Source organism: Mus musculus, chromosome 8 (assembly GCF_000001635.26).
Source record: "Mus musculus strain C57BL/6J chromosome 8, GRCm38.p6 C57BL/6J".
Taxonomy (NCBI): domain Eukaryota; kingdom Metazoa; phylum Chordata; class Mammalia; order Rodentia; family Muridae; genus Mus; species Mus musculus.
This window is the reverse complement of record NC_000074.6, coordinates 52314955-52459133: the sequence shown is the minus strand read 5'-3', so window position 1 is coordinate 52459133 and position 144179 is coordinate 52314955. Positions and strand designations below refer to the sequence as shown.

Below are 144179 nucleotides of genomic sequence, written 5' to 3'. Positions count from 1 at the left end.
TATGTGTATCTATCTCTTCCAGCTGCTTGTTGAGTCTTTTGGAGGGAGGTCATGATAAGCCCCTTTTGTGAGCATTCCATAGTCTCTGTAATAGTGTCAAGACTTGGGGCCACCCCTTGAGCTGGATCCCATTTTGGGCCTGTTGTGGACCTCCTTCTTCTCAGGCTCTTCTCCAATTTTGTCCCTGCAGCTCTTTCAGACAAGAACAATTATGGGTCAGAGTTTTTGACTGTGAGATGACAACCCCACCCCTCCTTTGATGCCCTGTCTTTCTGCCAGAAGTGGGCTCTACAAGTTCACCCTCCCCACTGTCGGGCATTTCATTTAAGGCCCCTCCCTTTGAATACTGAGAGTCTCCCACCTCCCAGGTATTTGTTACATTCTGGGGGCTCTGCCCACCATCCACCAACCAAGGTTGCCTGTTTCCATTCTTTCTGCTGGCCCTCAGGGATTTAGCCCTTTTCTCCCACCCAATACCTGATCAGGATCCCCTCTTCCCCTCACTGTCCCCTTTCCCAACAATGTCTCTTCCTCCCTCTACCTGTGATTACTTTCTTCTCCCTACCAAGTGGGATTGAGGCATCTTCACTTGGACCCTTCAGCTAGTTAACATTTTTAATTCTGTGGACTGGGTATTCTGTACTTGTTTTTGGTCTAATATCCACTAATTAGTGAGTATATATCTACATAAGATCCCACTATACCAAACTTGGCCATACACCTAAAAGATCCCCACCATACCACAGAGGCACATGTTCCACTGTGTTCATAGAAGCCTCATTTGTGATAGCCAGAAGCTGGAAACAACCAGATGCCCCACAACAGAAGAATGGATACAGAAAATATTATTTATTCACTCAATGGAATACTACTCAGCTATTAAGAATGAGGACACCCTGAGTACCTTGAGTTTTGCAGGCAAAAAGATGGGAGTTTTGTTTTTCACCTGTTAATATACCATTTAAATGATATTTATTTGGCATCTCCAGCTACATTTTCATGCACACTAATGTTTCTGCACCTATTAATTTGATATGAACACCTGGAAGATATTATTCTGAGCATAGAGAAAATGATATTTTCCTAAGTACTTTATACTTAATTATTTAGACTATAAATGCTAACAAATAAAGAAAAGCCAAAAAAAGGATCATGTAATGTTTATGAAGGACAGTTTGGAAACAACTTTCATGAAAGCCTTCTCTTACATACAGAGGCAACTAACTAAATATATATATACATATATATATATATATATATATATGTGTGTGTGTGTGTGTGTATGTGTGTGTGTGTACATATATATACACACACACACACACACACATATATATATATACATGTGTGTATATATATATGTGTGTATATATATATATATATATATATATATGTGACACATAATATCCTTTACCTTCTGTCATATTTCTAAGCATGCTGTCTTGAATAACGACATTTGAGACTTGTCCTTGCTAATGATTTGAAGTCATTACACTTTCACACTTTCCTTTAATGTTCATGTATGGTATATTTAGGAGTTCTTTGCATTTTATATCAAATAACTTCATAATATATTTCTTGATCTCATATGTCAACTCCCTATAATGTAGCCTAGAGATAGTTGGGTTCATCTCTACTAACTGCCATGATTTTTCTCAAGCAGAAACTAGCAAATATAGCTGCACTATATTTGTAAACTATATGTCTTGATTAGTATAGCCATATGGTTTATTACTATAGCCTGACAATAGCTAACATGATATACCTAATAAAACAGTTGGAGCTAAAATAATTTTAAAATAACATACCTTAAAAGGAGTAAATATAGTGAAGTTTTGCACTGGTGTGAATAATTATGAATAATTTAAATATATACCTACAGCTAAATAGGAAACATTACACTTTTTATTCTCTAGCCATCATTAAAAAATTCCATTTAAAAAACATTAAAACAGAGTCAAATTTTAGGAAACTATAGAGTTCTAACAAGGAGCCTTGTTTATATTACACACATAAAGTGTCTGAGTATTTTTAGTTGTGAGATTGTTTGAAAAGTACATCTGTTGCACAAACACAATTATAAGTTCACTTCTCTTAAATTTAGTATTGCATTTATATTGATCTCTAAATAATAATCATAAATTTATTTTATAGAAAAATGTTCAAAATATCATTTTAAGTTATTTTTAAGTATTTTACTTAAAAATAATTCCAGATTCAACAAAATGATAAGAAAGGAAAGGAAATGATGTAGTCCTGGAAATGAGTAAGACAGAGACAGAGACAGACAGACTGAGAGAGATAGAGAGAGAAAGAGAGAGAGAGAGGGAGAGGAAAGAAAAATATTTTTGAACGATTTAGAAGCATGGAGAACTGAACCATAAAAGAAGTAAAGTCACTCCCCCAAAATAAATTATATAAAGGAGTAAAATACAAAGCAGGTATATGATATTTTAAAATAGAAAATATGTTATCTTTCTCCAAGAGGATCTGCCAGAGCCTGACAAATATAGACACAGATGCCCACAACCAACCATTGGACTGAGCACTGGTTCCCCAATGGAGGAGTTAGAGAAAGTCCCCAAGGAGCTGAAGGGATTTGTAGCCCCATAGGAAGAAAAACAATATCAAGCAACCAGACCCCGCCCCCAGAGCTCCCAGGGACTAAACCACCAACCAATGAGTACACATGGAGAGACACACGGCTCCAGCTGAATATGTAGCAGAGGATGGAATCGTCTGGCATCAGTAGGAGAAGAAGCCCCTTGGTCCTGTGAAGGCTTGATGCCCCAGTGTAGGGGAATGCCAGGGCAGGGAGGCAGGAGTAGATGAGTAGGTTGGAGAGCACCCTCATAAAGGTAAGGGGAGGGGTGCGATAGGAGATTTCCCGGAGGGGAAACCAGAAAAGGGCATAATATTTGAAATGTAAATAAATAAAACACCCTAAATACATACGTACGTACATACATACATACATACATACATAATAAAATGCTGACATGTGCCTTCCCCTCATAAAAGAAAAAATGTTAGTGTCCCAAATTTTTATATAGTTTGGTTAAATATATTAAGATAAAGTAATATGCTGTACTGTGTACATGTTGAAAGTGTATGTATTTCATTATATATGTCAATAAAGGTTGTCAAGACTAAAAGCAAAGCAAAGCTGGACAATACTAATAATAACACATTGTTACTCATCATGAGCATGTACTGTAGCCTCCCCCAGCCTCGAAGCAGGCTGATCCAGAATTTGACCCTGCTGCCACTAATGAGATTACCTAGGGTGGAGCCTTCCTGCCTAGATGGCTCTATTGTTCAGCCACTGCTGCTGTTCTCCTTCAAGACATTGCTACCTGCTGAGAGGCCCCTGAGTTATTCTGGAGACTACACCCTGTCCTGCATGTCCTCACCTGCAGCTGGTTCCAGGCACCAAGAATGGATTGGCTGGAAAGGACCCCCCCACCCCCATAAGCACATTTGCTATTAAACATTTGAGCCTTGATCAGGAACCTTGTCTTGGCTTCCATCTTTCTCTCGACCACCTAGTTTCTGTCTTTTCAGCCTCAGTTTGTTCCTGGTCCATGTGAGCCATGGGATGACTCCCAACAACGTACCAATTAGTACTGATGAAGAAATAAGATTAATGGCTCAGTACCAACATAATAATGTTGCATCAAATTCCTTCAAATTCAATGAATTAAATGTTTTATAGAATTATAAAAAGATGAGACATCAGCTACATGGCAGTTTGCTTAATCAAAGCAATTACATACCAGAGATTCTTGGAACGCAATCCAGGAAAGAATGCTTCCTTGAATTCAGAAATGTGCTCAGCATCTAGATGTGATGAGTTCAGGTTCACATATCGAATAGCATCCATGTCAATATCAAGCCAGATTGACACTGAGAAAACAAAGTTGTTAACAGCCTTAATTCTCCTTTGTAGTTTTAATCAATATTGTCATTGTATGTCTATTTGCTTAGAGCTGAACTTGATAGTCTTATGAGAAAGTTTGAAAGTGTATTCAAAATATTGATTGTTTTTGTTTTGTTTTGTTTTGTTGTTGTTGATCACACTGCTTTAACAAATATTAGGTTTATATCTTATAAGATGTAAACATTTTTCTATAAGGTCCACAAGTTTAGAATTTGTTTGAACTAATATAATCTTATGTTGTTTCCCAATTTAATTCAAGCCAATGTTGCTGAGCTTCTCAGAGACAAGTCCCAAGTGACTATGGATGTACATAAATCTATTCATTTGGTAATCAATCTGCCATTTCAGTATTGATTCAGTTTTACAGCCATTTGAATTTGTATTCTCATGAATCTAAGTTCTTGATGCAGGGAAACAGTATATTTTACTGTATATAGCCAGCAGCCGTAGTGAATTTTTTATATACATAGTGATTGTATATACTTGGCCCAGGGAGTGGCACTATTAGGAGGTGTAGCTTGATGGAGTAGGTTTGTCACTGTGAGCATGTGCTTTAAGACTCTGTTCCTAGCTACCTGGAGGCCGGTCTTCTAGCAACATTCAGATGAAGATACAGACTTCTCAGCTCTGCCTGCACCATGCCTTTCTGAACACTGCCATACTCCCACTTGATGATAATGTACAGAACATCTGAACCTGTAAGCTAGCCTCAGTTAAATGTCCTTATAAGAGTTGCCTTGGTCATGATGTCTGTTCACAGCAGTAAAACCCTAACTAAGACACCTGGTCAACACGTCTACATTTTGAAGATATGATTGTCTGAATGTCAATAAATATTTCATATTTAAAAGCTTCACACATAAATCTTAACTTTATATAATTGCACTACTCATTTGTTTCTGGTTTTATATGTTTCTATTAAAAATTGTATTTTAGGTATTGTTAAATTTAACTTTATGGTGAATCCCCACTATCTACTTGTATATCGTTATGGACTTAAAATGAAGAATCATTATTTAAGTAACTAAACCTTTTTAAAAATTTGCATAGCCTTCAAATTTTAATAATTTCCAAAGTCGAGGTATACTAAATTTCAAGAATATCATACATATTATAATTGATGTTCAAGACTCACGTAGAATTTTACCAGGCTACTTACTTTTTTACAAAATTTTATCTATTTTTTTTGTTTTCTTTTTCTTTTCTTTTTATTAGGTATTTTCTTAATTTACATTTCAAATACTATACCAAAAGTCCCCCATACCCTCCCCCCCACTCCCCTATGCACCCACTCCCACTTCTTGGCCCTGGTGTTCCCCTGTACTGAGGCACATAAAGTTTGCAAGACCAAGGGGCCTCTCTTCCCAATGATGGCCAACTAGGCCATCTTCTGATACATATGCAGCTAGAGACACAAGCTCTGGGGGGGGGGGGTACTGGTTAGTTTATATTGTTGTTCCACCTATAGGGTTGCAGACTCTTTCAGCTCCTTGGGTACTTTCTCTAGCTCCTCTATTGGGGGCCCTTTGTTCCATCCAATAACAGACTGTGAGCATCCACTTCTGTGTTTGCCAGGCACTGGCATACAGGTTACTTACTTTTACTGTAATCAGAGTTGACAAGCAGATAAGAGAAATCTAGGTATCTAAACAAGAATTAGATTATAAGGCTTAGTAAGAGGAAAATAAGAAAAGAAGGCTGAAACGCCAGTTTCTGCTTTGGGCCTGAATGATGACTCCCTGTTGAACAAAGAACTCCCCTGACAAAGAAAGAGAGAAAGAAAGAAAGAAAGAAAGAAAGAGAGAGAGAGAGAGAGAGGGAGGGAGGGAGGGAGGGAGGGAGGGAGGGAGGGAGGGAGGAAGGGAGGAAGGAAGGAAGGAAGAAAGAAAGAAAGAAAGAAAGAAAGAAAGAAAGAAAGAAAGAAAGAAAGAAAAAGGAAAGGAAGGAGGGAGGGAGGGAGGAAGGAAGGAAGAAAGGAAGGAAGGAGAAAAAAAGAGAAAAACACATCTACATATCTAACGACTAAACTATTAAATATTCAAGCATAGGACTATACAACATATAATTAATAATATATAATGATTCATACTTGGTTTCATAATTTTAGTTTCAGCAACACAAAGAGCTTCAGTCTGGATGTTTGGCTGGACACTCACAGATTATTTGTCTTTGAGGGACCCAATAGCTGACAGATCAGGAGCAATATTTACAGAACTCTTATTTCAAACAAAATAAGCTATTTAGCAGGATAAATATTGAAAAACTCCAAGTACACGAACCAGCTATACAAGTCAACTTTGCAGTTGAAAGTAGGAACTGTGTGAAAACAGAAAGTATACTAATGTAAGGGTCAAATGGTTAAAAATTTAATTAATTAAAAATTCAGTTATTAAAGCTAAATTGACTAATATGCCATAACACGTTTTATCACTGAAAAAACAAGTTAAAATACATGAACATTAATACAACCAAGGTGATATATATGTTATATATGTGAGTGTGTATATATATATGTATATATATATATGTATATATATTTGTAAGCATACACAAACATGCATACACATATATTATATATCATATACACAAATGTTATATGTGTCATCTAAATAATATACATTATATATGTACATGTGGGAACTAAAAATGGGCTTGGGGAAGAAAGAGGAGGAAGGACCCATGTCCCACCAGAGTTCCACCTATGCTCTAGACAGACAGACTTGGGAGGGATGCCAGATGCTTTCCACTCAGCCCCAGGTGGGCATTCAAGCCTCTGACCCACTCAACTGAGAGTGAACAAGGGGCAGCCCAATCTGGGGGCCCCAAAGCCACATCCTGTAGCCCCCAGTGTTATGGGAAAGAGGGAAGAGGGAAGAGAGGTCCCCATGCATGCAAGAGTGAGCACAGCCTTGATGAGCAGAGACTGTCTATGGTTTTAGAGCTTTATTTAGAAAGGCAGGGAGAAAAAGAGAAGGTAGAAAGAGACAGAGAGAGAGAGAGAGAGAGAGAGAGAGAGAGAGAGAGAGAGAGAGAGAGAGAGAGAGAGAGAGAGGAAAGGCTAGAGAGAAACAGAGAGTAAGAGCAGAGAGTGAGAGGAGAGGAGAGGAGAGGAGAGGAGAGGAGAGGAGAGGAGAGGAGAGGAGAGGAGAGGAGAGAGGAGTAAGCCCAAGAGAACAAAGGAGTGAGAGAGCAAGGAGGGGTCAAACAACCCCTTTTAAAGTAAGCTGCTATCTTTACTGTTGCTAGGTAACTGGGGAGGAGTTTCGCCTGAAGGTCAGAAGCTTAGGACATTGCCTATGTGACTTCTAGCCATGCTTCTCTTGTGGGGGCTGTGGGGGGTGGTAACTTAGGCAGAAGCCAGAGTTCCAGGATCATGAAGGAATGCCTACTGTGTCATGTAGGTAAATTATCACCTTTCCATTGTTCAGAACTCAGCTGGACTGGAGACCAGCCTGTCTGTGCATAACCCAATGCCCCACATGTATATGTATATATAATTTATATTATTTTCTTGGCTATTGCAATAATATCAAAGGATGTAATCCACTCAAAGACTCCTCATTTTAATATATGTCTATTGTTGAATTTATTTATTTTTTCAATCGTAGGAAACCTGGTATTTATTCTGTATCTTGTTGCAGTATTGGATTCCCTCAAGTTTTCAGAGGAATTGTGTATATTGAATTAAAATCTGTTTAATTTCTGCATATTGATTACATCTATGTTCTTTTATTCCTTTTTTACATTTATTGAAATTTTTTTCCTATAAGATATTTTCTTCATTTACATTTCAAATGTTATCCCGAAAGTCCCCTATAACCTCCATCCACCCTGCTCCCCAACCCACCCACTTCCTATTCCTGGCCCTGGCATTCCCCTTTTCTGGGGCATAACATCTTCACATGACCAAGGGCCTCTAATCCCATTGATGGCCAACTAGGTCATCCTTGCTACATATGCAACTAGAGACAAAAGCTGTGTGTGTGGGGGGGGGGGGTGGGGGGGTTACTGGTTAGTTAATGTTGTTGTTTCTCCTATAGGGCTGCAGACCACTTCAGCTGCTTGGGTACTATCTCTACCTTCTTCCCTGGGGGCCCTGTGTTCTATCAAATAGATGACTGTGAGCTTCCACTTCTGTATTTACCAGGCACTGGCATAGCCTCACAAGAGATAGCTATATCTGGGTTCTGTCAGCAAAATCTTGCTGGCATATGCAATAGTGTCTGGGTTTGGTGGTTGTTTATGGGATGGATCCCCAGTTGGGGCAGTCTCTGGATAGTCCTTCCTTCTATCTCAGCTTCGAACTTTGTCTCTATTACTCCTTCCATTGGTATTTTGTTCCCCATTCTAAGAAGAACTTCCTTCTTGGGTTTCATGTGCTTTGCAAATTGTATCTGTTAAAGCCATTTGTTTCATAACTTCTTTTAGTTTCAATATGTCTCTGTTTAGTTTCTGTTTCCAGGATCTGTCCACTGGTGAGAGTGGGATGTAGAAGATTCCCACTATCATTGTGTGCAGTGCAATGTGTGCTTTGAGCTTTACTATAGTTTATATAATGAATGTGGATGCCCTTGCATTTGAAGCATAGATATTCAGAATTGAGAGTTCATCTTGGAAGATTTTACCTTGATGAGTATAAAATGACCCTGCTTGTCTTTTTTGATAGCTTTCGGTTGGAAGTCAATTTTATTTGATACTAGATGGCTACTCCAACTTGTTTCCTCAGAACATTTGCTTGGAAAATTGTTTCAAGCCTTTTACTCTGAGGTAATGTCTGACTTTGTCCCTGCGGTGGGTTTCCTGATTGTGGCAAAATGTTGGGTCCTGTTTGTGTTGCCAGTCTGTTAGTCTATGTCTTTTTACTGTGGAATTGAGTCCATTGATATTAAGAAATATTAAGGAAAAGTAATTGTTGCTTCCTGGGTTTTTTGTTTGTTTGTTTGTTTGTTTGTTGTTGTTAGTGTTGGGATTCTGTTCTTTCGGGTATCTTCTTTTAGGTTTGTTTAAGGATTACTTTCTTGCTTTTTCTAGGGTGTCATTTCCCTCCTTGTGTTGTAGTTTTCCCTTTATTATCCTTTGAAGGGGTGGGTTCATGGAAACATATTGTGTGAATTTGGTTTTGTCATGGAATACTTTGGTTTCTCCATCTATGATAATTGAGAATTTTGTTGGGTATAGTAGCCTGGGCTGGCATTTGTGTTCTCTTAGGGTCTGTACAACCTCTGTCCAGGATCTTCTAGCTTTCATAGTCTCTGGTGAGAAGTCTGGTATAATTCTAATAGGTCTGCCTTTATATGTCACTTGACCTTTTTCCCTTACTGCTTTTAGTATTCTATCTTTATTTAGTGCATTTGTTGTTCTAATTTTTATGTGTCCAGAGGAATTTCTTTTCTTGTCCAGTCTATTGGAGTTCTGTAGGCTTGGTGTATGTTCATGGGCATCACTTTCTCTAGGTTAGTGAAGTATTCATCTATAATTTTGGTGAAGATACTTACTGGCTCTTTAAGTTGAAAATCTTCATTCTCATCTATACCTATTACCCATAGGTTTGGTTTTCTCATTGTGTCCTGGATTTCCTGGATGTTTTTAATTAGGATCTTTTTGCATTTCAGATTTTCTCTGATTGTTGTGTCCATGTTTTTTATGGAATCTTCTATACCTGAAATGCTCTCTTCCATCACTTGCATTCTGTTGCTGATGCTCACATCTATGCTTCCTGATTTCTTTCCTAGGGTTTCTATTTCCAGAGTTGTCTCCCTTTGAGTTTTCTTTATTATTTCTACTTCCATTTTTTGAACTGGATGGTTTTGTTCAATTTCATCACCTGTTTGGTTGTGTTTTCCTGTAATTCTTTAAGGGATTTTTGTATTTCCTCTTTAAGGACTTCTACCTGTAATTCTTTAATGATTTTTTTTGCTTCCTCTCCAAGTCTTCTACATGTTTATCAGTGTTCTCCTTTATTTCTTTAAGTGAGTTCTTAATGCCCTTCTTAAAATCCTCTACCAGCATCATGAGATATGATTTTAAATCTGAATCTTGCTTTTTGGGTGTGTTAAGGTATCCAGGACTTGCTGTGGTGGGAGTACTGGGTTCTAATGATACCGAGTGGTCTTGGTTTCTGTTAGTAAGATTCTTACATTTGCCTTTGGCCATCTTGTAATCTCTGGTGTTAGATGGTCTATCTATGTCTGGCTGGAGCTTGTTACTCCTGTGATTCTGTTAGCCTCTGTCAGCACTCCTGGGATTCCAGTGCTCTCCTGAGTCCTAGTGGTCATGGCACTCTCCGCAGGCAACCTCTCCTGTAGCAGGGAAGGTGCACAGAGGTCTGGAGCTCAGCTCTGCCTCCTGGCTGAGGATGAAAGCCTGAAGGGCCCCTATCCAAGAAGCTTTGTTGCTTCTGCAGCCTGTGTGCTCTCCTGTGTGGACTGGTCTCTGAGAGACCTGAGATACAAGATAGCAATCTCACCTGAGTACTGGAGTCAGAGCCCTTGCTGGAGGCCAACTCTTGTTGTTTATATTATATTGTAAAGAAAATTTAAAAAAGAATGTCCTAGTTGCCTAATTGCTAGTGTGTACTGCTCTTGCAGAGACATATGTTGAGTTCTGTACTCCCAAAGAGCAACCTGTAATTCCAGTTCCTTGGGATCTGATACCCTCTGGTCTCTACTAATACCTGCACATACGTGATGTACATAAATTCTGACATGCTCAAATACACATATAAACAAGTAAACCGAGTAAATAAATATTTTTAAATTAGGCCTAAAAGTGTTTGTATGTTCTCTATAATTTCAGGTTAAATTCCAATGCATGGCGACTAGAGTTTATAAAACCATCTATGTTATGAAGTGTTATATCATGAAATGTTATGAAACATTTCTGCAATAACCTTCTATGAGATAACAACTACTATAGTATTTACATTCATCTTTGTCACTGAATGTCATAAATTACTGACATTATGTTCCAAAAGGTTTCTTATATTTGTGTTTACAGTTAAAATCAAATGACATATATTAAGCACATTTTTCTTCTAAGACTCTGAGCCAAGTGTTAATAAAATATTCTTCCCACATTCTACTGAAATATAAATGATATAAAACAAAAATTGTTAATTAATTTCAGTTGGCATGTATCAGATGACTGAGCCTCATGCTGTGTGTGCGAGAACTTCTCCAGGGATCATTTACAGAGTTAAGTGATCCTGTTATGACTTGTGAGGCATTATCTCATGGAATTAGACCCTAGAAAAGAATCAAAGCATAATCCAGTTGTATAAGTAGCCTATATCTGCCATGATCCCTTCCCTACCATGATATATCTTTATTCTGGTCTCTGACTCAAAATATAGAATCTCATAACTTCCTTTATGAAAAGTACTTTTGCCAAGGAAAGGAGAAAGTTGACTAACATCACAGAAGTATTAACTTAATTTGTCCAATGTCCTAAAATTTTAACAACTTTAAATGCATTAGTAAGATTCATAAGTAGTTGCATACACCCTTCTAAAAGTTTCTGATATATATATATATGATATATATATCATAAAATACACATATGTATATATTTATGCTTGCATAACGTGACTTAGGTTGTTTGAAAGTATATATTAGCTGCCCCCATACACAAATATGTAATATTTATCTGATATTTGTATCTCAGTAGGTTTCCTGGCTATCTCAGGCAGTATAGCATGATACTTTAAAATTTCTATTTGAATTCATTAAGTTCCCCATAGGATATACTTATGGAATAAATCTACATATATTTACTAGCCAGAAAACTTCAATATTAAAAAATGTGCCTTTTAATTGCAAAAAAATGTATTATGATTTTCTCCCTTAATATTATATTCTTTCCATAATGTATATTTGGAAGCACTTCCTCCATACTATCATACAGTCTACCTTCTGTGCAGGACTTAAATACAGACTTAGACAATTCCTTTTATACAGAAATATAACTATAGATTTTCATACTACTCGCTAAGAAGCATATGTCCAAGCTTGTGTGTTCACTTATGGGAGAATCCATGACATGGATTGGTAGCCATTAGCATAGTGGTTGGAATAAAATGAACATTCACAGAAGAAAATTTTATTATCCATTCATAAAACTCAGTGTCATACGTAAATGCTATGCTATCTTACCTCTTGCATTTGTAATTGATTTACTTGTGATACAAACTAATTCTCAGCATGCTCTCCGTTTCCTGACAATAACAAGGGAAAGCATGAACAGGGAAGTTTGTTATTTACCAGCCACAGCTCAATGCCCCATATAATCAAATCTTTTGTCAGAGCATCCTGCCACATAATCAGATCGTGTGAATTGTCAAAGGCAATTTTATAAATATATATTCATTTAAAGCCTCAGTAAGCTTGTTATATCATATTTTCGTCTCCTGACTTTTTTTCTTTCCTCTGTTGTTGTATTCTGAATTCTTGTATATTCAGTAATTACATTTCTCAAAAACATAGTTCAACTGTGGACAAAATAATAAATTCTTTATTCACCTGTGGTAAATATTGCCCTTCAATACCCAAACACATTAAATTATTATGATTTGATTTGCTTATAATTTTCTCCCAGGATAACTTTTTTACAGGGTAACTTCTTTATATGGTATTTTAAATGTATTTTTCTAAAATTTCAATAAATAATCTTGCTGAGCCATGTTAGAATTTAATAACAATGCAGTCCTCAGCCCAAGCTTATCAAACTTTTCAGAGAGCAGGTTTAGCAAGTCCACTACTCTTGGGAATAAATGACTTCATCTTACTTTTATTTCTTCCTGCTGTGTAGTTGAACACTCTTCAGGTTTTGTTGACTGTGGGTAGCAGTGAGCATCACTCCACATACAGTTCATGATATTGACTCAAATGACTAAGTTGAACATCAATTCTCACCTCTTTGCAGAGGCCAGCTCACCCTTAATGCTAATAACAACAAAGGTGTTACATGGTCATTCTTAGAAGGCAACAGTTACAAAAACTACTCAAATTACAAAAAAAAAAACAAAAACAAAAAACAAAACAAAACAAAACAAAAAAAAAAAAAACAGATCTTATGAAAATGATACCATAATTCTCTTTGGTGTAGATATGGAGGGAGGCTCAGTTGTGGTGAGTAGGAGCTATTCACTTTTTCCAGTAATGACAATTACCGTGAAAGGTGTATGAGTTAAATTTAAAATAAAACTAAATGGTGATTACAGTAATTGGGCAGGTCTAGACTTAAGCCCTTAATAAGTAAGTGCTGCTAATGTTCATTTGGCTGACTGCTGCGTCTGTACTCCTGTGTTTGTCCTTAGTAAGGGAACAATATTATTATTCCTTGCATGCCACTAATGCCTATTTAATTGTAATTTAATGACACACTAAAGTGAAATGCATCTAAGATGTTTTTCTAAGATGTTTCACATATCCTGCATTTGTGGTTTAATGCCATTCAAGCACAAATGTCAAGTTCAACCTGACATGTTAAGTAAAAAATAGCACCAAATGAACAGGTGCATCTATTTTTACTAATGTGACAAATCTGTAAAGTAACATTTTACTATCCAATGAAAAGACTTTAAACTTTAAAGGCATTTTTGCAAGTCTGGCAATGGGGTTTTTGATTAGTCTGTCGTTCCTATGAGAATCACTTACAAACAATATGGCTTAACTTTTTAAAAATGTATACGCATCTTATATAGACACACACAATATTATCCATAATAATTTTGCACAACGGGATTCTTTGGGTTTCTGTTAAACAACTTTGCTCTTATCTGTCCCTTGTCCCTCCTTCAAGTGTGCTGACCTCCCTAATTCCTTCTTTGTTGAAGGCACCTCATTAGTTTTTATTCCCCACTTCATAGCACCCATGTCTTACTAACTATTTTCTTCTCAAGCCCATGCTTCTCCTCCCTCTCCTCTGCCTCTGGTCCCTTTGTACTTTCCTGGTTCTGTGCTTATACCATTTTGTTCAAGTGACTTCTAAAATAGCATAGATTATCAATGTAACAATTGTTTGTATCAAAGGAGTTTAGGGTGGGGTTCCACCACTGAAGACAATATACACAGAATATTAGACTCTGATAACTCATGTTTAATTTGAAATGAAGACCTCTTTCCTGTGGTCTAGCTTTAGTGATACAAGAAAGTACTACGGAAGCTATTAAAGGCAGACAAATATCCAAACATGCCCCTAACTGTAATATCTATGATCTATAATAATGATCATCAGTTAAAATGTATTTTGCATGTATGGATATACAATAGGTCACTCACATTTTTTGATGCTGAGTTGTCTAATTAACAGAAGGAAAATTATGCCTGGTACAGAAAATCTACACAGATCATGAGGCATATGAGGCTTTTTCAATCAGAATAGAATCGACTAACACCACTTTGAAAGTCCAGCAAAGTTCCTTACTACAATCTCAATCTGAATATTTTGGCTACAGATTAGTGGAGCTGTCCTCTCTCATCAAAGAAATCTCTCTTCACAGCAGATAGAGACCATCAATGGATAGTGGGAGGCTAGCCCCAATGGCTACTCTTACATCCGAAATCCTGCATCTGTGAATCTGCGAACATCATAGAAGCAGGCTGTTAAAACCAGAACTCAGCAGAACCAGTAATCACAGATGGAGACTGTGAAAGCCAGAATACCAGTAACAGTTTCTCCTCGTAATTGTTTCATAAGCAAGATTTAAACATAGCACATATGTGGAAGCTACAATTTCACAGAATTTCACATTTCAACAAATAACTACATGAATACAGTGATGACAAGAAGAGGAGAATTAGCCTCTTACAAGGATAAGTATCTTATTGGTTGCTGAATAGAATGCAGTGATCCCTTAACCACATATACACAAAAAAGATTCAAAAAGATGTATTTATATTATGCATACACATTCACACACACACACACACACACACACACAAACACACACATAAACATAGATACACACACACACACACACACACTTGCATATGTACACACACACAAATAAAAACACACATGTATGCAACCATACTAATCAAATAAAAAAAGACTTACCAGCTTCAGAGTGGGTTGGGGCATGGTTCAGGTTTTAGAGAGGATATTTAGGAAGGACTGGAGAGAGGAAAAAGAAAGAGGAGAATGATGTCTTCTGCTGTAGAGACAATATTCAGAGATTAAGCACGGCCTCCAATTGAAGGATGGGGTCACCCACTCATCTCACAAATATTAACCAAGAATTGCTCCTGTCTAAAGGAAATATAGAGACAAAGAGTGGATCAGAGACTGAAGGAAAGGCCATCCAGAGACTATCCCACCTCAGGATCCACCCCACATGCAGCAACCAAACATGGGCACTATTGCTGATGCCTAGAAATGCTTGCTGACAGGAGCCTGATATAGCTCTCTTGAGAGGCTTTGCCAGAGCCTGCCCAATACAGATGAGGATGCTTGCAGCCAAGCATTGGAATGAGCATGGGGATTCCAATGGGGGAATTGAGGGAAGGACAGAAGGAGCTGAAAGGATTTGCTGCTCGATATGAAGAAAAACAATATCAACCAAGCAGAACTCTCCCTCCCACCCTTCTCGGAGCTCACAAGGACAAAACCACCAGCCTGAAAGTAAACACGGAGGGACTCCTGGCTACAACTGCATATGTAGCAGAAGATGATTTTATCTGGCATCACTGGGAGGGCAGACCCTTGACCCAGTGAAGACTTGGTGTCCAAGCATATGGAGATGCTAGGGTGGTGAGACAGGAGTGAGTGGCTGGGTCAGGGAGCTCCCCCATAGAAGCAGGGGGATCAGGGCCAGGATATAGGGTTTGTGGTGGGGAAAACAGGAGGGGGGATAACATTTCAAATGTAAGTAAGCCACAACATACCCAAACATATGGGACACAATGAAATCATTTCTAAGAGGAAAACTCATAGCTCTGAGTGCCTCCAAAAAGAAACTAGAGAGAGCACACATTAGCAGCTTGACAACACACCTAAAAGCTCTAGAAAAAAAGGAAGCAAATTCACCCAAGAGGAGTAGATGGCAGGAAATAATCAAACTCAGGGGCAAAATCAATCAAGTGGAAACAAGAAGAACTATTCAAAGAATCAACCAAAGAAGGAGTTGGTTCTTTGAGAAAATCAACAAGATAGATAAAACCTTAGTAAGACTCACTAGAGGGCACAGGGAAAGCATCCTAATTTAAAAAATCAGAAATGAAAAGGGAGAAAATAACAACAGATCCTGAAGAAATCCAAAACACCATCAGATCCTTCTACAAAAGGCTATACTCAACAAAACTGGAGAGCCTGGATGAAATGAACAAGTTTCTGGACAGATACCAGGTACCAAAGTTAAATCAAGATCAGGTTAATGATCTAAACAGTCCTATATCCTCTAAAGAAATAGAAGCAGTCATTAATAGTCTCCCAACCAAAAAAAGCCCAGGATCAGATGGGTTTAGTGTAGAGTTCTATCAGACACTCAAAGAAGATCTAATCCCAGTTCTTCACAAACTATTCCACAAAATAGAAGCAGAAGGTACTCTACCCAACTCATTTTATGAAGCCACAATTACTCTGATACCATCCTGATCAAGTAGGTTTCATCCCAGGGATGGAGGGATGGTTCAATATACGGAAATCCATCAACATAATCCAGTATATAAATAAGTTCAAAGACAAAAACCACATGATCATCTCATTAGATGCAGAGAAAGCATTTGACAAAATCCAACACCCATTCATGATAAAAGTCTTAGAGAGATCAAGAATTCAAGGCCCATACCTAAACATGATAAAAAACAATCTACAGCAAACCAGTAGCCAATATCAAAGTAAATGGTGAGAAGCTGGAAGTAATCCCACTAAAATCAGGGACTAGACAAGGCTTCCCACTTTCTCCCTACCTATTCAACATTGTACTTGAAGTCCTAGCCAGAGCAATTCGACAACAAAAGGAGATCAAGGGGATACAAATTGGAAAGGAACAAGTCAAAATATCACTTTTTGCAGATGATATGATAGTATATATAAGTGACCCTAAAAATTCCACCTGAGAACTCCTAAGCCTGATAAACAGCTTTAATGAAGTAGCTGGATATAAAATTAACTCAAACAAGTCAATGGCCTTTCTGTACACAAAGGATAAACAGGCTGAGAAAGAAATTAGGGAAACAAGACCCTTCTCAATACTCACAAATAATATAAAATACCTCGGTGTGACTCTAACTAAGGAACTGAACGATCTGTATGATACGAACTTCAAGTCTCTGAAGAAAGAAATTAAAGAAGATCTCAGAAGATGGAAAGATCTCCCATGCTTATGGATTGGCGGGATCAATATAGTATAAATGGCTATCTTGCCAAAAGCAATCTACAGACTCAATGCAGTCCCCATAAAAATTCAAATTCAATTCTTCAACGAATTAGAAAGGGCAATCTGCAAATTCATCTGGAATAACAAAAAACCTAGGATAGGGAAAACTCTTCTCAAGGATAAAAGAACCCCTGGTGGAATCACCATGCCAGACTTAAAGCTGTACTATAGAGCAATTGTGATTAAAAACTGCATGGTACTGGTATAGTGACAGACAAGTAGACCAATGGAATAGAATTGAAGACCCACAAATGAACCCACACACCTATGGTCACTTATTCTTTGACAAGGGAGCAAAAACCATCCAGTGGAAAAAAGACAACATTTTCCACAAATGGTGCTGGCACAACTGGCAGTTATCATGTAGAAGAATTCAAATTGATCCATTCCTATCTCCTTGTATTAATGTCAAATCTAAGTGGATTAAGGAACTCCACATAAAACCAGAGACAGTGAAACTTATAGAGGAGAAAGTAGGGAAAATCCTTGAAGATATGGGTACAGGGGAAAAATTCTTGAATAGAACAGCAATGGCTTGTGCTGTAAGATCAAGAATGGACAAACGGGACCTCATAAAATTGCAAAGCTTCTGCAAGGCAAAAGACACCGTCAAGACAAAAAGGCCCCCAACAGATTGGGAAAGGATCTTTACCTATCCTAAATCAGATATGGGACTAATATCCAATATATATAAAGAACTCAAGAAGGTGGACTCCAGTAAATCCAATAACCCCATTAAAAATGGGGCTCAGAACTGAACAAAGAATTCTCAATTGAGGAACACAGAATGGCTTAGAAGCACTTTAAAAAATGTTCAACATCCTTAATCATCAGGGAAATGCAAATCAAAACAACCCTGAGATTCCACCTCACACCAGTCAGAATGGCTAACATCAAAAATTCAGGTGACAGCAGACGCTGGCAAGGTTGTGGAGAAAGAGGAATACTCCTCCATTGTTGGTGGGATTGCAAGTTGGTACAACCGCTCTGGAAATCAGTCTGGAGTTTCCTCAGACAATTGGACATAGAACTACCAGAGGCTCCCACAATACCTCTCCTGGGCATATATCCAGAAGATGTTCCAACTGGTAAGAAGGACACATGCTCCACTATGTTCATAGCAGCTTTATTTATAATAGCCAGAAGCTGGAAAGAACCCAGATGCCCCTCAACAGAGGAAAGGATACAGAAAATGTGGTACATTTACACAATGGAGTACTACTCAGCTATTAAAAAGAATGAATTTATAAAATTCCTAGGCAAATGATGGACCTGGAGGGCATCATCCTGAGTGATGTTACCCAATCACAAAAGAACTCACACAATATGTACTCACTGATAATTGGATATTAGCCCAGAAACTTAGAATACCCAAGATATAAGATACAATTTGCTAAACACATGAAACTCGAGAAGAATGAAGACCAAAGTGTGGACACTTTGCCTCTTCTTAGAATTGGGAACAAAACACCCATTGAAGGAGTTACAGAGACACAGTTTGGAGCTGAGACGAAAGGATGGACCATCTAGAGACTGCCATATCCGGGAATCCATCCCATAATCAGCTTCCAAACAGTGACACCATTGCAAATACTAGCAAGATTTTGCTGAAAGGACTCAGATATAGCTGTCTCTTATGAGACTATGCCGGGGCCTAGCAAACGTAGAAGTGCATGCTCACAGTCAGCTATCGGATGGATCACAGGGCCCCCAATGGAGGATCTAGAGAAAGTAACCAAGTAGCTAAAGAGTTCTGCAACCCTATAGGTGGAACAACAATATCAACTTACCAGTACCCCCCCCCCCCGAGAGAGGTCGTGTCTCTAGCTGCATATGTATCAGAAGATGTCCTAGTTGGCCATCAGTGGAAAGAGAGGCCCATTTGTAGTGCAAACTTTATCTGCCTCAGTACAGGGGAACGTCAGGGCCAAGAAGTGGGAGTGGGTGGTTGGGGGAGTGTGTGGGAGACTTTTGGGAGAGCATTGGAAACGTAAATGAAATAAATACCTAATTAAAAAGAAGAAATGTATGTAAATAAAATAACTAATTAAAAAATCTAAAACTACAGGATCTCCATGACACTGGGCAACAACAGGATATCCAAGACAAGTAAGTACCCAAGAAGTTCTAATACTGATAGTGTAGCAGCACAGTCATCTATTGGATGGAACACCGGGCCCCTAATGAAGGAGCTACAGAAAGTACCCAAAGATCTAAAAGTGTCTGAAACCCTATCAGAGGAACAACAATATGAACTAACCAGTACCCCCAGAGCTGTGTCTCTAGTTGCATATGTAGCAGAGGATGGTCTAGTTGGCCATCAATGGGAGGAGAGGCCCTTGGTGTTGCAAAGAGCATATGCCCCAGTACAGGGGAATGCCAGGGCCAGGAATTAAGTGTGGGTGGATTGGGAACCAGTGTGGGGGAAGGGTGTAGGGGGCTTTGGGGATAGCATTTGAAATGTAAATGAAGAAAATATCTAGCTGCATATGTAGCAGAAGATAGCCTAGTTGGCCATCACTGGGAGGAGAGGCCCTTGGTCTTGTGAAGATCATATGCCCCAGTACAGAGGAATGCCAGGGCAAGGAAGTGGGAGTGGGTGGGTTAGAGAGCAAGGTGTGGGGACGGTGTAGGGGGCTTTGGGGATAGCACTTGAAATGTAAATGAAGAAAATATCTAATAAAAATAGTAAAAAATAATAAAAATAAAAATTAGATAGTGTAGCAAAACCCAGAGGTCTCCAATCAGAACAATGTTTTATTGAAATGAACATTTTCAAGCAAAAAAGTGTGCACAAAAGGGTATATTTTGGAACATACTGTGGCACATTAGAACTTCTACAATGAGATTTTTTTTTCTTTTGGGATGAGGTTGTATGGGTGGAAGGTAAGCACAGGGGAACAAGAAGATGAATGGGATTGGCGTGCCTGGTGTGAAATTCACAGCAAACCAATAAAAAGTTTAAAAGAAATATATAAAATATAAATACATGGTAAATACAATGATAAATGAAACTCTCTCTGAAAATTTGTTCAATGGGTGATGGTGGCACATGCTATTTATCCCAGGAATCAGGAGACAGATCCAGGCAGATCTCTGTGAGTTTGAGGCCTTTGTGGTCTATAGACAGAGTTCCAGGACTACACAAATAAATCTTGTCATGAAATATGAAAACCTTTAAAAAATAAAAACCTAGTCTGCAGAGTAAGTTCCAAAGGCTGCAAAGAGATTCCCTACTTCAAAGAGGAGGAGGAGGAGGGAGAGGAGGAGGAGGAGGAGGAAGAAGAGGAAGAAGAAGAAGAAGAAGAAGAAGAAGAAGAAGAAGAAGAAGAAGAAGAAGAAGAAGAAGAAGAAGAAGAAGAAGAAGAAGAAGATGCAGCTTAAGAAAAAGATTCATTCATCTACTCACTGTTTAGTAATAGTGCAGTGAAGACAAATATTGTTCTAGAGGTAAGAAAACTCTCCATTCTATCAAATCAAATAAAGACATTCTAATTTTGTTCATTTATTATACTCACACTAAAAAAAATTAGACTTTAAAACATTTTCCTTTGAATAAAATTATACAGTTTTAACTAAGAAAATGTATCCTATTCTCAAATATAATTTTGTGCATTTTACTAATGATAAAACTTGAAATTGTTGTAATTCTAAAGGTATAGCTTTGGATATTATTTCATCATATAATGTAATCAATGTGATACATGGGTATAATGAATTTTAATCCTGTTACCCCATCTTCTCCCAATCTCCAACTCACCCACTTGCAAATTCATGTACTTCTTAAAAATAAATTCACTGAACCCAGGTCTGCCCAATTATTGCTTTGGTTTTGTGACAGAAGTATTCGTGAAAAATCTAAAATCACACAGAGAAAAGTTTTATCTTATTACTACTAGTTTTACCTACAATTCTGGGACAGGAAGTAATATTCTGTGTTTTTTTAAACATAATATGTGAGCTTTAACTTGTGGAAGGTGTCATGGGCAATTCACTGAATCAATGCATCAAAAATTATCCTATGTAGCAAACACGCATCAAAAATAATGACAGGACCAGCATTAAAACCAGTGATCAGTAAATAGCTACTATTTGATCTCTGATATACTGAATTTCTGAAAAGGTCTTATGTTGGATTTGTTCCATAAATATATATAGAGACAGGGTTTCTCTGTGTAGCCCTGGCTGTCCTGGAACTCACTTTGTAGACCAGGCTGGTCTCGAACTCAGAAATCTGCCTGCCTCTACCTCCCGAGTGCTGGGATTAAAGGCGTGTGCCACCTTGCCCGGCTCCGTAAATATTTTAATCTCAGATTGTCACACATATGTTTTTGTAGCTCTAACTGTGAATTATGTTTAATTAATGTAAACACTACATTAGTGAAAATAATATATAAACACATATTAATATAAATAAAATTGACAGCAGATATTTTCTGGCTTCTACTTCTTGTTCTGTTAAGTTAAATACTTGCAGTTTTTGCTATTTACTTTCATGTGTTTCTTGGACCATGTAAACTTTCACAAAGTGTGACAGAACATATAGAGAGTAAGTTACTTGATATAGCAGAGTTACATTATGGCATTAGTTCCTAGGATCATTCCTATTTTAGTTTGCTAATCTATGTATTAATACTGGTACATAGCAAAAACTAAACATTCATCTATGGGTTAAGACTCATTTAAAAAACGATAAAATCCTCCTACATTCTGTATGACATTGTTATTTTAAAAAAGTGATCAAAATTTACATTGTGGAAACTAGCCTAAAGCAATGTGGTGATTAAACTTTTCACACATTATAGGACTTTAAACTATGTTCTTATTAGTCATTTTTTTTCAATATAGAGAAAGAAGAAGGAGAAGAGAATATATATTAAAATATAAATACGAGTTTCTATACATGTATATCATTATGAAGGATTAAAGCCAAGATAATAATAAAACAGTATGTAGAGAGCAATTTAACTTAATTTGGGTGGCTATACCTGCCGTGTCTGCAAGTATAGCTTAATTAAAAGTAGAAAGTATTATATTTGGGTAATATATTTTGAACCTTCTGTCTAATTACCCACTATAAGTGCACTGACCTCATGCTGATCCCAAACAACTGGAAATAACACAAAATATATTTCCCTAATGTTCCTTTCAAAATAAGTATTGTTAGCCAATTACTAGTAAGTGTTTACTTTCATACTTGCATTTAAACAAATATGGGCTGGAATTTAAAACATTAGAAAAAGAAAAGTTATTATAGCTCTTTACTAACGTAAAAATGTCCACATTTTATTGGAGAAAATAATTTCTATTTTAAAAATATAAAACACATTCAAACCTCAAGATAACCTTAAGATAAAAGTCAATTTCATAAAACCAAAATGTAAATATCAAGCTCTAAATTTTTAATTTAAAATTCAAAATTTTTATTATTTATCATGTTTAACGTCTCAGTTATTGAATCTGAATCTTTAAGGGGTGGAACTCAAGAGCAGATTCAAACAATGATGGGGACAGAAAATCATGAAACCAAGGAGAGTCTCTTTATGACTTCTATCTGTTTTCTGGAGTTTGTAACTTTATGAAATATATCAACTTAGATGTGCTCTTAATTAAGTGTCAGATATTAAATGGTAACCTCATGCAGTGATGTTGCCTGCTAAATAACCGTTCTCAAGTAAAGCCTATCAGGACATTACAAAAAATAAAATAAACTCGATAAATCAATGCAACTTTATGTGAACTAACAACTTAGTTTTCATATTTCAGTGAGATAGTTGAAGGAAAAGGGGAATGGTATGGATTTAAATATCACTGGACCAAAGGAAAAATTATCAAATTGTGGCACATCTGCTGATCAATTATATGATCTTGCAAGAGAGCCGGCTTTCTTGTGTTCCTTTCTTTGTCCATAAGGAGTTGCCATTTCACTATCAAGGATCTTCAGGTTAATGAAAAGTGAGGACAATTGCAGTGTTGTTTCAGCAAGAGTACCGTAAATTATTACTTCTTATGTAAGAATTAAATATACATGATATATTAAAAAGATTTACATATTACATTTACAAATCTGTGAAAATAGAAATTTTATGTTGAAAATATTAAGGCACTTAAAGGCATTATGCCTAGTATATAAATTATATACCTAGTATATAAATCTAACACAATGAAAATACCTCAGTTTGGGCTTCAGAGATTGTTAGCGGTTAAGAGCATTTGCTTCTCTGGAAGAAACCCACACTCAGTTACCAGTACCCATATGAGATGTGCATTGCCACCTCTAACACCAAATTCAGCAGCATCATAAACCTCTGAAAATCACTGACATTGGAACATACCTGCACATAGTCACACACAGACACTCAAATACACACAATTTTAAAACCAAAATAAATCTTAAAATAAAAAATATATGTATACCAAGTGGAAAATCATGTTAGAAACTAAATTCACACTTTTATTTTCAATCCATAATGAAACTATGGCTATAACAGTATTAATTGTTTTGTATTTATTAATTTCTGGTGTCAAAGGTAACCTCTGTTTTCCTTCTAATTTTTTATTTTTATTTTCCAGTATCTCTATCACCTTTTTATCAGTTCAACTTGCATTTCATCATTTTGAATCTATTTGTAAGGTGCTATATTATCAATCCAGGTATAGATTAGGTGGGGAATTTTATTTCCTAATTTATCATAATTGATGAGTTGTTTCTTCACACAGATATCTATGTGTGTATAAATATGTACTCTACATATCAAAGTGTATCTAAATATCATATATCATAATACAAGCTCTTATGTACCCCAAATTTAGATTAATATGGAAGAAAGATATAGGGAATATGTAGATATCAGTCATTTTGTCATGAAAAATAAAACAGCCTGAGAAGAGAATAAAATTCCAAGTCTTATACTTGTTACAATACTAAATAGGCTGTTAATATGAGGAATGGTGATGTGCCAGGTATTCCTAGAGATGTACCTTAACAGCTAAGAAGGAAAAAATAAAGATTTGAGTGAAATACTGTGTAGTATTTAGAAATAAGACTAGATGATCTATTCTCCCTTCTCCTTTTTGATATAGCCTCGAAGTCTGAGCTGTAGAAATTAGTCAAGGGAAAGACACAAAGGCTAAAAAAAAAGAGAGAGAGAAAGAAAAAAATAGGATGAAAATGGCAAATTATCCCTATTTGCAGATGACCTGGCTCTACTTAATCTAAAATCTAAGAATTACAGTAATGTTGAGGAATACAAAAATTAATAGAAAGCACAGTGTCCCTCACTAATACCAACACAGTACTCTCATAGAAAGAAATTAGTAAATTTCATATCAATAGCAATCATCATAAATGGGAGGACAAATCTTGTAGAGAATAGAAAGAGAAAGGAACCCTTAATTTCTACTCTTGGGGGTGAAACTAATGCAGATATTGGGGAACTCAGTTCAGAGGATTTTTTTCAACAACAACAAATATCTATCATATCACTCTTTGCTCTTTCACTCCTGTGCATAATACTACAAGAGAGATATTTGTACCTCTGGGTTTATTACTTCTTTATTTACTGTTACAAAGAATTGGAATTGACTTGTTCATCCACAGATGACAGATAACATAAATTTGTAATGCATAATAAGTGGAATGCCAGTCAACTCTAAAGGAAAATGAACTCAAAATTTACAAGAAAGCAAATAGAGTTAAAATGTTTAATATTTAAGCCACGTCGCAAAATATTTGAAAGGTAAAAATGGTGTAATGTCCTTCATATGTGGAATACATCCTATAAGATATATATTTAAATGTGAAATGTTTGTGAGGGTACAGCATAACTTAAAAAAAAAAGAAAGAAAATGAAAGGGTAAATATTCATTTGAAAGAACCCAATATTGTCAATTACAAGTAGTTATAAAAAGATATATAAAAATAATTGATTTTCAATTTCTATCTTTAAGGATTTTTCTGTCATATCTAGTTCTAAATTTGTCACAAATATACATAAAATAAATTTCTCTTTTTTGGTTATTTTATTTATTTACATTTCAAATGTTGTCCGGCTTCCTGGTCTCCCCTTTGCAAACTCCCTATCCCATCCTCCCAACCCCTGCTTCAATAAGAGTGCTCAGTCACCCACCCACCTATTCCCACTTCACGGCCCAAGCATTTCCCTATGCTGAAACATCAAGCGTCCACTGAATTAGGACCTCCCTTCCCACTGATGCCAGATAAGGCAAGCTTCTGCAACTTACATAGTTGGTTTAGTCCCTGGGAGCTCTGGGGGGGTCTGGTTAGTTGATATTATTTTTCTTCCTATGGGGTTACAATCCCCTTCAACTCCTTCAGCCTTTCCCCTAACTCTTTAGTTTCATAGGGCTAAGTTGTGAAATTTAATGTGAACTCTGTAATTTCTCTTGTGAAAATGCATTTTAACTCTATATATGTTTATTGAGTGGCATTGTCTCTCAGTCATTAATTATGGTGTATGATTTTTTTATTTGCAAAAATTTTAATAATAAAATTTGAAACAAAGCATTAAAAATGAAGAAAATATTTGAGTAAAATCTAGGTTGCAATTTTTTTTTTTTTTACAGCCTTAGAGTTATTTTTCTCGTCTCTTTTAGTTTTTTTTTTTTTCCATTTTTTATTAGGTATTTAACTCATTTACATTTCCAATGCTATACCAAAAGTCCCCCATATCCACCCACCCCCACTCCCCTGCCCACCCACTCCCCCTTTTTGGCCCTGGTATTCCCCTGTACTGGGGCATATAAAGTTTGCAAGTCCAATGGGCCTCTCTTTCCAGTGATGGCCGACTAGGCCATCTTTTGATATATATGCAGCTAGAGTCAAGAGCTCCGGGGTACTGGTTAGCTCATAATGTTGTTCCACCTATAGGGTTGCAGATCCCTTTAGATCCTTGGCTACTTTCTCTAGCTCCTCCATTGGGAGCCCTATGATCCATCCATTAGCTGACTGTGAGCATCCACTTCTGTGTTTGCTGGGCCCCTGCATAGTCTCACAAGAGACAGCTACATTTGCGTCCTTTCAATAAAATCTTGCTAGTGTATGCAATGGTGTCAGCGTTTGGATGCTGATTATGGGGTGGATCCCTGGCTATGGCAGTCTCTACATGGTCCATCCTTTCATCTCAGCTCCAAACTCCGTCTCTGTAACTCCTTCCATGGGTGTTTTGTTCCCAAATCTAAGGAGGGGCATAGTGTCCACACTTCAGTCTTCATTCTCCTTGAGTTTCATGTGTTTAGCAAATTATATCTTATATCTTGGGTATCCTAGGTTTGGGGCTAATATCCACTTATCAGTGAATACATATTGTGTGAGTTTCTTTGTGAATGTGTTACCTCACTCAGGATGATGCCCTCCAGGTCCATCCATTTGGCTAGGAATTTCATAAATTCATTCTTTTTAATAGCTGAGTAGTACTCCATTGTGTAGATGTACCACATTTTCTGTATCCATTCCTCTGTTGAGGGGCATCTAGGTTCTTTCCAGCTTCTGGCTATTATAAATAAGGCTGCTATGAACATAGTGGAGCATGTGTCCTTCTTACCTGTTGGGGCATCTTCTGGATATATGCCCAGGAGAGGTATTGCTGGATCCTCCGGTAGTACTATGTCCAGTTTTCTGAGGAACCGCCAGACTGATTTCCAGAGTGGTTGTACAAGCCTGCACTCCCACCAACAATGGAGGAGTGTTCCTCTTTCTCCACATCCTCGCCAGCATCTGCTGTCACCTGAATTTTTGATCTTAGCCATTCTGACTGGTGTGAGGTGGAATCTCAGGGTTGTTTTGATTTGCATTTCCCTGATGATTAAGGATGTTGAACATTTTTTCAAGTGCTTCTCTGCCATTCGGTATTCCTCAGGTGAGAATTCTTTGTTCAGTTCTGAGCCCCATTTTTTAATGGGGTTATTTGATTTTCTGAAGTCCACCTTCTTGAGTTCTTTATATATGTTGGATATTAGTCCCCTATCTGATTTAGGATAGGTAAAGATCCTTTCCCAATCTGTTGGTGGTCTTTTTGTCTTATTGACGGTGTCTTTTGCCTTGCAGAAACTTTGGAGTTTCATTAGGTCCCATTTGTCGATTCTCGATCTTACAGCACAAGCCATTGCTGTTCTGTTCAGGAATTTTTCCCCTGTGCCCATATCTTCAAGGCTTTTCCCCACTTTCTCCTCTATAAGTTTCAGTGTCTCTGGTTTTATGTGAAGTTCCTTGATCCACTTAGATTTGACCTTAGTACAAGGAGATAAGTATGGATCGATTCGCATTCTTCTACACGATAACAACCAGTTGTGCCAGCACCAATTGTTGAAAATGCTGTCTTTCTTCCACTGGATGGTTTTAGCTCCCTTGTCGAAGATCAAGTGACCATAGGTGTGTGGGTTCATTTCTGGATCTTCAATTCTATTCCATTGGTCTACTTGTCTGTCTCTATACCAGTACCATGCAGTTTTTATCACAATTGCTCTGTAGTAAAGCTTTAGGTCTGGCATGGTGATTCCGCCAGAAGTTCTTTTATCCTTGAGAAGACTTTTTGCTATCCTAGGTTTTTTGTTATTCCAGACAAATTTGCAAATTGCTCCTTCCAATTCGTTGAAGAATTGAGTTGGAATTTTGATGGGGATTGCATTGAATCTGTAGATTGCTTTTGGCAAGATAGCCATTTTTACAATGTTGATCCTGCCAATCCATGAGCATGGGAGATCTTTCCATCTTCTGAGATCTTCTTTAATTTCTTTCTTCAGAGATTTGAAGTTTTTATCATACAGATCTTTCACCTCCTTAGTTAGAGTCACGACAAGATATTTTATATTATTTGTGACTATTGAGAAGGGTGTTGTTTCCCTAATTTCTTTCTCAGCCTGTTTATTCTTTGTATAGAGAAAGGCCATTGACTTGTTTGAGTTTATTTTATATCCAGCTACTTCACCGAAGCTGTTTATCAGGTTTAGGAGTTCTCTGGTAGAATTTTTAGGGTCACTTATATATACTATCATATCATCTGCAAAAAGTGATATTTTGACTTCCTCTTTTCCAATTTGTATCCCCTTGATCTCCTTTTGTTGTCGAATTGCTCTGGCTAATACTTCAAGTACTATGTTGAAAAGGTAGGGAGAAAGTGGGCAGCCTTGTCTAGTCCCTGATTTTAGTGGGATTGCTTCCAGCTTCTCTCCATTTACTTTGATGTTGGCTACTGGTTTGCTGTAGATTGCTTTTATCATGTTTAGGTATGGGCCTTGAATTCCTGATCTTTCCAAAACTTTTATCATGAATGGGTGTTGGATCTTGTCAAATGCTTTTTCTGCATCTAACGAGATGATCATGTGGTTTTTGTCTTTGAGTTTGTTTATATAATGGATTACATTGATGGATTTTCGTATATTAAACCATCCCTGCATCCCTGGAATAAAACCTACTTGGTCAGGATGGATGATTGCTTTAATGTGTTCTTGGATTCGGTTAGCGAGAATTTTATTGAGGATTTTTGCATCGATATTCATAAGAGAAATTGGTCTGAAGTTCTCTATCTTTGTTGGATCTTTCTGTGGTTTAGGTATCAGAGTAATAGTGGCTTCATAAAATGAGTTGGGTAGAGTACCTTCTACTTCTATTTTGTGAAATAGTTTGTGCAGAATTGGAATTAGATCTTCTTTGAAGGTCTGATAGAACTCTGCACTAAACCCATCTGGTCCTGGGCTTTTTTTGGTTGGGAGACTATTAATAACTGCTTCTATTTCTTTAGGTGATATGGGACTGTTTAGATGGTCAACTTGATCCTGATTCAACTTTGGTACCTGGTATCTGTCCAGAAATTTGTCCATTTCGTCCAGGTTTTCCAGTTTTGTTGAGTATAGCCTTTTGTAGAAGGATCTGATGGTGTTTTGGATTTCTTCAGGATCTGTTGTTATGTCTCCCTTTTCATTTCTGATTTTGTTAATTAGGATTTTGTCCCTGTGCCCTTTAGTGAGTCTAGCTAAGGGTTTATCTATCTTGTTGATTTTCTCAAAGAACCAACTCCTCGTTTGGTTAATTCTTTGAATAGTTCTTCTTGTTTCCACTTGGTTGATTTCACCCCTGAGTTTGATTATTTCCTGCCGTCTACTCCTCTTGGGTGAATTTGCTTCCTTTTTTTCTAGGGCTTTTAGATGTGTTGTCAAGCTGCTAGTATGTGCTGTCTCCCGTTTCTTCTTGGAGGCACTCAGCGCTATGAGTTTCCCTCTTAGAAATGCTTTCATTGTGTCCCATAGGTTTGGGTACGTTGTGGCTTCATTTTCATTAAACTCTAAAAAGTCTTTAATTTCTTTCTTTATTCCTTCCTTGACCAAGGTATCATTGAGAAGAGTGTTATTCAGTTTCCACGTGAATGTTGGCTTTCCATTATTTATGTTGTTATTGAAGATCAGTCTTAGGCCATGGTGGTCTGATAGGATACATGGGACAATTTCAATATTTTTGTATCTATTGAGGCCTGTTTTGTGACCAATTATATGGTCAATTTTGGAGAAGGTCCCGTGAGGTGCTGAGAAGAAGGTATATCCTTTTGTTTTAGGATAAAATGTTCTGTAGATATCTGTCAGGTCCATTTGTTTCATAACTTCTGTTAGTTTCACTGTGTCCCTGTTTAGTTTCTGTTTCCACGATCTGTCCTTTGAAGAAAGTGGTGTGTTGAAGTCTCCCACTATTATTGTGTGAGGTGCAATGTATGCTTTGAGCTTTACTAAAGTGTCTCTAATGAATGTGGCTGCCCTTGCATTTGGTGCGTAGATATTCAGAATTGAGAGTTCCTCTTGGAGGGTTTTACCTTTGATGAGTATGAAGTGTCCCTCCTTGTCTTTTTTGATAACTTTGGGTTGGAAGTCGATTTTATCCGATATTAAAATGGCTACTCCAGCTTGTTTCTTCAGTCCATTTGCTTGGAAAATTGTTTTCCAGCCTTTCACTCTGAGGTAGTGTCTGTCTTTTTCCCTGAGATGGGTTTCCTGTAAGCAGCAGAATGTTGGGTCCTGTTTGTGTAGCCAGTCTGTTAGTCTATGTCTTTTTATTGGGGAATTGAGTCCATTGATATTAAGAGATATTAAGGAAAAGTAATTGTTGCTCCCTTTTATTTTTGTTGTTAGAGTTGGCATTCTGTTCTTGTGGCTGTCTTCTTTTTGGTTTGTTGAATGATTACTTTCTTGGTTGTTCTAGGGAGTGATTTCCGTCCTTGTATTGCTTCTTTTCTGTTATTATCCTTTGAAGGGCTGGATTCGTGGAAAGATATTGTGTGAACTTGGTTTTGTCGTGGAATACTTTGGTTTCTCCATCTATGGTAATTGAGAGTTTGGCCGGGTATAGTAGCCTGGGCTGGCATTTGTGTTCTCTTAGTGTCTGTATAACATCTGTCCAGGCTCTTCTGGCTTTCATAGTCTCTGGTGAAAAGTCTGGTGTAATTCTGATAGGCCTTCCTTTATATGTTACTTGACCTTTCTCCCTTACTGCTTTTAATATTCTATCTTTATTTAGTGCATTTGTTGTTCTGATTATTATGTGTCGGGAGGAATTTCTTTTCTGGTCCAGTCTATTTGGAGTTCTGTATGCTTCTTGTATGATCATGGGCATCTCTTTTTTTATGTTTGGGAAGTTTTCTTCTATTATTTTGTTGAAGATATTAGCTGGCCCTTTAAGTTGAAAATCTTCATTCTCATCAATTCCTATTATCCGTAGGTTTGGTCTTCTCATTGTGTCCTGGATTACCTGGATGTTTTGAGTTAGGATCCTTTTGCATTTTGTATTTTCTTTGACTGTTGTGTCGATGTTCTCTATGGAATCTTCTGCACCTGAGATTCTCTCTTCCATTTCTTGTATTCTGTTGCTGATGCTCGCATCTATGGTTCCAGATCTCTTTCCTAGGGTTTCTATCTCCAGCGTTGCCTCGCTTTGGGTTTTCTTTATTGTGTCTACTTCCCCTTTTAGTTCTAGTATGGTTTTGTTCATTTCCATCACCTGTTTGGCTGTGTTTTCCTGCTTTTCTTTAAGAGCCTGTAACTCTTTAGCAGTGCTCTCCTGTAAATCTTTAAGTGACTTATGAAAGTCCTTCTTGATGTCCTCTATCATCATCATGAGAAATGTTTTTAAATCTGGGTCTAGATTTTCGGTTGTGTTGGGGTGCCCAGGACTAGGTGGGGTGGGAGTGCTGCGTTCTGATGATGGTGAGTGGTCTTGATTTCTGTTAGTAGGATTCATACGTTTGCCTTTCGCCATCTGGTAATCTCTGAAGCTAGCTGTTTTAGTTGTCACTGTTAAGAGCTTGTTCTTCAGGTGACTCTGTTAGCCTCTATGAGCAGACCTGGAGGGTAGCACTCTCCTTAGTTTCAGTGGGCAGAGTATTCTCTGCAGGCAAGCTCTCTTCTTGCAAGGCAGGTACCCAGATATCTGGTGTTCGAACCAGACTCCTGGCAGAAGTTGTGTTCCACTCACTAGAGGTCTTAGGATCACGTGTGGAATCCTGTGTGGGCCCTTGCGGGTGTCAGGCGACTCAGCTGGCAAGGTAGCCGGGGCTCGAGTGGAGTGGAAGGGGTTTGTGCCCCAGATCAAGCCCGGGTAGCCTGCTTCCCTATGTACCGCAGTCTCAAGTTCCACGCGATTGGATTGGGGTAGGCGCTGTGTTCCACTCACCAGAGGTCTTAGGGTCCCGTGGGGAGTCCCGTGTGGGCCCTTGCGGGTGTTGGGCAAGACTCTGCTGTCAAGGTAGCCCGGGGCTCGAGTCTCGAGTCGAGCGGAAGGGACTTGTGCCCCAGATCAGGCCCGGGTAGCCTGCTTCCCTATGTACCGCAGTCTCGAGTTCCGCGCGATTGGATTGGGGCAGGCACTGTGATCCACTCACCAGAGGTCTTAGGGTCCCGTGGGGAGTCCCGTGTGGACCCTTGTGGGTGTTGGGCAAGACTCTGCTGGCAAGGTAGCCCGGGGCTCGAGTCTCGAGTCGAGCGGAAGGGACTTGTGCCCCAGCTAGGTTGCAATTTTCAGAAGGATGCCATGCTGTGAGCCAGATTGGCAGATGGAATGAGAGCACTAACTAAACCTATGGGACCACTGTTGGATCATAGGGCCAAGAACGCAGCATATATCTTGACCTTAACCTACAATAAGTGAGACACACTACAAATCAGGCTAACACTTCACAAAGACCACTGGTAGGAATATTTATTAATTTGGGCTTCAGAGTAAGAGAATCTAATAGAAAACTAGGACTTAATGTATGACTTATTTGTAAATATTTCCCAAGAAAAATACTTAGTTTAGGTCTGTTAGAAGCTAAAATAGCACTTTCCTAGAAATTAAAAATGAAAGCAAATACCTACTTGAATGTTTATGCTTCTTGTATACTATTGAATGACTAAATTTCATGATATCTGGCTCATCTTAAATAGGAAGTAAATGCAATTTGGAGAGTTACTTAACACTTGCTTGGTTCTCTTTCTGTAGTTTCAGAGAATACTATTATCTGTTTCTTTAGACTGTTTTGCCATAGATGCTAAATGTATATTACTAGCTTATGGTTAGGGCTTGCTCTATACTGAAAAATGAATATTCCATTGCATGGATGTTTGATAGAGTAGGATGCATTTAATATTTAAGGCTTGATGGAAAACAGATCAAAGTGTTATGGTATTATTAATGTGATAATGATAAAGGCAAATGAGAGAATACATGATATAAGTAATTCATTGGCGTTTTTATGAAAGATAAAATATTCTAATCAAAGGTGAATGGTGGAAAAAAAGTTGTCAAAGGCCATGTGTTATAGAAGCACAGGAGAAACACTTCCCTCCTGTACAGAGAAGTATCCTAAGGTGTATAAATTCTTTTAGCATAAAATTTACATACAGAAAAATATGGTCTATGAGTAATAAATACTTTTAAAAAGTCATAATTGCATCTTTAACATTTGATTTCACATATTTGTTCTCCATTTCTCTATTGCCTGCCCTTCCTTCAAGCTCAGCTCTGCTCTGGAGGGCTCAACCCACCTTGGCTTGCTCACAACCAAGATAAAGTTAACATTGCCTCTATTCTCAAGAACTTTGCAAGGAAAGGAGAATGAACAGAAATCATGGTATAATTCAGCGTATAGTTGCACTGATAAATTTCCCCCTGCCTGAGAAATTCATATATCTGAGTATCCCATTTATAATATGAATTTTCTAAAATGAAGTGTAAATTTAAAGTGGAAATAGAAACATTAAAATTAACATTTTAAACAAAAATTAATAAACTTGAACTGCTGTAAAACTGATATAATCACATATGCAAATATTTAATTTAGATGATTTTAAAACGATGTGTTTGATTACTTCCCCTTAATGTAATACTTTTCATAAGAACAAATTGGTAGAATGTTATTAATTGTTCTTTTGTTTCAGAACAAAGGACATACAAAAGAATTAATAATTTTGGAGCCATGATTATTACTGTAAATACAATTTGTCTAGTTCATTTCTAAAATTTGTTGCATTTTAAAAAAATAAGATCTTAAAGATGTCCTGACTTCCTGCTGGAGGTGGGCTCTATAATTTTCTCACATTTCATCTAAGGTTCCACCCCGCCCCCGTGCCCTCCCCCCCCCTCCCCCCGTTGAGTCCTGGGAGTCTCTCACCTCCCCAGGTCTCTGACTCATTCTTTTTTTTTTAATTAGGTACTTTCCTCATTTACATTTCCAATGCTATCCCAAAAGTCGCCCATACCCTCCCACCCACCCACCCCCACTTTTTAGCCTTGGCGTTCTCCTGTACTGAGGCATATAAAGTTTACAAGTCCAATAGGCCTCTCTTTCCAGTGATGGCCAACTAGGCCATCTTTTGATACATATGCAGCTAGAGTCACAAGCTCCGGGGTACTGGTTAGTTCATAGTGTTGTTCCACCTACAGGGTTGCAGTTCCATTTAGCTCCTTGGGTACTTTCTCTAGCTCCTCCATTGGGGGCCCTATGATACATCCAATAGCTGACTGTGAGCATCCACTTTTATGTTTGCTAGGCCCCGGCATAGTCTCACAAGAGACAGCTATATCTGGGTCTTTCAGCAAAATATTGCTAGTGTATGTAATGGTGTCAGCGTTTGGAAGCTGATTATGGGATGGATCCCTGGATATGGCAGTCTCTAGATGGTCCATCCTTTCATCTCAGCTCCAAACTGTGTCTCTGTAACTCCTTCCATGGGTGTTTTGTTACCAATTCTAAGAAGGGGCACAGTGTCCACACTTTGGTCTTCGTTCTTCTTGAGTTTCATGTGTTTAGCAAATTGTATCTTATATCTTGGGTATCCTAAGTTTTGGGGATAATATCCACTTATCAGTGAGTACATATTGAGTGAGTTCCTTTGTGATTGTGTTACCTCACTCAGGATGATGCCCTCCAGGTCCATCCATTTGCATGGTAATTTCATAAATTAATTCTTTTTAATAGCTGAGTAGTACTCCATTGTGTAAATTTACCACATTTTCTGAATCCATTCCTCTGTTGAGGGGCATCTAGGTTCTTTCCAGCTTCTGGCTATTATGAATAAGGCTAATATAAACATAGTAGAGCTAGTGCCCTTCTTACCGGTTGGGAAATCTTCTGGATATATGTCCAGGAGAGGTATTGCTGGATCCTCCAGTAGTACTATGTCCAGTTTTCTGAGGAACAGCCAGACTGATTTCCACAGTGGTTGTACAAGCTTGCAATCCCACCTAAAATGGAGGAGTGTTCCTCTTTCTCCACATCCTTGCCAGGATCTGCTGCCACCTGAATTTTTGATCTTAGCCATTCTGATTGGTGTGAGGTGGAATCTCAGGGTTTTTTGATTTGCATTTCCCTGATGATTAAGGATGTTGAACATTTTTTCAGGTGCTTCTCTGCCATTCGGTATTCCTCAGGTGAGATGCTTTGTTCAGTTCTGAGCCCCATTTTTTAATGGGGTTATTTGATTTTCTGGAGTCCACCTTCTTGAGTTCTTTATATATATTGGATATTAGTCCCCTATCTGATTTAGGATAGGTAAAGATCCTTTCCCAATCCGTTGATGGTCTTTTTGTCTTATTGACAGTGTCTTTTGCCTTGCAGAAGCTTTGCAACTTTATGAGGTCCCATTTGTTGATTCTTGATCTTACAGTACAAGTCATTGCTGTTCTATTCAGGAATTTTTCCCCTGTACCCATATCTTTGAGGCTTTTCCCTACTTTCTCCTCTATAAGTTTCAGTGTCTCTAGTTTTATGTGGAGTTCCTTAATCCACTTAGATTTGACCTTAGTACAAGGAGATAGGAATGGATCAATTTGCATTCTTCTATATGATGACTGCCAGTTGTGCCAGCATCATTTGTTGAAAATGCTGTCTTTTTTCCCCCTGGATGGTCTTAGCTCTCTTGTCAAAGATCAAGTGACAATAGGTGTGTCGACTCATCTCAGGGTCTTCAATTCTGTTCCATTGTTTTACTTGTCTGTTGCTATACCAGTACCATGCAGTTTTTATCACAATTGCTCTGTAGTACAGCTTTAGGTCAGGCATGGTGATTCCACCAGAGGTTCTTTTATCCTTGAGATGAGTTTTTGCTATCCTAGGTTTTTTGTTATTCCATATGAATTTGCAGATTGCCCTTTCTAATTCATTGAAGAATTGAGTTGGAATTTTGATGGGGATTGCATTGAATCTGTAGATTGCTTTTGGCAAGATAGCCATTTTTACTATATTGATCCTGCCAATCCATGAGCATGGGAGATCTTTCCATCTTCTGAGATCTTCTTTAATTTCGTTCTTCAGAGACTTAAGTTCTTATTATACAGATCTTTCACTTCCTTAGTTAGAGTCACGCCAAGGTATTTTATATTATTTGAGACTATTGAGAAGGGTGTTGTTTCCCTAATTTCTTTCTCAGCATGTTTATCCTTTGTGTAGAGAAAGGCCATTGACTTGTTTGAATTAATTTTATATCCAGCTACTTCACTGAAGCTGTTTATCAGGTTTAGGAGTTCTCTGGTGGAATTTTTAGGGTCACTTACATATACTATCATATCATCTGCAAAAAGTGATATTTTGACTTCTTCCTTTCCAATTTGTATCCCCTTGATATCCCTTTGTTTTCTAATTGCTCTGGCTAGGACTTCAAGTACAATGTTGAATAGGTAGGGAGAGAGTGGACAGCCTTGTCTAGTCCCTGATTTTAGTAGGATTTCTTCCAGCTTTTCACCATTTACTTTGATGTTGGCTACTGGTTTGCTGCAGATCGCTTTTATCATGTTTAGGTATGGGTCTTGAATTCCTGATCTTTCTAAGACTTTTCTCATGAATGGGTGTTGGATTTTCTCAAATGCTTTCTCTGCACCTAATGAGATGATCATGTGGTTTTTGTCTTTGAGTTTGTTTATATACAGGATTACGTTGATGGATTTCCATATATTGAACCATCCTTGCATCCCTGGGATGAAACTTACTTGGTCAGGATGGATGATTGTTTTGATGTGTCTTGGATTCGGTTAGAGAGAACTTTATTGAGAATTTTTGCATTGATATTCATAAGGGAAATTCATCTGAAGTTCTTTATCTTTGTTGGGTCTTTTTGTGATTTAGGTATCAGAGTAATTGTGGCTTCATAGAAAGAGTTGGGTAGAGTACCTTCTGTTTCTATTTTGTGGAATAGTTTGTGAAGAATCGGTATTAGATCTTCTTTGAAGGTTTGATACAACTCTGCACTAAACCCATCTTGTCCTGGGATTTTTTGATTGGGAGACTATTAATGACTGCTTCTATTACTTTAGGGGATATAGGACTGTTTAGATCATTAATCTCATCTTGATTTAACTTTGGTACCTGGTATCCGTCTAGAAACTTGTCCATTTCATCTAGGTTCTCCAGTTTTGTTGAGTATAGCCTTTTGTAGAAGGATCTGATGGTGTTTTGGATTTCTTCAGGATCTGTTGTTATGTCTCCATTTTCATTTCTGATTTTTTTAATTAGGATGCTTTTCCTGTGCCTCTAGTGGGTCTGGAAAAGGGTTTACCTATCTTGTTGATTTTTTTCAAAGAACCAGCTCCTTAATTGGTTGATTCTTCGAGGAGTTCTTGTTTCCACTGGATTGATTTCGCCCCTGAGTTTGATTATTTCCTGCTGTCTACTCCTCTTGGGTGAGTTTGCTTCCTTTTTTTCTAGAGCTTTTAGGTGTGTTGTCAAGCTCCTAATGTGTGCTGTCTCTAGTTTTTTTTTGGAGGCACACAGAGCTATGAGTTTTCCTCTTAGAAATGCTTTCATTGTGTCCCATAATTTGGGTATATTGTGGCTTTTTTTTCATTAAACTCCAAAAAGTCCTTAATTTCTTTCTTTATTCCTTCCTTGATCAAGGTATCATTGAGAAGAGTGTTGTTCAGTTTCCACGTGAATGTTGACTTTCTATAGGTTATTTTGTTATTGAAGATCAGCCTAAGTCCATCGTGATCTGATAGGATGCATGAGACAAATTCAATATTTTTGTATATGTTGAGGCCTGTTTTGTGACAAATTATATGGTTAATTTTGTAGAAGGTACCATGAGGTGGTGAGAAGAAGGTATATCCTTTTGTTTTGGGATAAATTGTTCTGTAGATATCTGTCAGATCCACTTGTTTCATAACTTCTGTTAGTTTCACTGTGTCTATGTTTAGTTTCTGTTTCCATGATCTGTCCATTGGTGAAAGTGGTGTGTTGAAGTCCCCCACTATTATTGTGTGAGTTGCAATGTGTGCTTTGAGCTTTACTAAAGTTTTTTTTTTTTTTTTTTTTTTTTTTTTTAATGAATGTGGCTGCCCTTGTATTTGGAGCATACATATTCAGAACTGATATTTCCTCTTACAGGATTTTACCTTTGATGAGTATGAAGTGCCCTTCCTTGTCTTTTTTGACGACTTTGGGTTGGAAGTTGATTTTATTAGATATTAGAATGGCTACACCAGCTTGTTTCTTCCTACCATTTGCTTGGAAAATTGTTTTCCAGCCTTTCATTCTGAAGTAGTATCTATCTTTTTCTCTGAGATGAGTTTCCTGTAAGCATCAAAATGTTGGGTCCTGTTTGTGTAGCCAGTCTGTTAGTCTATATCTTTTTATTGGGGAATTGAGTCCATTGATATTAAGAGATATTAAAGAAAAGTAATTGCTTCCTATTATTTTTGTTGTTAAATTTGGCATTCTTTTCTAGTGGCTGTCTTCTTTTAGGTTTGTTGAGGGATTACCTTCTTGCTTTACCTAGGATGTGGTTTCCTTCCTTGTATTGGTTTTTTTTCCATTATTATCCTTTGAAGTGCTGGATTCTTGGAAAGATAATATGTGAATTTGGTTTTTTTGTGGAATACTTTGGTTTCTCCATCTATGGTAATTGAGAGTTTGGCTGGGTATAGTAGCCTGGGCTGGAATTTGTGTTGTCTTAGTGTCTGTATAACATCTGTCCAGGCCCTTCTGGCTCTCATAGTCTCTGGTGAAAAATCTGGTGTAATTCTGATAGGCTTTCCTTTATATGTTACTTGACCTTTCTCCCTTACTGCTTTTAGTATTCTATCTTTATTTAGTGCATTTGTTGTTCTGATTATTATGTGTTGGGAGGAATTTCTTTTCTGGTCCAATCTATTTGGAGTTCTGTAGGCTTCTTGTATGTTCATGGGCATCTCTTTCTTTAGGTTTGGGAAGTTCTCTTCTATAATTTTGTTGAAGATATTTGCCGGTTCTTTGAGTTGAAAAATCTTCATTCTCATCTACTCCTATTATTGGTAGGTTTGGTCTTGTCATTGTGTCCTGGATTTCCTGGATGTTTTGAGTTATGGTCTTTTTGGATTTTGTATTTTCTTTGATTGTTGTGCCGATGTTCTCTATGGAATCTTCTGCACCTGAGATTCTCTCTTCCATCTCTTGTATTCTATTGCTGATGCTCGCATCTATGGTTCCAGATTTCTTTCCTAGGGTTTCTATCTCCAGCGTTGCCTCACTTTGGTTTTTCTTTATTGTGTCTACTTCCCTTTTTAGGTCTTGGATAGATTTATTCAATTCCATCACCTGTTTGGTTGTATTTTCCTGCAATTCTTTAAGGGATTTTTGTGCTTCCTCTTTAATGTCTTCTACCTGTTTAGCAGTGTTCTCCTGTATTTCTTTAAGTGAGTTATTAATGTCCTTCTTGATGTCCTCTACCATCATCATGATATATGCTTTTAAATCCGGGTCCAGCTTTTCAGGTGTTTTGGGGTGCCCTAGACTGGGTGAAGTGGGAGTGCTGGGTTCTGATGATGTTGAGTGGTCTTGGTTTCTGTTAGTAAGATTCTTACGTTTACTTTTCGCCATCTGGTAATCTCTGGAGTTAGTTGTTATTGTTGTCTCTGTTCAGAGATTGTTCCTCTGGTGATTCTGTTACCCTCTATCAGCAGACCTGGGAGACTAGATCTCTCCTCTGAGTTTCAGTGGTCAGAGCACTCTCTGCAGGTAAGCTCTCCTCTTACAGGGAAGGTGCACAGATATCTGGCATTTGGACCTCCTCCTGGCCGAAGATGAATGCCCAAGACAGGACCTTTCCCAGAAGCTGTGTTGCTTTGTTCTGTCACAGAAGCTGTCAGCGTCTGTGGTGCACACTCTCACCTGTGCAGACTAAGTTTGGTGGAGTCCTGGAACCAAGATGGCTCCTGCCGATCCTGATGCAAAGCCTCCAGGGCAGGGTGGACACCTGTCCTCTGGCTGGGAGGGTCTCAGGTTGTCTGGAGCCCGAAAAGGGTGCTGCCTCAGAAGTTCTGTGGCTCCCGCCTGTCCCAGAAGCTGTCAGCTTCTGTGGTGCACACTCTCACCTGTGCAGACTACTTTGGGCGGAGTCCCAGAACCCTCTGATGCATTCTGAGGGGTCTCCCCAATCTCTTATTTCCTGAGGTTGCCTTTTTACATTCTTTTTGTTGTCCTCAGGGATTCAGTCCTTTTCTCTCACCCAATACCAGATCAGGTTCCCCTTTCCCCCTCAAGCCCTCCCCCGTACCATCCAATTTCCCTCCCAGAACAGACCCATAATTGTTCTTGTCTGAAAGAATTACAGGGGTGGAAATGAAGAGAAGCCTGGGGAAAAGAAGGTCCAGTGACAGGCCCAAAGTGGGATCCAGCTCAAGTAGAGTTCCCAAGGCCTGACACTATTACTGAAGCTATGAAGAGCTCACAAAAAGTAACCTATCATGACTGCCCTCTGAAAGACCCAACAAGCAGCTGAAAGCCTCAGATGCAGATATTTGCACCCAACGAATGGACAGAAACAGCTGACCCCTGGTTTTTAATTAGGGAAGGCTGAAAGAAGCTGAGGAGAAGGGCAATCCTGTAGATGGACCAGCAGTCTTAATTAATCTAGAAACCCATGATAACAGACCGTATACACCAGCAGATAGGAGGCCCCCAACACATACAGTAGAGGACTGATGGGTCTGTGTTCATTCAGAGAGGATGCACCTAACCCTCAAGCAACTGGAGGTCAGGTGGGGTGGGCAGTGGGGGTATCCATGTGGAGACTGGTAGGGAGATGTGGGAAATGGAGCAGTCAGAGGGGGGAGGGGCAGGGAATGGAATATGGAATGTAAAAAATAAATTAAAAATAAAATAAATTTAAAAAAAAAGATCTTAAAAGTGCTGAAGGGAAACTGAGGACAGCAGCAACATCCCATATTCAGTAGTGGGTGGGTGTCAACAATTCAAAGGGACTTCCCCCATGCCAAGAGTATGGATGTTTAATACAGAGTATGTGGCTTTGGTGAAGAGTACTATCATACATGTGTGTGCATGTGTATGTGTGTTTATAGAAAATAATACTTTCCTATTTTTAGGTATCTAGCGATACTTACTTCTGATTTCTTCGTGTTACTGTCCATTACCTATTTCCTCAGTTAAAGCACTGCCACCTATTTGCTAACATTTAATGGAATTTAAATGACCCTTTACATGTTGTGATAAAAGTGTATTAAACTCAAATCCTGTAAATGAATCTACACTATAGATATTCAAAAGACTCACTCTTGAGTGCCTTTTTAACCAAAGCCCCATAAGTAGATAAAGTGATACAGGCTATCAATGGCTTCTCAGATAGGAAAACTGCTTTTCTCCAGGGATAAACCTCATGTAGATTATTCAACCCATGCAGTCAGCCTTGTGCATATGTACATATGAGCAACACTAAGTGAATTTCATAGCTTTTATAGGTATTCACATAACAATAGTTATTATAGAAGGGGACATGAACATAGTGGAGCGTGTGTCCTTCTTACCAGTTGGAACATCTTCTGGGTATATGCCCAGGAGAGGTGTTGCGGGATCCTCCAGTAGTACTATGTCCAATTTTCTGAGGAACCGCCAGACTGATTTCCAGAGTGGTTGTACAAGCTTGCAATCCCACCAACAATGGAGGAGTGTTCCTCTTTCTCCACATCCTTGTCAGCATCTGCTGTCACCTGAATTTTTTATCTTAACCATTCAGACTGGTGTGAGGTAGAATCTCAGGGTTTTTTGATTTGCATTTACCTGATGATTAAGGATGCTGAACGTTTTTTCAGTTGCTTCTCTTGTGAGGCTATGCCGGAGCCTAGCAAACACAGTAGTGGATGCTCACAGTCAGCTGTTGGGTGGATCACAGGACCCCCCAGTGGAGGAGCTAGAGAAAGTACCCAAGGAGCTAAAGGGGTCTGCAACCCTATAGGTGGAACTACAATATGAACTAACCAATACCCCCAGAGCTCTTGTCTCTACCTGCATATGTATCAGAAGATGACCTAGTCAGCGATCAGTGGAAAGAGAGGTCCATTGGTCTTGCAAACTTTATATGCCTCAGTACAGAGGAACGCCAGGGCCAAGAAGTGGGAGTGGGTGGGTAGGGGAGTGGGGGGATGGTATGGGGACTTTTGGGATAGCATTAGAAATGTAAATGAAGAAAATACCTAAAGTAAAAAGAAATTTAAAAAAGAAAGAGACATGAATTTAACAGAGTGGTGAGGGCCAAAGGAAGAATCTGAATGTGAAAGATAGGGATAGAAATGTTTAAATACAGTATTCATATATGAACTTCATAAAACAACTAAAAAATAAAAATTAAGACAGGATTTCTTGATAAAACAATCTTCTTTGAAACCATTACTAAAAAAAAAATCAATATACTTTTAACTACTTGAACACAGAATTAGGATAATTTAAAGGGTTTCAGCAATAACTAAGTAGTTGAGTTTATGTCCAATAATGGATATTTAAAATTCAAAAGGGTCATATTCTAAATCAAATTCTCAAATATAATATCTATACTTTTATCAGTTCATGGATTTTGAAACAAAGTGTAGAAGGTAAGACTTACAAGCTTATGCTTTCTGGAAATTCTACTATATAGATTTTGAATATATGATTGTTTCCTTAGTTAAAAATATATAATCATGATACCTTCTTTATAGTCCTACAAATGCCATTTTATACATGTATTATGCTCACTTGATTCTACTTGCCCTGGACATTGGCACCTGTATGTCACACTTGGCTGCCTAGGCATTTACTTTTCCTATAAAGGATTTATATAATAACATTATTATACCTAAATATTTATAATGATTTTTGAGTCCAACAATCATCCATATCTGAGAAACTGGTTTATGATATACAAGTTAACACTTCTGGTTGTTTTTGATTCCCCTATTTAAATGGAGGTTGGTCTATGGAACTTCTTCAGGCTGTTTGGCAAGAGTTTGTAGCAGGTTCACTTTTAACAGAGCACAGATCCATTAAATTCATATATCCTGCCAAGTGATCATGTAAGTTGTTGAAGAGAACAGAAATTTATGCAAGGTTGAGTGACTATTCTTCTATAAATGAAAAGAATAGGGAGAATTTAGAAGGGAAAATGACATATTTTATCTCCACAGCTAACTATACAGTATTCCTAAAATTGACCCCTGTAATATTTGGATAGTTCTTTTATTTTGCCTTTCTCCATCTCTGATACTACCTTTTCTACATTTCCTTTATTGACCCAGAGCAGTAGACACAAACTGAAAGCTCTATTTTGCTCTAACTCTTTTATATGTAGGTCAGTGAATATAAGAAGTAAGGTTAATTATGAATAAAGTTTCTTAAATTTTAATATGTTGTTAAATAAATTAAGTCAAATCTAGATTATTTTCCTTAGGGAATCTTGAGTGAGACAATATGAGAAATAGCCACTGAAAGTAAAGAACGTGTAATTGGATTTTGAATTGGCCATTTCACGTACCTGGGGTTAATAAAATCTCTTTGCCTTTCTAAAGTGTGAAATAAAGTTATAGCATTCCATAACATAACCCATTATTAAAGTGTTCACCTTCTCAAATTGTTATGTGATATAAGGCATTATAAGATCAAGTGGATGTTGCCCTGTGGATTTAAGGGCTATGAAGCTCAGAGGGATTGCAGAAGTGACTCTTTTTTTATGACATTGCAGATCTTGCAAAAACACACAGGAACTGATACGCATAAGAACACTTAATCTCTAATTTCAGATGTGTTTTAAAAGTCAGAGGCTTTTGAAGCAGCCTCAGAAAAGATTATCATATCCCACAACAGCAGGCAATGCAGGGATGACATCAAGCCTAGGATAGAGCTGAGCATTATGGGCATATAGCCTGCTCAATTTCAGAATAGAATAACAAAGAATGGAATCTGAGGAGCTAAAATTTAAAGAAGGGGCTAAGCAACCTCACTTACTATGGCCCCTGGAACTTCATTGCTCACAAAAGCCCCCTTGCCCACTGGCTGGTAGAAAATATTTCCTTTGTCTGAACTTGTATGGTAATCATGATGTGAAGATTTCACTACATGTTTTAACTGCTTTAGTTTAGAAAAAAAATGCATGGATATTTACCAGCAATTCTAAAGGCTGAAAGATTTTGAAAACTAAAATAATTGTAGCAAGGACAGACCTTTGCAAGGACAAGAAACCTAGATACTTTTAGACAACAAATCTAAGATGATTGTAGAAGAATCCATTGACATTTGGATATTATGGTTTGACATCAAATGGAAATATTATTTAAGGAAATGATCCGAATAGATTGGACTGCTTTTTGCAACTTTATATCAAACTTTATATCAAACCAGAGATATAAATGGTTAACATGAACTACATATATTAAGGAGACTAGAACTTCTGTGTACACAGTTCACTACACCCTGACAGAGACCCAAGGGCTCTGAAAAATGGCAATTGTAGAATAGAATTCTTGAGTATTTTACCACATGAATGTGTTCTGTGAGAGAATAAACTGAGCACTCAAACCCTATTGTAACTAGAGCAATGGAATCAGTACTGGAAGCAAGGAAATTGTATAAAATGATGTGTGGTCCCCTAACTTTGCAGGTTTAGAATGCAAGTTAAATATGCGGTGTACGACTTTGTTATATCTCTTTAGAAATGGCAGAAGCCAGATGGCAGCATTGGATGATGCAAACTGGAAGCAATTATCTTAATGAGAAGCAAAATTGAAGTTAGGCATAGAGTTCATTAGCCCCAAAAATATGTGGTAATGGATAATAAATAGATCATGTTTAGGGTGCACTGTGGGCAAGGAAGATAACAAAGTATAGTGTACTCATTTTGCATAATGGACAAAAGAAAGATTGCTGCAAGCAAGACTAAACTTAATCTCTACTGGAGTGGTCATGATTGCTCAAAGGTTTTCCACGTAAAGAATACTAACAGACACATTGATTGGTTGAAATATGGCATGTATCTTAATTGACATGCTTTATAAATAATTGCACAACTTTTAAAGATAAATTGAAAATATATAAAATTATGACACCTAGTTTTACTACATCTTCTAATTACTATCTCAATATATATGGATAGTATTATTTCATTGTGTATTAAAAAAAAAAAACAAAAACAAAAATACCCGAGGCCACTTCCTCAGCTAAGTGTTTCCAGAAGGAAGTGAAAAAGTCATACCGAGAAATGTTAAAAACTTGCCATGGTACTATTAATGGCAGCAGAAAACGGTGAGACCATTAGGAGCTATGTTTCAGTGCATGATTATGCTAATTTACCTCAAATGCAATACATAAGATAGTTATAGCTAGATTTCACAATGGAGGAATCTGAAATGGAAAACAGAATGGCTAGCAAGGAAGTGTGCAGACGGTTTTAGATCTCTTAAATACTCCTTTTATGAGGACAAATGCTAGTTTTACTGAGTAATTCTGGGCACATGAGCACTGGAAAAAATTATTCATATTACTTTTAGCGTTAGATTAGAAGTATTCGAAGTGGTTAGTTTAATAATGCACTTTGCCTAGATGTATAACTCTGTTATATGGTCATTACATTAAACATATGCTTAGGTCTTCCCTCAGGGTAAATGAGAAGATCAGGGTATAGTTATAATTAATATACCTAAGTATTTCATAAGGGCATAAATGCGCTACAGAGAAATTAATTAACTCCTTCTAATCCCTTGAATATGGTAATCCATGAGCCTGACCTACAGACTACTTTGAAAACTTCAACTACCACAGCTTCTGCTTCATCTCCTAATTATAACCAAGGGGAGTGTTACTAAGGTTTGATGTCACATTATTACATACCAAACATCTCACCAACTCTGTGGAGAAGTGTGCCCCATAGCGTGTGTCTAGAGGACTAGGTTCTGTTCTTAGGAAGAAGAAAGAAATTACATCCTTTGGTCCAGTTCAGTTTCTGACACATTTGAGATAGGTGCTGTCAAATGCATGCCTCCCGTATTTCTTCTGAAGAGATTGCTGTGAGGCATGCTTACTCCATAAGGCTTTTCTTGAGGAGACATTGTGTGACTAAAGAAATTGTTTTATTTTCTTGTGACACTGCGGCCTTAGGTCATACAAACTTTTATTTACCTTTCTTATTTCTCAGAGTCATTTTCACATCTGCTATTACTCACCTGAGATTTTATTGTCTTCTAATAAAACATTGACACATAAATTCTGCTTCAAACTGTTTCTATGGAACCAAAGAAATGTTTGTTTTTATCTTAAAACACTTAATAAATTAATTTTTTAAAGAAAAGTGCTTTCTCCAAAATAAATAATATATCATTACCATTGTTAACATTACATGGAAGTAGTTAAATATGAACCTTGTCATTAAATAGTAATAGAGGAAGAGTTGAAGTAGTACATGGCTACTGATAATTAAACATATACTTCATTTAAACATACATCTATTTTCACCTATAGATCATGTTTTTTATAAGTTACTATACTACAAAAAAAAGTGATTTGAAATTCAGGAAAAATATAATTTTCACTTTTAAAGTTTTGGCTCTTTTACCGTGTTAGGAAACATAGAAAATAAGAACTACCACATAGCAATATGTTACATTACTTTTCCTAAGGAGTTTTTATCAATTCACTCAAAATTAACTTGGTAATGACTGAAAATTTTCTCTTCAGGCTTGCTGGGTGACCCACTTATAATTTATCAGAGTTCCTCCAAAGGGATGGGCTATTTGACTAGTTATGTCACTTAAGAGTCTATCTCTGCATGTATAACAAGTTACTAAATTATTATCAAAGGAATTTCATGACTAGAGTAGGCAGCTATGGAATTGATAAGTCCTCTTTTTTTCTCAGCAATTGATTACTGCTTATATAATATTGAGGAAGGGCTTTATAAATCTTTTAAGTTGTGTGACTTTCCTGGTTCCTTTGATCATTTCTATTTCTTCAAGGAGAGCATATTTTTTCTCAGAGAAAATAGCCCCCACCCTATGACTCCTCCTCCTGACACTTAGTCTCTTCAAGCCTTGGAGACAGTGATTTTGAAGTTTTTTTTTTTTTTTTTCCTTTATAACTGAACAGTAGATTGCTATGATTCCCAATATTTTGAGTTTAAGGTTTTTTTTCCATAACCACTTTCCACTAAACAAAAGAAGTTTCCCTGCTCAACCAAGGTATAAAGGACCAGCATTAATAGTCATTAAGAATAATATATAGAAAATGATATAACAAAACCATCCTACCCATTTAATAGCAATGTACGAACAATCTCTTTACTAGAGCTTATCAGACCCTGCTCCCAGTCTTAGATCTTGCAATTATTACATAGCATGCATTCCCTCTTATAGTGTAGACCTTAAATCCAGTTAGTAAACAGCCACATTATCCATATTAATTGTTCTTTCATTTGATAAGTAGTGATCTTTTGTTTGTCGTATTAACACTGTCACACATGAAATCCATATCCCTGCAAAACTCTTTTTTTTTTTTTTTTTTGATTTTTTTGAGACAGGGCTTCTCTGTGTAGCCCTGGCTTTCCTGGAACTCATTCTGTAGACCAGGCTGGCCTCGAACTCAGAAATCCATCTGCCTCTGCCTCCCAAGTGCTGGGATTAAAGGCTTCTGCCACCCTGCCCAGCCCTGCAAAACTCTTGACCATAATTTTCCATAGTAGAATATATAGTCCTTATGAGAATTATAAATACCAACTTTTAAGAAGGGAACTGTTAATTCATCTCCAGCTTGATGTCTCTATATCACAGAAACAAATTATATATTGTCTTTAGTAGTATCCCATTTTTGTCTATATCTTACAGGTAGCAGAAAACTAACTATAACCTACATTAAGAATATGCTTCTGTTCTATTATCTTTCCTAGATAGATGTCTCTTCTTTTTAACCTTCCTTGTTACTAAAATTCTCTCAGACTGTGGACTGTAGAGGATTATCCTTTATTTTATATAGCTAATATCCACTTATATGTGAGTACATACTATGTTTGTCTTTCTGGGTCTTGGTTAGTCAATCAAGATAATTGTTCTAGTTCAATTAATTTGCCTGAAAATTTCATATTTTTTTTTAAAATTAACTGAGTAATACTCCATTGGTTAAAAATAGCATATTTTTTATCCACTCTTCAGTTGACAAACATCTAGTTTCTAATCTTCTTTTATTCTTGTTGAAAAATTATTTCCTTACTATGTACCACTGTCAGAGTTTGTTGTCCATCTCTCACAGGGGATAGCTTCAGACATGCCAGTTAATTCTACTCTGCTGTTAAGGCATGACATGAGGAACAAAGGGACAAAGGATGTGTGTGACCATGCTCACTGATTCCTGCCTAAAGCACAGTATGCTAATCTTTTTTTTTTTTTTTAATAGACCATATAATAGTTCTAAAGTCTCTAGACAAGGTCATTTTTTTCCTGAAAGACTTTGTTTGATACCTGTAATTGAGAGAACTGTTCTGTAATGGTTGGTTTTATTTCCTCAGTGGAAATGATGAGAAGAGAGATAAAACCACACTTTATGAATACATTACTTCGTATGAGTCCAGGACATCTCTATCTATCTATAAGTAAGCCTAGGCCTGGAAGCTTCTAGACTTCATAAGATCTAATTTTCTGCATGCCTGAACCTTGAAGGGTTCAGCTTCCAGTCTGCTAACCCAAGCCTAGAATATTTCGGCCTCAGAGATTATTAGTGTTGAAAAAACTCATCCTCAATAGCTCTTTCTGAACTCTGGCTGGCTGGTTAAGCTCAGCTACTCTGGCTCAAACTTCTATCCAAGCTGACTGATTCAAAATGCCTTCTCTCAAGCTTTTGACTGAACTGCTTTTTTTCTTTTTTCTTTTTCTTTTTAACTTTTTTAATTGAATATTTTCTTTATTTACATTTCAAATGTTATCCTCTTTCCCAGTTTCTCCTCTGGAAACTCCCATACCACTTCCCCCCCCCCCCCCCGATTCTATGAGGGTTCTCCTCCACTTACCCACTCCTGCTCCCCTGCCCTGGCATTCTCCTACACTGGGGCATCGAGGTTTCACAGGACTCAGAGCCTTTCCTCCCATTGATGCATTGAAGAGCAAAATTTATAATTTTGGGTCTTATAACATTGTGGTATCTAAGTTCAAGAAATTCAGGGTTAAATGTTGTAAAGAATAGACCCAGGCGGGTCCAGGCACAGCCAGACCCACCTTATAGCTGGGAACGTCCGGCCATAAAAGATAAAGAAAAGAATGCAGGAACTGGCCAGGGCTATCAGGACCAAATGGCCATTTGGCAGGATGGTGCCTCCCGGGTGGCGCCTCCCTCTAGCCCACCATAAATCATACATTGACCAGGTGCCCTGCTGACCTCAATAAGTCCCAAGCCCTTGTGCCTCCCTACACCTTAGCTGGCACGTACTACCCTGTTAACTTGTAATCACCCTGCTGACATTTAAATGAGCCAATCATGTGTAACCACGCCAAAAGGCTCCCCACTTTTGGTTTGTGGTTTTTGCCTTTATAAGCCTGTGAAAAGTTTGGGCCGGGGTTAAAACTCCTCTGCCCCCTGCGCGGTGCATGAGTTTCGACCCAGCATGCTGGCTTGAGCGCTCCTTTGTTGTTTGTGTGTTCGTGTGCCATTAAAGCCTCTTGTGGTTACAGCAAGTTCTGTCTCAGCGTCTTGCTGGGTGCACGCTTTCCCGAGAAAGGGTCTCCCTTAGGGGGTCTTTCAGCATGACAAGGCCATTCTCTGCTATATATGTGGCTGGAGCCATGGGTCCCTCTATGTGTACTCCTTTTTTGGTTGTTTTGTCCCTGGGGGATCTGCGGATTCTGTCCTTGGGTGATATTGTTGTTGTTCTTCCTCAGCTGTTAAGAACACTGAACTTGAAAAAAGGCCTCTGAATTCCATGAGAGAACTATTCCATTCTTACCAAAATGAGTTATCTTTCTCCAGTTTACTGTTCTTAAATAGCCTCTTTTCCCTGTGAGTTGGGCATACCTTATATAGCCAGTGCGTAGGATGAAAGATGTATATTAAGGGTGTGTCTGTATTCCAGCCAGAGAGATTAAAGATATGTGGTATGTCTGCATCCCAAGAGAATTGTATCTTTGGATGTGATCCCTTGCCAGAGTAGCCTTATTGATGGAACAAAATCCCTTTACACTGTTCAGATTAACTCTTCAGGAGAAGAAAATGTTATTTCCTTGAGTTTTTTGTTATTAATGGTGATGTTGATGTTATTTTTTAATTCAGCAAATTTGGAGAACTGTTTAAATGAGTGAAGTATTTGCACCATTTTTATCCTCATACCCTTATAACTTCTTCATTTCTCCTTGATTGCATTCCAAAACTATGACCTCTTTAATTATTGCCACATATAATACACACACATATACACACACATATGTATATACAGAATTTTGAATCCATTTAGAGTTTCTCTCATGTCTATACTTTTATGCTTGACATATTGTGATTTGCCAACTATCAGAGGCTCAGCATTAGACTAAAGAAGTCAAGATTTCAAACTTCCTGACAGGTATTACTTGTCTTTAGTTGTTCATATAGGGGCAATGTAATGTGAGTTTTCCAGTTTCACTGCCCTGTTCTGCTTTCATCCTTGGGGCATCCAGGCACCATTTGCAATGGACTTGACTGGTAGGAATGAAGCTTAGCATGGTGGATTAGTCACAATCTGCTTGATCTGCATGAACACAGATGAAGCAACCTTCCCTGGAGGCAACTTTTACTTTTTGTTTAGACAAGCTTTTTTTGTTTTGTTTTGTTTTGTTTGTTTGTTTGTTTGTTTGTTTGTTTTATGCTTCAAATATCTCAAATATATATCCTGGTCCTTTGGCTCTTAAAATGTTTCCATACCCTCTATTGTAATATTTCCTGAACATCAGATATAGAGGCTGCAGAATAGATTTATCAATTGAGTTTAGAAAACCCATAGTCATATTCTCAGCAGTTTGAGTTGTTGTAGATCTTTGTGATTGTTTCCATCTATAGCAAAATAAATGTTCATTGATGATAGGTGGGAATGCCTCATATCAGCATGTTTTGAGATTAAAAACAGATATTAAGAACACAGCTACGAATAATATTTATGAAACTGGTATTAGTGTGTTTTCCTTCCAGATTCCATCATCTTGCCAACCATTGCTAGTTGCCTAATCAACATTAAGTTATTATGGAACACTGTTGGTTACACCCATGATATGTGTGCCAGTATTGTAACTTAGAGCTATCTTACAGCCCTAGCAATTTTTGTGATTTGTACCTTTTAATACTGGGTAATACTATTGATTGTTGTCAGTATCATTTTATGCTAAAAGAATTAGTCCTTAGGAACAGTCCTCCCTGTTCACCTCCATCTCATTTTCTCCAATTCCTGGGCCCAAAAATGTTGTGTTCTCATGAATAGTATCTTATTTTCAAGTTTTATGAGGCATCCAAGGCCAATGACAATATATAACTTTTAGATTCTCAACTCTTCTTCTTCTGAAAAACTTGAAGGGAGGTTTTTTCATGCCTAATGCTTGGACTCTTGTCAGATAGTCTATGTCTCCTGGAGAAGCATTTAATCATTCCAAATGGCACAAATTCATGCAAACTAAGTTATATGTATATGTAATTTGATCCATTATCTTGAATCTTTAATATTGCTTTCCATGAATAAAATGCAATATATATTCTGTATCATAAATCTATACTTTAAAATAATTACATGTGCACTATTCCATAAGCCCTGTAAGGTATTAATGTATTATAAAATAATAAATTTTCCTTAGGATTTGATTGTTTTGGTATGTGTCATCCTAAGTAACATGTTGGGGGATTTTCCACTGGGCTTTTTCTTCTAATTGAATGTAGAGTTTCATGAGGCATAAGAAAAATCACACGACATGTTGTGGCAACAGTCAAAATGAAATTCTGATGTTGCCGACAGGAATTGGTGCTGCTGGAGTTTTCAAGTTTAGTCAAAAGAATCTTCTGTAAGAAGGGTGTTCTTTGCCTCAATTTAATGTGTTAAGGCAAAAAGTAAGAAGAGGGTCATGAAAAGAAAAATCCGCAGTCCACAGCACTGCCTATCTTAATTGCATTTATTTTGCTGTAATAAATGGTGTAACAAAATCATCTTAAAGTAGAAAGTCTTCACTTTGAATTACAGCTCCTGAGAACATACAGTTCTTTAAGGGGAAGAACACATTAACTAGAGCAGAAAGCCACTCCATTACATTGGCATTATGCAAAATGGCAATATGCAAACAGAGAACTAGAAGCAAATGGAGCCAAGCTATAAAACTTCAGAACTAGCCCCAATAACAAACTTCTTCAATCAAGTTTCTAACTCATAAGTATCTCATAACGTTCAAAAATTTAAAAAAGCACCAGCAGCTGGGTGCCAAGCTGACAGTGCCAAGTGTGCAAATAGATTTTCTATTGTAGTGATTTCACATTCAAAGCACAGTGGTGCTATTCATCTTTGCTCACTTAATGCTCTCAGACAGTTTTATATAGGTTGGCATAGAAGACCTTACACCAGGGAGCTACATTTTCAGATTGGTCAAGATGATGATGAATTCAGTGTTTATCTGATGGTTTCTAATACTTCTTTGGGGTTTTCAGCTTGTCTTGAACTTTCCATGGATATTCACTTTTAGGGTAAATCTACATGGCACCACCAAATGTAGTTAGTATCCTTGTATAAGCCCCACAATGAGGCAAGTTTACATACTTATAATATGCTTTGATTAAAATTTGGGTCAGTTTCTAGTCTTGTTATTAAACTGATTCATTTTTTGTGCTTGAAAAATAAATAATAGACTACATAGTAATAAATGGTTTTATATTATCAGTACACTGTTATAAATGAGAGACTCAAAGCTATGAAATTGTGATATTTTTCACAAAACAACATATGTTATTAATACAAAACTTTCTCATACCTGGAGTCCTCAAAGACATTTAAGCTTCACATAGTTTTCTAGCTTAAAAGTACTGTAGTAATTTTATTTTTAAGTTGAAAAAGAACATTCTGTTTATCAAATTGACTTGAAAGCTGAAATGGTAGATTTTAAAAATGTAAATCTAATAAAGATGCAATTTGAAATTCAAATATATCTTAGGTAATCCTAGCTTCCCCAGAAGTTTCTATATAAGTCTCATAATCGATGATTTCAGAGTGACCTATCTGTCTTTGTATGCCCATACAACAGTTCTGTAAAGTTAAAACTTCATAGTCTTATACAAAACATAATCATTAAATGATAAATACAAGGACTTTTCTATAATTTATTTTTTCATATTTAAGACAGAATAAAGAACATGATGCAATTCAACTATGAAAAGATGGATGGTTTTAAAATCATTTATAAATCATTTTAAGTTTTCCATCATGTATTGAAATTGCCTTTTGGTGAATGAGAACTAAAAGAAAATATAAATGGATGTATTATCTCTTGGAACTTTGCTTTCAGTAAAATATTTTAAAATTTCTTAATGTAAATACTTTTATTAGTGGTGTTATCTACATAGCATTCTAAAATAATTTACTTTCTACATATCTATATCTATCTTTGACAATTTTATACAATATAGTTTGATATTTACCTCTAACTCCTCAAAGATTCATTTCACCTTCCTTACATACCCAACTTTATAGCTTTTCAAAAATTTAATAAATGTAACTTGTACTTCTCATATATTTTGGGTTGTGTGGCCTTTCACTAGAGTATGATTTCACTAAACTTGCCATGGTCTAAATTTTACTAAAAACTGGTCCTCCCTCTCCCAAGAGTTCAATTGCCACAAACTCTTCAGCCAGGGAAAGGGCTTCAATTGCATCTATGTTGTCTTTGGTAGTATTTGGTCTGGTTTGAGCTTTCATAGGCACTTGTGCAATAGTGGCATAGTGTTGTGGGGTGGGTGTGGTAGTTTAACTAAGAATACTCCCCAAAAGTGAAAATACTTGAATGCTTAGAAACCAGGATTTTGACAGTGTTAGAAGAATTAAGAGGAATTGCATACCCTCTGAGAAGCTCTACCTGGCATATGACTAAGATATATGCAGATACCCACACACAAACATTAGATGGAGTTTGTTGACCTTTATGGAAGAGTTAGGGGAAGAATTGAAGGTCCTCAAGGGGATGCTAATTACACAGGAAGACCAACAGAGACTGAGCCAGCAACCAAAGAGCATACAAGGGCTGGTCAGAGGTCCCTGGCACATAAGTAGAAGAAGGCTCCTTTGTCTGGACTCAGTGGAAGATATGCACCTGCAGAGATTTGATTCCTCAGGGTTTGGGGATACAGAGATGTTGCTATCTTAGAGACAAAGAGAACAGGTGATAAGAGAAGAACTCCTCAAGGGGGAGATGGGGAAGGGGCAAAATTTGGGATGTAAATAAATGAATGAATGAATGAATAAATAAATCACCAATCAATGTTAATCTCACATACTCTTGGTTTGAAATGTTCTCTTCTTATCCACGGTTTAAAGTTATTAAATTTAATACTTACATTTTCTAATGCAGATTCTGTTTGTATTTCAGACTGATTTTTTTTCTGAAGCATTCATCTATTTCTGTTGCTCCAGATATCAACAAATACAATAGATTTTGGAATTTATAACATTCATGTATCTATTCATTTCTATCATCAGATTTGCAAAACAATAAAAAAGAATAAGTAAATGTGGAATATACAATTCATTTCTTCAAATAAGTATTTATTAGTTATGTGCTCATATATCTGTTCATTCATCAATTTATCCTCTTTTTCTTCTCCTATAAAGAAGATTGTGCAGATTTATCCAATATAGGACTTTTCTTTTGAAAGCAAATGAGAAAATTCATGTAAATTTAAAGCATATGATATCAATTTTGAATTAAATCAATTCTATTAATGCATGTGAACAATGAGTAGTATTTAGGAAAATAGATCTCCATTAATGTAAATAACATAATTTCAATTGTGTAAAGTATTGGGTTCTTAGGTTGTTTTATTTTGACAGGTCACAAGATCAAATCACACATATATAACCCTTAATTCTGCTGGTAAATTTTATGACTACAAACTGTTATCGGTTTCTAGAGGAAATGGTGATGCTAATTGAAATATATCTCCTGAAATAGAATTTTCTTCCTGATATGAATGTCACTTTTAAAATTAATGTTTGTCAAGCACAGCCTGCTGTCAGCTCATTAGAAACAAGTACTCCTCTGAAAGAAAAAAGCAATGAAAATAAGAAAAGCAATTATTTATGCATAGACAGAGGTGACAGACATATAATATTGTGAGTATTGTTATAGTGAAAAGGATCATATTGTATAAGTTCATACAAGATTGCTGTCATTCAAAGGCACATATAATTTGCATTTTTAATAGTCAATGGGGAATTTAATCTATCCTGAAAATAATATGATCACAAGCAATGATGATATCTCTTAGTGAACTTGGGTCACAATAGGCAAGCTACAAATGGAATAAGAAAATTTCATACAGTAAATAAGAAAACATATTCATTTTATTGAGAAATGACCAAGACTCTGTCCCTAATTCTGTAAACACTTTTCTAGATGATATATTTTTAACACAATTTCTGCTCACTATTAATGTCAATGATCATTAAGTACCCTCCATCTTGAAAAAAAATTAACAGAAATACTACTAAAACAAAACAACATCAACAAAAACAACAACAAAACTGTAAAACCTTTGCAAATAATTAAGGCTAGTTAGGCAATGGTTTGTGGAGGAGGATCTATCACCACCAATTTACTAAACAAGCATAATTTTTATCTACATTCTAAATATTTAAATATTTGTCCGAATACTCAGAGTCAAGTGTAGTTTTCACTAATCTTTAAAGAAAGGTATAGTCCTAACTATTAGAGACCATAATAGAAAAACACAACCAAACAAAATCAAATATTTGCATTCCAATCACTAAGGGTGCATCCATAACACACTCTCCTCACCTGAGATTCAGGGATCTCTCCCAGTGATACAAGACATTTGCTCTCAGATTGTATCTCCTAGAAAGTTTAGAAGCCACATCCGTAAAACCTCACCAACATGCATGCCTAAAACGTGAGATGAAAAAGGATATCAGTACAAGCTAATATAGATAGAGAAAATACAAGGATGCTCCAACCTACACAAAGAATTGAAGCCAAATAAGGAATGCGAAAGTGAGGGTATATACTTCACCAGGAAAGTGTGTGTTTTATATGTGTGTGTTTTGCGTGTGTGTGTGTGTGTGTGTGTGTGTGTGTGTGTGTGTGTGAGTGTGTTTACATGGGTGTATGTGTACACATATGTACATGTATGTAGATGTGTGTGTGAGTCTGTGTACAAGTTTGCATGTATTGAAGAAGATTTAGTGAAAATGGGAGGACATGAATTTGAAAGAGAGTAATGATGTGTGGAAGGGTTTAGAGTAATAAAATGGAAGAAGGAAATGATGTAATTATTTTATAATCTCAAAAAAACCCAAAAGAAATGTATTTTAAATTAGCATCTAAAAGAAACACAACTTTATTACCTAATTTCAGACTTCCATAAACATTTAGATATAGTATGTTTTATAAAATATAAAACCACTAGAACTGTAATGTGACTGCTTATGATTCATCATAGGTGATTTTGAGGAACACGAGAAAGCTTAAGAAATGTCCTTTGGTAAAGATAGTTACTACAATATGACATCATTCTCTAGAATACATGGATCAGTGTGTTGAATGGATACAGTCATGTATCTCACATCTTTGGAAGTTGGACAATATTTAATTTAGTTGAATTTTTCTTAGATGATATTTTAAAAATATTTCTGTTTTTGAAATTATAATGTAATTACGGCATTTCCCCATTCTCTTTCATTCAGCTAAATCCTCCCCCATACTGCTCCTTGTTCTCTTTCAAATTCACCCCACACTCTCTCTTTAAATACTCAGAATAGATTTTGCTAAATCATATACTTCTGTGTCTCGGAATGGACAGCACTTACTTGTGCTTCAGTACACTCACTTGAGGTGACTTGTTTTATTCACAGAACTATTTATAACAAGAGAAATCCTGCCACATTGAGCACAAACAAGTTCAACTAAATGCAAAACTGTTTTACATCTTTAGTCTTAAAAATAAAACAATGTAAGTGGAAGTGTAAGAATCAACCATTAGGACCAAATTAAAAGTGTATTAAGTATGTCTATTGAGGAGCATCAATAATTATATCAAGCATTATGATAAATAAGAATTTCCTGCTAATTCTCTAGTAAAAATACAACTTCTATTAAGTTATGTTTGCTAAATTAACTAATATTTACATATGAAGTTAGGTGTATACCTGTATTTTTTGCTACTATCTTTTATGAGATTTCCACTAGAATTCACTGCTTCTGTGAGGAGGCATAAAGGAACTATTGATATTACATTCAAAGATGGAAGTTAACTATTTTCTAATCTCCAGATGTGGATCACACTCATTCAGATTTACCTCATTTTCTTCATTCATTTATGAAAATAGGTGATATTTGCTTTCATGTCGATCATATATCCTGATCAAAATATTGAATATTTCCATCCATGTTCCTGAAAATAAGATGTATAAAGTAACTATTTTTTAATACTTTTTATTACATATTTTCCTCAATTACATTTCCAATGCTATCCCAAAAGTCCCCCATACCCTCTCCCCCACTTCCCTACCCACCCATTCCCATTTTTTTGGCCCTGGCGTTCCCCTGTACTGGGGCATATACAGTTTGCATGTCCAATGGGCCTCTCTTTCCAGTGATGGCCGACTAGGCCATCTTTTGATACATATGCAGCTAGAGTCAAGAGCTCCGGGGTACTGATTAGTTCATAATGTTGTTCCACCTATGGGGTTGCAGATCTCTTTAGTTCCTTGGATACTTTCTCTAGCTCCTCCATTGAGGGGGGGGGGGCCCTGTGATCCATCCAATAGCTGACTGTGAGCATCCACTTCTGTGTTTGCTAGGCCCCGGCATAGTCTCACAAGAGACAGCTACATCTGGGTCCTTTCGATAAAATCTTGCTAGTGTATGCAATAGTGTCAGCGTTTGGAAGCTGATTATGGGGTGGATCCCTGGATATGGCAGTCTCTAGATGGTCCATCCTTTCGTCTCAGCTCCAAACTTTGTCTCTGTAACTCCTTCCATGGGTATTTTGTTCCCAGTTCTAAGGAGGGGCATAGTGTCCCTAGTATAAAGTAACTATTGTAGAACAATAATTTGCACATTTGTGAATTTATAGAATTTTTCAAAACTTCCAAACATAAAATGTATACAATAAAATGATAATGGTTTAGGTTAAATACAGAACATTCATATTCTGAAATATACCACTGAACCATGTGAGTAGCAAAAATGAATCTATACTAAAACTTAATTAATCTTCATTTAAAACTAGTGTATTTGTTTCATTCTTACACATTGACATGGTGCTTAGAAGACAAAAATGATTAAAATAAAAGTGAACTTTTAGCTGTAGGATTTTATTCTACAAACTGGAAGCTAATTTTTATTTATAGGTTACAATTAAATAAAGTATTTTAATTAATATATATTTTAATTAACATATTTTTAATATAAAAGAAAATAAATGCTAATTTAAGAAATGAATAATAGTAACTTATTTATATTAGTGTTTACAAAATACATTTATAAATCAATTTGGTATTATGTTGTTTACATTATTAAAAACAATCACAGACAAGAATTAAAACAAATATCACGACTCAGCAAGAATCTGAATAGAACAGATAGAGAGGAAAATCACCCAGGAGAAGTGATTGGCCAAGAACATATATCCATAAAGAAGCACAGATCACAAAAATCACTAGAAAATCGAGTAAATTTTTTTGTAAATTAACCTTTTGTTATTATTTTAGATGTTGTAATTTGTTATATTAGATAGGGTATTACTTAGCCTTAGCTGGCCCTGTTCTATCTATCTAGTAAAAAATGAACTTGGACGCATGACCCTCCTGCCTCCATGTTCTGATTTTAGAGTTTTGAGATGCCATGCCAATCATGTTCTTAAAAATCAAACTAGTATTCTTTAACCAGTTAAGCCAGTTAATCCTATAATATGATTTAATGTCATTTGGGGGGGGGGAGGCGACGTCTCTGTAGAATGCCTTGGGTGAAGTGAGAACATGAAAGGTTTAGAAGGAACTGCCATCATTCACCTTCATATCATTATCAAGTCTGTCCTGTTTCTACCTCTCATCGGGCGTTTGCCCCTGGTGAGGCACGAGGCTTTCTACCTTTCCCAAAAGGAGTATGCACAGATTCTGAAACCGCATGGCTGTTGCAAGAAATCCTCTCTTTAACGCCAGTGTGGCCACTGTTCTTGTCTCGGTCATCTGAGCCATCAGTGTTGTCCTCTAAAACCAGAGCCATCAAGAGTTGACAGCTTTGTGGTAGTCACTTTTATCAGCCATGTAATCCATAAAGTGTCTGTTTTGGAGTGTCTTTCTTCCCTAGCCAATGGTGTCTGCCTGAGCTGACACTGCTTTTCCAAGAAATATCAGCTGGAAACGATTTTGAGGTTATGATTTCATAAAGTAGATTTTCCTCACTGAAGTCATAGAAGGCTTTGTAGCTGAAGAAGTTCAAACCAGTACAGTAAGGGAAAAAATGATAAAATATTGATAAGTATATGTGGGTCCATATGACTTTTTAAAATATTGTTATATTTACAAAATTTGTTAGCAAATCTCAATCACCATAGTTTTTTTTAGTCAAGATAATTTACACTCTCAATGAAAAGAATAAAATGCTCATGAAAGAAGAGATGATTTTTCAGAAGATTTTTATAACAAATATAAAGAAAATGTATCTTGTGACACTTCAAAAATGCTGAGCAAACTAAACACCAAATGAGGTTTTTCAGGATATTTCAAGGCTGTTTTAATTAAAATTAGAAAATACAACAAGAATACCATTACAATTCATCTTCCTTTATGTGTCTAGATGATATAACTATTAAAGCAAATAAGGGGAAATGAAGCACAGCGAAACTATGTTTCAAACTATTTAATATGGGAAAGTCCCCTTGGGATTTCATTGTGTCACCCTTGGGATAGAGCTCATTGTTGGAATGAGAACTAACATTAACAAGAAACAGTGTTCAGAGATTGCCATTTCCCTTTGTGAGGAAGTGCTGAAATTTTATCAAAATCAAGGCTTCCTCAGAGTTAAGATCCTAGTTTAGGCTAAGTAACAGTAGTTTAAACATGAGTGGTCAGCAGTTTTGAAAGGCTCAGGGATATAGATTCACATTATACAAATGGAAACACGATCTCTGCCTTTGCTTACTCCTTTTCTGAAAGTTGATAAATTCCTCACAAGAATGTTTCAAAGAACAAGAAAATTAACACAGACATTTTCTGCCTGTGTTTGTATCAGTGTTGAATTAGGCGACTGGGATTCATTGACCATCTGATAAGACAATTGACAAAAGCTGGTTAAAGTTTTCACTATTTATTTTTGTGTTGAGAAGATCCTGTCAAAACATTTTAGCATTGCACTTAAACAGTTTTGCATATTCTCTGTTAATATTTTTAATTTGAAGTAGAAATATTTAGACTTACATTGCACAAATATTTCAAGGTATTGAATTAATGACTGTCTTCTCTGTCTGCATGAGCATACTGAATATTGCATGTGACATTTAATGAAACCTTCTTGAGTTTGAGCAGATGTATTTAAGGAAGTAAATAGTTCTTAAACTACAGAAATAGAATACTGATCATGTAAAAATTAACTTACATATAAATAGTGTGCTCCAAAATGTTAGTCAGTCTATGACTATCTTTCTTTTACTAATATCTTTATATTAGATATCTAGCAAACAATTATAGGCTTTAGAATATGTAATTAATTCTATAATTACTCATCCAAATACAATATCTGCTTCAGATTCTTAGGAGTTATTGTCCTGTATGTACATCTGAGTGTTTCAAAGAATGTTATCCATGAAAACACAATAGAATATTGACATTTCAATACATTAATATCACTTATTTTCATGTTTGCACTAAAGGAAAAAATTATAATCTAATAAAGGAATACTGAATGTCTCAATAATTATTACTGCTCCAGTGATTTGGATTTGTTTTTATCTCCACAAATTTTTTCTCTGAATATGCCTGTGAGTACAGACTCTTTAGCCTAAAACTTTCTCCATTCTTGCAGTTACTAATGAAAGACTCTACTATTTCCACATATATATGTCAATATGTACTTTGTGGCCAAAGACTAGCAGTAAGACTGGCTTATAAAACTTTGAAAATGCCATGGAACAAACCAAACCAAACCAAACCAAACCAAACCAAACCAAACAAAACAAAACAAACAAAAAGTGTAGATTAGATAATGTATCTTAAGCTGTAATGATGAAGATCAGGAACTAACCTTGGATCATGATACCACATAGAAGCTTCTATATTGCTTTTTCAATGAAGTTATAAATATTTTTGTTAATGAAAATCTATGAAAAATATTTTAAATTCAATGAAAATTTTCATATGGTGTTTTCTGGATGAATTCAGATGTATCCTATTTTATACAAAAAATTTTATTTGATAAATATACAAGCAATAACAAAAAGTGTAGCTTCATCTATAATGGAATGTGTATCAAAGATCCTTATAATACTGAATTTTACAAGATGAATGAAATAGCTATTGACTCAAAATTTGTAACACACTATAATAATGATATACATTCCTTACCAGTTATATTATAATGAGCACCTTGCTGAGAAACTTGATTTCAGTTAGTTCCTGATTAAATCAGATTTTTCAAACTTCTTTTATATATATTTTCCTTGGGTATAAAGTCAAACTTTTCTTATCTTTTACATATATTTGTACACTGATTTCATCATTATTTTCTAATCACATAAACTACCTGTTCCAGAAAGAAGCAGGACAACTCATGCGATATTCCATGTCTTGCAGAGGATTCTGCAAGTTTCTCTAGGCTTGCTATAAAATTCTCAGCTGGTTTCTTCTAATGTCCTCCACATTTAGTCCAAGCTACTCACTGTTCTCTTGAGGCAAGAGCTATCAGTCAGGCAAGAATTTGTTCTAATCTCTCTTCTGTTGCTGTGAAAAGACATCATGCCCTATGGAACTCTAATAAAATAGAGCATTTAACATGAGGCTTGAATAGACTTTCAGAAGTTTAGTCTATTATTAGCATGACAGTGATCATGGTAGCATAAATGATACTGGTAATGTAGCTGACCACGATTATATCCTGTTCTGCAGGCCAAGAGACATTCACTTGATTTGGCTTGAGCTTTTCCAAAGTTATAGCCCACCCCCAGTGACATACTTCATCTAACAATGCCACACCATTACAATCCTTCTAATCCCTTTAAAGAGTATCACTTACTGGTGGCAAAGCATTTGAATATATGTGTCTCTGTGAGCTTTTTTTATTCAAACCACTACAACATTGCTATCACTCTCTGCTTGTGTAATTGTGTGATATCTCTTTTTGGCAAATGTATGCATTCATTAGCTCATATATTTTACAATATTTATTAAACCTTGAAGGGATGGATTAATGACTGTTGACTTTGACTACAGAAAACACTCTCACTAGGAAAAAGCAATGGAAACTTTTATTAGAACCTTGAGATTATACATGTTTGGCAGTAGTCACTCACTCATACCAGACCCACATCTTTTTCTCTTCTCACCATACTTTGCATTATTTTCCTCTCTCAAAAGACCAGTTATACTAAACAGATATTCTTGAAAGTACTCTTCCATTTGAATGTGATCAACATACCAGAAGCTATACTCTCAATGAAAAAAATATCCCTTTTCCAATAGCTAATAAATGTCAAGACTACCACAGCAAAGGAAGAGATTTGTGACCAAATCCCTCTACATGCTTCGACTTTGTCTGGCTTTGGATTTGTATTGTGTTATTCTGTATTCTGACAACCACTACTTTGATTTTATTCATGTATTTCTTGTGTAAAGTTTGTATCAAGAAAAACAAACAATATACATTTTCACCATTAGAATCTAGCATAGCAGAGTTTATGAAAAAAATTGATCAACAAAATATAACTGAAGACTCAGAAATAAATCCATAGACTTATGAACACCTGTTGATAAATAAGACAGAAATCATACTACAAAAGGATTTAACTTCCTCAACAAATTGCTGATTAAACTGAATGGCTCATGTCAAAGTCTACAAATAGATTCACACTCATAACACAAAGCTCAACTCCAAATGGATCAAACACCTCAACATAAGGATAGATACACTCAGTGTGATGAAATAGAACTTGGGAAATAGCCTTCAATTTGAGAATAAGAGGAAATCACAGGGAGATGGAAAAAAAGACAATCGATAAGGGAAAATATACAGGGAGGGTCAACAAAGATTAAGAGCCATGTCAAGGGTTGTATGAAAGGCTAATGCACTAGACACTTCCTATAATATGTGACTATCTAAATGAAATCATAAAATAAAGTGGTAGAATAAGTACTGATGACCTAACAGAACATCACTTGTCACCAATGGAGATATCCAGTACATCAAATATACTGGAATGTAATGGGTAACATCTAATCAAGTTGTTAATCAAATAGTCAACAAACAACCCAGCCTATAGTAAAACATGTTGGTTTCTCTACACAAGCTAACATAAGGGCTATTGCTGAAGAAACCACTTCACAACTGATTAAACCCAAAGAAGTCGAGCTGCTGCCTACTGAGGGCCTCACACCTAAGGATTTGCATTCATCATAGAGAAAATTACTCTGTACCCTGACAAAGCATAAAGATAAAAATAAACTCAGCTACAAACAAACCCTCTGATTTATAATAGTGACCAATCTAAACATTAGACTGGTGCAATAATGGCACAAAGCTTGTGGGAGTAACCAATTACTATCTGATTTGATTGAAGGTCCAGTCCATGACATGGAACCCAACCCAACACTGCTCAGGTCACAAGTGGGTGAGAACTGAGTCTTAATGCACCATAAATTGGTAGGAAAACTAATACTACTGAGGGCCTCACACCTAATAATAAACTACTCACTTCTAATAAATAAACACAGCAATAAAATCACTCCTGACAACAATCTGCTATACTAACTGACTTTCCTGTGGTAGGAAGTTACTTTATTTTATAGCACAGTGCTAACTATATAGCAAACAGAAGTGAGGTTTTGGGGAATTTAGATGATTGTGGATCTCAACTTTAGATTTCGCTTTTCATATTTTAAGTTATATAAAGAATGGGATATGAGTCAGAAAGAGATGAATATGTCCATAGATAAAATAGATAGATGTATAGCATTTTTCCTGCCATTATTTCTTCTAGTCCCTCCTAGCCTCTAGTGTTCAAACCCCTCTCTTGAATCTCACTGACAGTTGGTAGCCTTTTTCTATTATTACTGACACACATAAATATACACACATATTTGACATATATCTGTGACATGTACACATATACAAACAACCTGTTGAGACATTTTGTTGTTATCCTTACTGTGTGTATGTATGTGATTTTAGTTCCAATGACATTTGGAAAGCAAATAAGGGTTTCAATCCTGGAAGAGGCTAATTCTCCTAATTGTTTGTCTAGGCATGAGAAAATTGCAAAGTTTTTCCTCCTTTATGTTAACATGTCTACTAATGTTGCTATTGTTATGGTTTTGTTCATTAAGCCATTTCTAGAGCAGATTGTCTCACTTCAGGCTATTCTTACTCCTACAATCTTTTGACCTCCTATTCTGAGATGTTCCTTGAGTGTCAGTTGCATGGATGGGGGTGTAGATATGTCTATTTGCATTGTGTCACCACTTTTGGTGTCTGCAATATGACTACTTGTGATTTTTCTGTGATGCTCTCCATTTTCTGTAAATAAAGCTTCTTTTTAGGGGGTGATAGCTAGAGTTATTTGGGTGTACAAAGATAAGATTTAAAGTGCAGAATATTATATTGTCCAGTGAATTTGTGGTAGTAGATTATTTTCTAAAAGCCCATAACTTTACAAGCCCCAGGAAACTGTGTAGAATTCCATTATTAGGCATGATTTTTCTCTGTTGGGTGAGACCAATTCAACAGCTATTTGTTGCCACTGACATGTGATTGCCACTTATTTTTCCTTTCTACATGTCTTTTCATGCTTCTCATTGTCATGATTCATAGGTGTTGCAGTTGGGTAAGACTGTTTAGTTACTTCCCTCCTTGGAAGTTTCCATAGTATTTTCTAGTAGGATGGCAGCTAGACTCTAGAAAAGTGAATTTCTGGTTAGATTCTGTTAGAATCATCTTAGTTCAGTGTCATGAATGCATAGCATGGACAGCAATAAGAGAGTACACTCAACTCCATTTTATTTATTTATTTATTTATTTATATATATATATATATATATATATATATATATATATTTTTTTTTTGAGACATGTTTCTCTGTGTAGCCCTGGCTGTCTTGTCTTGGAACTCACTCCATAGATCAGGCTGGCCTCAAACTCAGAAATCTGCTTGCCTCTCCCTCCCTAGTGCTGGGATTAAAGGTGTGTGCCCCAACTGCCCAGACTACATTCAACTCCAGAGACAGTTAGACTGACAGTCTATATTATGTTTCAGTATCCTCCTCATTTTACTATACTTAAGACAAATTTAAAGATTCTGTACTGTTGTATTTCACAGAAGCTCAAAAATGTTCATAATTTATTGAAGTAAATAGTGTTAACCAATAGATTTTGTTTTGTTTTTACAGAAATATGACATAATCATTTTGGAATTAGTTTACATATTAATACATATACTAAACTTACAGTTACTAAAATACAAATGAAATTGGCATAGATTCATACACCATGGGCCTAAGAAAGAAACTGATGTGTAAGAAAACATTGATTATGACTGGAAAGAAAAAGCTAACAAACTATTTGAGGTATTTATATTAAGCCCAAATAATACTTTGGCTCTTTCAATGATACAATACTTTATTTTCTGCATGGATATTCAAATAAATAAAATAGTTTTATTTACTTGAAAATATACAGTTTCCAAAATGTATTTCGTCCCTCTTGAGGTTTGGCTAGTGAATTGATGGAATAGTTTGAAACTCATGACACTGATTAACAAAGCTTCCTGGGAAATTTAAAGAGAGTATGTCTCAGCTGACTTGCTAGTTTTATGTGGCTGCTCTCAGGGTGAGATTATAGGGTTACTATGTCAAGAAGATGAAGATTAGCAAGAAGCTTTCAGTTATATTTAACTTTTATTAACAGCGCTTGTTATGTGTCCCATTATAACAATAAAATACACATATTTGTGGTCAGACTCTTTTGACAATAAAGTCACAGGATGCAACATGTGTGACGATGGATGGAAAATTGCTTGCATTATGTTAAGTTTAAATGAACTGGATAAATACACTTGTCCAATTTTTCTTAACATCTAAGTTCGGTGGTATGAGTTCATGGGAGAACATGTTCATTGAAGAACATGAGTTGTCATTTATATGAACAGTTGAAAAGGCTTTTATCGCAATAGAGAGAAGATGAATAGATAAATAAATGGAATAATAAAGGAAAGAAAATAGATATATCTATAATAGATGCACAGTTTTCATATTTCATAAAATGAAACTTTGTACTTCAATACAATGAAAAGGGAATATATTGAATAATATAACATTTAAAGGACTCATGATCTCACCGAAACACACATCAGACATAATAAGAATGATCAAAATTTTCCCACACTGTGTAATCAGAATAATGACAATTGTAATAGCATAGGAGCATCATATAGGGGAAAGATTATAGTGGTCTAAAAAGCAAAATAACGTAGTAAAATTAAGAAATCCCAGAGACTGGTGGTTTAGTCCCTGGGGGCCCTGGGGATTCTGGTTAGTTCATATTGTTGTTCCTCCTATGGGGCTGAAACCCCTTCAGCCCCTTGGGTCTTTTCTCTGGCTCCTCCATTGGGGGCCCTGTGTTCAGTCCAATTGTTGGCTGAGAACATCCACCTTTTTGTTTGTCAGACACTGGCAGAGCCTCCAAAACAACAAACTAAGAGTACACATGGAGTGAACCATGGCTCCAGCTGCATATGTAGCAGAGGATGGCCTTGTTGGTCATCAATGAGAGGAGAGGCCCTTGATCCTGTGAAGGCTTGATGTCCCATTGTAGGGGAATGCCAGGTCAGGGGAACAGGAGTGGGTGGGTAGTGACCAGGGGGAGGAGGATGGGATGGGGGTTTTCAGAGGGGAAACCAGGAAAGGGAATAACATTTGAAATGTAAATAAAGAAAACATCTAAGGAAAAAGAAAAAAGAAAAAAAAAGAAAGAAATCTCAGAGATAGAAATCTAAAGATTATTTCTCTGGTGTACATCACAAAAACATATAATTTTGATAATTTTAAAGAAGAATTATTGAACAGGTTTAGAAATAGGAGTTGAACATATATCAACAGTTTTAATGCTGTTTGTGGTTTGTTCATATTCATTTCTTCTCAGGGTTTTTTTTTTTTTTTCATTGTTTTGATAACAAGACTCATCAGAAACAGTCTGAAATCCCAAATCTGTTTTCTAATACCCAAGTAATGTAAATAATTCTAAAATGTGAGCATGAAAATATTAGTCTTTACTCATTCTGTCTTCTATCTTGCCTTTGAGGTTGAAAATATCACTTCTGCTTCCATGATTTTGCTTAAAAGAGGCCTAAAATTTTAAGATGAGTTGAGATCAATCAAAAAAAAAATCTAACAGTCTATGAGATTGACATTCTACATGTGTAACATCATTTAACATTTTAAAACCTTTGAAATGTATGATGTTACCTATAATTTATAGAAATTGGCATGGAAAAGGAATAATGAGCTTTTTCATAATAGCTTCAATTATGTGTGATGCAAGAACATTAACAAACTGTACATAGAATTAACATTATTTGCTGTTTTGCTCTCCTGCAAATGTTAGCATTTCTCTAGATATTACAACTAGTTAACTGACAAAATTCAAATCATGAGTTTTCACATTTTTGACTCTAACTAATTGATTCAATATGAGGACTGTGATTCCAGGAAGCAGCAGAATATACAAAGAACGCAGTTTTGAGTCTTGTGGTAGTTTATGCAAAATATTAGAGATGGTCAGATTGGTTGGTAAAGCAATTTAAGATGAAAGAACCTGCAGATAGAATATTATATCTGAGAATCTATGAATGAATGCTTAAATGTCTTTGAAGTACAAAAATTCTAAAAGCTTTTTTCAAAGACCCTTCTCTATGCTTATAATGCACAACAATAATCTTGTTAATTTAGAATTTTGCATAATAGAACGCATGTTTAAATGTCTCTATAGTCAGAAATCCTAAACAATTTTATCAAAGACCATTTTCAGTGTTTATTATGCACAATAATAATCTTGGAAATTTGGCATTTTGCATGATAAAGTTGACTATACCTCATGATTTAAAAATTATGCAATCTGAATTTTAAAAGTTTGGATATCAATATTTCGCTATATTTTAAATTTTATTATCTTTAAACACAAGTTTGAAACTATTTCAATTTTTAAAAAATTATCAAAATTCATATACTATGAATTATCTGAACAATATTCTGTAGATTATGCTTTTTCAAAGCCTCTACCTCTAGAGAATTTTTTTACTCTAGTAAACACAAATTATGAGATATAAAAATAAGTTAATACAATAAACTAAATATTTTCCTAATGTAAGGGAAATATAGGGTAAATTGAGACTATCTTAATGATTTTCTACTAATTAAGAAGAAACTTATTTTAAGAGTATTATTTTATTTACCTAAAACATCATTCTTTTTTATCCCTAGAGAAAAATCCTTTGGAGCTTAAGAACTGGAATTTTGTTCTGACTGTTCAGTGCGTGATTAATTTCAGATGGGTGATTTAGGCACTGTGCTCTTAAATTTTCCCATCTGTAGAAAAGAAATCATTGCACCTTCCTCATTAGCTGTTTGAGATTTAAATGGAGTGTCTGAATGAGTGAGTATCTGTCATGTAATAATTCCTTACCTTTCCATCAGGGTCCAGGCACAATTTTTTCAACAGCTAGTTTCTTTAATATTTATTTTATGTTTGGCTTTTATAAACATCAGATTGGAATACTTAAAGAAACAGCCAGACTCTTAGGAAAATATTTTTAGCACTCTAATATTCTAAGTTCTGGGCTTGGGAAGATCAAAGAGATTATTTGACATGTTTACAGTTTCAACAGAGAGCAAGTTTCAGCATCAAACACATTATGGAGCTTAGGTAATTTTACACTGATTATTGTAACTTCGTGAGAGAATGTGTGATTTATTATACCTGTCTCTCTAAGTGAGATAAAATGTTTGAATAAAAAGTAATTTTCATCATTAGTCTAGGAATGGATTTCATAGGAAACAGCCAATTAGAGATAAACCCCTTGTGATGTAAGAAGTTGAAGAAAAAGACTGAATGAAAAGAAGAACAATTCCGTCGTTCTGGGCATACCATGTGATTATAAACACAGGGCAGAGCCAGAAGCTGTGAGTTAGGATTGTGTTATAGGTTTTATTTATCAGATATTATTTCCGTTCAAATTGTTATCAAACCCCATTTATTTCAAGATTCTTGGTGGATAAATAAAAACTACTTTGTGTTTTATTTAGTTACTTTATCATGAACACTGTAGTATCCAAGGAAGTAACGTGTTTATTACAGAATTAAAATACATTGCAGTAGAACCAGAAGTGAAGAAGAACTACAACACAGTGCAGATGCCAGTGACTTATTATATATATTAAAGAATCCCATTTTCTTAAGTTTAAAACTGTGCTAAAGTGACTTATTTTAAATGGCATATAATATCAGCCTGAGAATATTTTCATGAGAAAAGCAATCTTTGTGTCTAGTCTTGGATAGACACCTTATTCTTGAAACAATCTAATCCATCTTTATTAATAATCATAGTATTTAGTAGGTGGTTAGTGCCTGCCAAAGAGTATACTAAAAGTTTGATGTGTAGCAATTAGGAAATAAAATTCTTATCTTTAATCTAAAACATTTTGAAAGTGTTGCAGTAAAACTTCACAGCCTGACAATTATTGACAATGACCTGGATACCACTGATGGTAATTTTATATATTATTATATATTACTAGGACTCTCTTCTATTTTGTAATTTGTGTATGTCTTAAGAGAGAGTCTTGTAGCCTAAACAGGCCAGTAGTCACTAAGGTAGCCCAGATTTTCATTACAATCCTCCCTCAGGTCTCTAGTCCTGAGAAGATGGAAATGCATAGAAGACCCATTCAGGCACTTTTCAAATGAAAACTCTCCAAATGTGTTTATATTGTCATGGGCCTAGCTTCTGCTGCATAGGGTCTTACTCACTAGGTATGTTTCCATTGCTCCTGTAAAAAGTGCTCAACTTATTCTTGGAAGCAATAATCTCTTTTACAACCACAGTCTCTTAGCCTGTGGCTGCTTTGGACTCCTTGACCATGGCCTTAAGTGTTGATTCTCCTTTTTGTTACAAACTGCACTCATTTTTATGACTTTGCTCCACTTATATCTTTGAACTTTCACTATAAACTGCAAAAATCGTAGAGAAAGCTAACCAAAGCACAACTTCACTGTTATTGTTTTGAATTTTCTTCTGCTATACAACTAAATAAATTAAGTCTGCAATTTATCTCACCCAATCAGGCTCTTTTCTAGAATACAACCAGAATGATATATTCTCCAATTCCTGAAGGAGCTATTTGTTCTGTTCTGAAATCTTATGAGTACAGTCCATATTGGACTTATTTATATTTATCTTATAGTCTTCAGAACTTTGACCAGAAAGGTCTTAAGTAGGGTCTGTAAATATAAAGCTTTCCTTCCTCACTGCTTCAATTTTCCCCATAATCTCCTCTTTCCATAGACCAATTCTAAATATCTATCTACCACAAGGCCAGGTTTATTACAAGAGAAACCCTATTCTTGGTTTCTGTTTTCTCCATTCATTTCTTTCCTCAGTACTATAACCATACTACCAGTCAAGAAACAATTTAAAGAGGGAATGATTATTTTGCTTCATGGCTTGAGGGTATCTTGTTTAGTAGATTGTGAATGGCATGGTGGGAATTGTATGACTGAGATAGTCACAGTTTATTACTTAGCACTGTCAGGAAAAAGAGATTGGGCTAGAAGAAGAGTTGGAGTATAAATCTCAAGACCTGTTCCTGACTGAGTCACTTCCCCCAGATACTTTCACCATGTACAATCTCCAAAATCACCCAACATAGCACCACCAGCTGGAGACTAAGGTTTCAAATGTAATCCTGTGGGGAAATGCACAAATATTTCAAAATTTCTAATGGTATATCCTCTTAATTTTGCACTGTGTGCCACAATATGCTCCTTCAATCACTTTCACCCAATGTTTAGGTTTGATGATGCCCTATTAATGTAACTGAACTAGAACAATGTTAATGTGGCAAGTGTTTTATCATTATGTCATTGTAGACATTGCGGCACACCATCAATTCCAGCACTCCAAAGATGGAACCAACAATAGTGAATTTGAGGCTAGCCTGTGCTACATATCATGATTCTATTATTTTTTTAAAGCCACATGGAGAGACATGGTTATTGAAATAGGCTGGGTAAAAGTTCACGAAAGTTGTTCATTGCCTCAACTTCAGAACTTGTGATTTTTATTAAATTTTAGATAAATTTGGAAGCCAAATTTAAAACATGTAATCTTTTGTGACAACTATTGTTGGTTAACTTCTTCTGGTATTAACTAAAACCCAAGGGATTCATACGCCTGTGAGGGATTTTTTCTTAGTTAAGTCACTTGAAGTATGAAGTCTCAAAACCAACTTTACATCTGGCTATTTAAAAAAATTATTAGATATATTCTTTATTTGCATTTAAAATGTTATCCCCTTTTCTAATTTCCCTTCCCAAAACCCCCTCTCCCCTCCTCCCTCTCCATGCTCACCAACTCACCCAATTCTGCTTCCTGGCACTGGCAGTCCCTTATACTGGGGCATATAACCTTCACAAGACCAAGGGCCTCGCCTCCAACTAGGCCATTCTCTGCTACATATGCAGCTAGAGCCATGAGTCATACCATATGTTTTCTTTGATTGGTGGTTTAGTTCCAGGGAGCTATGCAGATACTGGTTAGTTCATATTGTTGTTCCTCTTATGGGGCTGCAAACCCTCTCAAGTCGTAAGGTCCTTTCTCTAGCCCCTTCATTGGGGACCCTGTATTCTGTCCAATGGATGGCTGTGAGCATCCACTACTGTACTTGTCAGATACTAGCAGAGCGTCTCAGGAGACAGCTATATCAGGCTCTTGTCAGCAAGCTCTTGTTGGCATCCATAATAGTGTCTGGTTTTGTTGGTTGTTTATGGGATTGTTCAGAGACTGCATCTGGCTCTTTAGTGGTGGGAAGCTCTAATCCACACCTTCTGCTGGCAGGATATATAAAGGACATTGATGAAACATTTCAAAGTTTGTGACCCTGGGGAAAAGATCATAGAACCAATTCAATTATAATTAAAAGATCTATTGATTAGCTGCTAGCAGGATGAACAATCTCTGAGCCAAATATGAGACTGCAGTAAAGGAGGAGTTTGGGGAAGGACTTTTAAAGGGGAAAACCACAGGAAGATTTTTAATATTTATGCAACCAAGTAAAAACTGTTCTTTCTCCAAAGTTAAGTGGTTAAGACAACTCCAAACAATTTTGGGGTAACCTTATAAGAAAGTTAAGTTGCAGGAACCAAAATAAAAATAAAAAAAAAAGGCACATCAAAATATGCAGATATTCACCAGAGCCCTACATTTGGGGTGGAGGGTGCTGAGCCAGAGTTACTGTGAACCTTTTTGTCTAGGGATTGGAGTCCGAGACAAATGTCTGGTGGGCATCAAGATGGATGACTAGCTTAAAATGTACTTCTTTATCTATAAGAGAAGGAAGTGTGTTCTCTTTGCTTGCTTTCTCCTGCTATTGCTGGCAAGTCCATTCCTTCACTGATACTAGATTACTGATTAAGCTGAGATTTCTGGCTTAAAGAAATGAACAACTACTGGATTCTAGGACTTTCCATTGGTAGACAGCCATTGATCGAGTAATTTGGACTAATTTGACCACAGCCTATAAGCCACTCTATTAAACATCTCTTCTCTCTCTTTTCATATCCATATTCTTGGTTGTCAAATTGACTCTATTTGGAATGAAATAAAAACCAAGGGGTTCTGTGGTGTGTGTGTGTGTGAGTGTGTGTGAGTGTGTGTATGTGTATGTCTGTGTGTGTGTGTATTCATTCTATAAATTCTGTTTCACTTGAGAACGTTGATTAATAGATCTTAGTACACCTACTAAGCTTTGAAAATAGAGAATTTCTCCAGGTGGAATTGGTAATATGGATCATAAGAAATTATAATGAATTAAACTAAAAAAAGAGACTACAAAAAGATTACATATTTTTTTAATCCATATGCCAGTTTTTCTTGAAGCCACTGGAAGACAATGGGAAATAACTTGAGTTCTGAAAGTCTGTTTTCAAATTGTGTTAGTAACATACCAATAAAATTATAGCTCTTTGTATAGTTTTTAGAATCCAGAAATCACCTATTTACAGTTCTAATATTCAGTACTGAAAAGATAAACTGTTATGGAAATATTTAATCTCAATCAGGGGCTTCTTACTTGCCATTGATCACTCAGCTTCCAGATAAAACACAAAATGTTTATATTTATAAGCTTTAATCAGGTCTAGAGGTGGGCAGATGTTAAAATCTATTTCCCCATTGATATCCCTATTTTATAATTTTCCATGTTCCATAGGACAGTTCCTAACTCTAATTTGCTAGCAGTCATGGCCACTTTATTATAACTCACCTACCCCATGGTGACTTGTTCCTCTCTTCACTTGTTCCTCTCTCCACTCTCTCTACTCTTGTTTACCTCTGGCTCCCAAGCCCGGGATTCCCATGTCTGGCCAATATTAATTCTGCCCAGCTACAGGTTATAGACATTCTTATTTAACCAATAGTTTTAAATTAAGGAGGAAATTTACATTTTATGTGCAGATTCTCTCATTCCTAGGAGAAACCAGGCCTTGGGGGACAGAATTAGCATTACAATACATAGCAAAAAACAAAAGCTCAACAATTGGCTGAATCAAGAACCAACTTAGATATCACTTTGTAGCTTTGTTCTTTGACATAGTCGTCAAATTATATTCCTGACCTTTCATAAATACAGAAATAATTAACACCTTTTTGGAAAAACATTATATTTGACACATTTCTTGAAATGCTGATGCACTGAAATATTTGGCTCAAATTATACAAACAATAAATATAATAGAGAAGAGGACACAGAAGGCTATATATTCAGTGTTGTGCCCAAGAATAACTGTGTCTAATTTAGCACTAATAAAGGTGTAGAAGGTGTTAATCATAATTGTCATTTCACAGCTGAATGACCTTCTGCCCAATATTAATCTACTACAGTGACCAGGTTAACAGAGTATTCCAAGTATATTTCAAGGCCTAACCCTTTCATATTTTAGAATTCCATCCTCTCTTATTCATTCACATATCCACATACTTGGCTGGATTATAAGCAACATCTGAAATAACATATTTTTTTAACTATGACAGGAGATTAATGAGTATTGTATAAGAAATAAGTTTAAATTTTTTGCCTAACATTCAAACTTTAGGTAACATTATGTTAATATAAAAACACACACACATGCAGAAACATCAATGGGGACCAAAAAAGGGAGAGAGAGACAGACACACATATGAGAGGCAGAGACAGAGAGAGAGAGAGAGAGAGAGAGAGAGAGAGAGAGAGAGAGAGAGAGGTATTAGGTAGGGTGATTGCCTTAATGTAACATGCAAGAAAGAGACACAGTAATAAACTCTTCTTGCAGATTCTGGCTTGTGCAGATGTAAGTTATCTAACTGGTCCTTTATTAGCTTGCATAGATTGGATGTTTTCTAGAAGCATCTGCAGATTCTGTGCTTCACTGAAGTTATAGGACTCATCACCACGGTCTGGGTAAGCAAACTGTCGCCTTGTATTTTAATGATAGGAGAAAATTACATACTAAATGTTTAAAGGAAGAGCTCTCTTTGAGTTTAACATAAAAACTACAAGTGGTTAGTGAAGTGTGAGGGTTAGAGCGCTCATTCACTGTATTTATCTTCATCCTAGAAAAGGGAAAAGAGCCAACATAACAAGCCTACATGGATTTGCCGGGGATGCGAATCAATTAAAATTCAAGCGAAGAGAAAACAAAAGTCCAGAGCAATTTATTAATTTGTTTACAGCTGTTTGAATATGTAATATGAAAGAATAGTTTGGGGAATAGCTGTAGATTGGGGGATATATTGATTTTGATGATATTGCTCACAGAAATAGACAAGTGCTTTTGATGTATAAACTGCTACAGTGTAACTTGTTTAGTCTATTGATTCATGTGCTTTGATGGAATTGTATTTGCCTGCTGTTATGGGACTCATTGAAAAATGAGATGCCATTTCAATGTGTGGAATAAAGAGTATATTTAAATGTGAAAAGGCTCTTGCTACTTCTTCTATTTTACTGTAGCTTTTGATCACTGGCGAAGAAGTTTTATAGCAGCAATCACTATATCTGATTTTAAATGAAATAGAAAGTAATAATTTAATTTTTAAATATATATAATTTAAAATATAGACATATAGATGTGTGTGTGTGTGAGTATGTGTGTGTGTCAGTAATTTAAAACATTTCAGTTGCATTTTCAGGGGACCAGATCTGGATTAACATCATCAATGTGGAGTTCTTCAAATGACTGTAACTCCATTTTAAAGGAATCAGAGAGCTGTTGTTAAACTGGAACTCTATACTACATATACACAAGCCTAAACAAAAAAAGAAACAAAAACTAAAAAGCAGATATGTTTGTAGTTATTGATATTTTCAATTAAAATAATTCTTCAAGAGACAAAGCAATTAAGATATTGAAAATAAATTCATTATTACATTACATTTAATTTTCTATTATTTGAAATATTTATTCATTACATTTCTTAATTACAATTATATCATTATTCCTTTCTTCTCCTCTCTCCAAACTCTTTCATATACCCTTTTTTGCTCATTTGCAAATTTTCAGGCTTCCTATGTCATTAATTGTTAACTAATTTTTACATAAATATAAACACTCTCTCACACACAAATATTAATCTTATTTCTTCAATATTTAAGTACGAATTGCTCAATATGTGTAATGTCATAAGTATGTTTTCATAACTGATCATTTGCTATTGAGTAGCATTTAATTTTTTTTGGCAATATAAATGTTTATGTACTAAATTAGTACTAAATCAATTATGAACTAAATTAATAATAGTTAAAAACTTTTATTTTTATAGTTTTGTGAGTTTATTATTGTTATTATAATTGTAATTATTATTATTTTTCAGCTCTTATTAGAATTGCATTATTTTGACCTTTCATTTCCTCCCCCAAACTCTCATCTCTTTTTGAAATTTATGGTCATTTGTAAAATGTAAGTGTTTTTACATATATATATATATATATATATATATATATATATATATATATTCCTAAATATAACATATATATATTCCTAAATATATATTCCTAAATATAACCTGCTCTGATTCTACATTTATATGTGTTTTTTCCTCAGTATGTAATTATTATAAGTTAATTACTAAACATTCCAGTGATTCTGTTCTCACTAAAATTAGGTGTGAATAGATTTTCAGATATTATACCCTATCACTGAAAGTACCAAAGACTTTGGTCATAGCATATATGAGAGAATCTACGGTGCAGAAGATACCATAGAAAGCATTGACACTACAAACAAAGATAATGCAAAATACAAAAAGATCCAAGCCCAAAACATCCTGGAAATCCAGGAGACAATGAGAAGACCAAGCCTAAGGATAATAGGTATAGAGGAGAACTAAGATTACCAACTTAAATGGCCAGTAAATATTTTCAACAAAATTTTCCTATCAGAACACCTTGGACTAAGGCTGGTATTCAATACCAACAGGAACAATAGAATGCTCACATACACATGGAAGCTGAACAACACTCTACTAATTGACAACTTGATCAAGAAAGAAATAGAGAAATTAAAGAGTTTATAGAGTTTAATGATAATGAAGCCACAACATACAAAAACTTATGGGACACAATGAAGGCAGTGCTAAGAAGAAAACCCATAGCTCTGGGTGCTTTCAAAAAGAAATTGGAGAGAGCATATACTAGCAGCTTGACAGCACACCTGAAAGTTCTAGAACAAAAAGAAGCAAATACACCCAAGAGGATTAGATGGTAGAAAATAATCAAACTCAGGGCTGAAATCAACAAAATAGAAACAAAAAGAACTATACAAAGGATCAACCAAACCAGGAACTGGCTCTTTGAGAAAAAAAAAAAAAGATAGATAGATAAACCCTTGGCCAGACAAATCAGAGGGCACAGAAATAGTAACCTAATTAAGAAATCCTGCTACAAAAGCCTATACCCAACAAAACAGGAAAACTTGGATGAATTGGACAATTTTCTAAACAGATAACAGGTACCAAAGTTAAATCGGTGCCTCAGACTGGCCTCATTGGGCCCCCCTCAATCCGCAGGAGAAATCAGGATTCTGTTACATGTGGGCAGGAGTTGGACGTAAAAAGGGTGACAAACAGACATGGACACAAGGGAGTATAGTATCTGAATGTAATTTCTCAAAACCGAGGACCAGTCTTAATAATACAGAAGAAAAACAAGAAAGCTAGGCGAATACATCTGCCAAGGTACATAGATAATGGTTCTGTATACAAAACAAAGAAAATGAATCCATAAAAAGCTAGGGAGAGCCAGGCAGTGTTTACTACTGAGATTGGAACAGCTCTATCTAAGATCAGCTAAACACAGGAGCCAGGTGAATGGTCTGGTGCAATGCTAGTCTATTGTTAAACCCACCACTAGGAGTCCCTTAGTAAATACCTGATTATGCTATTATTCCACTGGGCCTAGTGAAAAAACATGCACCGGAGGAATTCTGTTCTACTTACCCTTTCACGAATAATACTACAGTTCGTCTTGAAACCACAATCCACCTTCTTCTTTCTAAATTCCTGTGTATGGGAATGACTCAGCTATTGTTCTAAGTATTTACTATATAGACTAGCCCTGAGATTACTAGCTCTATTTAAGTAAATTGTAATGTCTGATTTCTTTCACTACCCCCCTACAATACTAGAGGTAATTTGAATGTTACTGAATAGGTATCATTCTTACTGAATTCCAAGCCCAAGATTGGCTCAAGGGCTGCCTAGGATATTGGAGCACTAGTGGAGGCTAATCTAACCTAACTATATGTCAAAATCAATCCTTAAAGGCACATATAATAAAACAATATTGAAAGAAAGCACACAGATCCATACACCCGATGAAATCAAGGACAGATGTGTAGCATTCATTTTACAGGATGCCACACTTCCAGGAGACTAAGTTTCAGTGAACTTTTCCCATCAGGACTGCATCTAAGCTTTTGAGCTTATGATACAAGTCATTACTGGCATGGGTGTGACAAATCAGGATCAGACAAATGATGTAAACTGTCCCATATTCCCTAAAGGAATAGAAACAGTCATTAATAGTCTCAAAAAGAAAAAAACCAAAAACCAAAACCAAAACAAAACAACAACAACAAAAAACAAACAAACAAACAAACAAACAAACCAAAAAACAGGACCAGATGGGTTAGTGCAGAGTTCTATCAGACCTTCAAAGAATACCTAACACCAATACTCCTCAAACTATTCCACAAAATAGAAACAGAAGGTATTCTACCTAATTTGTTCTATGAGGTCACAATTACTCTGATACCTAAACCATACAAAGACTCAGCAAGACAGAGAACTTTATATGAATTTCCCTTATGAATATCAATGCAAAAACACACAATAATATTCTTGAAAACTGAATCCAAGAACACATTAAAAATGATCATCCATCATTATTAAATAGGCTTCATCTTGATTAAGTTGATGAACTTCAGACCAATTTCTCTTATGAATATCAATGCAAAAATACTCAATAAATTCCTTGCAAACCAAATCCAAGAACATATCAAAACGATCATCCATCATGACCAAGTAGACTTCATCCCAGGGATGCAGGGATGGTTCAATATACGGAAATCCATCAACTTAATCCACTATAGAAACAAACTCAAAGAGAAGAATCATATATTTATTTCATCAGATGCTGAAAAAGCATTTGACAAAATCTAACACCCCTTCATGACAAAAGTATTGAAAAGATCAGGAATTCAAGGTCCATACTTAAACAGTAAAAGCAATATACAGCAAACTAGTAGTGAACATCAAACTAAATGGACAGAAATTTGAAGCAATCCCACTAAAATCAGGGACTGGACAAGGCTGCCCACTCTCTTCCTACCTATTCAATATAATGCTCAAAGTCCTAGCCAGAGCAATTAGACAGCAAAAGGAGTTCAAAAGCATACAAACTAGAAAGGAAGATGTCAAAATATCACTACTAGCAGATGATTTGATAGTATACCTAAGTGACCCCCAAAATTCCACCAACAGAATTCCTAAACCTGATAAATAACTTCAGCATAGTAGCTATATATAAATTTAACTCAACAAATCACAGGCCTTCCTCTACTCTATGAAAGGATAAACAGTCTGAGGAAGAAATTAGGGAAACAACACCCTTCACAATAGTTACAAGTAATATAAAATACATTGGTGTGACTCTAAGCAAGTGCAAGATGTGGACGACATCAACTTCAAGTCTCTGGAGAAAGAAATTGAAGATCTCAGAAGAAGAAAAAAATCTCCCATGCTCATGGATTGTTAGGATTAATATAGTAAAAATGGCCATCTTGGTGAAAGCAATCTACAGATTCACTGTAATCCCCATCAAAATTTCAACTTAAATTTTCACAGATTAAGAAAGGGCAATTTGGCCAGGCAGTGGTGGTGTACGCCTTTAATCCCAGCACTCCGGAGGCAGAGGCAGGTAGATTTCTGAGTCTGAGGCCAGCCTGGTCTACAGAGTCAGTTCCAGGACAGCCAGGGCTATACAGAGAAACCCTGTCTCAAAAAACCAAAAAAAAAAAAAAAAAAAAAAAAAAAAGGGGGGGGGGAGGGGGCAATTTGCAAATTCATTTGAAATAACAAAAACAAAAGAAAACCAGGATAGTAAAAATATTCTCAACAATAAAAGACATCTTGTGGAATCACCATCCCTGATCTCAAGCTGTACTACAGAGCAAATCTGATAAAAACTGCATGGTATTGGTACAGTGACAAGCAGGTAGATCAGTGGAATAGAACTGAAGACCCAAAATGACCCCACATACCTATGGCCACTTGATCTTTGAAAACAGAACTGAAACCAACCAGTGGAAAAAAGACAGCATTTTCAACAAATGGTACCAGTTCAATTGTTGGCTTCCATGTATAAGAATGTAAATGGATCCATTCTTATATCCTTGTGCAAAGCTCAAGTCCAAGTGGATCAAGGACCTCCACATAAAACCAGATACACTGAAACTAATAGAAAAGAAAGTGGGGAAGAGCCTTGGGCACATGGGCACAGGGGGAAATTTTTTGAGCAGCACACCAATAGCTTATGCTCTAAGATCAAGTATTTAAAATGGGACCTCAAAAAGTTGCAAAGCTTCTATAAGGCAAAGGACAGTGTCAATAGGACAAAACGGCAACCAACAGATTAGGAAAATATTTTTACCAATCCTAAAACAATAGAGGGCTAATATCTGGTATATACAAAGAACGCTACAAGTTAGAATCCAGAGAACCAAATCACCCTATTAAAAATGGGGTACAGAACTAAACAAAGAATTCTCAACTGAGGAATATCAAATGGCTGATAAACACATAAAGAAATGTTCAACATTGTTCATTAGTCATTAGGGAAATACAAATCAAAACAACTGTGAGATTCTACCTCACACTAGTAAGAATGGCTAAGATCAAAAATTCTAGTGACAGCAGATTCTGGTGAAGATGTAGAGAAAGAGAGGCACTCCTTATTGCTTGTGGGATTGCAAGCTGGTACAACCACTCTGGAAATCAGTTTGGCAGTTCCTTAAAAAAAAAAAAAATGGACATAGTACTATTTGAGGAACCAACTATACTACTCCTGGGCATATACCAGAAGATTCTCCAACATGTGATAAGGACACATGCTCCACTAAGTTCATAGCAGCCTTATTTATAATAGCCAGAAGCTGGAAAGAACCCAGATTTCCCTCAAGAGAGGAATGGATACAGAAAATGTGATATTTTTACACAATGGAATACTACTCAGCTATTAAAAACAATGAATTCAATGAAGTTCTTCAGCAAATGGTTGGAACTAGAAAATATCATCCTGAGTAAGGTAATCCAATCACAAAAGAACACACACGGTATGCTCTCACTGATAAGTGGATATTAGCCCAGAAGCTCAGAATACCCAAGATAAGAATTCACAGACCAGAAGCTGGAAAGAATCCAGATGCCCCTCAACAGAGGAATGGATACAGAAAATGTGGTACATTTACACAATGGAGTACTACTCAGCATTAAAAAGAATCAATTTATGAAATTACTAGGCAAATGGATGGACCTGGAGGGCATCATCCTGAGTGAGGTAACATAATCACAAAAGAACTCGCACAATATGTACTCACTGATAAGTAGATATTAGCCCAGAAATTTAGAATACCCAAGATATAAGATACAATTTGCTGAACGCATGAAACTCAAGAAGAATGAAGACCAACGTGTGGACACTTTGCCCCTTCTTAGAATTGGGAACACCCATGGAAGGAGTTACAGAGACAAAGTTTGGAGCTGAGTCGAAAAGATGGACCATCTAGAAACTGCCATAGCCAGGGATCCATCCTGTAATCAGCTTCCAAATGCTGACACCATTGCATACACTAGCAAGATTTTGCTAAAAGGACCCAGATATGGCTGTCTCTTGTGAGACTATGCCAGGGCCTTGCAAACATAGAAGTGGGTGCTCACAGTCAGCTATTGGATGGATCACAGGGCCCCCAATGGAGGAGCTAGGGAAAGTATTCAAGGAGCGGAAGGGATCTGCAATCCTTTAGGTGGAACGAAAATATGAACTAATCAATACCCCCCCTGGAGCTCATATCTCTAGCTTCATATGAATCAGAAGATGTCCTAGTCGGCCATCAGTGGAAAGAGAGGACCATTGGTCATGCAAACTTTATATGCCTCAGTACAGGGGAACACCAGAGCCAAGAAGTGGGAGTGGGTGGGTAGGGGAGTGGGTGGGGAAGCCTGTGGGGGACTTTTGGGATAGCATTGGAAATGTAATTGAAATAAATACCCAATAAAATATATGAAAAAAAAAAAAAGAATTCACAGACCACATGAAGCTCAAGAAGAAGGAAGACTAAAGTATGTATACTTTGGTCCTTAGAAGGGGGAACAAAATACCCCTGGAAGGCGTTACAGACACAAAGTTAGGAGCAGAGACTGAATGAAAGGTCATCCAGAAACTGCCCCACCTGGTGATCCATCCCATAGATAGTCACCAAATACAGATGCTATTGTCGATGCCAACAAGTGCTTGCTGATAGAGGCCTGATATAGCTGTCTCCCGAGAGGCTCTACTAATTCCTGATAAATACCGTGGTAGATGCTCTCAGTCAACCATTGGACTGAGCACAGCGTCCCCAATGGAAGAGCTAGAGAAAGGACCCAAGGAGTTGAAGGGGTTTGAAGCCACATAGGAGGAACCACAATATGCACCAAACAGTCCCCTCAGATCTCCCAGGAACTAAACCACCAGCCACAGAGTAAACATGGAGGGACTCATGGCTTCAGTTGCATAAGTAACAGAAGATGGCCTTGTTGGACATCAATGAGAGGAGAGACTCTTGTTTTTGTGAAGTGACCCAGTGTAGTTGAATGCCAGGGCAGGGAAGTGGGATTGGGTGGGTTATTGAGGGGAGATAGGATAGTGGAGTTTTCAGGGGGAAATGAGGAAGGGGGGGTAAAACTTGAAATGTAAATAAAGAAAATATGTAATAAAAAAATTAGTGTGGAACATGGCTAAAAGAACCTTCCTGCTGGCTGACTCTTGTGGTGCTTTTAGGTTTAAGCATTCTAATGTGGAAGAAAAGTTATCAACAATCTTACTCAGCTGTTAATCCTGTAAATAACAGTACATTTCTAGGAAGATATGCCCCCTGGTGCAACAGTATTATCAATGAAGGTGGGGCTGACAACCATCTACTGACTGATATGAAGTCCATTAACCAGGTGGGAACTTCTACCAATTCTATTTAAGACCTGAAGAGGGGGAAATAACAGAGGGCAAGATGGAACTTGATACTATTGTTTTGATAAAGGAATGTTATATCCAATTATCAAAATACACATGCAAATATCTTGATTATTTTTACTTTCAGGTCTTATTGGAGAAGCATCTCATTGGAGTGAGAGCCAGTTAATGCAGAAACTCCTAAGTGCAGGAAGTCCTAAGAATAAATGACTTTGTATTGGTTGACCCTATATGGAATATTTGTATTCCCCACTGTAGGGAGCACTGTGGGAAAAAATGTTCTAAATAAATAATTAAGTAAATAAACAAACAAACAAACAAAGTTGTCAGAACCAGAAGGTGGATCTTGAATGGCATCTTCTGGGTGTGGTATAACTGTTATACTAAGAAAAGCTTAAACAAGAGTGAGACTAACACTATTTTGCATGGAGTATGAAAAGGGCTCATAAGGCTCCATTTCTTCATGAGGGATTATTAACAGTTAATTATTTTAAAGATATCAGAAGTCAGTTTCTTCAGGGATAACCTTGATGTGTTATCCATGTTTCATCAAATACCTTCTATACTTTCTTCTCAGAGACACCACAGTTGAACTCAGTGAGTCACACACAGAGAGGAGACAGCAGTAGGATGTGAATTGTTGGGAAAAAGAAGGCTTTCAGTTTAAGATGGCTGTGATGAGGAGAAGCAATTGAAAGTAAAAATGTCAGTTGGGCAGTGGTGGCGCACACCTGTAATCCCAGCACTTGGGAGGCAGAGCCAGGTGGATTTCTGAGTTCAAGACCAGCCTGGGACATAGAGTGAGTTCCAGGACAACCAGGACTGCGCAGAGAAACCCTGTCTCGAAAAACAAAAAAAGGAAAGTAAAAATGTCTACAATTTATTATGTACTATATATCATATATTGTTACTTTACAATATAATATTTATATCATGAATACAGTCATTTAAGTATAAATGAAATTGTGAAAAATTACAAATTAACAGATATTAAATTATTATCTTTAAATAAACATTTTTTAGCTAATGTTTCTTAGCTAAATGACAGTGAAAGTTTATACACTGCTAAGTAACCTTATAGAAGAATTAACTGAAGATAAGAAGGTTTAAAAATTTTATCCAAGTTGGTAGTTCTTATAAATTCAAATGTTATGAGTTTTGGTTGAAGCGATCATTAAATTATTGCCTGTATTTGACTGTCATAAAGTCAGACTACAATAGATAATCTGCAAATTTGTTTATAAACATTATAGTCATGGTCCCATTCAATATACTATAAGAGTTATATTGATTATAATCCTCAACAAAAATTTAAAGTTGTCTACAGCTAAACATCTTTCCCTGGCTTACTCTCCCTCCCCTTCTCCTCTTCCTCACCCCTCTCCCCTCTCCCCTCTCCCCTCTTGCCTCTCTCTCTTTCTCTCTCTCTCTCTCTCTCTCTCTCTCTCTCTCTGTACAGTGAAAGACAAGATACTTTCAATACTTCACTTTTTATTTAATATATGAATAACATTAAACAATAGAATTTTAAAATTGAGAAACAAATCCTCTTCAGCAGGAGTTCACCTGCTCTGATAATTTAGTCTTGTTCAAGTTAAGACCCTAAAGCACTTGCAGGAACTTGGGATAGTGTTCCACTTAGATAATTTGAATGACACTCCCCAGCGCCCCCTGTGGTTTAAAGGAATGTGCCTCTCTAGAGATCGTTCTTTACTTATAACCATAATGGACAAACACTGCATATTACTTTGCTGCCATTGTTTTCATAGAAAGGAACACTGAGTCATCTGTCTTGCCGAAGGGAATGCAATGGAGGCATAACATCAGCCTCCTAAAGTTCAGCATCCCTTAGTTCCAAGATTCTCATACTATGGTATGTTAAATCTGGCATGGCCTTGGTGCAGACAGAATGACTTGGTCCTGGACCTGGGACTGGACCAGCAGATGTGGGCTTTGAAGAGCACTGATGGTTGCTGTCGGGGGTGAGGCTGTTTTGTATAATAATGTACATATTTACATGTTCCTGTGAGGAGTACCCCCCTGTTAACATTAATGAGACTGTGATAATCAGAGACATGAGTCTGGCAGGAGAAAGTTTGACTTATGTCTCAGCAAAATGGTAAATGCTGAGACCTTTAGGACAGCCCTTAAGGCTGTGGAAACAAACTTTAAAAACTATGCAAAACTATCAGGATGACATTATGAATTGTATAAGGGGCTCCACAGATCTAAAGGAACAGAGGCAGCTTCACGATGAACTAGTTTGATAGAAAGACCCAAAGATAGGCAGATAAAAATGCAGGCAGGTTCTTAAATTCCTAGTCAGCCTGGTACAGAGCAAATTTAGGTCAAACTCTGGCTGGAATGGTAATCTCAAGAAAAGGTCCCACCCAGCTAAGTTTATAAAGGCAAACAGACCTCTGAATTCTTTTGCAATGTTAATAAGAAAAATAAAAACAAAACAACAAAAAAAAAATTGTGCTTGCTGTCTCCTAAGAATAAAGACATTATAAAGCTGATTCATAGGATAATCCAAAGGGAACCTGTAATAAATAACTGAATTGATATGTACATAATAAACTGGACTTTTGGTCTGCATGAAATGAGCTAGCAAAAAGGATTAGGCCTTCCTTGTTTAGATGTCCTTCTCTACCAGGAGCTGAGCCATCTGCAGATCTCTGGAGAGCAAACCCAGGTCTTCAAAAATGTTTTTCTAACAGGATTTCTAACTTTTTTTGGAAAATTCCGGGAAAGCAAACACAGGTCTTGTAGAATTTTTAGAATTCTAAAAAATTCTTTAGAATTTTCGCAGCTCTTTAGAACTTTTTCTAACTTAGAGATCTGACATCTCTATTTTAGAATGTTTTCTAGAAGCTTTCCAGAGTAGGCTGTCCAAAGTGCAAACACGACCTTCTTAAATTTTTTTTCTAACTTTCTAATTTTAATCATGAAACTCAGTAGTTACTTTTAGGATTTTTCTACTATGAATTTTGATTTAGTCAGATGATCCAAGAATTTTTTATAGCATCTTTTCTGACTTCTGACTTTACTCAGAAGACACTTGAACTATTCAGACAGGTTTTAGCATTTTACATAGCAGAGAGATCTAGCAAAAAGCTGTTTCATAAGGTCTTTTTAATTAGGTATTTTCTTTATTTACATTTCAAATGTTACCCTCTTTCCCAGTTCCCTCTCATCCTCTATTCCATTCCCCCTCCACATGCGTCTATGAGGGTGTTCACCCACCCACCCACCCACTTCAATCTCTCTGCTTTCTCATTCCCCTACACTCAGTTAAAGAGCCTTCACTGGACCAAGGGCCTCTTCTCCCATTGATGATGGCAGGGGTGGGGGGTGATTGATATTGTTGTTCCTGTAGGGTTGCAAATTCCTTCAGATCCTTCAGTCCTTTCTCTAACTCCTCCATTGGGTACCCCATCTAATAGTTGGCTGTGAGCATCTGTCTCTGTATTTGTTGGGTCCTGGCAGAGCCTCTAACAGGCTCCTGTCAGAAGAAATAGCTGCCTAGAGTAGAGCAGAACACAGAACAGAGAGCAATCTGAAAAGGAATTTCAGCAAAACATACTTCACCAGGTTGGACACAAGATTGACTTCAAGCCCTTCGTTTTTACTCTGTCCAGACACTCCTCTCTGAGGAACAAAGTTTTAGTCAAGGCTGGTCTTTGGTCACTGCACAGATTTCCATTCAAATGTATTATATACTATGTGTAATATACAGCACTGGTATTGTTAATACTACACATAGTAAAAATCTTATTTCTTTGTCTTAGGAATATTTTATCCTCTAATTATGCACTTATAAATACATTTGGTTAAGTAGAAATTACCTGTTTATTTACACAATGAATGTATATACATGTTTATTCATATATTTTAAATATCATTTGTAAGTTTGCCAATAGAATAAATTTTTCACAGTTTCTGACACTTCAGTAAAATTTAGTGTTAAAATGCCTATAATATATTATTGATAAATGAAGAATAAAAAATAACTTTGTAACATTGATCAGTAGGTAATAGCCTATATATGTATCATCTTAAATTATCTCAGACTAAATTTTTAAAATGTGCAAGTATAGAATGTTTCATTCTAGACTTCTATCATGAGCAATTGAACATAGATATGAGAGAGAGAAAGAGAGAGAGAGAGAGAGAGAGGGAGAGAGAGAGAGAGAGAACAAGAAATTATGATTCTCTTTGTTTTGGGTTTGTCTTGAACATAGAGATGGAATAGGGCACCATGAGCCTAGATTTTATGTTTGCTGAAAGAAGACCTCCACATTAACTGAGATATAGAAGGGAAACTTAATCTTACTTAATCATAGGGCAATCAAATGTGAATGGACCAAGAAGCTACCAAATCCTAGATATTCACAGAGAAACAGCTCTGAACAACACTTTATTTTTAACTTCACTTTATTTGGGTCAATTTACCACTGCCTTCAGCCACAGAAATTACTTTTGATTATTTTGAGTGAACCAATGCATCTACCTTTTCAGCTAGGTTGATAGGCATCCCACCCAGAAGGGTAATAGTTAGCCATTATTTATAATGAGTAGGAAAAAAAATGCTGTTTCTTCCATCGTTTGATCCGCATTTTAAGCTATATCCTCACTACAGCTTTTAACTATGAAAGTTAATCTTTGAATTATCAGTATGTCGGGAGTAAGAAAACATTCAAAACACAGAGCCAGAGTGTAACATAAGGAAGATCAGTGACTTCTATGATGTTATTTGATAACTACATTTAATATTAATTCAAATCAGTAATGATTTTAGATACTTTCATCATACAAGTCAATAAAACCAGTTTTATAGGCAAGTTATATTTTGATTTTATAGTGCTGACTAAAACGTAATTCCCAAGATTTCATGAATGCTATGTGTTCTATTATAAACTTTAGTCAGCACTTTTTCATGACTATAATTTTTTTCTGATATAATGCAGTTAATATGTTGAAATAAAATTCATGAATGACAAAATGTCTTCATAAATTTACCTAGTTCATTCATTAGAGGGAGAGTTTAAAACTGTAGCATATAAAACACAGTTTACAGACCAGCAACCTCTTAACAATGGCAGAATTATTAGAAATGAGATTGAAAACCACTGGTTTCACAAGATGAAATTACTACCATCTAAGTCATCAGTACTTTTTATTTGATTCTTCACAGTAGAAAATAAATTTAATACTGTGTTTCATCTGATATCGATGAGCCTTTTGGAGAAATACAGATTTATAGTTTATAGTAGCATAATTCAAAGAAACAGAAATAGACATTGATTTTTCAAGATGGGTTATTGATAAAAGGGAGAGAGGGTTACCTTGATACCTGTACTCTATAACAAGATGAACTCTGTGACTTATTTTTTTGCTTGCATATTATTTTCTATCTTCTTTAATTTGATGATAGTCATTGTGATCACAGATAATAAGAAAAATATGTGTCCTAGATCTATCTGTAACCAACTTCTATGTTTGGTCAAGTAAGAAACAAGTGATCATTTTTGTGAATAAAGCAAAATAAATAAGTGCTGGGCAGAAGTTTCAGAGGAGAAAGTGCTCACCAAACAATTCTGAACAATGGGTTTGATGCATGACACAAGGAAAGACCTGATTTCAAATGTTGTCCTCTGACAACTCAAGGCATGACACATACTGCACACACACACACACACACACACACACACACACACACACACACACACACACATACACACACGTACACACTAAAAATATCTTATTTAGAAAAAACACATTTGTTTATAATTTACTCAAAATTAATTAGTAAAAAGACACATTATGCAAACTTTGGCCCTCAGGATCTTTTTTTTTTTCCTGTTAATGTAATAGAGTATTTTAAACCATAAAGGAAGATAACCATGAGTTGCTTAAGCTAAACAAAGGTGAGCAGCTGTGAGAAGTGGAGTCTACTTACAAACATTAACTACCACCACCACCTACACAACCTCAAAAATAAAAATAGATACTGACTAGGTTAAATATGGACTTCATTTTGATCCCATGAACTCTCTGAAAAACAAGTTAAAACTAACAACAACAACAACAAAAACACTAACCAATGAACCAAAAAAAAAAAAAAAAAAAACCAAAATGTCAATTCCCTCCACATGGGTGGGTGGTAACTCCATCTATAGCTCTGAAAATCATGAGGTCAAGGATGAAGACTACAGCACATATGAAGAAGGGCTTGCAAAAACAGTAGGTACCAGAAAGTAGAAATAGAGGGCCTGGAAATAGAGAGTGTAAGAGAGGGATGGACATGAGGAGGTATAAAGGTAAGGGGAGACAGAGGTCTTTTTGCTAATGCTATCTAAATTTGTTGTATAAAACTTGGTACTGAGTGAGTCTTCAATGTGCACAAAATAGTGGCCATAAAAAATACATGTATTAAGTAGGATAGTTTATAACATAAGAGAGTAGTATAAGATATTTTGCTAAAGCATTTTACTAATGTTATGCTTTCTTACTAAAGCATCTTTACCTATTTTGACTGGTAGTTATAATTGCTGAGCAAAAATGAATTTCCATTATTTTTCTTTAAAGCTTTTTAAAAACTATTATATGTTTTAACCCAATGCTGGAACTTAACTGTTGTAGGACAAAGCTACAATGAGGATTAATTTATGTCAATTCTCTTTTGAAATATTCTTCTCAGACAATAAAATGTTATAAAATACTGATAAACTACTCTAGTTTTCATTTCCTTGGTGTCTTTTATCTTTGCTTTATGTAAATTTCTTCTACTATTACTAGTAATTAAATAAATAAAATCAAAGCCTTGCCTGTAACAGAACTACTTAGGAAACTAAAAAGAAAATTATAACTAATTTTAAAATGTAAAGCTTAGACTCTCTACATCCATGCTCACCTACAAGAAATATTGACTTAATTGACTTGTCATTGGTATTTGCTTCTTAATGTGATAAAATGTATTACTATTTAACTAATGTTGCAAACTGTTGCTGTAAAATATCATCTCAAATTAAAGAATTATATAAAGACTTATTTAGTTAATTCTTAAACTTACTTTATAGATGCTTTAAACATGTATTTTCACAATGAAATAAATATTTTCACAATGAAATAAAATTATGATATACACTGGTAATATATGGTGCTGGGAAGGGTCATCTTGAGTAAAGTAATCTAAACCCAGAGGCCAAATATGATTTGATTCACTCATATGCATATGCTTGTTTTTAAAGTTTAGATATGTGTATTTCATTTGGAAGATCCATAAAAGTCATGAAACTAGCATCGGACTATTGGTGTGTGTGTGTGTGTGTGTGTGTGTGTGTGTGTGTGTGTGTTTTATGGAAGAAAAAGTAGTGTACTTAGATATAAAGAAAGAAATGAGAAAATTGGGTTAACACAGATCAAATACAGGTGAGCATGGGAAGACTGTGTGGAGGAAACAGTAAGGGGTTAGATAACTAACTCTACAGGCCTTTAGTGAAACACTTGGAGAAACATCTCTGTGTTGAAGTTGACCATGTGTCCATGTGATATGGCAGAACATTTTATTGGTATATGCCCAGAAGTGGTATAGTTGGGTCTTGAGGTAGATAGTTATTCAGTTTTCTGAAACAAAAACAAAAACAAAACCAAAAACAAACAAACAAAAAACCCAAAAAAACAGCCATATTGATTTTCAACATGTCTATACAATTTTGTACTTTTACCAGCAATGTAGGAGTGTTTTCCTTGTTCTACATCTTCACCAGCATTAGCTGGCACTTGTGATTTTTGCCTTAGCCATTGACAGGTGTAAGACAGAAAGAGGAAATCTCAGAGCTATTTTAGTTTGCATTTCTCAGATTTGAGGGGGGAGAGGGTTGAGCTGCTTCTTCTTCTTCTTCTTCTTCTTCTTCTTCTTCTTCTTCTTCTTCTTCTTCTTCTTCTTCTTCTTCTTCTTCTTCTTCTTCTTCTTCTTCTTCTTCTTGTTCTTCTTCTTCTTCTTCTTGTTCTTCTTCTTGTTCTTCTTCTTCTTGTTGTTCTTCTTCTTGTTCTTCTTCTTCTTCTTCTTCTTCTTCTTCTTCTTCTTCTTCTTCTTCTTCTTCTTCTTCTTCTTCTTCTTCTTCTTCTTCTTTCTTCTTCTTCTTCTCCTCCTCCTCCTCCTCCTCCTCCTTCTTGTTTGTATTTATGCTGATATCTACCTACTATCTTTGATAATGTGTTTACATTTTACTAATTTTGAAATTGTGTTGCACTATCTTAATATTCTATAGCTTTAGGTTTCTTTTATTTGTGTTCCAGTTGGGTAGTTTCTATTTAATTGTGTTCAAAATGATTTTACCTACCATCTAATGATACGTTCATTACAACAATTCTTAGATTCTTATTCAGTGTTTTGCCTTTTATGTTGGTTATCTTTTATGATTTTTTTCTGTTTACATTAATACATGCTGTCCAATCTTTCCAATAGTTTTTTATTAATTCTATTAATTTAAATCCCTCTCTGATGCTTAATCAAAATATTTATCATAATAGCTTCTGGTTAATTCAGTGACTTTTCAAACTAAATTTTTATGACACTTTGAGTTTTTTATAATTTTTGTTGATGCATGAATATGAAATGTGATTATGGATCCACTTGTGTTCATGTTCTTCATCTATTCTGTTAGAAATAATTGTTGTCTACTCTCATGTTACTTTTGACTTTGACAAATGATGTTAGGACTAGAGGACCTGATCTCTTGCCTTATTTTTTTTTTTCCCCTGAGCATATAGGCAGAAGATTTTCCCTTGGCTAGCAAAAAGTCCAAGGGTACAAAGGAAGAGACAGCAGACTACCTATCTTTTCCTACATTATCCCTCTACATGGTCCTCCAAGGAGGAGTAGAAAAAGATGTTATTTTTCCACCCCAAACTTATTCTACTCCTTAGGTGGAACAACAGCTGCCACAGGCATTTCCACAACAGATGAGGGAATGGGAACCTGCTACAGGGGCAGGAAGCCACCTGGACCTTTGTGTCTCTGAACCTATAATCAGAGTTCTTCTCCTTAGTCGTCACTTTAGTTAGCTGGGAGGCTTTATAGTTTTTGGCAATCTCAGGTATCTTTGAGTTGTCATCTCTAATTCTGATTTTAATATGTTGTATTAAATCCTGCGTTCTCCGGATGCCCATGTGGGAAGTGTGGTGGATCTTTTGAAGTCTAAGCAGTCTAATCTCTTTCGGCACACCGAGTTTGTAATCTGCTCTTCCCTACCATCTGTCACAACATTGGGACATTGGCAGATTTCTAGCCCAGATTATGTCATCATTTGAATACTTAGGGTGGTCAAGGAGTATAGGATCTCTTGGTTCAAGGGAAGTCAGTGGCAAGAGAGGTCCAATTTCTAGGACAGCATGATGGGCTGCTTGATCTGCCTATTGGGTCCTTTCCCTTCAGGGGGCCCAAGCAATGGATAATGGCCAGCTTATGGGCCCCCATAGTGCCCTTAGTAGGTAGAGGATTTCCTCTTTATTTTTGATAGTCTTTCCTTCTGCCATCAGAAGGCCTCTCCCCCTATAAATAGACATGAGCAAAGGCATATTGGCTATCTATGTCTCTTGTCTATTCTCAGCTCCAGTGCTTTTGTTAGAGCTAAGAGTTCAGCTTTCTGGCTGACATTCTTGCTGGGAGTGGCTCTGTCCTTATGATCTCTGTATTTGAAACACTGCTGCCCCAGCAAACATCCTGAATGGAGCTTTCCGATTGGTGAACCATGTTACCTCTGCATTCCTCAATGGCATATCCTGAAAATCTTGTCTGGTCCCGTGGATGTTCGCCAAAATGTCTGAGCAGTCCTGCAGAGTCCCATTGAGGTTTAGTTCAGACAACAGAGTAGCTGGTCTTAGGGCTGCTGAGATGTGAAAAGTTGTCCCAGGGTATTTTAGAGGAGAGACTGGTAATGATTCATTCTGGCATTGGTGATGACCAGGCTTTGGCCCAGTGACAGGTTGTCAGCATCTGTGATGATGCAAAAATGGGAGGGCCATCTTCTGACACCTCTAATTTCTTTGGCAGGTAGGCCACTGGCTAGCATCAGGGCCTGAGTCTAAGTCAATACTCTTCCTGCTATCTCAGATCTCTTGTCCATGAAGAGATGGAAGGGCTTAGTCACTTCTGACAACCCTAAAGGTGGTATAGAAATTTCTTTTTGGCCTCGGAGAGTCACCTGTGACTTTCTCTTGATATGTATCTCCTAAATCTAGTGACATCACCTGTGATTGGCAGCATAGGGCCTTCTTAGCAGAGGCTCAATAGTCTAACTTTCTCAGGGCCTCCAAAAGGTCCCAGGTCTTTACTAGTTATTTTTGTTTGGTTTCTGCTGCCACCAGGGGGGGGCATTTATTAACTGTTGAAGAGACCTTATCTTTAGGTTTTAGCAAGACAGAATGCTAAACTCTATTATCTCTCAACAAGGAAGCTGGTGGGTTTTTCTTTTATTTTTAGGGTTACCTTAGTCATCTTTTAAGGTAATAGTTTAAATAGGCCTTTTCCCCCGTTTGGGGCATTTTCTGATCCAGTGTACCTTTTTCTTATAATAAGTATATTTGTTGTTTCCCAAGTGGGGCATTTTTTTTATCTCTAGGGTGCCCCCCCCTTACCTTTTTTTTCTAGAAGCCATTTCTTTCAGATGTCTCCTGCCATCCTCTGGTTTGGCTATGGCTGCCAATAGAATCTTGACAGATTGAGAATCTGGTTCGTCAGTTCTTTCACTTTTTTTTTCATTATTTTTTAGATTCTTTTCTCCTTGTCTGTAGCTGAACAGAGGTCTCAGAATGTGCTCTGGATCTCCCTCACCTGCAGGTGGCCAGTGGTTGACACACACACCCCATTGTCTGAGGAAGGTTAATTAGCCTCTCCCTTCTGGAGGGGTTCTCATCCAGGAGGGGAGGGTTCAGGTAGAATTTTCCAAAGGTCCTGAGTTGACCTCTTCAATATCAGTCTATGGGATTTGTTTGAAGAGGAACATGCCATAGGTTCATGATAATATGTTTCATCATGAATGTTTATCTTTTATCCTTGTTCCTTACAAGGGTTTCTCCCAGTAGTATAGCTTTCTTTTTTTCCTTCTGGGCCTACTACCTTTCTTTGCAGAATTATTTCTACTTTGTTGACTTTGGTCTTGGGTCTCTTGATTTTGTTCTGATTATTCAATGGAAAACAAAAACCAGAGAACACTAAAATGGGAATCATTTCCTCAATCTAGTTAGTTAAACATGTTTTCATTTATTTCTCTAAAGTTGTAACATTTATACGCAGAAAACTCTGAATATGTTTCTCGGTAATTGATTTCTCCTTTCCACTCATCTACAAAAGTTCTTTGCTATCTTTAGTGTAAAAACCTGACTGGGATCATGAGATATAATGTGAATGGTAGTGAACATCTAAACATGCCTAATTTTTTCATTAATTCTACTGATTGTGGCAATTATTATGGGAAAATCTGATCAATTTTTTTAAAAATTTGAATATAAATGAAAATAATGCTTATGTTTATTTTATATAGAATTTTAAGTAAAACATTAAAGTTCCAATTTGTTCCATAATAAATATTTTAAAAGAATACCTCCAATGCTATTACATTGTAACTAAGTAAATTTGTAATTCTATAATGCTGCTGCTGTTTAATATCTTGAATATTATTAGTAAAATACAACTTTAAATTCTGATATCAAAAATAAAATATCATCACAGTCTAATCTTTTTATAAACTCCATCAAAGTGATTCTTCCTTTTAAGTTTCAAATATCAATTTTGAAAATTAATAAAAATCTACTCAACTATTAAAAACAATGGATTTATGAAATTCTTGGACAAATGGATGTACCTGGAGGATATCATCCTTAGTGAGGTAAACCCAATCACAAAAGAAGTCATTCGATATGCACTCACTAATAAGTGGATATTAGCCCAGAAACATAGAATACCCAAGATACAATTTGCAAAACACAAGAAAATCAAGAAGAGGGAAGACCAATGGGTGGATACTTCATTCCTCCTTAGAAAAGGAAACAAAATACCCATGAAAGGAGTTACATAGACAAAGTTTGGAGCTAAAACTAAAGAATGGACTATACAGAGACTACCCCATCTGGGGATCCATCCCATAATCAGCCACCAAACCCAGACACTATTGCATATGCCAGCAAGATTTTGCTGAAGGGACCCTGTTCTAGTTGTCTCATATGAGGCTATGCCAGTGCTTGGCAAATACAGAAGTGGATGCTCACAGTCATCTATAAGATGGAACACAGGGCCCCCAATGGAGAAACTAGAGAAAGCACCCAAGAAGCTGAAGGGGTCTACAACCCTCTATGTGGAACAATAATATGAACTAACCAGTACCCCCAGAGCTCATAGTTCTAGCTACATATGTAACAGAAGATGGCCTAGTCGGCCATCACTGGGAAGAGAGGCCCCTTGGTATTGCAAACTTTACATGTCCCACTAGAGGGGAATGCCAGGGCCAAGAAGCGGGAGTGGGTGGGTAGGGGAGCAGGATGCGGGGAGGGTATAGCGAACTTTCGGCCTAACATTTGAAATGTATATAAAGAAAATATCTAATAAAAAATAAATTTAAAAAATGTATCCAATTAAAAAAAATCCAGTATTCAACCACTTTTAAATTTTTCATGAGTCTTACATCTTTTCATGGAGGACTATGGAACAAGAATGGGATCATTGTCATAAATTAGCATGCACCATTCAATAAATCAGTATTTTTGCCTCCAAACAAAACAAAAAAGAAAACAAAAGGAAAACAAACACGGAAACAAACAAAGAAAATTGATCTGGGATTTATTCAAAAATTTTCCCTCTTGTTTCTATTTTGGAAAACATCATTATTAGTTTGTTCAACTTCATTTGCATCATTTAAATAATATTCTTCAAAAATAACCAATGTCCAGTTATGAAATGTAAATCATAATATGGTATTCCTCTTGAATTCCATCAATTGCATAGTTCATTATTGTCTTGGAGGTATAAATTAGTGAGATAATCAATATGTAAAAAATTTAATGTAGATTATATGTGACATTCTTAATGGTTTTACGAATAACAGTCTGAAAAAAAAAGTCTTTTAAATCGTCGTGTGACTCCATAGCACTGTAGCAAGGATGCACAAATATTTCTCCTTTGTAGGCTTTGTTTATCTGATGGATGAGAGTCTACCAGAGTGATCACAATTAACTCTCCTGTGGACCGATTGCTCGGCCAGAGGCGAGTATGCTGGCAGTGCATTAATAAGAGCCTATGTGTATTGGTGTTTGAGAAGTCTCTCACAAAGGCAATGTTTTACTAAACATTGATGAGGGAATCTTATCAAGTGTTTCTTGTGAAATATTGTATTGATGTAAGGCCTCTGGATATACAAAAAGTTAATTCCTATCACTTTTTTTTCACATGGTTTGTTATGGGACATTGATATAGTTATTTCCTAGTACTGTTCAAAAATTCAGCATTAGAAAAATATCTTGGTGGCATTTTCACTTTTGTTTTCAAAATCTTTCCCCTACAATTTACTTTGTATTTTTAACATTAAATCTTTTGTTATCTAACATCATTATGAGTAGTTGATAATTTCGACAATGTAATTATTTGCTTTTTATGATACATCTAAGTAACTTACTTGCATTTTAGTCAGACGTTGTCAGGAATTCTAAATTAATAAGATATAAGTCTTATTTGATGTCATATCAGAATGCCTTTCTTGTTTCAAGTATAAGAAGAATGGGAAAATAAATTACATTAAATTTATTTCAGAAATTGTCCAAATAGTAATAGATCTCTCTCTCTCTCTAGTCATATCCTTCCAAATAAGCTGATTTTGTCAAAATATTTTATATAACATGTTAATAACCACTGATTTTTCTTATTAAATAGGATAAACTGCCAGGTTTTGACTACTGTGTGATTATACATGTAATTAATACGGAATCCACTTACAAAAGTGACATATTGGATTGAGTATACAGTATTTCCTCAATCGGTACATGCTAGCACACCAATTGAATGATTTCTTTCCAATTTCATTGTTTTTAAGTTCACAATTTAATTACTCTGATCAAATATTTAACATGGTACCAAAATTGTTCATTTACATAGTATTTTGAAAATCTCCCGTAAGGCAGTGTAGAAGGTATGCAAATCTAAAGTCAAAGGTCTAAGAGCTTGCCTGAGTGTGAGAGGAGATGTAAGTACCCTGGTCACTCATATCTGGTACTATAATCCACATGCCTCTAATTATCTCATGAATGATGAAAGTGTATTTCCATAATTGCCTTCTTCCCAAGTGAGCTTGCCGATTCACTGGCTCATTAAATATGACCATTTGTTGCATCGTTCAGAGAGCTAGTCTGGAAACAGGCTGCTGACACAAAGGGCTAAGAAGTCAGTCCTAACTACAGTCTAAGAAAGACAGAGAAGATGCTAATACCAATAGTGTTTAAACAATGAGAACTTAAGATAATTGATTGAGATCATTTTGAAATGAAGCATATTGTATAAAAATGTGAGAGTCTTAATGTTTTATTATTTGTAAATTATAATTGTATTATTACTCAGAATATTGAGGTTACTATCTAATAATAATAAGGATAAATCAAGCAGTTGATTGTTTCTATATGTGAAGTAGGCAATTGTTTTTATTGTTATGGAAATATCAATATAAATGTTAGAATAATAGCTAACATTGATTCTATATTTATTTTTTCTGCAACTAACATAAACTCTTTTATATATTACTATACAAGTCATAATAGCAAAGATAATGAAAGACCCACAACATGAGGAATCCCCCACATTCTGACTCAGGAGAGACAACACCCCAAATCACTCACGAGAAACAACACCTCAAATCACTCACGAGAAACGGTCTTGATGCAAACTGCAAGAGGACTTTTATTTCAAGAGCACTTTCAGGCCCACAGTCATATACCACACAGGGGTAGAGGACCTAGGAGCCCCAAGTAGCTGTGTAAGGGGGTATTTAAAGGAAGAAAAGACAACTCAAGGGGATGGGTGTCGCATCCACCCGGACCAGCAGGAAAGATGCAACACCACTTTGTCCTTCTTCAAGCAGGTTTATTCAGGAACACTTAGCATTGCAATGCAGGAACAGGAATCCTCCGAACAACCCTGGGGGGCGCCTTAAATACCCTACTGACTCCCCCCAATCACCCCAGTTACATAACGGCAGTCCATAGGTTCACAGCAAGTGACGACACCTCAGGCGAGCTGACAAGGTATGGCATCTGTGCACTGCAGGCGGTTGGGATGTGGCTAAGTCTGAGATAATGAGGAAGTCAGGTGAAGGTTATAAGACCTGACAGCCATCCCAGGCGCCATCTTGGGGCGGCAGTCACACCCACTCTTCACATCTCTGCCTTATTTATTATTATGGCAGAGAGAATGCCTGTCCCAGGCTGCCCCCTGCAACAATGCCCCCCACCCACCATCGAGAGGACAAACAGCAGTGATCCAGTCTCTGTCCTAGGTTGGCAACACCTTCAGGGAGTCCCACCCCTCATCAACCACCCCTCCAGCATGCCAAGCCACACCTGAGGAGCTGCTTGTCCCAGCTGTAGGGCTGCAAAAGCCCGAATCAACAGTGCCCGCGCATTGGCATGTCCCCTCTGCGCATGGCAAATGCACCACAGGGCCACCACTCCCTTGGCAATGCAGATGATTGCCAGCCCTCCCATGCCAGTCCATTCCTTGAGGTGCGACATTGTTGTGACTATGGCAGCGGTGATCCCAAAATCTCTTTTATGTCTAAACAGTGTCATCACAGATGGAGCTTGCACTGGCCAGGGTACAACTCTAGGCATATGGGTTACCACAGCCAAGGGAAATACAGATGTATTCCAACACATACTATAAAAGCAATTATCACTACTATGATTAATAAACTCCTTATCATAACTACCATTATATAATAAAAACACAAAAGGGGGCCAAAAACACACAGGTGTAGGCACAAAAGACATATTTTTTCTCGAAGCCAAAACACTCACAGAATTTCCAAACAAATCAGACCCGTTCCAATAAAAACTAGCATTTCCCCAGGCCCCTCCCATCAGTATACTCAGAGGTGACAAATCAGTACAGCTTCCATTTACCCCACATAACAACCATACATTAAAAGGATCATTAGCCACTCGCTGTGCTGGGCTTTGATATGTCCAATTATTACCTGCAAACGCTTGACTATGCATGGTACTGATGTATGGAGAAAAGGTAAAATACTTTTTGACCACCCAAGCGACCTTCCAGGGTTGACATCCATTCCACGGAGGCAAAGAGTCTCATACGCCTCTGCAAAATGAGGCCCAGCATGGTTGGGGTAGTTAGTTAGCATTGCCCTTGGGTATGCTAGCAGGCTAAGTTCCTCTGATCCAAGTAGCATTAGCTCGGGTTAAACTATTAAAAAGGTCTATCAAACCACGCAGCAATCTGATTATACAATTGCACACACATACTATCTTGAGAAATATTTACAATAAGCTGAAAGCATAATACCCCTCTCAGGGCAAGCTGGAGAGGTTCAGTCACTGGTGCTACTCCTTCATCATCAGGTAAAAAGGGTAGCTGTAAAGATGTATTGGAGGTAAAGAAACGAGGAAACACTTGAGCGGAATGGGTGAAGGGTAGGAGCTTCGGAAACACCGACATGATGCCCCATTTTAGCTCCCCACTCCTGCACCCTGTCACCATCATCAGTATTCCCAGGAATATCAGCATCACATCTCTGGTCACCCATCAGCACTCGAGTCAGTCGTTCAGGTACCCACAACGGCTGGTGGCAGTCCTGGGGAAACACGCAAACAGACCTTCTTGCTGACACCAACACTGGATCTGGTCCATGCCATTGGCCATCCAACACATCCTTCGACTTAATAGTTCCCTTCTGAGATGCATCAGGATTACTGAATCTCTCTGCAACAGTACAATCAAATGTATCTTTATTTTAAAAATTAAGAGTAAATACGGACTATAGAAAGGTGCTTCCAGGGAGTCGCCCCTAGGGCAACTCCCCCCCTTCATTCCATCAAGCATTGTTTTAAGGTACGATGAGCATGTCCAACCATTCCCTGCCACTGAGGGCCACAGGGAACACTATGTACAAGATGAACTCCCATCATCCCACAAAAGCCAACAAAAGCACTGGAAGTATAAGCAGGTCCATTATCAGTTTTTAATTCTTTGGGTTGACCCCAAGCTCCCCATGCTTCAAAGCAATGAGCTATGACAGGACGGGCCTTTTCTCCAGCATGCAAAGAAGAAAAAATGACTCCAGAGGCAATATCAATTGAAACATGAACAAACTGTAATTTTCTAAATTCAGCAAAATGAGTTATACCCATCTGCCAAATGTGTAGTGGGTGTAACCCTCGTGGGTTAACTCCAAAGGAGGGTTGAGGCAATAAAGGAACACAGACCTGACAGGCCTTGAACAATCTCCCTGGACTCTGCTCGGGTGATCCCAAAGCGAGAGGCTAATGTGTTAGAATTTACATGAAATTTAGAATGAAAATCATGAGCAAGGTCAAGGGCAGGACATGCCTGAAATACAGCAGCTTGTGCTTTCTTATCCACTATGTCATTACCCTCAGCCAATGGACATGGTAACACAGTGTGACCTCAGATATGCTGAACAAAGAAGGGGGAGGATCTATGCAATAGCAAATTTTGTAATTTACTTAATAAGTCCCCAATGCTGGACCTAAGATTCACCCTACCAACCACCTCCAAGATAGCAAGAGCATTAATCACATATTGACTATCTGATATTAAATTAAAGGATTCAGAATACAATTCAAAAACTTTAATCACAATCTGTAATTCTATAACTTGCGGTGAGGCAGGGGTGAATTGTAAAACTATAGGTGCAGAGCCTTGAACTAAATAGGCTCTGCATCCTGACTTTGATCCATCTGGAAAAATTAGAGGAGCCCCTTTCAATGGTAATCGAGAGGTAATCACAGGGAAAATTACAGGGTAAGCTACAAAATAGGATTTTTGGGAAAATGATTATCTATCTTGCCTACAAAACTGCAACTTAAAACTGCCCAGTCATCTACAGTGGCAGACAACATTTCAACTTGTCTACTATCATATGGTACAATAATTTCATCATGAGGGGTGCTAAAATGCTGCACGCATTGCTATAAACCCAGCAAAGCCAATTGGGCAACCGAGGCAGGATACTAGGATAACACTTTGGTGAGGGAAATTTTAGGATGGATCCATAATAAAGGAGCCCCTTGCAAAAGGGCTCCAGTAGGTTGATTTTCCGATGGCAAAATACATAATGATATATGAAGATCAACCTCTCTCCTCTTTAAAGCAGCAATTTGAATAGCCTTCTCGACTAACTTTAAGGCTTCCCTTCCATCTTTTGTAAGATCTCTCTTTGAATCCAGGGCTGTTGCTCCTGGCAAGATGTCATAAAAAGGTTGAAATTGCTTATTTGTTAGACCCAGATAAGGCCTAACCCATTGAATATCTCCTAGCAACTTTTGAAAAATAATTTAAAGTCCTTAGATGATCAGTGCTAAGTTGAATCTTCTGTGGAGTTATATATCTTTGTGTTATTTTGCTTCCCAAATAATGGATGACCTTGCCCTTCTGCACCTTCTCAGGGGCTACAACCAATTGCTTTTCTTTTAATTTTTGGATAAATTTAATTTTCTCACACGGAGAACCTCAATAGTCCCTAATCCGGGAACCTAAAAATCTCTAACCAAGAACTTGAATCATCCCACTTACCTGGGAGCTTTCCAGCCGGCTACCCTGACCTCTTGAATTTCTAGACACACAGCGCTCTCGTGAAGCAGAAGTCCCCTTATGGGCCACCACTTGTTGCATCCACCCGGACCAGCAGGAAAGATGCAACACCATGTTGTCCTTCTTCAAGCAGGTTTATTCAGGAACACTTAGCATTGCAATGCAGGAACAGGAATCCTCTGAACAACCCCGGGGCGCGCCTTAAATACCTTACTGACTCCTCCCAATCACCCCAGTCACATAAAGGCAGTCTGTAGGTGATGACACCTCATGCGAGCTGAGGAGGCATGGCATCTGTGCAGTGCAGTCAGCTGAGATGTGGCTAAGTCTGAGATAATGAGGAAGTCAGGTGCTGGTCATAAAACCTGGCACTGTCCTGGGTGTCATCTTGGGGTGGCGGCCTCACCCGATCCTCACAGATGGGGAGGGTGTTGTTGGAAAATACCAAAAATACAAGTTAAGAGTCATGAGGAAGTGACGAGTCATAAGGAAAACTACTTGATAATTGTGAGGTTATTTCTCAAAACATTTTCTTTGAGCCCCTAACAATAGCACATTTACATAGAAGATTCCAGGAGCAGTCAAGGTGACTTTCTTTGAAGGAACACTCCCTAAACCCAGGAAGCAGGTGGGTGGAGGAATGTCTGCTATCTGTTTTATGGTTAGCATGCCTTGGAGCATTGAGTCACAAAGGTCACATTCTCAAGCCTGGGCCTAAAGGCCTAGATTTTGATTTTATATTACACTTTTTCAATAAAGCTTAATAATGCTATCAGTTTTACTCATAAGTGAGCTAACTCTGGAGTGGTTAAGTAGCATCCAATGTATAATAGAGTTGGCAATCAACGTAAGTCATTTGGCTACATAGTCAATCAAATTGTTCTAAATCCTTCTCTATATATTATTCTAATAATACTATAGTTTCACTTACAATATTTTATACCTATTTTTAAAACCTACAGTATTAAAATTTGAAAGCAAATTATTGAAATAATTTAAGATATATATATATATATATATATATACATGCTCATGTTTGTGTTTAATATTTTTAAAAAAGATTTATACCAACTGTAACTTTTGATATAGGAGATGACCTTTTCAGCTCAAGGCGAAGTCCCAAGGCCTTACACTATTACTGATGCTATGGTGTGCTTACAGAAAGAATCGTAGCATGACGGCCCTCCAAAAGGCCCAACAGGCAGCTGGAAGAGTCAGATGCAGCTGTTTACACCCAACCAATGGTCAGAAGCTGCTGACTCCTGTTGTTGAATTAGGGAATAGCTGGAAGAAGCTGAGGAAGAGGGCAACCCTATCAGAAGACCTCATCTAACCTGTATCCCAAGATTGCTCAGACACTGTCCGGCCAACCAGGCAGCATATACCAGCTTATATGATGCCCCCAACATTTATACTGTGTATAGCACAGGACTGCATGTTCTTCACTTAGTGAAGGAAGATGCACCTTACCCTCAAGAGACTCCAGGGAGTAGGAGGTCTGGGGTGGGTGTGGGGGTGAGGGACATCCTCTTGGAGACTGGGGGTGTGGGGAAGGAGCTATGTGATGTGGAGCAGTCAGAGGGAGGGCGGACCTGCAAGGCGATAAAGGCTGGACTGTAAAAACACGACTAAAGAATAAAAAAATAAAGTAAAAAAAGAAACTGTTCAATCCCTTTTTACCTAAACTACAGCCATCTTTTTTTATATCAGTTAAGAAACTCTGTATAGAGTATTATATTTTATTCATGTATATTAGATATAAATACCACATCACACTCAGTCCATATGCTCCTTGTATGTAAGTGATCTCAGGGCTGATCACTTGGTATTAGGTAATCAAATGAGAACTTTTCTCTAGGAAAGGACATTTTACACATTGTTGGCACTTTTTTTTGGACACTTATTCCTCTGACAGTGTAAGTTCAAATAACTACATTCTTTTATTATTATTATTAATTATTAATTATTATTATTATTAGGTATTAGCTTCATTTACATTTCCAATGCTATCCCAAAAGTCCCCCATAACTTCCCCCACCCATTCTCCTACCCACCCACTCAAACATCTTGGCCCTGGCATTCCCCTACCTGCCTTCCTTAGAGAAGGAATGAATCTCCCAGAATTTGTCCATATTAGCGTATGTATTGGAGGTGGTGTCATTCAGGTATTGTTTAGTCAGGCACACTTCAAGTGTATAGCCTCTCATTTCTAGGACGCACTATCTCAAGGAAACTTACTATTCCTCTCGTACTTACCATCTCTCTACCTTACTGAGCCTTAGATGCAGATGTACCAGTTGGGAGTGGACAAAACATGATCTCTTCTTCTTGTTTGTTGTTTTTCTATAATGTTCTCTATATGTTTTAAAAAGAAATTTCAAATGTTTTGAGAAGTATATAGAAGGGAGAATGGAGTAAGCATATGTGGCTGGACTGTGATGAAAGACCAATATAAACATTAGAAATATATCTGTGAACATTAAGCCTTAACTAAAATTAGATAACTAACATTGTTTTACCCAGTGTCTACACAAAATATTTGTCATTTTATACTTATTACATCAATAATAAAAATCAAATTAATTTACTAGTTACAGAAGTAGAATCAAAATATCTGTTTATTGATGAAGTAAATATATAAACTAATTTCTTTGAGATTATTATATGGCTTTCAATTACCTTGAGAAAATTTCATAAGGGAAGCATAATAAATCTTTGAATACTGTGTTATCTTTATCTCCTTGAGTATTTCAAAATGTCAAAAGGCTTGAATGGGCACCAAGGTATTACTGTGTAATATATGTTAACAAGTAGAGGTGTTATTCTAAATCATTTACATTATCCTCTGACAAATTTAAGAACATTTCATTGAAGATCTATCTGAAGGAATTCCGGCAATTATGTTTACACTTAACTCTGCAGCTTTGACCCTTCTTGCAGCCAAAGGAAATAAAGGTCATGGATTTTTAATCTATGAAATTAAGCAACAGCTTCGTAATGTGAAATATTTAACTATCTGTGTTAAAAATGCATTACTTTGTAGACTTGTTTCAAAAACTGAATACTTAGAATTACCTTGTGTTGATGACTATGAATGAAATGTAAGTGATTTTTTTCCTCCTTAGCTGATACTGAAAGTTGAACAAATTAGACTTAGTGAGCAGCAGTCATATGATGGCTACATACCATGTCCTGTTGATAGTTGTAAGGGTTGTCTTGGTTCCCTTGGGAGTTAAACTCCCACATTCCTAGAACGTTCTACATGTGCCCAAATGTTTTTGGATTTTAAATATATGTCTAGGCTTCTATCTTAGAAAAATTCAGAAACATTTAATATGAAAAACTACTTTCCTCTTTGGAATAGACTTCATAAGCTCATTCACCATGTGCTATTAGTTTTTCTAAGTAGCTGAGTCATTTTTGAAGTGTAATTAAGGTTACAGTTCTAATAGAAAATGTTCAGTTTTATGTGATGGTTTTAGTTCACATGGATGAGTTATAGTTTGTGCAATCCAATTAAATAGTATGGAGAAATTATAGATATGACGAAAATAATGAAGAATGATATAAAAAACTAATCAGTAAGAGAAGATGAAGGCTTAAATGGAAGAAGATAATTGAGTTTCAGCAATGCGTATTTATGCAAGATGATCTGAGTTTTTATCAAATATGGAGACATATCAAAATATATATAAGGTTTAAACCTCACTCAAAGTATATTGGAGAATATATTCTTTTAATAGGGTATATTCAATTATGTACACCCATGCTCCTCAAATTTGAAACTTTGGCTTACTTACAAAAATGAGGAAAAGTTTTCATGCTTAGCAGTGACCTTTTTATTCAGAATTTGTTAGAGCATTTACAAAGAAGCTTTGACAAATCATGTTTTACTAATAAAATTCCCAGATGTTTCAAGCTACTATCTGCAGAATTACCACTTTTTTTTTTAAAGCTGACATCTTTTCATCTAGTTTTTCTTTTAATTTTTGTTAGTGCATATTAATTATACATTCTAATAGGTCTCATATGGTATTTTCTTACATGTATAGGTTTTGATCATGTCACCTCTTGTCTTCCTCTCACCCCTGCAGATCACCCTTCTTTTTTTTTTTTTTTTTTTTTTTTTTTTTTTTTAGGGAGACATAACAACAGATCCTGAGGAAATCCAAAACACCATCAGATCCTTCTACAAAAGGCTATACTCAACAAAACTGGAAAACCTGGATGAAATGGACAAGTTTCTAGACAGATACCAGGTACCAAAGCTAAATCAAGATCAGGTTAATGATCTAAACAGTCCTATATCCCCTAAAGAAATAGAAGCAGTCATTAATAGTCTCCCAACCAAAAAAAGCCCAGGACCAGATGGGTTTAGTGCAGAGTTCTATCAGACCTTCAAAGAAGACCTAATTCCAGTTCTTCACAAACTATTCCACAAAATAGAAACGGAAGGTACTCTACCCAACTCATTCTATGAAGCCACCACTTTTTATTTTTATTTTTTATTTTTTATGTTAAAAGTATCTCTGCTGGTACTAATGTTAAAACTCTCAATGGTGTAGATTATTTTCTCTGAAAATATTTTTGAAATAATAAATTGAAGACTGAAATAATGCAAATTTTCTATTAGCTAAAGCAAAAGAATGAATTTATGTCATTAAACTAAAATCAGAGACAACAGAGATGAGCTTCAATGGTAGAGAGAGGTATTTGTACCTTAAAATTGAAAAGGCTTTGGCAGCCAAGAAGGCTCAGTGGGTAAAAGCACTTGCTGTTAAGCACAATGACTACAGTTTGATTATGGGACCAACATGGTGGATGTATAGAACTGAATGTTGCAAGTTATTCTTTGGATTCTACACATTTGGTATATACCATGTGTGCAACAACATACATGGACACTGGACAAATAAATAAAACAAAGTAATAAATGAATTAATTAAAAATAACTTGGGAGGACTCTAAACGAGTAATACAAACTGCATAAAAATGTAAAAGTAGAAAGCAAGCGAGATGGCTGAGCAATTGGTGTAGATCTTCCAGAGAGTCTACGTTAAGTTTCTGTCAACCAAACGGCACCTTACTCTTGTCTGCTAAAGTTTTGTGTAACTACAAGCCAAGGACTACAGATATGTTCTCTTGCCTTGAGAGATGATACACACACACATGGTGTACAGATATGCACTCAGGGAAACATCCACACACATGACATAAAGAAAGAAATACAGTAAAAATTAAAATGAATAATGTAGGTTCAGCATGAGTATTTATTGCCTTTTTCATCCTGACCAGGTGTACAATGTGAGCATCTATCTTCTGCTTTTGCCACTGTTGACTATCCAAGAGCCAGTGGCAAAATACAGGGGATAGTGACATAGCTATTTCAACAAGGAGACTTATGACCGCTCAACCTTGATCTCCTTCAGATGTCTTATTATTTTGATAATCCAATTACTCTATATATGTCTAATTTTGATACTTTGGCTCTTTCTCCACCTTTTGGTTATTTTGACTAAGGGTTCATCGATCTTACTGATTTCCTTTAAGAACCATTGAATTTTGTATTGTTTTCTTTTTATGTTTTAAATTCTATTTTATTAATTTCATTTCTGAGGTTATGTCTTCCTGTCATCCTGTTTGATGTATCATTTCTTCTTTTTGCACTAGAGTTTTTAGGCATGTTATAAAGTTACTTATATGAATTTTCTCTCTTTCTCTTTTCTGTAGGCACCTAAGCTATAAACTAACTCTTAGAAGTAATTTCATAGTGTCACATAAGTTACAAATTTGGGTTTGCTGTGTATTCATTTTCATTAAATTGTAGAAACTTCTTAATTCCATTATTAATTTCTGTCTTGGCCCATTTTTCATTAATTAAATTTTCAGTTTCCAGGAGTTTGTAAGCTTTCATTGTTTGTATTGTTGATAACCCACTTTAATACATGTTTGTGAACAGAATGCAGGGTGTTACTTCAATATTGTTGTATGTTTTTATGGTTGCTTCATGTCCATGTATATGGTCAGTTTTGAAGAAAGTTCCATAAGCTGCTTCAAAACACAACAAAACAAAAACTTTTGCATTTAGGTTAACTCTTCTATAAATATATAATAGGTCCATTTGGTTTATGATATCATTTACCTTTGACATTTCTGTTTCCTTTTTATATAGAGAACTTGTTTAAAGGAGAAGATAGGATATTAATCTACTATCCTTGTTTGAGAGTCTATAGATGATTTAAACTGAAGTAGTGTTTCTTTTTTATTTATTTATTTTATTGGGTATTTATTTCATTTACATTTCCAATGCTATCCCAAAAGTCTCCCACTATGAACTTGAGTGTTTTTATGCTTGGTGCCTAGCTGTTTCGAATTGCAATATCAATATCTTCTTGGTGTATTTTTCCTTTAATGAGTGTTTAGTATCCTTCCCAATGACTTCATATTAGATTTGGTTTGAAGTCAGATATTGTCAGATATCAAAAGTCCTACCATGGTTTCTTTCTTGGGTCTATCACTTGGAATATCTTTTTCCATCCTTTTACCCTTACTTGATATCTATCCGAGATGATAAGGTATGTTTCTTGGATGAACCATAAGGAAAGATCCTGTATTTCAATGCAATCTGTTGGTCTGTGTCTTTTAAAATCTGTGTGAAATGTGCAGGCAAGAGGAACAAGCTTTTAACCTAACGAAATAGTATCTTTCTATTCATGAAGAAAAGAACTCTTGGTTTTTTATTGTTAATTTAATGGCTGTCCGTTATTTGTTTTTTCTATCAATTATAAGAACAGAGAAGGACTCTAATTTGTTACAAACCAGGAAAAACTGCCAATTGAGTTGTTTATTTGTTATTTAAAAATCCATCAGTTGATTAATTAGTGTATTCTTAAGTTGGCAAGAAAATATCATGTGATTTTAAGATTTCTACTACAATGATTTTTTTTTTTACAATTATCTACTCCAATGATCTTAGCTTGTTTTTAACTATATGTTCTAGGATTTATTAAAATATATTTCCAATTGATCTATCAACACATTTGCAATAAAATAATTAATTCAACTAATACTAAACTGTTAAAAGTAACTTTTTAATAGTTTATAGAGATTTTTTTTCATGAAATAACTTCAAAATAGTGACATTTCTATTTCCCTGACATATAAAAATCATCTGTTCAGAAGTATTTCCTTACCTGTGGCAAAATGCTAAATAAACTGTGTTTGATGATGAGAGCCTGAAGCTATGACTTAGCAGCTTATTCGAAAATAATCCTAATAAAAAGGGAGACAGTAAAGGTACTACTGGCAGAAACCTTTGAGAAATTTCAATGCTCTAGGAGGGAAGGAATAATATATTAATGCAAAAAAGGACAAGAGGTCATAGGAGCAACGATGGCAATAATGCTGTGGGTTGATAGTAAAATATACTCTAACATTGGCATGAGTTTTTAGTATTAAGACTAATTTCATTTTTTCTTTCTCATATCCTAACTGAAGGCCCTTCTTTAAGCTAGGACTACTTCATTAAAGATAAGCAAACTTGCTTGAGCAGTCTATTATATCACCTAAATTTTTAATGATTTGTTAATCTTCATGTGTTGACTGATACTTGGCCTCTTTCAGGTGATTGAGTTCTGTCATTATGGCATCACATAGCATAATGTGAACACGGTCTTATTTACATTGCAGTATTATGAGAAAATTAATGAAGAGAAGTGGTTCATGTCTTATCTTTTTTGGCTATTTTGAAAGGAAAATAAATATAAGATTAAAGCCTGGTTTATAGAGCAAAAAGTAGTTTCAAAAAAGTACAAATATATTAATTATTGACTAGGTGCAGTGGCATATAACATTATACCCGTGTATATTGCTATGTGGTGGAAACAAGTATGGTCTACAGAGCATGTTCCAGATCATCCAAGGCTATAGAGAAACTCTGCCTCAAAAAACAAAAAATAACAACAGAAATATAAAGTTACTCTTTGTTGACAAATGATTTATACAAGAAGAAATCTAGAGATGAAAAAGTAAAGACAAACATTATGAGAGAATTCTAAGCAAACAGGTAGGTTGCTTGTGAACATCACACTGAAATGGATCTTTTGCTTTGATTATTCTTACTGCAGCACAAATGAAAATGAAGCCATCAGCTGATTATTGGCCATCAACACTTTGAATTATACAGCAACTACTTCCTTATAATAACTGTAGAAAATATAATGATGCTTTATGAGAGAAACCAATGCTCATTTATACTTTCTAATAAAGGATAATATTATAAAACAAAAAGTTTAAGAAATAATTTATATTAGAAATGTTCACTTTCTTTAACAGAAATATTGCCACAACATAATGAATTTAATAGATATGTGCATACATGAAAATGAAAGGCCATCCATAATGCTTATACCTAAAATATCTTGCTTCTATTTACCTATTTATATGAATGTTTTCCCTGACTTTATAGAGTAAGGTAACATGTCAATTTTCCCATACATAAAAAAGATCATTTTAAGCACCCTTCCAACAATTAAAAAAATATTAATTTACTCATTCCCACATTGACTCTTTTTTCTTTCTGTTTTCTTGAGACTTTAATAAGTTCTGTTATTATAACAATCAGATCATATTAACATATGAATTTCAAAGGGGAAGCAAAGACAAGTAGGGTTGTCCTCAAATGTGCTAGTTATTAATTCATGTTATTGTGAAATAGCTCATTAATTCCCCTGACTCTCCTCTCATTTCTTTCCATCTTTCCTTTTTTGGCTAATATTAAGGATCAAACCCTTAAAATGGACACTGTTAATAGCACTTAACCACTGGACTATAATCTGAGATCAAAAGTTTGGCATAGTTGTGTATATAACATGAACTTCTGTCACTTCTATTGTACTAGAAGTTGAAAAAAAAAGTGTCTTTGGATAACATTAGCATTGCTTGGTAAATGAAAAAATATGTCAGATTAAAATTTTAAATACACATTTAAAAGCACAATGTGAACTGTTGTGAAGGCTTTTGTTAATCAATAAAAAATGACACTATATCCATCAAAACAGAAAACTGGGAATATGAGAGAAAAACCACAGAACTTCTTTTTAAGTTTTTAATTCCTCAATGTATAAGACTGAAATAAAATCCATATTATGAATCAATGTGTAGGAGAAAAGCATTGCTATTGTCTTAATTTTTAACTTTGCTATTGTACAGTAGAACAAAAAGCAACTGAAAAAACAAAACATCTAAGGTAAGGATGAGCCTTGAAGTAGACATTAAATGAAACAATATTTCAGGTGTATATTTTAAAACACATTAACTTTATGATATTTGTTTACCAAATTTTCCTAAATTATTTGCTGACCCATGCTTGAGGCTTTGTTGTGTTGAGTCATACTTAAGCTTTGGGTCTTTCTGAAACTTCCTTAAAATTTTCAGATCATAATTCACCCTGTTATTGTATTGAGAAGTTAAGATCTTTAAAGAGAAGTCTTAGCAATATTTAGTTAAATTATAAAATTCCTAGAAGAAAATTCTATTTAATGAAACTTTTAATATGTAAATAATTGGTTATTAAACATCAAACTATGTTAACATACATGTTTTTATGCATTTCTTTAGTGTCCCCTAGGTTCTAAGCTAAATACTATATCCTTGAAAGACAAGCTACACAATAGTTACTTGTAGTGCATCACAAAATTGGCTAACAAGTGGTTTGACAATGAGATTTCAAGGAAATTCTTTCATTTTAGACTGCCTTGACAAGGTTAAATTATCTAACAACAGATTAATCTGAATAAACCTATACCCAGTAAGAAATTGAGCCAGCAATAAAAAAAAAAATAAACCTCTCAAAACAAAAGAAAAATAAACCCAGAATATTTTGTCTTTATTAATGGTCTCTAAATATTTTTTTAAAAGCAATAAATGGTTTTCCTTCCCAAATCCTGACAAAAATTTAAAGAGTAGAAACATTTTCCATTTATTTCATAAGAAAAGCATTTCGTTTTTAATTTATTTTTCCTTCTTATGAGTAATCATCCCATTTGTTTACATATCAAATGATATCCACTTTCTGGTTACCTCTCTCCTATCCCCCACCCATTCCTCATCTGTTTTCCCCCTCCTCCCTATTGCCTGTATGAGAGTGCTCCCCACCCACCCACACTTTCCTGTCCCACTGGTCCAGCATCCTCCTATTCTGAGGCATCAAACCTCCCAGGGTACAAGGCCCTACCCTCCTGTTGCTGCCAGGCAAGGCCATCTTCTGCTACATATGTGTAAAGTGCCATGGATCCCTCTAAGTACACTCCTTGGTCAGTGGTCTAGTTTCTGGGAGAACTGGGTGGCCAGACCAGCCTATGTTGCCCTTCCAATGGGGTTGCTATCTCCCGACACTCCCAAGTCCTAAAGTCTTTTGCCAGCTCACCCACCAGGTTCCCCGAGTTCAGTCTGATGGATTGGCTCCAAGCATCCACATCTGCATTGGTCAGTTGCTGGCTGGACCTCCCCAGAACTGCTACCCTTGATTCCTGTCGGCAAGTGCCTCTTGACTATGGAGACAGTGTTGGGTTGGGTGTCTGCAGACATGATGTATTCCTAGGTGCAGCCGTTCCCCAGCTGGCCCTTCCTTCAGTCTCTGTTTCATTTTTTTTTTTTTTTTTTTTTTTTGTCCCTGATCTTCCTTTGGACAGGAACATTTCGAGGATAAAAAACTTTGAGATGGGTATGTGGCCCCCATCCCATGACCGGGGGCCCTGCCTATCTTCTGGAGGTGGTCTCCACAGGTTCTGTTTCCCCATTCTCTGGGCTTTAATGCTAAAGTTCCGTTGGGTCCTGGAAGCCTCATGTTTCTCTGGTATCTGGGACCCTGCGTGGCTATTCCCAGTTACTTATCCCCCCTGCTACCTATTTTTATTTGGTACCCGATCCTCTGTACCTCTCTCTTGTCTCCTCCAGATTCTGATACTACCACCCTTATTTCTTCCACCTCCTTTCTCTCTCCCTTGTCTCAATCTCCTTCCATTTCCCCAAGCATTCCTTAACACTGAAACAGACAAGGATATTGTAGAAACCATTGACCAGTAATCTTGGGAATCACAGATTCAATAGTCCTCAAGAAAATAATAGTAAATTACATTCAACATCCTAATAAGAGTATGATAGCCTGTGAAAGGATGTTATCCCTGAGAAGCAGAGATAATTCAACACACAAAAATCAATTACTGTGATAAGTATCTCATTAACAGAATGGAGGACAAAACCACAAATGTATACCAACAAATAAAGATGAAGCACCTGACAAATCCAGCATATTTTCATAAAGAAAACTGATCTTCAGCTAAACTAGAAATAGAATTTTTGTTTTTGTTTTTGTTTTGTTTTATCTTACTGACTTCAATTAATGCTGCCCATTTGTGCATAGATGTGCATCTACCAAGTTGAGTCATGGCTTACTGACCTGTAGCCACACATCCAAAGAAAAGTGACAGTTTCTTCTGGAGCAAGCCATCATCTGCCAATGATTCTACAGATAAAGGTTGTTCCTTGGAACCTCCTGCCCTTTTCCTGCTGAGCTGCTTTACTTCCTCGGTGACAGGGCATGTGAAAGTCACCTCAGTTGCATTATAGCATCTCAACATATCCTAGCAGTCCTTGCCACCCTCTGGTTCTAAGATTCCCATTCTCTGGACATACATTAGTTTTGCCCCTTTGTCTTAGATCCCTGAACCTTTAGGCTTTATAGGTTGGTATAGATAAACCATTTATCATGAAGCTGCCATAGTCCCTTCTTTTCAGCAAGTTGAACATTTATTTACAACTCTTTGCTTTACCCATCAGCTACTACAAAAATAAGCTTCACTGACTAATGTTCACAGCTATGCAAATCTAGAGGTTAAAACATAAATATGTTGAAATCAATCTAATGATATAATCATGTAGCAAAAGAACAACATTAAGTCCCAGGGCCTAGGGCTTCCCTACCTATAAGATTTTCCAGGTTTATAGTACCAGTAGTGAATTCCAACCAATTGATCATTGTTTTCTCACTCGGTCTTTAACTGAATTGTGTGTGTGTGTGTGTGTGTGTGTGTGTGTGTGTATGTGTGTATACTGAAAACTGAACATGTATTTTTTTCTCTTACAAATTTCATGGCAATTTTAATTATTATATTTTTTAATTATTACAATTATATTATTTATTTTTAATTATTGAGTTAATAGGTGTTCTCCATTAAGTTTCAAATTTTTATTTATGCAAAAGAGAAATTAACTATAAGTGAAACTAACGATGATTTACAAGTGAATGAGAAGATCCACCGTTACAACTTTTCTATAGATTGACTTAATACTTGAAGGAAAATAACCTTCATTAGCGGATACATATAGGTATTTAGCACATTCGATGTTTCAAACTTTGAGGATTGATTAAACATAAAAAAGCATAGTTAGGCCGGGCATGGTGGCGCATGCCTTTAATCCCAGCACTCGGGAGGCAGAGGCAGGCGGATTTCTGAGTTCGAGGCCAGCCTGGTCTACAAAGTGAGTTCCAGGACAGCCAGGGCTACACAGAGAAACCTTCTCTCGAATAAACAAAACAAAACAAAACAAAACAAAAAAACAAACAAACAAAAGCATAGTTTAACTAAGATTTTACAATAGTAATAGTTTGGTATCTGAATCAATTTTTGAGCATATGTACAGTGCCTGTTGAAACATGTCTTTGAAGTGAAAATATTAAGATCAGACTAAATCTGTTCTGTTGCTTTGGGTAACATCTTTATGCTTTAGCCATGTGGTCATTTTTCTAAGAATATTAGATTTTTACTAATGTACCTAAACACTCCCTAAAACATTAATTTTAATTTTAACTAATGTTTTTAAGTTTAATTAATAATTAGTTTTCTAATCAAGTATGAACCTTGATTATTTTTTAATTTAATTTCTGTGTTTAAAGTCCATGTTTGTGTGAGTATGTGTGTGTTGTGAGTGTGTGTGTGTGTGTGTGATAGGAGTATGAAGCTTTGTTTCTGAGGATTCATGTTCAGATATGTCTCAAAACTCGTCTATGTGTGTAAGTGTGTGTGTGTGTGTGTGTGTGTGTGTGTGTGTGTGTGTGTGTGTGTCTGTGATGGGGGCATGTGGAGAGCCGGTACGTGCTGCGAGCAATCGCGTGTGTGCTGCCAGTAATCTCTGAGGAGAGCAGTGTGTGCCGCGAGCAATCGCCATTATAAGATTGCGCGGGCCTCCACTGTGCCTAACTAGTAAACAAGCCTTGTACACAGGTGCGAGAGTGAATTCACTCCTAGTCACTCCCATTCTCGGGTGTAATAGTGGGGTGATGGGCAAGCAACGAATCAGGAGCTGTCACGCCATATCAGGTGCTGAAACGTCACGCTGCGGGTTATAAAAGCAGCGCCATTTTCCGGGTTCAGGATCTTCCTGAGAAGCAAGCAATAAAGCTCTTGCCACGGAAGATTCTGGTTTGTTGCGTCTTTCTTGCCGGTTGAGCGGGACGCAATAGGGGCATGTGGTTTGTGTTGCTGGGCACTCATGTTCAGGTATGACTCAAGACTTGTTTGTGTGTGTGTGTGTGTATGTGTGTGTGTTTGTGTGTGTGCCTGTGTGTGTATGTGTGTGTGATGGGGGTATGTGGTGTATGTGTTTCTGAGCACTCATGTTCAGGTATGACTCAGGACATGTGGAAGTCAGAGGTGTGTGTTTTCTCTTACATTATGGGTCCTTGGGATCTCATTCATGCCCCCCCCCCCCAAGCTTGGTACAAAATGCCTTTTCATGGAGAGTAGTATCATTAGTTCATAATTTTTACCCTTTGCTTTGTATTCTTCAGTGATTGGGAGTTGAGTTGAAGGTATTGCCCATGTTAGACAAATATTCTTGCATTAAGACATACCTCCAACACTATTATTTTGTCTATTTTTTCTGTATTTACTATAAAAATGTAAGTGATTCGGTAAAGGTGGTTTCAGTGGCTGCACATGAATTAGACTACCTAGGCACATACTAGATCTAATTTTAATTGTTTTAATAGCCTCAGTCTAGGCTCATGTGTACTTGTGGTACCGGTGACCAGATTCATTTGGGTAACCTATTATGTGGCTCATTCCTGGAGAAAACTGATTTTGTTTCTACAGGCAGTGATTACATACCCCTCTTCATCAAAAGATAGGAGCTAGTGAAATGCCCCCATTTACATTGGCAAGTCAACTGATGGTGTTATTCTTTAGGTCTTGCTTTGATGGTCATAGTTTAGGGATATTAATGGTACAATTCCTCTGTTATATAGAGAAGCCCACATTTTAGAACATGTGTCTTAGACCCCTTGTTCTTACATTATTTCTGCACATTCTTTTGCAATGTTCCCTGAATCTTGGAGTGTTAAATGATGTTGTTGTTATTCCAGTCATGTTTACAGAAGCACATTACTGTGATTTTAACCTTGGAATTGTTTCAACAATGGTGGAGATAGAATGTGATAATTTGGAAATATTCATTAAATAAATATATATTACACTCTACTGTATACATTGAATAAATAAGCCAATATTTTCCTGAAAGATATAAGGAAGGTTGTCTCTTTTAGGAGACTTACTATTTATTCTACTTTTTAGAGGTTGGTAAATAACTTCTTCTAAAAATAATAACAATGTATTATTTAACACTACTCTTGCTCACTGTGTTTCTATAAAACAATCTGTGCTAAATTTTTATTTTCATGAAGTAACTAGAACATAAAACTTGAACCAGCAGACTGATATTAAAAAGAGTGTAAAGTTGTTCTAAATTTAGAAATGAATCTGGTGTCATATGTCTCTGAACAAGTTTTGAAAACTATATAAAATTAACCCTGAATGTAAATGAAGTTTGGTTTGAGTTTCCAAAAGCATCTGCCCATTGTTCTGCACTCTGTGTGCTGGGTCACACAGATGGTAGCATTTATAATCTCCTTTCTTGATTAGTTGACACATTGGGATTCAGTGGCAAGCCAAAAATCCCTCAATTTTGGATGTCAAAAATTCACGACTACATTGCAAAATAAATATGTGAAATAAAATATTTGAGTAGATTTCTTACATGTAGAACACTTATTCTGAACCGCATTCTCTGAAGTCCTCCCAGGTCAACTCATTGATACACATAAGACACCCACTAAAGGACTTTCATGGACTTTAAAAAAGAGCAGGAGATTAACTGTTCTCTGTGGGGAGATGCTTCAGTTAAACAGCTCTTTTGATTTTTGTTGGAATCCGTGAATCCCAGGACATCAAATCTGTTTAAGAATTTCTTCAAACATCATGAGAATATACTGCAAATTCTGCTCCTGGACTTCTTCAGGTGGATTTACTGTCATAGTATTTCAAAGTAATTATACACTAAATAAACAAAATACTCAGACATTAACATTGTAGAGAATGCTAGAAAACGGCCTTGGGCTCATTTTGAATTACAACAGCCAAACCCTCTGTGAGTCATTGTGCAAAGTGTTGAATAATCTCTTAGGTGATATGTATTTTCCCAGCCAGTTTATTCAATATTATTTCAAATTACTTGTCTGGCCTTTAAATCCAATTTGGTATTATCATGCCAGTTAAACTTTTATTTATGTGTGTGTATGTGTGTGCACATGTGTGTGTGCATGTATGTGTGCACGTGTCTGTGTGTGCATGTGTCTGTGTGTGCATGTGTGTGTGCACAAGTGTGTTTGTGTGTATCTCTGTGTGTAGGAGGTTCTGAAGGGCAATGGTTCATATTTGCATGTCATTCCAAACACCATCCACCTTATTTTCTACAGATACTTACTGAACCCAAAGCACACTCATTCCAAAAGATTAGATGGACATTGTGCCCTTGAATGTACCTGTCTCTTCCCCATAACCGATGTTACAGGCCTGTGCCACTGTCCTTGACACTTACCTGAGTTCTGAATCCAACTCAGGCTCTCCTGCTTGTGAGCAATCACTTTATCTACTGAAATACTCGTTAGGGTCATTATATAATGATGGGTCAAATGGAAAACTGTTTTTCTTCCAGGTAAATATAAGAGTAGTGCCACCGTAGCTGAAAATTTGAAGAGGTAATTGTCACTATCAAAGATAAAAGATTCACGGTGAGTTTTCTGAAGAATTAAGGTAGCTTTGTGAGTATGACAGTAATATCGCATGGGCTTTAAGAATTAGCACTTTCAAATGGAATAGTCTGTCCTGTCTGTCTTCTTTCTCTGAAGAAACTGATTTCTCACCAGCAGTTGATTCAGAATCATCAAAGTGGCATCTCTGTGTTTCATTTGTTTGTTTGTTTTTTCTCCATTTTCCTATGTACTTTATCATCATACCAGTTGGAGTTTATCAACTTCACAGCACAATACCGAACAAATAGTTTGCCTGCCAAATATTCCCAAGCTAATTACTTCATATATCTGTAGAAAATAATTTCCCTTCTTAGAGAGTTACAAGACTATGAGTTATGGTATGTACATTTCTTGTAAGCAACACTACCCTCTGGTGCTTCTGAATGACATGAAGGAGATTAGAGTACCCATGCTTCATAGGCAAGCAGAGGCTTGTACATCAGGTAACAGACTTAACATTGTTTGTCAGAAACACAAAAGCCATGAATACATCCATAAAGTTTTCTCAACCTCTTACATTCCTACAACTAGTTCTATGATCATCTTATCTCAATCCATATTAGTGGAATTTTAGAAATTTTGCTAAAAATGTCAGATGAGATAGGTAGGCAGATAATTAGATGTATCTAATAGAGAATTTGATAGAAATATTAGTAACAGACAGATATTTACATAGATAGATTTATAGATAGTTATTTAGATAATAGGTGTTTCTTAACCCAAACTTAGAATGAAAATATCATCACTTTCAAGGTCCAGATTGAGAATAAAACATATATATATATATATATGTGTGTGTGTATGTATATGTATATATGTATGTATATATGTATATACATATATGTATATTTTCATATATACTATATATTCACATATCTGTATATTACATAATATATTTATCATAATATACAATGTGTATTATAATATACAACATGTTAGTGAGTGATTACTATGAAATTTCTTCTGTATGTGTAGGTATTTTGACTTCTCTGTTCTGCTAAGCATGTACATGTATAGGCAAGGTGTTGAAGCCAGAGTGTTATATTAGTTGTCTTCCTCTGCGATTATCAATCTTATTTATTAATATGGAGTCTGTCAGTTATCCTCTAGAGGATAACTAGTTATTCTCTGTTTGCTAACTTGACTGGTCAGTATGTCCCTTGAATCTTTCTATGTTTAACAAGCCACCAAATACTCAGGTTTGGGACCTGTACCACAATGTCTAACTTTTTACACAGGTGTCAGAGAACTGAACACAAATTAAATGTTTTGTAGCATGCACTTTACAAATGAAATCTTCTCCTAATGTGGATTTATAAATAGTCTGTGATATTTATTTTTACAGAAATAATTGTTGTGATAAAGAAAGTATTCTCTCAAGTGATTACAATTACTAGAGATGAAATTCTATTTACATTTGGGAACAGAATCTGGAGCACTGTTGCACAGGTATGTGCATGCATGACTCAGGCTTTACTGGAAGTCAGAGAATTTTTGCATATCATTTGATGCGATGTAATAGTAGGATTCAGAGGACATGGAGATATAGAATATTATGATATAGAACATGCTCTTCCTGGGGATTGTAACTCCTTCAGTGCCTCCTCCAACTTTCCACTTCACTTTTTTTTTTTTTTTTGAATTGGTTAGAAAGTAGTCATTTCCTCATGACAGAACACAAGAACTCTTTGTCATGGGGATAACCTTGCTAATGTAATGAAGACATGATAGAATTGAGGGAAACATTGCAAAACATTATGCAGCGTCTTTTCCCAGCTAAATGCCCCTCTTCTCTTGTAGTAAGCCAGGCATATGGTGTTCCATGGCAGGGTGTTTATGTTGGAGTTGTCAAAATGGTTTCTCATTTAGTAAAGCAGCTATGTGATGTTTAGATTTCATTCTTCCTTTACTGCCAGATTCACAACTATTTGCCTTTCTAAAATATACATGAAAATCTCTAAAATGACCATCTTGTCATACAAATAGCACAATGTAAGTATATGAAATGCTATATGTTCAAACCCCTTAATTAGTGTCATGCCTTAAACTCCATGTTGACCTAAACATGCAGTGCAGACCAGTTCACACAGTGAAGACAACTGAGCTATTTTCTTTTATTTTCCAAGTCACAAAGATGTCTTCCTTTATTTAATTCCAAAACATTTACAGCTTGGCCTTTCACACCTGAGCTATTTTCATTTTTCTTCTCTGCATTCTCCAAACTTTTCCTTCTTGAAATCAATATTTTCATGGTAACTTTTTCGTTGGGCTTGTTGAGTACTCTTATGATGAACACATACATCACATAACATAATAACCTTACTAATTTTGGTGATGGTTGTGAAGAGAAGGCAGCTTCAAGTCAACAATCACTAACCTCCAGAGGACAGTGTTGAAGGTTTTTCTTACCTGTCTTTTTTTTTTAATTAGGTATTTTCCTCGTTTACATTTTCAATGCTATCCCAAAGGTCCCCCATACCCACCCCCCCAATCCCCTAACCACCCAATGCCCCTTTTTGGCCCTGGTGTTCCCCTGTACTGGGGCATATAAAGTTTGCAAGTCCAATGGGCCTCTCTTTGCAGTGATGGCCGACTAGGCCATCTTTTGATACATATGCAGCTAAAGACAAGAGCTCCCGTGTTATACTCAATATTGTAATTGTCTCATTCCACTTCTATGAAATCCAATGTATACACCTATTGATTAAGAAACCAGAACTTTTTAAAGGTAATTTACTCTTCTCTTATTCTTTTGAATACTTCACTCTAAAAACAGAAAAGCAGCAATGGTTAGTGAATATTTTAAAAATATTCAGTGACTTAGATATTTTCTTCATTTAATGGTGTTTTATTTGTTTATTATTATCAAAAATCTAAGAGTAATTGTGAATAAATACTAAAAGAATGTTTCTTTTCTTTTTCTTTTTTGTTTTTTGTTTGTTTGTTTTTGTTTTTTGAGACAGGGTTTCTCTGTGTAGTCCTGGTTGTCCTGGAACTCACTCTGTAGACCAAGCTGGCTTTGAACTCAGAAATATGCCTGCTTCTGCCTCCCAAGTGCTGGGATTACAGGCATGTGCCACCACTGCCCGGCCTCATTTTGTTTGTTTGTTTGTTTGTTTTTGTTTTGTTTTATTTTTCGTCTTTTATTTTTCAATTTCATGTATTTGAGTGTTTGCCTGTCTGGATGACCTTAACGTGCTATATGTATGTCTGTGCCATCAGAAGCAGAAGGAGTCATCAGATTATCAGGTACTCTGAAACTAGAGTGGCAGGTGGTTACTAAATAACACTTGGGTTCTAGGGGTGCAACTCTGTCCTGCAAAAAGGCAACAAGTGCTCTTAACTCCATCCCTGAAAGTATACATTTCAAATATGATTTTCAATATTATATCACCCATTATTTTCAATTTTCAAAAATAATGAGAATACCATACTTGGCATTCTGAATAGGAAAAAATAATTCCTATAATATGATTGACAAAAATTTCTGGATTTGCTCAAGTTTATATAAATATTAATGATTTAAGATTTTTTTCATCGCTTCTCGGCCTTTTGGCTAAGATCAAGTGTAGTATCTGTTCTTATCAGTTTAATATCTGATACGTCCTCTATCTGAGGACAATATATTAAATGGATTTTTGGAAGTAGGAGTTGGAATAGGAGCTTCCTCCGTCCACTCCACGCATCGACCTGGTATTGCAGTACCTCCAGGAACGGTGCACCCCCTCTGGGGAATAAGAATAGTCAGAAAAGGGCTGGTGAGATGGCTCAGCAGGTAAGAGCTCCCGACTGCTCTTCCAAAGGTCCTGAGTTCAAATCCCAGCAACCACATGGTGGCTCACAACCATCCATAACAAGATCTGACTCCCTCTTCTGGTGTGTCTGAAGACAGCTACAGTGTACTTACACATAATCAATAAATAAATCTTTAAAAAAAAAAAAAGATTTTTTTCGCCTAGCAAACCTCTAAAATCCATATATATATTCTATGGCTTATTTCAATGCAACAATACAATGCAAACGTTGTTAATATAAAATGAGATAAGTGGATAGATGCATAAAATCCATGTTTTTATAGGAAAGTGACTATGCTGTAATTTCCCTTTCATGCTAAATCAAACTGCAGATTATGATAATAAACATTTCACAAACTGAAATGTATATGGTAAATCTGGAAGATATTGGAATGTAAACAATAATCCAAAGAGCATATACCTTGAAATCTCTATGCACAGAGTCTAAAATAAGAATTTTTATGATAAATAAAAGCTCAAGTAAAAATTCCTTCATGTTAATAAAGTACACCACATTTTACTTGCTCTGTACTAGAGTGGTTCCTAAATATAATGCAAAATTAAATTATTCCATAGGAATGAATGGAGTTCTGTTCTAATGTGCAGCTTTAAAGGCAATGCATTACAATTGTGGATATCTAACTATATTATAATTATAAACAAAACCATTTTATTTATCAGGGAGCATTTCTATAGTTGAAGTCATACCCTAGAATTTATCAGTAAAAATTTAAATATAGTGCTTTTTATAATATAGGAAATGTTAATTTTATCATTTGTTTACATGGGATATATCTGCTAATAATATGTTATACATTTTGGGAAGGCTTGTCTCTAACAAATGCATTTTCCAATAAGATTTGCATAGGTAAATTTAGTGCCAGGGTAAAGAATCTAATTCTGGGTCATATGCTGCCCTATGTGGCCTCTATGGGCACTAGACATACACAATCTATGCGTATGCAGTCAGGGAAACAACCATACACATAATATAAAATAAAATCACAATTATAATTATTATAACTTTATAACATAAAATTTTATTCATTGCAACTTTTAAATTCAGATATGGATAGTTCATTTTTTAAGAGCAGGTATGATGGTATAGAAATCATCACAGAGCAGGCACGCCCAGGTTTACTTACATGGAGGTCCAGAAGGCCAGGGTGCAGAAGAGGAGAATTAACAATTTAGCCATGAAACATTGTCACAGTGCTACAGGTCAGTTTACAAAGAAAAATCACAAGGCTATAACAGAAGTAGGATGAAAATGCATAATATCATCGGTAAGTACCTTTGAAAGAAATAAGTGAAATTGCCATGTGCTCTGCAAGTCACTAAAGTTGTAAAATTGGCAAAGAAAAAAAAATAGCTTTTTTTTCTGTACAAAGCAAAATAAAACTCTACTACTACATATAAAACTCTCTATTTAACACACTCACACATACACACATACATATGCAATTCATAGAACATAAAATTTCTTCATCACATAAAGATGATGAAGAACTTCCATGGAAACTTGAGGAAAGGGGCACTTTCAAAACTGTAATTTTCTTTAATGGAGGAATAGCCTATTAAATAGACTCTACCAGAAGTCTGGATTTAAAATCCTTTATTAATGTACCCCGTATTGTCTCTGACAAAGATAATATATCGATCCATTGTGTTTCTTGGATCTTATTTTGAGATAGAATGGGTATTTATTTAAAGATTGAACATGGCTTCTGCAGGAAAAATTTAGAGAAATGGTTTCAGGGTCAGGCTAGTAATTTTCATGAGAAAAGTCATCAAAGGAGCCAAATAAAAATCTTCAAAACTTGCAACATAAAGTTAAGGATACTGATCGATAATAATTGATGGCAGGGAGGCAGGAACCCAGCCTGACTTGCCAGAAGGACTAAAGATCATTTCCTCTGGTTGTTGGCAGAAATTTCCTAAAAAATAAAGTGACCATCTAGAATTGTGATATGGGAAATGTGTTTGTTAAGGACGTCGATTTTGTTTTTAAGTGGCCTAGTCAGGCATCATTTATCTACCTACCATTCTGAGAGCTCTAGACTGGGAATGGAATCTAAGGTAAAACTGTTACACAGAAAGAAAAAAAATGTGTTACCCTTTAAATTAATTCTGAAAGTATAGTTATAAAGTTCTTCCTCATTTCAGGCATTGGTTGTATAAATATTCATTAACTATGTACTTGTCGATTATAAATTTAAAACGTTTTTGATTGAAAAACTAAGTTTTATATGTTTTATAATTTATAGATATATTTTGTCTAAATGCCTATAAACTAGCAGACAGTACAGATTATTTCAAATATATAATTAAAGCTTGAAATTAAGTTGTCATTTCCTCACAGTAAATGATTGCATGAGTGTGTGTGTGTGTGTGTGTGTGTGTGGTGTATAAATGTATCAAATTATTGAGGACACAATATTGTTCTTTTAGTATGCAAATGAATTTGCCATTATAAGTCTGGTGTACTCTTTTCTACTCATGGATTAGATGGGAGGTTATATGCTTGATGTTTGAATAGATTAAAACATTTGTAAAACAATGATATCAAGTATTGTAGCTACCATGGACTAGTGAACCAAATTTAGTAAGAAACAATATGATGTGCATAGATTTTACTGAGGTGAATAAATTCACTGAAATGAAATTAGCCAGTACAATATTGTATCTTCTAGTATATTTAATTTCATGAATGGCTTTTATCTATTCTTAAGGCTTTTAAATATAATCAGATATACCCTTCACAATCATAACCTGTGACACCTGTTTTATTTTAATTACACTATTGCTTCTATACCTGTTATCATTTTATTTTAATGGCACGCACTCTCTTATCAAAGCCCAAATGATCTTTACTAGCAGAAGCTTGATTCTTTACAATTTTATTCCAGGAGTAACTCCAAGTTCTGGGGAGGTTACTTACCATATAGTGCTTACCTTACAGAAGGTGTTATTCTCCAGAGAGCACATACAATAGGTGAGAAATGGTGTTATACACTCCAGTAATCAAAGCATTGAGAAGGCATTGAGGAAATTTGGCAAATTCAACTAGCCTATTCAGCACTGTAGACAGCCCCAACATTTTCAAACATCTTGAGTTTGACTTCTCTGGTTTTCAAGAACCTACACACACACACACACACACACACACACACACACACACACACACACACACACACATGCACATACACACACACACACACCTTCTCACACACACACACATCTTTTCACACTTACTCCTCACACTCGCCCCCTCACACTCACCCCCACAAAAGAGAAAGAGAGACAGAGAGACAGAGACAGAGAGACAAAGAGATGAGAGACAGAGAGAGAGAGAGAGAGAAAGAGAGAGAGAGAGAGAGGAGGGGAGAGGGGAGAAAGGGAGCAAAGAGTTAAGGGAGGAGAAGATAGGTCTACTGTATTGCTTAGAATTATAAGGAATATTGAAATATTAAGATATAATAAAAATATTTAACATCTTGTTCAAGTGAGTGACTGGGGAGAATAAGGTTTCGTCTAATAGCACTAACATTCTTTCATTTGTGCCAGGCTACTAGCCATATTTTCTATCATTACTTGCAGAGGATTAGGAGAAATCTCAACAGAGCAAGACATTATTATTGTGGACTCACGATATGGAGGAAACAATTCAAGCATCCTTCAGACATCCTAGACCACACACTATTAAGTTCTGTGGTAGAAAAGATGTGTCAAGTTTACTATTAACCACTGCTCTATTTAAATATTCCAATATAATAAAAAAATTTACATATATTTTGAAGTCTAAACTTTCAACTGCTAAGACACAACTCTTCCAATATCATCTGTATTTTGATAATTATAACCAAGTTACTGAACTTGGCAACAGTGCCTTCCTTTGAGATGCTCATAATAGCCAACTCTTTTTCATTAAAATATTTGTTTGACTCATCATAAGTACATACAGATCACAAAATCAGGCACTTTCAGTCCTGGGGGATTTTTGTATGAAATGATTGAAATAGACAAGTTGTGAATAGAAATTGACACAATAATATCTAAGTGAAAACGTGTGATGCTTTTTGAAAAGACATTGAAACCCTTCCCTTCGGGAGCTCTGAAAATGTTGAAAGTAAACTGAAGATGCCTTCAAGATAAATTCTCATCCAAAAAAAAACCGTGTTGCCACCTGTGATTTAGACTGAAATATTTATAAGGTCGAAGACACTGAGATATTTTCTTAATAATATACCAGCACCAAACACCAGAAACAAGTTGAAGTTTCAGATTACAGCAATATGTGAAATAATAAAAATTTATTTATATGTTTTATTATGTATTCATAAACGTTTTAGTTCTTAAAAGGATACAGTCATGAATGTAGTCTCTTAATCGGATGCAAATTAAAAGTGACTTTATGACTTTGTGAATGACAAGTTACAATTAAATTCAAGAAATATAATTATGATGGTTCCAAAATCATGTGCTTACAGACCATATAAGAATCAAATTAATAATGAATAAAAGTATAAGCTATAATAATGACAAATGATAGCTCTATATTTTGCATATATTCTTCCTTCTATAATAAGCTTAATTCCAAGCTACAACTCTAAGTGATGATTATACTAATTATAAATTAGAATAATATGAAGAGCTTACATCCTATAAAAATGAGAAACTAAGCATGCAGTATACCACAGAATCTATTGCATTTATGACTATTTCAATATGATATTTTTCAGTTAATAAAATAAAAACATTAATAGCAGTGGCTAGTAAAATGTACTCAAATTTTAAGTTAGTGTCACCTTGGAGTGTAAGTGACATGGACACACAGAGAATGTCAAATTTAGTTAGGGAGTGGAGAATATATGTGGAGATGAGATTAAATATAATGAATGATTTATGTGCAGAAATATATTATGGTAGAAGTATTGTTTGCTTTCTTCTGACAGATTATATAAAGGTGAGTCATCTTTACTATTATTTTCCTGTTTATTTTCCCATTGTTATGTAAGAATTAAACTCATAGGAAAATACCCTCTCACTTAGCACCTACGTCTCTGTACATAGATGCAAGCACTGTTCCAGTATTTATGTGTACATTAGTGATGTCTTCAATGATCACACATATATGTAGTTCAAACTACTGAGTCGAATTAGTGCTGTCCTTATTTGTAAGTGTTCAAGGCTGGTCTCTTAAGATGGAGGTCTTGTTCCTGAAAAGCTCTGGTTCTTTCCTCCTCAACTGCCTTTGACAGTGTGTTGTTTTATATAAGAATAGAGCCTTGGAAGTTTATCTCCATCCACGCTGGAATGTCTACTGACGTGGCATTTGTAGGTCTTTTCCAACATCAATCTGCCATAGAGAATAGAGTCTTTCACAACAGTCATCTGATATTCAGGCTTTTACAATCTTTCTACACACTCTTAATGTTTCCATAGCCTTAAGGTATATTTTAAATACTTTTTAGGTTACTGAGTAGTTATATAATTTACCCCTCCCCTTAATTCACTCCAAACCCTCCCTTATATTCCCCCTTTCTCATTTAAATACATATATGTGTGCTTCTAAATATATACATATAAATGTTTTAGTACACAAGCAAAACAACATCAGTGTGTTATCCAATATTAAATGGTCAGACTTGAAAGCATATACAGAAAAGTAACATTCTAGTGGTTTTGTTATAGATAGCTCAACTGTTACCATGCATCCTTTGACCAAACATTTTCCCGATTTTCAACAGCTGTGGGTTTCTCTAACACCTTCTTCTGAGGAAGAAAGTTTCAGTGAAGAACATTGATTGCTGTATTTTTCTACGTGTATGAGGAAAATATTTAAAAAGCAGTTGGATGTGATAATATAAAAATAGAATGTTATATTCTCCTCTACACCGTTATGTGCTCTATAGCCATTGTTTCTGTCTAGGTACACAGTATCACACATGATTCATACTATCAACCAACTAGGCAGCTATTGGTTATCTGCCAAATATTAGTGTCACTACCACATCATTGTGTATACCTGGCCAACCTTGTATTCAATGTGTTTCCCACAATACAGATGGGTAGGACTGTTGTTACCTTATCTCCCTTAGAGGCTTCTATAACACCTTCTTTTTTAAAAAAATTTTTAATTAGGTATTTTTCTCATTTACATTTCCAATGTTATCCCAAAAGTCCCCCATACACTCCCCTACCCACACACTCCCACTTCTTGGCCCTGGCATTCCCCTGTATTGAAGCATCTAAAGTTTGCAAGACCAAAGGGCCTCTCTTTCCAATGATGGCCGACTAGGCCATCTTCTAATACATATGCAGCTAGAGACACGAGCTCTGGGGGGGGGGAGGGGGGTTACTGGTTATTTCATATTGTTGTTCCACCTATAGGGTTGCAGAACCCTTTAGCTCCTTGTGTACTTTCTCTAGCTCCTCCATTGGGGGCCCTGTGATCCATCCAATAGCTGACTGTGAGCATCCACTTCTGTGTTTCCTAGGCCCCGGCATAGCCTCACAAGAGACAGCTATATCTGGGTCCTTTCAGCTAAATCTTGCTAGTGTATGCAATGGTGTCAGCGTTTGGAAGCTGATTATGGGATTGATCCCCGGGTATGGCAGTCACTAGATGGTCCATACTTTCATCTGAGCTCCAAACTTTGTCTCTGTAACTCCTTCCATGGGTGTTTTGTTCCCAATTCTAAGAAGGGGCAAAGTGTCCACACTTTGGTCTTTGTTCTTCTTCAGTTTCATGTGTTTTGCAAATTGTATCTTGTATCTTGGGTATTCTAAGTTTATGGGCTAATATCCACTTATCAGTGAGTCAATATCACATGAGTTCTTTTGTGATTGGGTTACCTCACTCAGAATGATGCCCTCCAGATCCATTTATTTGCCTAGGAATTTTATAAATTCATTCTTTTTAATAGCTGAATAGTACTCCATTGTGTAAATGTACCACATTTTGTGTATCCATTCCTCTGTTGAGGGACACCTGGGTTATTTCCAGCTTCTGGCTATTATAAATAAGGCTGCTATGAACATAGTGGAGCATGTGTCCTTCTTACCAGTTGGAACATCTTCTGGATATATACCCAGGAGAGGTATTGCTGCATCCTCCTGTAGTACTATGTCCAATTTTCTGAGGAACCGCCAGACTGATTTCCAGAGTGGTTGTACAAGCTTGCAATCCCACCAACAATGGAGGAGTGTTCCTCTTTCTCCACATCCTCTCCAGCATCTGTTGTCACCTGAATTTTTGATCTTAGCCATTCTGACTAGAGTGACAAATGGGACCTCATAAAATTGCAAAGCTTCTGTAGGGCAAAAGGCACTGTAAATAAGACAAAAAGACAACCAACAGATTGGGAAAGGATCTTTACCTATCCTAAATCAGATAGGGGACTAATATCCAATATATATAAAGAACTCAATAAGGTGGACTCCAGAAAATCAAATAACCCCATTAAAAATGGGGCTCAGAGCTAAACAAATAATTCTCACCTGAGGAATACCGAATGGCCGAGAAGCATCTATATTACCTTCCAATACTATGAAAGTTATTTCCTTAGAGAGCACTTCCAGGTCAGTAAAAACTTTATTTCTCCATGTGCTTAAATAAGAACATGTTTACTTCAGTAATACAGTCTTTTTTTAAAATTATTTTTATTAGGTATTTTCCTCGTTTACATTTTCAATGCTATCCCAAAAGTCCCCCATACCCAGCCCACCAATTCCCTACCACCCACTCCGCCTTTTTGGCCCTGGGGTTCCCCTGTACTGGGGCATATAAAGTTTGCAAGTCCAATGGGCCTCTCTTTGCAGTGATGGTCGCCTAGGCCATCTTTTGATACATATGCAGCTAGAGACAAGAGCTCCGGGGTACTGGTTAGTTTATATTGTTGTTCCACCTATAGGGTCGCATTTCCCTTTAGCTCCTTGGGTAATTTCTCTAGCTCCTCCATTGGGGGACATGTGACCCATCCAATAGCTGACTGTGATCATCCACTTCTGTGTTTGCTAGGGCCAGGCATAGTCTCACAAGAGACAGCTATATCTGGGTCCTTTCAGCAAAATCTTGGTAGTGTATGCAATGGTGTCAGCGTTTGGAAGCTGATTATGGGATGGATCCCTGCATATGGCAATCACTAGATGGTCCATCCTTTCGTCACAGCTCCCAATTTTGTCTCTGTAACTCCTTTTATGGGTGTTTTGTTCCCATTTCTAAGAAGGGGCAAAATGTCCACACTTTGGTCTTCGTTCTTCTTGAATTTCATGCGTTTAGCAAATTGTATCTTATATCTTGGGTATCCTAAGTTTCTGGGCTATTATCCTCTTATCAGTGAGTACATATTGTGCAAGTTCCTTTGTGATTGGGTTACCTCACTCAGGATGATGCCCTCCAGGTCCATCCATTTGTCTAGGAATTTCATAAATTCATTTTTTTAATAGCTGAGTAGTACTCCATTTTTTAAATGTACCACATTTTCTGTATCCATTCCTCTGTTGAGGGGCATCTGGGTTCTTTCCAGCTTCTGGCTATTATAAATATGGCTGCTATGAACATAGTGGAGCATGTGTCCTTATTACCGGTTGGGACATCTTCTGGATATATGCCCAGGAGAGGTATTGCTGGATCCTCCGGTAGTACTATGTCCAATTTTCTGAGGAACCGTCAGACTGTTTTCTAGAGTGGTTGTAAAAGCTTGCAATCCCACCAACAATGGAGGAGTGTTCCTCTTTCTCCACATCCTCTCCAGCATCTGCTGTCACCTGAATTTTTGATCTTAGCCATTCTGTTTGGAGTAAAGTGGAATATCAGGGTTGTTTTGATTTGTGTTTCCTGATGATTAAGGATGTTGAACATTTTTTTCAGGTGCTTCTCAGCCATTTGGTATTCCTCAGGTTAGAATTCTTTGTTCAGCTTTGAGTCCCATTTTTTAATGGGGCTATTTGATTTTCTGGAGTCCACCTTCTTGAGTTCTTTATATATATTGGATATTAGTCCCCTATCTGATTTGGGATAGGTAAAGATCCTTTCCTAATCTGTTGGTAGCTTTTTTGTCTTATTGATGGTGTCTTTTGCTTTGCAGAATCTTTGCAATTTTATGAGGTCCCATTCATCGATTCTCGATCTTACAGCAGAAGCCATTGCTGTTCTATTCAGGAATTTTTCCCCTTTACCCCTATCTTCGAGACTTTTCCCTACTTTATCCTGTATAAGTTTCAGTGTCTCTGGTTTTATGTGGAGTTCCTTAATCCACTTAGATTTGACCTTAGTACAAGGAGATAGAATCGGATCAATTCGCTTTTTTCTACATGATAACTGCCAGTTGTGCCAGCACCATTTGTTGAAAATGCTGTCTTTTTTCCACTGGATGGTTTTAGCTTCCCTGTCAAAGATCAAGTGACCATAGGTATGTGGGTTCATCTCTGAGTCTTCAATTCTTTTCCATTGGTCTACTTGTCTGTCACTATACCTATACCATGCAGTTTTTATAACACTTGTATTTGGAGCAGAGAAAGATGGTTTTGACTAACTTTGAACGTATCCCACGTGGAGAAAGGCTGTGCCAGATTCAAATAGTTTGGAGACATTGTTTTTTTTTGTTTTTTTTTCTTTTTTCATGACCACCCACATCAACAATAATACACACTCATTTGACTTCACTCATTAAGAGCGTTCTCTCCCAACCTATACCTGGTTGGCAGTGTTTAACATACTTTCTTAGTAATGCTTTCTTTTTACTTCTTACCATGTGTATGTCCATACACATAATTGGATAATAATAATCTGTATATTATTCTGTGATCCAAAACATGGAGATACCATCTGCCTTTAAAATCTTTCTCTTGTTTATTTTGTTTGTGTTTCTCTTTTGTATAAGTGTTTTGGGTTTTTGTTTTTTTTTTTTTTTTTTTTTGTATTTTGTTCTTTGTTTTTGCTCACGCAAATTTTAATTTATTATCCTATAGAAAATCCTACTTTTATGCAATTATATTTAAAACATAAAGCAATATTAGTAAGATAAATACTCACTTAAGGAAACACACTCATGAATATATTGTTGGAATCTGGAGCCAGATGGATTTATAATCCAAAGTTTGAATCCAGGTGTTGTATATTTTGATACACCAGATGGTAAACTCTAAGAATAAATAGGTTTACGGCAAGATACACATGTGATTGCATACTACCAGACTAATTAAAAGAGTAATATATAAGCATTACACGAGCTGAGTACTTCTTAGTCAGGTGAAGAAAACTTAGATTTAGGGGTAGCAAGTGATTCTTCTTTATCTTCTGTGAGAGATGTTAGGTTCCCATTCACTTCCAAATTCCAAATTGCACCAGTGTGCAACAGAGGCAGAAAACTACAAAGATCTATAATTACCCTGCCAGGGAGGGGAAAATGTTGTGAAACAAATAATATGTTTCTCATTAGGAATTGTTTGGGTTTTTGAGAAGCAAGATGTTGCTGGAGAAAAATTGTATTTCCAATGGAAAAAGAAAATTCTCCTTACTCAAATACCTTCATCCTTTCTGTCAAAGAGTATCAAACATACACAGGCAAGTGATGAAAAGGTATTAGTAAAACTGACAAAGTATAATCTGATTACAAGGGAGAAAGTACATAAGAAAAGATACATAATTAATTATCTAAATAATTAATCAAATAAACCCACAGAAAAAGGATTTTAAAAGTGCAAATGTTGTATCTTCAAATGACAGTTTCATTGTTAAGTTTAATCATAGGATTCTAGGACATTTCCATCCATACTTCCCAACACTCCAAAAGAATCCAGTATAATTATATGGATTACAGACAAAAATCCTTCTCTGACACAGAATCTTCCCAAGAATTAGAGCAGAGGAAATTTCCCAAATAAAGACTCAAGATAAGAACAACAACACCTGCACAATTCAAATGTTCCTCTACTGACAGTTAAAACATAATGAATTATATGTGTGATAGGCTTTGTTCATAATTCTTAGTGCCATTTGTAAGTACCAACAGAAGGTAGAGGCATATCAAACAAACAAACAATAATAAGTCAGTCTATGGAAATAAAACATTTATCTTCAGGTTCAGAAACAAAGAGGGAAATTTATCAAATTAAAAAAAACAAGATATTTGTGTTAAATATTAAGTATTCAAATTGGACTGGATAGATGGTTCAGTGGTTAAGAGCACTGTCTGCTCTTCCAGAGGTCCTGAAATCAATTGCCAGTGACCTGTGGCTCACAACCCTCTGCAATGAGATCTGACGCACTCTTCTGGTATGGCTGAAGACAATGACAGTGTACTCACATGCATAAAATAAAGAAATCTTTAAAAAAGTATTCAAAGTAAAAACTGAACATGTATGCCAGAGGGATGATAACAGCAGACAAAAAAAAAAAAAAAAAAAAAAGGCTTGTACTGAAGTGAATGCTCATATCCTCTAGTGTTTCAGGTGGTGTAGTCCTATTAAATGTAATGAATTTAGCATGATAGGACATTTAGCATGAGGATGCCTGATGTGACTGAGAGAAGTGAGAGACTGGGATTTCTCTGTCATAACATTTCTACCCTATATACTTAGTCAAAAGTTTCATTCAACAGCAAGCTTAGATGGGAACGAGTACATAGAAAATGTATAACAGCCTGCATTCTATTTGTCTTTTCCTTTTCCTTTTCCTTTTCTGTGCAAGGTAAATTTTGCACTAGAGAAGGAAAATAAAAAGATATTTAGTTAAACAACAAAGAAGGTAGAAAAAGAGGCAAAAATTCAATGAGTAGCTTTAAGAATGATTTAAATATAATACATAAAACTCATAGGCCATGTATAAGAAAAGTCATAAATCAAGGTAGTTATTAATACAATATTTTATGTTACAAATGATTATTCCTAGAGATGCATAAAATAAATGATTAACTAACAGCTATAATTTTTAATACAATATGCTCTTTTATTGTCATAGCTTAGAAAATATTCAGTAATTAAACACACTCAAAATATGAATTTGTATAAAAATTGTTATGGAATTGGTAACCCGATTTGTGAAGAGAAAAACTTCCACTTTATTTTAAGAAAGTGTGAAGCATAATTAGATGCATGAATCAGTCAAATGAGACACAGAAAATCTAGAACACTGTTTTTTAATCTAAAGGTTGTGACTCCTTGGGAGTTTTAGTGATGACTCTTTTACATATTGAATATCCTGCATATCAGATATTAATATTACGATTCATACTAGTACCAAAATTACAGTTATAAGGTAGTAACAAAATGATTTTATGGCTGTGTATCACCACAAGGTGATTTTATATAATACATATATTTGCTAGACCACGTGAGGGTCACAGAAGTAGGAAGGTTGAGAAACACAGAACCTAGAAATATTATTTTATTTGATCCTTTGTGAGGTCCGGGCAGAATTCAAACAATGCTCTGATCCATGGTGATATTTACACATGAACCTGCATGAGAAGTCAGTTCATTACAGAATTCAACTTGCTGGAACACACAATGGGATTTACAGAAACAGATTTTTGCTAACACTGTACACTGTGTACCTTTGAATTTTATTTTCAAATAGATTATTGAGCAATACACATTGGCAAGTTTTGAGAATTGTAGAGTCCATGAACCTGAGGAAAAAGAAGTAAATTCTTTATCTGACTTTGTCAGCAAAACTCCTAAAGGATTGGTACAGAAAGTATGGGGACTATCCCTCAATGCCTTCAAAAGCAAAGTAGAGATTACTTGTAAAGAAATAAATGTAATTTTAGTGTATGACTAGATTCTAATATTAGAGATGGATGTTTCAATTCAAAGATGAAAGCAATGATTTTAAGTTAAACTAGAGCACCCTAGAAGTAAGGAGTTTGTGATATGCATACAAATAATGAAGAGATGTTGCTCCCTTTATGGAACAGAGAAAAGCTGAAGTATTTCTCAGACATGTATTTGGGATGTAGTATGTTCAGAAAATAATGAGGAAATAGAAGACAGAAGTAAACCACTGAATTATGTGTCTTTGATTTTAAATCTCAAGAGAGATTTAAGGAAAAAATTTGTCTTTCAACACACACACACACACATGCATTAATCATTATTTGTCTTACTTAGGGCTTCATTGCTGTGAGTTGACATCAAGACCAAGGCTCTTATAAAAGAAAGCATTTAATTGGGCTGGCTTAACGTTTCAGATGTTTAGTCCTTCCTTTTTTTGGTGGGAAAGACAATAGCATTCAGGTACACATGGTATTAGATAAGGAGCTGAGAGTTCTTCATTTTGACCTGAAGTCAGCTGAAGGATACTGGCATCCACACTGCTTGAAACTTGAGCATAAGAGACCTCAAAGCTCAATCCCACAGTCCCACAGTGACACACTTCCTCCAGCAAGGCTCCACCTACTCCAACAAAGCTGTACCTTCTACTCATGTCATCCCCATAGGGCAAACATTCCAACACATGAGCCTGTAGAGGTGGGACATACAAACTCCCATATCATCAATATATAAATAACACTGCTGCTTTAGAGATTCTTGTCGTTTACTAAAGAAAGGTTCAGTAAGGGTGTGATGCATGTTCATTTCACAGGACACTGGGTAACAAACAAGGACACTCATGAAACTTGTTTAGATTATGCTACTATCAGCACTTCTTTACCCCGTGTTTTCTTTACGTCTTTTGGACCACCTTCTTCCCCTAATCTTTTTTTGTACTTTAATGTCATGAATTCATACAAGAGTTTATGTATATGTAAAAAAAAAAAAACCAAAACATACAGACAAGAGATGAACAAAGTCATATGCTATCTTTCTGGGATAACTGATTTAGTATCTCCAGTTCTTTTTATTTCTGAGTTTAATGACATTTTATTCTTTATATCTGAAACAACTATAATATATATGCATATGTATGTATACATAACATATATACATATGTTACAGTTTTACTCTACCCCCTCTCTCAATAGACACATAATCTGGTACCAAAATTTAGCGATTGTTCAGCAGTGACCATAATATTGATGTCCAAGTAGCACTCTAGTAGTTGCCTTGACATCTCTCTTACAAATGCCGAGGAGTGGCATAGCTGGTTCACAGGATAGTTCTGGACTTGTTTACAACTTTACCAGGATTTGGTGATATTTGTTTTCTGAGTGACAGCACTTGTGTGCAGAGGGAGACGGTAGCTCATGTAGTTTGAATTGGCATTTCTCTGTCTGCTAGTAACACTGAATTTTTTTTTCTGCCTATTGACCTTTTTTTGCTTTGTTTTGTTTTTAGAACTGCTTCACTTCATTTATTAGCTGATTTTATTGATTATTTCATTTCTTTTCATTTACATTTTTTTTTTTTTTTACTTCTCTGTATATTCTAAACAGGACTCCTCCATCAGGTACTTAGCTAGGAAATATTTTTTCCCACATGTAGTTTCTTCACTAAACAAAGAGAAATTTTCTGTTTTTAATTTATATAGTAATTTTAAATTTTTATTACATCCTAATGTAATTTCACCACATCCTAATAATTAACCTCATTCCTGAGTGGCTGTATTCTTTCCAGAGAATCCTTATTTGGGCCTATATATTGAGAAGATTTTTGTTTTCCTTTAGTAGTTTCAGCCTTTAAGCTCTTATTTGATTTCCACTGAAGTTGAGTTTTAAAGGTCAGAAATAGGGATCTAGTTTTAGTTGATTTGTGGATATCCTGTGTCCACAGTCCTGTGTACTGAAACATCTGATTTTTGACTTCTTCATAAAACCTAGAGGCTAAGGAGGCTTATGTCTGTCCTGTGTCCTTTTCACTTCTCTATCAATCTACATGACTGTAGTTTATCTTCAGATCGAGTGTGGTTTAGGCCTTGTAGTATTGTTTTTTTTTATTCAATAATGCTTAGGCTGTCTGTCATTTTTACTTCCATATAAATTGTAACTTTTTTTATACCTCTGAGAAGAATAGACTACAACTTTCACTGCAACTACACTGTAGTGATAAGACATCCACTTTCAGAGCATAACTTCTTACAACCCAGGAGCATAGGCAACTGTTTTACTTTCTAGTGTATTTCTACACTTCTATATTCTTTTCTCTTTGACTTCTCTCTGCCCGTGTCTTTCACTTCTCTTTAGGTAGTTTTAGGGTACTTGTGAATAGGTTTGACTACTTAGTATTCTTTAAGCTTGTCAATTATTGGTATCTGAGAAGGTTAGTATTTTCTATATGGATATATTCTATGTGGTCACACTTACAGAAGGTTTTTACAGAGAAGAGTTTTGAGACAGAGTGATTAATGTCTCCTCTGTATAGCATCCTATCCTCTCCTTATAAGTTCACTTCATTTCTTTGTTTTCTGCCCTTATTATTTTTATTTGTTACCCTTGTCATATGACTTAGCTGAGCCTTCACACTATGTTAAACAATGTGGACAAGTGACAATGTTTGCTTGACCATGCTTTTGTAAAATATTTTGAGACCCCCACGTCCACTATATTCAGTGTTGTCAGATGCATATAATCGATATAATATAATATAATATAATATAATATAAAACATAGTATAATATATTTAGATGGCATCATGTTTAATATCTTCCTTCTTTTTCTACCCCACCTCATAGTTTTGTTTTGCTTTTGTTTTTTCTTGAGGATGATGCATGCTGTCAATGTTGATTTATCCTCTTGGGTCCACTTTGGGGATGCACTAAATGTATTGTCTTGCATATGCTTAATTATCCCTGTATTTCTGGAATGGGGCCAAATTTATTGCATCAAAACTTTTGATGGGGGGGTATGGGGACTTTTGAGGTAGCATTGGAAATGTAAATGAAGAAAATACCTAATTAAAATAAAATAAAGTAAAATAAAATAAAAACTTTTGATGTGTTCTAGAATTCATAAAACAAATATTTTATTGAGATTTTTGGTATTGTGTTTCATAGGAAGATTGCTTTGTAATTTTTATTTTAATTGTTGTCTTTTTAATCAATTAATTAATTTTTACACTCCATATTTGATCACTCCTGCCCCCATTGACCCTCCTACTGTTCCCATACCTCCTCATCACTGCCCTGTTTCCACATGGATCCCCCCATCCCACACCCCACCTTTTCTCTAAACTCCCTGGGGCCTTCAGTCTCTTGAGGGTTAGGTGCATCATCTCTGAATGAACACAGGTGTATGCTGCCTGTTTGGTGATCCAGTGTTTGAGTGGTTTCAGGGGTCCATATTAATTGAGACTGCTGGTCCTCCTACAGGATTGCCCTTCTCCTCAGGTTCTTTCAGCATTCCTTAATTCAACATCAGGGGTCAGCTTCTTCTATCCATTGGTTGGGTGCAAATATCTGCATCTGACTCTTTCAGCTGCTTGTTGGGTCTTCTGGAGTACGGTCATGCTAGGTCCCTCTGTGTGAATGCTCCATAGCCTCAGTAATAGTGTCAGGCCTTGGGACTTCCCCTTGATCTGGATCCCACTTTGGGCCTGTCACTAGACCTTCTTTTCCTCAGGCTCCTCTCCATTTCCATCCCTGTCATTCTTTCAGAGATGAACAATTATTGGTCAGAATTGTGACTGTGGGATGCCTCCCTCTCCCTCATTCGATGCCCTGTCTTCTTACTGGAGGTGTGCTCTATAAGTTCCATATCCCTACTGTTGGGCATTTCATCTAAGGTCCCTTTCTTTGAGTCTTGAGAGTCTCTAACCTCCCAGGTCTCTGTTGCATTCTGAAGGATCCCCCAAACCTTCTATCTCCTGAAGTTGCCTGTTTCCATTCTATCTGTTGTCTCTCAGGGCTTCAGTCCTTTTCTATCACCTAATACCAGATCAGGTTCCTCTCTCCTCCCAACTAGTCCCCCCATCCACTTTCCCTCCCAGATCGCTCCCTCCTGCCTCACTTGTGATTGCTTTTTCTCCCTGCCAAGTGGGACTGAGGTGTCCTCATTTGAGCACTTCAGCTTGTTGAATTTTTTGAGTTCTGTGGACTCTATCTTGGGTATTTTGTACTATTTTTTTGGTTAATATCTCCTTATTAGTGAGTACATACCATGCATGTCCTTTGGTTCTGAGTTACCTTACTCATGATTATATTTTCTAGTTCTATCCCTTTGCCTGCAAACTCAGGATATCCTTGTTCTTAATAGCCGAGTAGCATTCCATTGTTTAAATGAACCACATTTTCTGTATCCATTCTTCTGCCGTAGGACATCTGGGTTGTTTCCAGCTTCTGGCTATCACAACTAAGACTGCTATGAACACAGTGGAACACTTGACCCTGTGTCATGGTGGGACATCTTTTGGGTATATTCCCTAGAGTAGTATAGCTGATTCTTCAGGTAGATCTATTTCTCATATTCTGATGAACCTTTAGATTTATTTCCAGAGTGGTTGTACCAGTTTGCAATCCCACCAGTAATGGAGAAGTGTTCCTTTTTCTCCACATCCTCTCCAACATGTGTTGTCACCTGTGGTTTTGATCTTAGCCATTCTGATTGGTGTAAGGTAGAATCTCAGGGTCATTTTGATTTTCATTTGCCTGATGATTAAGGATGCTGAACATTTCATTAAGTGCTTCTCAGCCATTTGAAATTCCTCTACTGTGAATTCTCAGTTTAGGCTTATATCTTTATCTGCTTTTAGAATCTCAGTGGCATCAGCTTTATGGTTGGAGCCTCACCTGAGATCCTGGTGTTTCAGAGTTCCTGGGAGTTAAGAGGAGTTGGTGGGGAGCCAGAACTCTGGGTCTGCTCAGGGGCACAGTTGCAAACTTTAAAGAATGTGTGCTTCTGGCTGGGTCAGGGTTCCTGTGTCTCCTGGTTCCCAAGAGGTCGAAGTTACATCAAGTGTTGAGGCAGATGGTGTGGCCTCATCTGTTACCCTGGGTGTATCAGAGCTCTTGGGAGTCAAGCTTCTTCTGGTGTTGTAGGAGTGGGTAAAGTCCACTTTTATAATTTAAGTTCTTCATTGAATTCACCTATTTGTGTTCTTTTGGACTTCTTTCAATTATTTACTTTTATCTTTATATTCTTTTCTTTCCTTTTTTCTCTTCTCTTTTCCTCTTCCTTTCTGTCTCTTTCTTTCTTTCTTTCTTTCTTTCTTTCTTTCTTTCTTTCTTTCTTTCTCTCTCTCTCTCTCTCTTTCTCTCTCTCTCTCTTTCTTTCTTTCTTACATGCTAATATTGTTGTGGGTTTTCTGTAAGATGTTATTCATTCTCCTCATCACCCCTTTCAAGATCAAATCACAGATGTTGACCCATTCAGTTGGCGATCCTGCTAGTATAGGTGTCCCGTTTCAGGAATATCATTCCCCATGTGCAGTTCAGGGAAACTTGCATCTGTGTTTTTTATACTGGATACATCCATCTTTTCTTCTTGTTTAATATAGTTCATTGTGTTGAAAGAAAGCTTCATACTCACATTTTGTAGGTATTTTGAGGCTAATACTAAGCATATAGTCTCATAGCACTTCTCTGGATTTCCCAAATGTGTAATTAAGAGAGAGTCTGAATCGCCTATACAATCCCCCCTTCCCCTACTCCCCAACCTACCTCTCCTGCTTCCTAGTCCTGGCATTTCCCCTATATTGGGGCATAGAATCTTCACAGGACCAAAGCCCTCTCCTCCCATTGATGGACTAGGCCATCCTCTGCTACATATGCAGCTAGAGACATGAGCTCTAGCTCATGTTAGTTAGTTCTCGTTGTTGTTCCTCCTACATGATTGCAGACCCCTTCAGCTCCTTGGATACCTTTTCTAGCTGCTTCATTGGGGACCCTGTGTTCCATCCAATAGATGACTGTGAGCATCCACTTCTGTATTTGCCAGGCACTGGCATAGCCTCACAGGAGACAGCTATATCAGGGTCCTGTCAACAAAATCTTGCTGGCATATGCAATAGTGTCTGGGGTTGGTGTTTGTTTATTGAATGGATCCCCAGGTGGGGTAGTCTCTGGATGGTCCTTCCTTCAGTCTCAGCTCCAAACTTTAAGAAATGTTATCTTCTTTATATATTTTGGATATTAGCTCTCTATAGATGTAGGCTTAGGGATGATCTTTTCCCAATCAATAGGCTGTCATTTTGTCTTATTGTCAGTGTCTTTTGGCTTACAGATGTTTTTTGTTTGTTTGTTTGTTTGTTTGTTTCAGAAGGTCCCATTTATCAATTGTTAATCTTAGAGCATTAGACATTTGTGTTTTGTTTAGGAAAATCTCTCCTGTAGTAATGGGTTCAAGGCTATTTCCTACTTTCTCTTCTATTAGACTTAGTGTATCTGGTTTAATGTTGAAGTCCTTGACACTTGGACTTGAGTTTTGTGAAGGGTGATATATATGATTCTATTTGTATTGCTCTACATGCAGACATCCAGTTAGACCAGCACCATTTGTTGAAGCTATTTTTTTTATTGTATGATTTTTGGCTTCTTTCTCAAAAAATCAAGTGTCCATAGTTGTTTGGGTGTATTTCTGAGTCTTAATGATCAACCTGTCTTTTTCTGGACCAATAACACACAGATATCACTTTTATCATGTAGTACAGCTTGAGGTCAAGAATGGTGATACCTCCCAAAGAGCTTTTATTGTTAAGGATTGTTTTAGCTATCCTGGATTTTTTTTCCAAGTTAAGTAGAGAATTGCTCTTTCAAGGTCTATAAAAAATTGAGTTGGAATTTTGGTGGGAATTGCATTGAATCTGTAGATTACTTCTGGTAAATAACCATTTTCACTATGGCAATCCTACCAGTCCATGAGCATGGGAGATCTTTCCATTTTCTGATATCTTCTTCATTTTCTTTCTTCAGGGACTTGAAGTTCTTGTCATACAGATCTTCCATTTGCTTGGTTAGAGTTAACCCAAGATATTTTATATTATCTATGGCAATTGTGTAGTGTATTGCTTCCCTTACTTCTTTCCTGGTCTGTTTATCATTTATATAAAGAAAGGCTACTGATTACTTGAGTTAAATTTTTATCCAGCCACTTTTCTGAAGTTGTTTGACAGCTGTAGGAGTTCTCAGGTGGAATTTTGAGGGTTGCTTATGTACTATCATATGCTCAGTGAATAGTTATAACTTGACTTCTTCCTTTCAAATTTGTATTCCCTTGATCTCCTTTTGTTTTCTTATTGTTCAAGCTACAATTTCAAGTACTAAATTGACTAGATAGCAAGAGAGTGAGTAGCCTTGTCTTGTCTCTGATTTTTGTGGAATTGCTACAAGTTTCTCTCAACTTAATTTAATGTTATCCATTCCTTTACTGTATGTTGCTTTTATTATGTTTAGCTATGTGCCATAAATTCTTGATCTCTCCTATGGCTTTAGCCTGAAGGTGTGTTTGATTTTGTTGAAGGATTTTTCAGAATCTAATTAGATGATCATGTGAGTTAGACTTCAACAAACCAAATAAGCCAATTCAAAAATAGAGCTAAACAGAGAATCCTAAGCAGAGGAATCCCAAATGGCCAAGAAGCACTTAAAGAACTGTTCAAATTCCTGAGTCCTAAGAGAAATGCAGATCAAAATGACCCCTCTTAGATCAATGAGGCTAAGTCTTATATTCTTTGAAGTCTTCTTTACTAATTTTATGTGTCATTTTCTAAAACTATGACCTTTACTGGGTTTTCTACAGCCTGTCACTAGAGACCAAAAGCTAACCACACTATTTCAATCTTTGTAGGATAATCATGTTCAACCTTTTGTTTTTTGTTTGTTCATTTTATTGAAACATGATACTTTCAGCCATCACTCACCTCTTCTTATAGTTGTGATAGAATGTTTCTGCCTAGTCCAGGATAGCTGAGTAAGGAAATTTGTGACACAGTTCCTGACATGGAACATCCCCAGTCCTTTGATAACCACATTTTACTAAGAAACACACATGTGCTAATGAATGCTTTTGGCCTGAATCTAATCTGGTGTCTCTTCTATTTTACTTTCAGTCTCTATCTCTGGGGAATGTACTTACCCCATTACTCATAGCTAATCACTTTGTAATAAACAAAACAAATGTGATTCTTGGGAATGAGGAATGGAAGTGGTCATGAAGCTGTGGAGGAAAAGGAACAGATATTCTGCTTGGCCTTTAGGGCCATGGGAAAGAATCTAGACACCATAACCACAGAGGCCATATAAGCCAACCTGATCCTGTGTAGAAATTGCTTATTATAAGACTGGACCTTGAATTTGAAATTATAAGAGGATGCATGTAACCTCCAGTCCAATGACTGCTGCATAAATTAGTCAGTGTGAAATTAGGGGTATTAATGATAGAAAATTAACATGACTCAAGAAGAAAAGGTATGGAAATCATATCTATAAAATACAAGGAAATGATAGATTGGTTTATCTTATGGGTGAAAGGCTTGTATATGATTTGGTGAAGTACATGAGGTTATTGAATTGCTAAGGTGAGGAAACAAAAATTAGAAGATTAAAAGATATTGTATAAGCATATTAAAAGTTAGCACTTCGTTTTTCTAGGTACTTGAAGGATTGTAGAAGACACTGCCAACCTAGACAGATATTAGGATAAAAAGCTAGCTGCTATACTTGCAAAAATTTTAAAACTTTGTAAGAAATTTTTTTATCCTCCACTGTGTGAGGAAATCACAAGAGCTGTTCCAGCTACCCATGAAGAACAGGCTATGTTCAATCTCTAGGAAATATGCTTTTGCATTGTGTTCAGTTAAATTTTAAGGAAGAAGGGGTTGGGATTAATAATTCAAAATTCATAGAATTTGTGTAAATTTAAGGATTTATTAAAAAATTATTTAGATTGATCAAAGCCTTGATGATGTAACTTTAATAAATAGAAGACTGTGTTCTCTGCTCTCAGGTTGGGAAAAGACCAAAACATGAAAATGGAGAAGGCAAAAGAATGAGAGAATGAAAAAGGAAAAAGCAAAGA

At 36.3% G+C, this 144179-nt stretch overlaps 1 long non-coding RNA gene and 1 other non-coding gene across 2 annotated transcripts; one reads left to right on the top strand and one right to left on the bottom strand.

The window, feature by feature from the left end:
- Positions 1–55794: 55794 nt before the first annotated feature.
- On the bottom strand, positions 55795–102523 carry 1190028D05Rik (RIKEN cDNA 1190028D05 gene). The gene is made up of 4 exons (NR_151738.1): positions 102328–102523; positions 100389–100494; positions 57573–57667; positions 55795–56160 (listed from the first exon to the last, which is right to left on the bottom strand). It is a non-coding gene; the product is annotated as an RIKEN cDNA 1190028D05 gene (long non-coding RNA).
- A 19505-nt stretch (positions 102524–122028) lies between these two features.
- Gm25813 lies at positions 122029–122219 on the top strand. The gene has a single exon (XR_003947632.1). It is a non-coding gene; the product is annotated as a U2 spliceosomal RNA (small nuclear RNA).
- The last annotated feature ends 21960 nt before the right edge of the window (positions 122220–144179 follow it).